Here is a 144,179-nt window from a genome sequence, read left to right on the forward strand (position 1 = left end):
TTGATATTTCGCTGAAAAATGTTGATGTCTATTAAACAAAGCTAGATGTGGTTCACATCGCTTGAATCAACTCGACGCCGGTTCTGCGTCGGCATTTCCAAACGCAGAAATGTTCAACAGGGGCACCTTCGTGACTAAAAATCTGAACAAAGTCCGGCTCGGTCCGTTAGCAAAATGTCCAGCACGAATGACCTAAGGACGTCCGCAGGAGAAGTGGATGTTAAAATTGGTCCAATAGTGATATCCACTGGATGTCCCCGGGACGACTGCTCTTGGACTTGGACGTCGGGATCTTATTCGCACGTGCGAGGGATTTTCAATGCCCATTGGGAATTAGCAGAGATGTATATATATAGTTTGCACCACACCATATTGGGCCTCTTGGTACCTGCCAGTATTAATACTGTTGCAGCATTCAGTTGCCTAGATTCTCTTACAATGTACATATGCTGCAACTAAGATATCACAGACTCAAAAGGAAGTGTCACAGTATATATGAGGCAGTAATCTATATTCTTTTATAAGCACTTTTTCTAATATGAACAAACACTTTCTTGACACGAAATTACATACACAATCATGATCACAGCTACCTCAAAAATAACTTCAGCTAACTTAGCTATCCCAGTAAACTGATGTGACAGCTTTTTAATCTTGAATCTGGGAACTTACATAAACTGCATGGTACATGTTTTGTAACATGATCTGAAATGATTTCAGTTGTGTTAGCTTTATTTCGCTTACAATTATTTCACTTACAAAATGAAAACTCACATCAAGCTGGTATAGTTTAACACAGTTTAGCAAAAAGTGTGTGAATTCACGATTGAGACTTTATGCGATGTCGCTTGCACCATACGCAGTGCAGAAACTGTTGAAAAATAATCGAATATAGATGATGTCCCATGGATGTCCCTCTGTCGTCTGAAGCATGACGTCCGCATAAAATCCAGTGCAGATGTCCTTAGGACGTTCGTGATTAAAAATAAAACGGACGTTCAAAATAACCGGAACTTAACATCCCTGGGTAATCCTGGGGATAACCAGCTCTGGACGTGGACGTCCGGATATGATTCAGATGTCCACCGGATTTTCATGGCCCATTGGGATATACCCAACATTCATCACTTCACGTCAGGTGCTAAATACAGTAATGCCTCGTTAATTCAGCCCCCGTTAATTCAGAAATTCGGATAATTCAGAGTCCTCACTTCCTCCCTTCAAAAATGTATATTATGGTAGCAAACCTTCGTTAATTTGACACAAGTTTGCACGCACACCGGTTAATTCGGAATGGAGGCAAGCCAAGGACGGCGCTTATCCATAATCGCCATCCATGATCACGTCGTCGTGTCGATAGCGACCGCGGTTTCAGTTCGCAGCGGTTGCGTCAAACGGTAGTTTCATTTTAAATCGGTGCGTGCGTCGGCCGCGTGCCTCCAGAACCGCAAGGTCGCCCGTCCATGATCGCGTCGATACCGGCCGGTTTCGTCCGCAGCGGTTGCACCAAACATTCGTTTCGTTCTGACTCAGTGCAAAGCTGTCGAGGATGAAGAGCACCGGACCACCGGGTATACATCGCGATGAGCGGATGATCTGTTGATGTGCGCGCGATATTGAAAAGCGTGTCTCAGATGAAGGTGCGCGCCGCGGCCGCGCTGCGAGAGCCAGGTGCCTCGAGGCTGCGGGAGGCAAAAATAGAAACAAGATTTACTCATTCATTCAGCAAATAAAAGCGTGCTGATGTAATAAGCATTTGTTTATTGTTTTCTGATACCCTTGATAATTAAACATTCTGGTAATTCGGACTTTTTTTTAGCTCCCTTGAGATCCGAATTAACAAGGTTTTACTATGTAAGCAAAATTTGGTTGACCAAGTGGTGCCAGTGGTTCATTCGAAAGTGGTAAAATTTCAAGAGGTTTTTAACTTGACAGAAAGCTAAAATGCTTCTCTCCATTAATCACACCAAAATACAAAGATCTTTTACCTAAAAACTAACATTATAATTGCGCTATTATTTTAAACTATTTTGTTGTTTCATGAGATTACTCAACTAGTGAATTTCAGTTAGGTCCAGTTGGGACCAGTTGGCATACCAAGCTCCAGTGATGTCCAACTGGACTTCTCATGAAGCCCATTTGGAACTTGGGCCACCGATGATGTCTATTTGGAACCAGATAGGTCCCATTGAAAACTCCAACTGGATCTCTTACTGGGATCTTATTATGTACACCCATACATAATATATGCATACATGCGCAAGTGAGTCGCAAGTATCTGATCATTTCTCACCTGGGCAAGAGTGAAGGAGCCGAGTGTCAAACTTTTCACCTTGAAGGGAAGCTTTTAATTTGGATGTGCTAAGTACCTGTATGTGATACCGATGTCTTCATGGGAAGGGCCTGTTGGCTTTCCATGGTGCATATTCTTCTTGGCCACTACAGGCACCAACCATGGTAGTGGGGTTAATGACAAGCTCTTTGGTCAGGTCAGGGAAACAATTTTCCTAATCTAATCTTTTTTCAACCGACCCGTTTGGTGCGTAAGCCATTTCCTCAGTTTCCAAGCCCGCTGATCTTGGCCATTTGTGTGTGTAGCACATAACCACAGCACGCCTTTTGTTGTTGAACTACTGGGGCGCCTCCTATTCATGCTGGTGTGATATGCAAGGGAACCGTTTTTTGAAGTGCAGAGGGATGAAGGGCCATTGCATCTTGCTTTTTCGGGCAAAGCTTCTGAAATCTTATTCTGTCACCGACTATAGTCAAAACACAGGTCTTAAGTTAGCGAAAAGGCGAGAGGAAGCCCTATTAATTAGCACATCAGACAGTTGACTGGAGACGATGCATAGCATAGCAGTTTAATGCATAGCAGGGCACTGTCTCTGGGGCGTTTCTAAAATTTAAGGCCACTTACCTTCAGCATCAAACGATCCGGCACAAAGCGTACAGACACTGGCTAAGATGTAACCTGTACTTGGCCATAGGGGCAGCCTTAACTTCACTACACAAGTTTATTGCAGAATGGCACCAAGCTTTATGATGAAGTGTAGCAAAAAGTCCAAAGCAACGCAGCGCAGCCTACTTGGCATACTAGACTGCATGCCCATGACAATATGGTATCGAGAACATGATCCATGGACAGACATTGGTTACGCAGATTGCAAATTAAATTCAGGGGTTTCAGGTGCCACAACCTCTACACAATCTGATCACGAGGCATGCTGTAGTTGGGGAATCCATATTTTGAGCCACTGGGGTGCACCTAAATTTAAGTACACAGGCTTTTTGCATTTTGCCCCCATTGAAATATGGCTGCTGCAGCCAGGATCGTATCCTTGACGTTGAGCTCAGCAACACAACACCATAGCCATAGGGCTATTGCAGCGCGTTATGCAGATTGCAGTAACTATTCTTACCAACCATGAGAGGGGGCTTGGTAAGCCAGGGAAGGCTCAGAAACAACCAGTGATACTGCAACCGTTGAAGTTCCAGCACCAACTCACCATGTCATGAATTTTTACAGCATCAACTAATGCCCGGTTAACTGTCAGTAAAAAAAGGGTTACCATTGCATTCTAAAGGACTCAAGACTCAAGCTAGCTAGTTTTGAAAACATTTCATATACCAAAACAGCCAAACTATAAGAAAATACCTCGAAATCTTACACCACACTGACATATCGGTGCTGAAATTTCGGTGCAAAATTCAAGGAAGGGAAGTTCAGCCTTCCATTACTCCAGTAATAATCAACTTTCTTGTGCCTAATGAATGAAGATGCAAGTTAAGGAATACTTTACCAGTGTAAACACATAGTTTCTCTTCGTGTCCCTTTAAGTGATTCCCAACCATTAGCCAAGGAAACATGTATGAACATAATTTAAATAGAGTATAGTTATATCAATGTATATTTACTTTTTGATACCCTCTGCCTAGGAGGGAACATACTATTCCGAGGTCAGCTCTAACCCTTTAAGACGCTGTGTACACAATTGTGTACGCCAAGAAAAGTGCGTCAACAGCAATAGCATTGATGAAAGTAATGGTACTTAAAATGTGCCGCATACGTCTTGAAACTGTTACGATTGGAATCGTATTGCAGGTTTGAAATAACGGGTTCAAAATGTTTTAGTAAAACGAGTGGGAAGGTAGATGGTTGTGTGAACTTGTTCGGTGTAATGAGTCGTATGTAGTGGGTGTACTCCTTTCAGTGTTTATCACAGTGTGTCGCATCAGGCCTAATTTTCAAATGCCTAGATGGGTGCTTTTCAAGCCTGCTAGACATGAAATAGTTGATGTTCTAATATGTAATGTTCCTGTAGTGAGTTTTCGCATGGAGCCTATGTTCTGGAAACTTGACAAAACTCGCTAAAGAATTAAAAATTCTTAATCTATTCTGCAGCTATGTGCTTTTTATGATTCTGAATAAGCAAGAAATGTGGTTAAGCACGTTTTCAGTCAACAGTATTCATCGGCGTCTGAAAGAGCTAAGTTTGCCCCCGTGTTTTGTTATTTCATTTCACAGCAGTAAGTTGAGCATATAGTGCTGATTCACAGCTCTCAATAACAGTCTTTACAGCCATGTGAACCTTCAAGTTTGCAATGGACAGATGTCATTTCCATCTTTTCCAGTCATCTACCCCTGCATCATGGTTCACCTGTAGATATTGATAAATGCTACAACGACCCACAGTTAAAGTGCACACACGTTGTATACAACTGTGGCTGTGTTAATCGTGTGAATCAGGATAGTGTGAAGCTCAGTTTAAATCCCAGCTTGCAGATCGCTTCCTCTTACTGAGGTTAGACAGTTAGTGGGACTAACCGTTCTCTTCATAATAACCAAAAACCACTACACCATTATGACTGTGAAACATATGCTAACTAAGTGCTGGGAAATTGATCAAACTTCAGCTTAATCAATTAATGCATTAAGCAGAATTAATTTCTTTGATCACAATTAATCGGTTGAGGTGACATGAGCAAAATCAGGTAAGCATCGGTCCTGATGTCCCTACTTTACTTGTTCAACAGCAAGGAAGGGAACCACATAATGAGTGTTTCGAATAACAGAGCACCTGTGTGCTCATCTCTCAGGACTTGGGGCAAAAGTCAATCATATGCTGTACTTCAAGTCAATGGGATAAGTGGTCAAGTGGATAGCCTAACTACATCTGGACACGATTTCATCTGAGTGAGCTTGATATGCTTCATGCACAAGGTGTGTTGAAAAAGAAACCAACTTTTGAAATAGCGCGTCAACCGGCTGAGGGAGCGAGCTGCGGCCACTGAGCCCACGTAGCAGCAGGTTTGCACAACAAACTGCCATTTGCTGCATTTCGCTCCGACTGTCAGTTGACGAGCTACAGCCGCTGAAGTGAGCACGAGCTGTCTGTCGGATTAGCACCAAAGTGACAATGAAAGAGCTTGAAGAACGTGTCTGTGTAAAATTTTGCTATGAACTTGGCACAACTTTCACAGAGACATTTCAATTGCTTAGCCAAGCATACGGGGAGGACTGTGTGAGTCGCACGCAGTGCTACGAATGGTTTTAGCGTTTTGAACATAGCAGAATGACGGGCGGTGACGATTCCATGCCTGGACGACCTTCCACATCAACGATGACGACCATATCGAGAGAGTTCGTGCTGTGTTCATGGGAATTGTCATTTAACTATTCGAGAAGTTGCTGACAAGTGGGTATCAGCATAGGCTCATGCCATCAAATTTTGAGTGACAGACTTGAGATGCGTCATGTCAGTGCAAATTCGTGCGTTTATTGACTGACAATCAGGAACAGACCCGTGTTGAAATCAGCCAGGTACTACTTGCCACTGCCGATGACAATGAAAACTTCCTTAAGAACATCATAACAGGTGACGACACCTGGGTTTATGGCTATGGTGTTGAAACGAAGGTGCAGTCGTCGCAGTGGGTGGGCAAAGGGTTTCCTCATCCCAAAAAAAAGCACGCATGAGTCAGTCAAAGATCAAGGTGACGTTGGCTGTGTTTTTTTTACTGCAAAGGCATTGTTCATCAGGAATTTGTACCACATAGTCAGCTGGTAAACAAGGAAGTCTTCCAGGGAATTCTAGTGTGGTTGAGGGATGTTGTGCGCAGTAAGAGGCCTGAACAGTGGAAAAACCAGAACTGGATGTTGCATCACGACAATGCACCGGCTCATGCGTCACTCCTTGGCCACAGCTATCTCACAAAACATCGCACTCTCGTCATGCCCCATCTATCGTATTCTCCGGACCTAGCCCTAAGAGACTTTTTCCTGTTTCCCTTAAAACCACGTGGACATAGTTTCCGAACCATAGAGAAGATTCAGGACAATGCAACAAGAGACCTGCGCACCATCTTAGAAAGTGTGTTCCAGGAGGGTTTCCAAAAATGGAAGAGGTTGGGAACAGTGTATTGCCAGTAGAGGGGCTTACTTTGAGGGAGACAGTGCTTAAGATGTTGTACAATAAGCAATAAAGTTGTTATAGCAAAAGTTCGGTTTCTTTTTGAACACACCTCATATGTATGCTAAAGCAAGGTTGGCGTCTTTCCAAATAGTACGGTTTGTTATTATAACTTGATTAAATTTTTTTTTTTGCTTACTACATAAATTTACAGATCCGATTAAGTTAAAAGGCTCCAATAGGTTAAAACTGCTCATGAATTTTAGTTTCAATGGAAAGTAATAAAATGGACTTGTACTTCTGCTACTGATGGTGACATGATCACCCCACTACATTCATTGATGGTATTCAACGTCTGAAAGCATTACTTGGGTTATGCAATCATACCTTTTACATTTCACTTGGCAGCAGAACACTATAACCACTGAACCACCGAGGCAAGTTTTTATGTTCATTCGCAATAGAATGTGTCAGTTTGTTAAACAAAACTGGTTGCCCTTTTCCTTTGATTCAGTTCCAGGATGCCTCACCTCTGGCTGGTTCACACACCTGCGGGGCTTGAACATAAGAGAATGTATTGAGGCTTTAGTTTGAACGGAATACTTGTACTGCATGCATGAAGTCAAATTGCAGAATATGTAGAATTACCTTCCATGCAAATCTGGTATTTGTATCCCAATCAGACTTTAGTTTTCAGCAACAACAAATGTAAGGCCAGAAATAAATGTGGCCATCTGTAGTGTCACCAATCGAGTTGCTAATGAGTATGCAAGGTAAACATCAGAGTCAAAAACAAACGGAGCGCACTGCCTTGCTTACAGAATACTACACAGCCATGGAAATTCCAAACATGCAAACCAGCCCTAGGTATGGAAAGCAATAACATACTTTTTTACATTTTCCTTTTATTTTTCTACTGAGAATCGCAAGGTACGAATTAAGCCTTTAAAACTGAACTAATAATCACTTACAGGGACAGACACTGTAGAACTATACATTCTAGTCAGCAGCCAAAAGAGCTCTTCGGTCTCTTCCTACATCCATGTAAAATTCGTCTCCAGATACGATATGGCGAGGAGGTATCATCGCGGCAGCAACATTTCTGTCTTCCACGTTAAGAAAGTTGAACGTTGAGCATGCGATGGCTGTAGAATGCATTTCGACGCCGATTTTCCTTTTTTTAAGGTGTTGTACCACCTTCATGTCTAACGTTTCACCGCTGTCACCAAGGCCTATAACCAAAACGTCAAGCTTCGGTTCAAGCAAGGTGAACAATGACAATGATTCTTCGGTAATGTCGTACAAAGACTTCACTCGCCACTGCAGGACACTTCTCGGGAAAAGAGCGACCGGGCCAAGAATAAACAGACCGTTGTTCAGGCGGAACCCAGCGGTTGAATATGAGTTCACGAGTAACATGTCAATCCTCTCTTTGTTGAGTACAGAAACTGTCGTCTTTCCGTCCCCTTCATATGATGCCCAGCGGACATACAGACGAGGCTTGAACGCCTTGCCGAGGAAAGTCCTGCTCGTAGCCAACATGTGAATCTTCTACGCAGTCACAAGTTAATGAGGTCACAATGCAGTACACAACTTGATTTAGGATCCCCTGCGCTTTACACTACGAATGAGCACCATTTCTTCATTCTACGATGAGCACATGGCACATTCCGGACCCTGCATGGCCTGCATCCTGCAAGTACTCACCTTTGCACTTTTGAGCAAGAAATTTCTATCTTTCCACTTCTGCAGACGGCGCTGCATTCAAATTTCTATATAATTTTTTTACTTGTGACATTGATCCTACTTCTTTTCTCTAAATGTTTAATTTGTGTAGCATCACCATAATTTTGATGTTGTATTTTTCTGGCAATACACTAGAAATGGACTTTACGAAGCATTAAAAAGTAAACAAATAAGCAACTTGTTTACAGCTCTCGTTTGTACCCACAATGCATTTGCGAAGCAGATAAAGAGAAGCGTAGCTTGGTCGCAGAGCGTTTTGTGCGCTCTCTTATTACTTTGTTATTAATTGCGAGGTAATACGAACTACTCAAGCAAATACCTTGTCATATATCAGAAAAGTGAAGGAAATGTCTGCTGTCGAAGAGGCTAGTGAGCTGAAAGGCGGCCATCCTCCTGCAGGTAACAAAGCTTCTAGCAGGTTACTTGTTCGCATACATATGGTCACGGTGATCGACACGTTGCAGCGCAGTGTGCTCGCACACAATTCGTGCACTTCCTGACTGCACAAATACTGATAGTGTTTAGTACATTCGCCTTCGTTGCGTTTGTCGCGCAACACCTGTTAAACAAGATCTCTCTCCGCGCATCTTTGTTGCATAGCAGTGCAGTTGTGTGTGCGCATGTGCGGCGGCGGTGTTGGTGTCTACAAGCCTGGCGTAAACGGCTAGTGGGAACGTCTGGCAATACTGTCGTTTAGGGAAACGCCCTTCGTGTCATCCAGAATCTCGCGCGTGACACGTACTGTCACCAATGTATTTTTGATCGTGGCCCACTCAAACTTGCGTCCGTTTCCGCATGCTTTCAGTGTAACCTGTTCTGTCGGAGTAGGCCTTCGGTAGCCCTTGCCTGCCCACGTGGTGAAGAACCAGTTTCGGCGCGACACGTTGCCTAGAATAGCTGCACATCGCGCTTCGATGGCCTTGAAAGCTGTCAGGCATGGTGATTTTCCGGCTGTCAACGCATTAGTGGCAGGACGACCGCACCTTGCCTTGCGGCTAATGCTCCCTAGTGACAGTCGACGCACAAACTTTGCGCATGATTTTGCAGACATACCACGCCGCTTTCTTTCTTTCCCCCCCCCCCCCCCTTTTTCTTTCGCCCATCTTCGCCTCCACATCAGTTTAAATTGGCTGAATTGTAATTGATTCGTGGCATAAAAAAAATCCGCAGTTGGCCATGGCAGCACTGACGCATATGCCCCACTCTCGCTTGTCATCGTTCATCCCGACTTTTCGCCCGCTTTCAGTAATACATGATAGCAGGAGTTGCAACCTAACTTTTGCACCCAAAGTTATGTGCCGACACGCTTTCATTTACCTCCCTAAATAGTTTTTGTGACTGAAACAGGCAAGATGAAATTTTTGCTGAAGGCAGGTGCGTAACACATTCATGTTACATGCCTGGCTTGTGTCAGAAACAAAGGCTTCAAAGCAGCGAGAAGCCCTGCATACTATTCAGCTGCATATTTTCAACTTGCAGATCTTGTGAAGCTGCAGCAGCAGTTGACATATTTGTTTCTCATTCTTTGCAGAGCTTCTCATTGCTACATTCTGTACCATATATTTTCCTGTAAACGTTTGATGCCAATTTCCTAACTTATGGTCTATACCATGCCAAATGCACCAGTCGTTAAGCTCTGCCATTTTCGTTTGTTTGTTTTAAGTGTGTGTGTGTGCGTGCGTGCGTGTGTGTGGAATAGTTCTATACTACTTCGACAAATGCATTACCACGACATTGTCTGAAACAAAAATTGCGATGTGAGCACATATTTCATTTTATACTTGCATGTCTGCCAACTCTCAAATTTTTCGTTAAGAATACGGCCGTTGCATTAAGTGTTGTGAAAAATATTTTGTTTGTGAATAATATTCTCTCATTGGTCACCCACCCTACAGTTGGAAGTCTGATGGTGAAAGTGCAGCCTTAGGGGTACTTGATTTGAGCAAGTTTATTCCGACATGTTCCTGAAGCAGGTGAAATTAAACTTTGATTATGCAGTCCCGGACTGTCCGTGACTTCCGGTCTAACTAGCCCTGACAGAATGGCACGCCACAGTCATGTGATCCAGTTGCTCGAGACTGTTCAATGTTTCACTCGAAAGCACCGTTACTGTACACTCTTCTGGCATGCCGTCGTCTGTTTGTAGCTACTTGTAAATAGTCCCACTACTCAGCGAATTCATTAGTGTGGCCTCGGAGGTTGGTCTCTGAGGCCACATCGGCGTCGCAATCGTAAAGCTTGCATAGGGGAATCGCAGCCCGAGTGCATAGAACATGTTCGCAAAGCGCACTTTACGTTGCGCTGTCGCTTTGTGCTACTTAACCGCTGTAATTAAGTTAGGTCATTGCCTGCAAAATTTAAGTGGAATTCCCACTTGAACATAAGCAAAATTGCGATCGTACCACATCACTGCTCATGCAGAAAGTACCCGCTGATATCCTGAAAGCTTGTGAGACCGTCTATGAAAGGCCCGATGTGCATCTTGGACAGAGCGCATGTATACTGTCTACTAATCGTGCTCGTCAAAAAGCAAATGCTCGTGCTTGCTAGCAGAATGGATCAACGTATGTGAACAGCAATCGGCAAAGTGCCGATTGTATACCACTTTAGGTACCAGCGAGAAACAGCCACATGCAACATACTGCTTTCTCGAACACCAGTCTCACTCACCTAAAAGGCAAAATGCACCTGTTTAATACACGACAGATTTTGTATATCACTTCAGCTACCATGCAAGAAACAGCCACATGCAACATATGCTTCCTCGAACACCAGTTTACTACAAATATGACAGATTTCGCAAAATGCATCAAGAAAAGCAAGCATGTGTGCCTGATCGCTGTGCTTGTCTCTTTAAAAATCTGAAGACTAAAGCTGCAGCAATTACACGGCTCATGGAAAGCTTGCATGATGGCACACAAAGCACTAATGTAATAGGCATGATAGCTGAATGCACAATATTTGCTGTCTGAAATGCGCAAAGTATGCAGAAGCACAAAGCATCTTTCACAATATGTTAGCAGATGCTGCGTGCATCTTTTTCAGACAGCCATCGTCTGCTAGCTGCCTGTGTTGGGCTGAGCAAAAATCTACTGACAGTTTCGAGAGTCCACAGAGTCAATCAGTTTGTGAAAAACGAATGCGATTCTGGCAGCTCTCAGACTGGTGGGCGGAGCTTCTGAAGCTGTCCGAAAAAAATCTAATGTGGGAGAGTAGTCTGGGGGACTGTCGGGGATGGATAATCGAAGAGGCCCACTGGCAACCACAAAATCGCTGAAGAAGTCACTGTGATCTATGAACAATGTGTTGCATGTCTGTCTCTGCTGTTCGAAGTTTGCTGCTGCTTGTGTGTTGCATCTAAAAGTAAATCATTAATAGTGTGTATGTATCCCACAAAAGAGCAAAGCAACATCTGGGCTAGAACATAGCGCAAGTAAACTGTGTACGCTCAGGCCAAGCTTTAAATAGAAATGCTAGCCATCCCTCCCCTTCCCTTTATACGTTGTACTCACAGGATTTTTAAAATTTAAATATTTGCAGGTTCGCAGGTATGTACTTGTGACAAACAACGCTTGGATTGAAATTTGTAAAAAAAAAAAATGAGGGCCTAATTGGTGCGAGCAAGAATTTTTTTTTTTTTTTCGGAGCCATGTATAAAAAAAATTCACTACCCATGCACCCCCGTAAAGATGCTAAACCAGCGAAGCTGAAATGTGGAGCCGCGGGATGAGCCACACATGATTTCTTCTTTCCTTCTTCGTTTGGTTTCTTCCTGTCTTTCTTTGTCCCTGGCTCATACCTGATGTGGGTATGCGCCGCACGTGATTTTTTTATCGTTAATTGTGACGTAACTGACAAGCATGTGATGTATTGATGTCATGACCTATCAGTCGTGCTAGTCATACATTCATACCCTTCCATGTCAATTTTGGTGTATACCAAGTGAACGAGACGAGATTTTTCGATAGGTTTATTTCTGCCAGAGGGTTTTTGTGGTCAGACCACGAGTGTTTCAGCTTAGGCATATACAGCTTTGCTGTAAAATGAGAATATGATATTCATTACCTTTTATGAGTGGTTCTTTCAAGTTTCCCAAGTTAGGAGCTCGGACGAGATGTTCAATGAGGCAGATTTGATGCGATTTTTTATAAAAATTGTGACTGCATTTACAGAGCCTTGCGCACTATTAGTAGGAAGTTCAAAACGTGTATTGGGCGGGCTAAACATTTTTCGGTGCAATACAAATGTGGAATTTACAAGAAAAGTGCGTGAATTTTATTTTTACTCATTATGAATTATGTATTTGAAGTGTTCCATATAAATATAAGAATAGAATTGGGCATTTCATAGCTGGGCTTTTGTTATCTTTGATGAGAAAATTTCATAAGGGGGGGGGGGGGGGGGAGTAAAGGTTTTTTTGAAGCAGGAAAGAAATTCTCGAACTTGGGTAACCGCTGCATTTGATGAGATCAAACAGTAGTATGTCTTCACTGCATTGCATGCTGCAGCATGGTGCTGCAGCTTTACGATACTGTCAATTTTTTTAACACTCCAGAAGTACTGGAGCGAGTCTAGCTAAACCTGCTTTGATAATTCAAGTTCTTGTTACTGATGCTGGCCTAACAGACTGTCATAGTGACCAGATTTCAAAATGATTGTCCTTAACCTTCTGACAGATGGTCTTTTTGAACCGTGGTACTAACTCAGTTATTTTTCCTTTTCGTGATGTGTTTTGGTGCCCACAGCATCAGAGTTCTTTCATGTGTTGACCTGCCCTGGCCAACAGCTTGTGGTAAATGTGATGTTTACTTTGTAAGGTCTTTGAATCCTGGCCTGCGATACTAAGCACTTGAGACAGCATCACCAACTGTTAGACACACTCCTACCATGCAAGTTGGCAAAGAAATTCTACTCAGCTGAAAAACCAGTCTTTCATGATAGCAGAGGTTTTGAGGTATTTGTTTTCGTTGCTTGTTTTTACTTTTACTGGTATGGTAGTATGCCTTAATTGGTGGGGGGATCTTCAGCACTTTCAGGAACTTGCCCTAAAACATGGATACCGATTCACTGTTGTGCTGCAAGCAATTTGAAATAATTGCGAACAATTTTACTGGCAAGTTATTGCTGTTGTCATCCACATAAAAGTGGGTAACTGTTGGATGGGCAGTAACTTGTTCATTAACAAGTGATAAAGATTGTGGAGAATCTTGGGCAATTATAAAATAAACCGATAAAAGCGACGATCCCTTGTAAAACCAGGTGCTTGCAAATATACTGCAGGAAAAAGCGTGCCAATAGTTCACTCTCTAAGCAACATCGAATAAGATACCAACGGTCAGCGCAGAATTGCTGTCACAGCATGGTAACGTGAGCACATGACACAAATCTAATTAAGCGACCAGCGTCCACTTGAAAGTGGGAATTAGGTCAGCCAAAAGATCTTAAAATTTGTGGGCTGACCGCAGTGTGCTATCCAGTGAAATGTTGTACTGTGGTTCAATCACTCCAGATGGAGTGGTCACCCAAGTAAACAAATGTCTTTCCTGCTATAATATATATATATATATATACATATATATATATATTTCTGATTAAGTTTTATCCCATGAAGTTATTAGAAGTCCAGTTCTGAAATGGCGCCATCTTATTTTATATGAAGAACTTCACTACACAATTCACAGCTAATGTAGAGCAACAATTAAATTTTCTGGAATTCAGGTCAACTTTTTTTTTTTATAGATTCCACTTTAAATTGCCTCGTACTAAACATTTCATCTCGACTCAACTTAAGACTGAAAGAACATTCATAAATGAATATATCATAGTGCTGTCCTTACACTTGACCCTGAAAAGGTTTTTTCTTGCACAGCTGGGCACTCAGTTTTTAAAAATTTTCAGTCTAAGACATGTTTTGCCCATAAGTATATGAGGTGCTCATGCCCCTGGAGGGGGGGGGGGGGGGGGGATGTAGAACAAAATCCTTGTGAATGCATTTCTCAAAGTGTAGAATTATTCCACAATGATCAAGCTGAACAGTTTGACCTGAAATCACCCATATTCTTTTTACGCTGGTGCTGTGAAAACTGGAATGTGTAAAGAGTTTATTTGTTGCCATAACAAACATGTTAACACCTGCATCTTTGTGGAATGATATCGCATCCTATGTAGTCCTTCCTTGAATGGGATCAGGAATAGCTGTGGTGTACCACTTTCAGTAGCTCTCCTGTGTGTTGATTTATAGATATCAAGACAGAAAGCAGCATTATAAAAAATATGATGTGTAAGAGAAGCATTGGGCGTTCACTTGGCTCTGGTTTGTAAAACAATTTGTTAGACAACACTTCTACTACTATTTTTCTTATGCTTGCAGTTAAGGCTGGTGGCATGCGGATTACACAGCACAAACCAGCAGGTGCTACTCATGAGAAAGCCCCTGAGCTTAAAAAGGATGAAGGGGATGATGCTGTTGAACAAGTCTGTGCAAGGTAAGCAAAGTATCATTGTCTACGTGTTATCAAGTAGCTGCTAATTTTGTATTTTCTTAGCTACAATATGTGTTTGCTTACCTAAGTAGTGCGAGCCATGCAGCTGCTTGTGTATTGTTACACAATTACTCACTGCAGATATGATCATTTGCAGTTCCACAAAATCTGATTGCCGACTGTGGTGCAATATTGTCTCGAAAGTGTATGCCATCAATAATGTGACAATGCTGACTGACTGCAAATTTTGTTACTACAGCCAACCTTCGAACTAATGCAATTGACTGCTTGCATTAAATGCTGCTGTTATTGCATAGCACTTTACTTCACAGCTCGTAGGCACCTTTTGTGTGTTGCCTTTTCTTGTGTAACTGCGATCATTTTTCTCTTCACAAATACAGAGCATGTGTAAATTGCCTTTCTGACCTTGCTATGCTGCAACGAGTTCAAAGTAGGCTTAGTAATTTCAAACGTGACAAAAAATGCGTAGACAAGCTGCTGGCACTTAATAGTGCTGAAGTTTTCTTCGGAGCTGGATTGTACTGTGCCACTTTTGTACTGATACCATGCGGCACTGCAAAACATGTTAGCACTGTTCATTAAGTTATGCTTTGAGTAATCTCACTGAACCAACCTTAAGACGAAGATGCATGTTAAAAAAGAAAGAAAAAAGAATATCTGGATGTACCATGCCACATGGATGTAATTGGTATACCTTGTGTGTGCTGTAGAAGTTGTGACAAAACTATAAACCCACAAATACTTCAGTGGAGAGGGCTGATGGTAACTACGAAAGCACTTTGTTCTTGAAGTGGAACATAAGACAGTGCCTCTTAAATTTTTTAGACGTTTGAAGATATAACAAAAGGAAATTAACATATTAGTGTTCCATGCCCTTCTGTTTAAAGCAGTTGTAAAAATCAGCGAAAGCAAAATGTGCAATATGTGTGGCTAAACATAGCTTCACATTACCTCCTCCAGTGGCAAGTCAATGGTCAATATGGGAGAAGGGGAAAATAACCGCTGATATTTCTCAAATGTTATTGTATCTTGGCAATCCTGCTTTGCCTAGGAAAGTATTGATGCATTCAAATGGCTCAAAAGTAAGCTCTTCGGGTATGTCTTAAGAAGCAGTGACAAATGGACGCGCATATGTCCCCTTTAGGATAAAATCCCCCCTTGCCACGCCTGGGGATAAGGTGGGGCATTTAACTTAAGGTTTTACCAGAGCATTATACTGGCTCTTTGTCATTAAAAAGTAAGCCTCCAAAAAGCAATGTTGTCGTTGAGGTGAAATTTAAAAAATTTTAATTTAGCGATTTTCTGGCACTTGCCTCAGCGCTTGACTCAAGGTTGTAGCAGTACCCAAGCACGTGGTTTTGTACTGAAAACTGCCAGCATCACGAAACCAGCAGAGTTCTTGAATGGGGGCGATTAAGATGCCTTGCACACCTTGTGTGTTGTTCATTTGTTGACAATACTGATGTGAGCTATGGCAGAACAAGTTTCAATTACAATCAACATTTTCATGTTGTTTGCAGCCCACACTCAACACAATACACATTTCTAGACAATCTTATTGACATGGCATAAGAGCTGTGCTTGTATAACCTGATGCACTTGGTAGAGTTGCATTTTTCTTTCATATTGGCTCCACGTGTGTCCATAAACACTTTTACGATTTTTTTTAAGGAACACTAATGAACACCGCCTGATCAGCTAAGTCTGGTGAAGTATTCCTTCAGAACTCTTTTCCTTGATTTGGCAGGAAAAGGTCGATTACTAGTAGAGAAAATGAAAGCCAAACTTCAATTTCCCACTGAAACCACGGTGCTGGCATGTCACTGTGATGTTGCAGATTTCCAAATCTTCTTCTACATTTGGGCCGTGGCAAGGGAAAACTCAAAACTTGCTAGAATTAGTCTAGTTCTTTTAGAATGCAATGTACCTCTTCAATAATAAACTAACTAGAGCTGCATAGGTACTGTCAAGATCCTTGATGTCACCGCAGGCTGATGCTAGAATTTCAGGGTGGTGTAACCACCCATGTTGTTTTGGCATTTTTATGGCTTTCCAAGCCTGCTTTCACATCAAAAGTTACCATTTTGCTATTGCAGAAGCGCAATTTAGTAAATATGATAGCTTATCTTCAATATTCCTCTTTAGGGTCCCTTTAAGAGCCTGTAAAATAACTCTCGTGTTCTTACGGCAGTAGCACACCGCATCCCTGCTGACTCTGTGCATTCTTGTAGTGTGCTCTTTAACTTTGCAGTTAATTAAGGTTATTCTAATGCATGTGTATAAGTTTTCTAATGAAAGGCTTATATTGTTAATTGGCGACTTGCACATTTTTTCTTATTTGTAGCCCTCCGAAGCAACACCTTGTCATCTCGGGAGTACTTGCCAGGGTATGTATGTCCTCTATCTCTGCAGCACACATTGGCAGGGCATAGTTCTATACATAGCCATGCTTTCCCCTCTTGCCCTTTAACTTTACTAGTGTTTAACTAGCCCTCCATTGGCTTCAACATTTTGGATGAGCAAGAAGAGCACACGTATTAAACGTGGTCTAAATGATTTTGGCTTATGTAGCAGCATCAGGGGTTTAAGTATGTGGTATTCTGTTTGATATACGGTTACTGTAATAACGACTCCTTAACAAATATAGTAGTAAAATTCCCACAACTTTTATATTTTCGAAATAGTGCTGAAGCAGCCAGCATGTACAGGCTGTTTCACACTTAGTGGAAAACTCGGAGTGCATTGCATTGCGATGCGGCGAGCGCTGGAGTCGGGTGCCTGCAGCAGCTTGCGCGGGTGCAGATGCTTGAGGGGCGGAGTCTTGAACCACGGTGGCGCGCGCTGGCCGCATTGTCGGGAAGCGTGCTACTGTCGGGGGCAGTGTGCAGATCTCATTGTTACTGCAGGAACTGAGCCGATATTCTTTACTAAGTGTTGTGTGACGCCAACCTCTGAGCCTTCATTGGCAAAAATGGGGTTCTACAAACTTTTGACAGCATGCTTCGTTTGTTCTTTCAAAGGGCCAGGGTACTGAGTGCGTGCACATATATTTCTTCACTGTGTGTGCTACCGCAATACGCAGCGACAAGAGACACCAAAATGTGCGCGCAATGTGCTCCGTCTTTATTTGACGCAAAAGGGAAGCAACGCACTGAACAATAATAACTATGCGGGTCAAACGTGATGAAACAAACGGATAGGAATAAAGGAATACTTTAGGTTAAGAAAATGAGCTGATCATTACTTGGTTTTTGGTAAAAAAAGAATCATACAAAGCATGGCTGAAAACGCTTTCTGTTAACCACTGGCAGCTTGGGTTTTTTCGTGCCCATGTTTGGATGTTGTTGCAAATCAGTTCTAAGGAAATGTGCAAGGTGGGAAAAGTTTCATGATAGGGAAAGGTGTCACCCGCCCGAGAGTGTCCCACAGCTTAGAAGGAAGCCCCCTCCTTCCTCACAGGTAAAGAAAAATTCACTGAAGCTTCTTTCAGGACACATTCTTCCGCCAATGTGTTTCGAGCATATGGCGACATTTGGTAAACAGAATTTGCATTGTTTGTGGAAATGCAACAATAACATTTACACATCGAGATTTCCTGTAGCGAAAAATAAAAGGGGGGGGGGGGGGAGTCGTCAGCGTCAGCCCCTTCAAAAGACCTTTGGCTTTTCAACTTTGACACATCCTTATTGTTCTTTCTTTCTGCATTCTAGGGGAGGCATTTTTAGAATGCCCAGCATGCTTAAAGGGCCCCTCGCCAGGCCACATAGCAAATTTTGGTTATATGCTGGACATTGTTACGTGCCCTCTAAGGAGTGTTCTACTGCAAAAATTTTTCAAGTTAGTTTATTAATAGCAGAGATAGCAATATTTTAAGTGCTGCAAACCCACAATTTTAGGAGGCGAGCGCCACCGCCAATATAGACACTCTTCACTTACCCTGTCCAGCCTCCACAAGCGAAATTTCCTTCCCTGCTTTCTCCCATACTGGACCCGGAGGATCGCGTGATGAATGCGTCACGGGCCCTGCCTTTTTTTTTTTTTTTTTTTTTTTTTTTCTTAGCATTTTTGCTGAGTGGCACACTTCTGGTGAGGGTCCCGCGTGCGAGTTGTTGCGTTTGTCTTGTTTCATGCTGCAGATGTTTTTGCACGCTCTGCATGAGAACACTCGATTAGGGGTATAAGTCAGTGTCACAATCTCGAGCACTGAGGCAGATGCAAGAGGATGAAAGAGCATGATCGCGGTGCTGGAACGTAGTAGAAAATGACATGCGTAGTTTCGTTCTCTGCACGCGCGACTGCTCTAAGTGGGAAACAAGCAGACGAGTACGCAAGATGTACGCAAGTACATCTGTCTTGCTATGGTACATATTAAAACAAACACGCAGACATTCGGTTTGTATATTTTATTATTTCTCTAAAAGTTGATTCGTCTATTGAAGCAACAGATAAAAAAAAACTGATGTTGCCTTGAATAATTCTCGAAGTCGCATGTCACTATGAGTGGCGTCACTGCATGGGCTTGTACGTAGGCACACTTGCACAATTGACGTCGACTCTCCGGCTGGGAGCGCGGCACCCGTAAGGAGAAGGGCAAACGACTCTTTCTGCGGTGCATAGGGATGTAATACTTAGCAGACACGATCGTTAGTGTGCATTTTATGTACTGTGCTTGTCAGCTCAAAATGGCCAGACCTGGTGATGGGCCCTTCAAGGGAGTTTGGTCAACATCGAGGACTTGCGGGAGGAGGAAATAACTTTATTGAGTCCTGAGGAACCCCTCCCCACCCACTCTTTGTTTAGTGGTCGGCAGGGGTCGCGGGCCGCACCCACGTTGGGACGAGAAGCCCGTGAGCCTCTGCCCTTTCGTGAGCCCTCTGGACAGCCCGGAGCTGGGTCTGGTGGTCGTCGCATCGCAGGGCGTCTTCCCAGTCTTCTTCTTTATACGGAACATGGTGCCACTTAATGTGGAGCATTGCCACAGCATGTGCGCTAGCGAGCAGTGTGATTCGCCACAATCCGGACATTGCGGCTCTATCTCTGGTGAATAAAGGCTCAGTCTGCCTCTCGAGGGGAACGACCCTGTCTGAAGCATTCTGAATATCGATGACTGTGGTCTATTGAGTTTAGCGTGGGGGAGCGGCAAGGCCCTCCGCGAGAGCTGATAGTGCGTTATTTTGTTGGGACTTGAGGCTTGGCGATTTTTCCATCAACGTTACTGTCGTCTCTGTCTGGCCTTTTCAGGGGGATGCTGACTTTCCTGCAGAGGCAGTACAGGCTTTCCACAACAAGCCACAGCCATCGCACGATTATAGGGCTGCTTCCTCCAAGCCAACTATTATCCAGCAGCCTAGGAAGTAGGCATTTCTGTGCTTTGACAATGTATTGTGGCATTTCCCAGTTTTGAAGTTACTGAGAATGTTGGCGCTTTTTCGTTTGGACCAATTTCAGTTTGCTCTTCGGTGCACAGTCACTGCTGGTGCCTCTTATTTTTTTAGCTATGAACGTTTTCCTTTTGCAGGGATATTGTTGGTTTGTTTTTCCTATTGACCATGCTGTGTCAAATTGATTCGGGGCAATTATATATAATCTTTGGCACTTACGCTTGCTTATATTTGTTTGGTGTGGCAGGGCTCTTTCTGTTCCCCTGGTATACATTTTTTTTATGAGTGAAACCTCCTGCAGGGTTTCTTGTACCACTGTTTTCATTTGAATAAACTTATGGTTTTGGCACTTCTTGGTGTTGTTCTGTTGTGCATGTAGCGTTATGCGTATTGCATGCTGCACTGCATAAACACTGACATGGCACCTGCCAACATGGTGGCAAATGTAAGGGAGTTCACAGGTTACCGTGTGCTGTTAATTTTTAGCAGCGTTTGCCAGACTCTAGTATCAGCCTATATAATTTGCACTGAGTCAGAGTTCGTAATATGTTATTGGTTGCAGAACTTGGATCGGCCATCTTGTGCAAATGGTTTTCTGGATACAGCATGCCAGTGCATCATCCAGAGTGAGATACAGGATCCCGGGTGCCCCCGCATAGTGTGTTGACTTGTGTCTTATTAAGACTATGCATAGACCCTTCTTGCGGTGCAGTGTGCTCTAGAGGAACGAGATGGCACTTTCGGCGGCTTGCCGCACGTTTCCTCGGTGAAAGCGCACGAATACGAAACCATTGCCGCTTCTACCCTGCTACTGTGCAGTCAGCTGTCGGAAATGCAACTGGGTGTTCGCTAATGCACTGTGCTGCAAGACGTGGAACGGTAGAGGGACGACGTATGCAGTAGTTTGTGCAAAAATAGTGACTGGTATGTAAAGGAATGGAATTAATCAGCGTGACCGATTCCACTGACTGCTGCTTCATAAGGACTGCCTGTGTTGCCGGCCCTTCGCGATTCTGAGCTTTCTTCTAGGATAAGAAAATTCACTCGCCCGTCAGCGTTGTATTGTATCGCTAACCTCCAAAGAAAGGACTTGAGCCCCGGAACATCGACAAGAGTGCCGCTCGTTACCTAGTGACGGGGAGTAGTGCCGCTTCCTGGCATAGATTTCTCGCACGTAATCTACAGGCATCTACCACAACTCGCGCGAAAATTGCCGCTCACTTGATCGCCAACGTATCAAGGAAAACTGAATGGGCGCACACTCGAATCAATGCGCCGCAGCATGCATGACGTCGACTACAGCGACAACGCACGAATGTTCGAAGCTGAACTATGGTGACGATCCACAGAGCAAGCGAGTGAGTACAGAACACCTACGTGCCAAGCCTTTGTGCGCAGCAAGAACAAATCTATCGCAACTGAGCACACCCGCGAGCGATTAGGCAGAAAAACGCAGATAGTGATTGCATCGAGGAACAGAGTGAGAAACATGACAAGCCGCTGCGTTGAAGTGTTTGCCAAATAAAGAAAAGAGCAATACACTGGTTCTGATTTATTTCATTCGCTGAAAGTTTGGACATCTTGGAATACATTTCTAGCGCCGCTTTTAGTACAAGCACATACAGGGTGTTTCAGCGAACAATTAAAAAGAATTATAGTTTGCACAATTCTAGTTCATGAGCTGGTATACTCAAAGAGGCGGACATTACCTGCTCAAAAAATTGAAATGCATAATCGACCAACTAAAAAAATCACGAAATTTTTAACTAATTACCTTGTAGCCCATATTACAATTTACAAATACTAGCCGTGGAGTTCGCAAGGCAGATCTACTTGGAACGAATGCTCAGCACACCAGTTTCGAGATCAATGATGCCCGAACTTTCCGGAGAAATGCATTGGCGTTCCAGTTGCTTACAACGTCATTTTATGCATTGAAGCACAAAAGGGCTTCAAAGTGCTTCAATATATATATACATGCATATTGCGTGTTTCTTCTGGACGATGCGCGTGGGCGCCCAGACGAAGACGACGAACTGCTTTTTGCTCTCGAGTTGTCGGCTGAACTGGCCAGCAATTACGTTGCCGTATTCCCTCCCTAAATTTCTGCTTACACAGGTCGGGTTTGGTTCCCTCCTCCCCTCCGCTCGTTTTGTAATGAGGAAGAGACGATACATCACTTTCTTCTATCTTGTCGCCGCTTCACTGCGGCAAGAAAACTATTGTTGGAAATACCTTTTCGAAGACTTGGCCTGGGCTTAACAGAACCTAATATTATTTCGTTCGGGGCGTCCACTTTGGGATTCAGCCACAGGGATGCCTGCTTCGCAAATCCAACATGACGTTCTCTCTGGCCCTAGCTAGCACCTCGCAACTGCGCGCTATACTAGCTCTGGACCTTTCAAAAGCCTTCGACAACGTGACACACGATTCAATGTTGCAGGAACTTGCTTGCACGGGCTGTGGCGCTCGCGTGTACAATTACGTTCGCTCGTTCCTACGCGGTCGCTCCTACTCCCTACGATTCGCCGATGCCCCGACATCATCCGTATATTCGCACCCTCAGCGCGGTATACCGCAAGGCTCAGTTCTTTCTCGATCCTCTGCTTTTCAACCTGGCCATGTGCATTGTTCACCGCGCCCTCGAACCGTTAACCTCCATCCGCTATACTATCTATGCAGATGACAACCATCTGGTCTTATCTAGGTTCGCCGGGATACATACAAGACTGCCTACAGGACGCCCTTGCTGCCGCTTCGGTTGCCGCCAAAACAATCGGGCTTTCTTGCTCACCCGCTAAATCTGCTCTCCTCCTTGTCCACCATCCGCGATGGCAACCCCCTCCCCTAGCACTACTACTGGATCGTCATCCCATTCCTCTAGTAAAATCCATAAATAATCTCGGCCTCCACATCCAAGCCGATGGTGGGGCCTCTTCCGCAATCCGGCACATTCTCCAGCAAGGGGAACAAATTCTACACCTAATGCGTCGCGTCACTAACCGTGTTAGGGGCCTTCGCGAATCTGTACTTCTTCGTCTTCGTGACGCACTGCTATCTCGCTATCGCTACCAGCTCGATCCCTTAACTCTTCGCTAACAAGACATTAATCTCCTTGACGCACTCGTACGCAAAACAACAAAAATCGCTTTGGGCCTCCCAATAAGTGCCAGCAACGACCGCCTAGCTCAGCTGCGTCCACAACACTACAGAAGAGATTATCTTGGCTCACCGTCGCAATCAGGAACTTCGCCTGAGCACCACCACTCAGGGACGCCACATCCTGGCCTATGTCGGCTTCTCTGTCTCCACGTCCCCCTCCACCACCTCTACGGCACTTTCGTCATCCTGCGCGGCACTTCTACGCATCGCGCCATTACCTCGCAACATGAATTCCTGTATACACGCACAACGCCGCGCGGCTATAGAATCCGCTATTTTCAGCATTTCATCCGCACTCATCCAAACCGTCATTTCTACTACACGGACGCTAGCGTCTCCTCACTCGGCTCTGCCATAGTGGTTCTTTCGGGTAGCTATGCTATTATCCATAGGGAAGTCCTCTCGATTACAGATCCCCGCACTTGCTGAACTACATGCGATAGTAGCTGCTTGCCGCTATCTTCCCCCCGACACCCCGCACCTTCCTATCATTTTCACAGACTCCATGGCCGCCTGTCGCTCCTTATTACGCGGGGAACTTCCTACCCCTCTGGCACACATTCTCCAAAGAGGTCTGAGTACACAAGTTGAAATCGTGTGGGTACCTGGCCACGCGGGACTGTCGGGGAACGAATGGGCTAACCGGCTCGCCTGTGACACTCTTCGCCAGGCTCCCGACTTCCCCGAGCCAAGCTCACATGATTCCCGACCTCCTCCCATTTCTTTCCTGCCCTATCGACTCGCCCGCCGCGCGTTTCCGCCTTTACAACTCTATCTCGCGCACACGGCGTCCTCATCCGACAAGCACAGACGGGCGCTCTTCTTTCTCCCACACGTATACATCTCCTTCGCGCATTCGCGGAAGAGCCACCTCCACGATGTCACAGGTGGCGGTCATCCCAATGGCTCTCACATGCTGTGGTCCTGCCCTCCTCCCCACCCTCCCCCCCCCCCCCAACATCCACCAACCTATCCACTACCCCTACGGCTGCTTGGTTGACTCTCACAGCATCATTGCTGGCTCAGCGGTACTTGGCAACCTTCATCGCTGCAGCGATGAAAGGCGTGCCCGGCGGGACCCTGGACTGAGGGACCCTCTCCACAACTGCTACTCTTACTTTTTATTTTAATAAAGTGTATCATCATCATCATCGCTGTCCAAACATTTCTTACAGAATCCAAACGAATTCCCTGCTAAATTTTATCTTTTTTGTGCTTTTAAAATTAGTTATTACTTATTCGATGACTTTCCTGATTTACTTTAACATATAATTCTACGCTATTCAATGCTAATTCCATAGATATTCGGAAATTTATCCTCCACATTATTTTGGAATAATCCACCTATTTCTTGGTCAATCTCCCACCGTGGGTTGCCTATCACGTATCAATTTACAACTTTGTAAATAGTCTCCAGTACTTAATCCTTCGTTCGCGTAACATTTTGGTGGAGCGTGCCCTTCCCCGTCTTCGCCTCGGAGCTCCGCAGCGGCCGTACCGTCCAGCTTTCCACCATGGCTACAGGTGACGACGACACCTCGTCTGCTGCTTCTACTGCGACTCCTACCACAACGTACGTCACGGTTGCCACTCCCCGCGATCCTGGCATATTCTCCGGCCAAGATAATGTCGACGTTGATGACTGCCTCGGCATGTATGAGCGTGTTAGCCGAAACAACCACTGGGACCCTACCATAATGCTAGCGAATGTCCTCTTCTACTTGGGCGGAACACCTCGTGTCTGGTTCCGGACACACGAGGAGGAGATCTCTAGCTGGGACGCTTTCAAGGAGAAGCTCCGCGACCTCTTTGGAAATCCGACCGGTCGGCAGATGGCTGCAAGGAAAGAGCTTGCTACCCGAGTACGGTCTTCCACTAACTCGATCGTATGTCTCGTACATACAAGACATGCTCGCTCTTTGCCGGAAAGTCGACGAGAACATGGTCGAAGTTGACATGGTAGGCTACGTTCTCAAAGGGATCGCGGACGACGCGTTCAACTTGTTGATATTCAACAATGTGTCCACCATTGACGTCATTGTCAAGGAATGCCACCGCTTTGAGCTCGCCAAAAGCCGGCGCGTCATTCCACATTGCTCTTTGCGACGTCGTCCTGCATCGCCCTTACCGCTTCACCCCCCTCCAATGAGACCGTCACACGTATTGTTCGCCGCGAACTTGAGGCTGCAAGTCCTGCCCCGTTCCATCCACGCCCACTTGACCCCACCATTGACCAACCAGCTCCAGCGATCTCCCTCATTGAGGAAGTTGTGCGGCAAGAATTTGGCAACCTCGGTTTTCCTGCTGCCTGCTCCGTCTCCCGACCTGACGCCCGACCGGCGCTGACAGCTGCGCCTCGCGGCGATCTGTATTCCCCTCCCAGATACCGCAACCCTACAGAGTGGAGAACTCTGGACGACAAGCCCATTTGCTGCCGTTGCCACCGCATTGGCCACGTCGCTCGCCACTGTCGCACCTCCTGGACATCGCCGTATTCGAGCTACTTTTCCCCCTCTCCTCGCCCATATGCCGACCCTCGCCGCTACTCGCCTCGCCGTATGCCTTCTACCTCTGACGTATCCGTCGATGACAGTCGTCCCGCTCGCTCGCCGTCACTTCAGCGCCGTCGGTCCCCGTCACCCCAGCCACGCCGCTATTCGTCGCCGACCAATTATGGACCCTCCTGGACGGAAAACTAGACCATGCAGCTCCTGGGGGTAGCACTGCATTATCTTCGTCGTGTCAAAATCCTCCATTGACGCTCCCAACGAACCAGAACTTACTTGATGTCTACGTCGACGGTGTCTCTTTGACGGCGTTAATAGATGCTGGAGCCCAGCTGTCCATAATGAGTAATAACCTCCGTCGTCGACTGAAGAAGCTTCTGACACCTGCTACTACACGAGCCGTACGCGTCGCCGATGGCAGCACTGTTGCCGTCATTGGAATGTGTACTTCCCGGATAAGTATCGCCGACCGCCACGTTCCAGTTCTTTTTACAGTGCTGACCAATTGTCCCCATGACCTAATCCTCGGACTAGACTTTCTTAAGGCGCATTCTAATTAATTTAATTATGGGGTTTTACGTGCCAAAACCACGATCTGATTATGAGGCACGCCGTAGTGGGGGACTCCGGAAATTTGGACTACCTGGGGTTCTTTAACGTGCACCTAAAACTAAGTACACGGGTGTTTTCGCATTTCGCCCCCATCGAAATGCAGCCACCGTGGCCGGGATTCGATCCCGCGATCTCGTGCTCAGCAGCCCAACACCATAGCCACTTACGGCGCATTCAGCTTTGATCGACTGTTGTACCAAGTACCCTTTTCCTCGAACTTCTACTCGCGCATATTCGTGCTGAACTGCCGAAAAACTTTAGTACGACCGCCTTCGTCCGCCTGCCGCCTAAAACCTCGACTTTCGTCGATTTGCTATCATCTTTCCCTGTGCCCGATGGTGATTACGTCGCTACACCTGTTCCCGATGTCCTTTTGATGCGCGATAGCACTGTGCCCCACTCCGTCGTAACCGTCGCCGATAACCGGACATGTCTCCCCGTCGTCAATTTTGGCCTAACAAAGCAAGTTCTCCCCCAAGACATATCGGTTGCAACGCTGCGTGCTATAGGAGATGACCACGTCACGGCGTTTTCAGTAGACGGCTGCTCCGATTCTTCGACCATGTCCGCCTTGACGCAACATTTAGTCCCATGATTGCTGCGGACCTATAACAAGCAGCAGCTCTGTGTCGCCTTTTGGTTTCCTACCAAGACATCTTCGACCTCAACAATCGACATTTGGGCCTGACTTCAATTGTTAAGCATCACATAGATACTGGTGATGTCAGTCCTTCCTATTCCATATCGGCCATATCGAGTTTCTGTTTCAGAGCGTAAAGTTATTCAAGATAAAGTGCACAAGATGCTTGCCAAAGGCATTGTTGAAGCCTCGTCGAGCCCTTGGGCGACGCCCGTTGTGCTTGTTAAAAAGAAAGATGGCACGTGGCGCTTTTGCGTAGATTATCTTCATCTAAACCGAATTACCAAAAAAGACGTCTACCCCTTTCCTCGCATTGAAGACGCCCTCGATTTTCTCCATGGTGCCAACTACTTTTCATCAATAGACCTTCGGTCTGGTTATTGGCAAATTTCTGTGGATGAAAGGGACCGAGAGAAGACCGCGTTTGTCACCCCTGATGGTCTATATCAATTTAAAGTTATGCCATTCGGTCTATGCAACGCCCCAGCCACATTCGAGCGTATGATGGACTCTTTGCTTCAAGGGTTCAAATGGTCAACATACATTTGCTACCTAGACGACGTTCTCGTATTTTCGCCTACATTTGAGACACACCTTGAGCGCTTATCAGCTGTTCTTCAAGTCTTCCGCGAGGCTGGCCTCCAACTAAATTCCTCGAAGTGTCACTTCGGTCGGCGGCAGATTACAGTGCTGGGACACCTCGTCGACACTTCCGGTATTCAACCAGACCCGGAGAAAATTCGTGCTGTCACGTATTTTCCTGTACCTCAGTCTGTCAAAGACGTCCAAAGTTTTGTAGGACTCTGCTCCTACTTCCGACAGAATCGTTAAAGACTTCGCAGCGATTGCCCGACCACTTACTGATCTTCTGAAGAAGGACGTGCCGTTTACGTGGGGTCCCGCTCAAACTACCGCTTTTTCCCACCTGACCAACATTCTCACCACGCCACCTATTCTGGCCCACTTTGACCCGTCCTCTCCTACAGAGGTCCGTACCGATGCCAGTAGTCACGGTATCGGAGCCGTCTTAGGGAAGTACACATTAGAGCACTGCACGGGCCCGGCCCGGGCCCGTTTTTACGTTGGGCGGCCCGCCCGAGCCCGATCAAAACATTTATGGCGAGACCCGGGCCCGGCCCGGGCCCGGAAATAATCTACGTTACCCGCCCGGCCCCGCCCGCCACCCCTTTACCTTAGGCCCGAGCCCGGCCTGAGCCCGACTCGAAACCGGCCCGAACCCGGCCCGAGACCGAAAAATAATGTTTTTCAGAGTTGAGACGCCCGAGAATAACTCGCTGCACGTTACATGCACACCACCAGAAAGCCCGAGCCCGGCCCGGACCCGCGTCAAAAAACCCGAGCCCGGCCCGGGCCCGGGTCAAAAAGCACACGCCGTGCCCGAGCCCGGCCCGAGCCCGTGAAAAAACTTTTCTACCCGGCCCGGCCCGGCCCACGGGCCGGGCCGGGCCCGGGCTTTCGGGTAAGCCCTAGCCCGTGCAGTGCTCTAGTACACATTCCATCCGGGAAGTACACATTCCAAAGACGGCAACAGTGCTGCCATCGGCGACGCGTACGGCTCGTGTAGTAGCAGGTGTGAGAACCTTCTTCAGTCGACGACGGAGGTTATTACTCATTATGGACACCTGGGCTCCAGTATCTATTAACGCCGTCAAAGGGACACCGTCGACGTAGACATCAAAGTTCTGGTTCGTTGGGAGAGTCAATGGAGGATTTTGACACGACGAAGATAATGCAGCTGCAGGAGCTGCATGGTCTAGTTTTCCGTCCGGGAGGGTCCATAATTGGTCGGCGACGAATAGCGGCGTGGCTGGGGCGACGGGGACCGACGGCGCTGAGGTGACGGCGAGCGAGCGGGACGACTGTCATCTACGGATACGTCAGAAGCAGAAGGCATACGGCGAGGCGAGTAGCGGCGAGGGTCGGCATATGGGCGAGGAGAGGGGGAAAAGTAGCTCGAATACGGCGATGTCCAGGAGGTGCGACAGTGGCGAGCAACGTGGCCAATGCGGTGGCAACGGAAGCAAATGGGCTTGTCGTCCGGAGTTCTCCACTCTGTAGGGTTGCGGTATCTGGGAGTGGAATACAGATCGCCGCGAGGCGCAGCTGTCAGCGCCGGTCGGGCGTCAGGTCGGGAGACGGAGCAGGCAGCAGGAAAACCGAGGTTGCCAAATTCTTGCCGCACAACTTCCTCAATGAGGGAGATCACTGGGGCTGGTTGGTCAATGGTGGGGTCAAGTGGGCGTGGATGGAACGGGGCAGGACTTGCAGCCTCGAGTTCGCGGCGAACAATACGTGTGACGGTCTCATTGGAGGGGGGTGAAGCGGTAAGGGCGATGCAGGACGACGTCGCAAAGAGCAATGTGGAATGACGCGCCGGCTTTTGGCGAGCTCAAAGCGGTGGCATTCCTTGACAATGACGTCAATGGTGGACACATTGTTGAATATCAACAAGTTGAACGCGTCGTCCGCGATCCCTTTGAGAACGTAGCCTACCATGTCAACTTCGACCATGTTCTCGTAGACTTTCCGGCAAAGAGCGAGCACGTCTTGTATGTACGAGACATACGATCGAGTTAGTGGAAGACTGTACTCGGGTAGCAAGCTCTTTCCTTGCAGCCAGCTGCCGACCGGTCGGATTTCCAAAGAGGTCGCGGAGCTTCTCTTTGAAAGCGTCCCAGCTAGAGATCTCCTCCTCGTGGGTCCGGAACCAGACACGTGGTGTTCCGCCCAAGTAGAAGAGGACATTCGCTAGCATCATGGTAGGGATCCCAGTGGTTGTTTCGATTAACACGCTCATACATGCCGAGGCAGTCATCAACGTCGACATCATCTTGGCCGGAGAATATGCCAGGATCGCGGGGAGTGGCAACCGTGACGTACGTTGTGGTAGGAGTCGCAGTAGAAGCAGCAGACGAGGTGTCGTCACCTGGAGCCAGGGGGGGGGGGGGGGTTCAACCCCCCCCCCCCCCCGAAATTTTTTCTGCAACCCCACCGCCCCACTTACCCACACTTTGTTCACGTCGCTTCGCGCTTACATAATTCAAGGAACCGGTGCTACTATATCACAATTTCATTCCTGGGCGCTTCCGTTTGGGTTGGTAATTTACAGCGAATCATTTCTGCATATGGAAAAAAAAAAAAAAACTGTCACGGTGTTTGTCAAGGCTTTGGCGCTCTCTGAGGTTTTGGGCGAGAATGTGGCGGCCGCACTCTGAAGCAACAAATGCGGCAGCCGCATTTTAGATGAAGGCGAAAATGCTCGAGGCCCGTTTACTTAAATTTAGGTGCACGTTAAAGACGCCAGGTGGTCGAAATTTCGGTATACATTTCCGCCGCTTCCCTTCAGGTGCCGGTTAGGCCACGCTCGCGCAGGATCTTAGGCTACGTTCACACTTGGTCTCGGAGCTATCGGAAGCGGCAAAATCTTGCAAAAATCCACCCGCTATAGGCGGCAAAACAGGCAGAAAAACAAGCGGCGAGCCAAATCGGTCTCGGACCGATTTTTTCGCTATGGCGAAGCGGAAACGCGGCGGAAAGTCGTTCTGCTCGACCGGAAGGTACACTAGCATGCAAACAACCGGTCGTAAAATTGAACATGGCACCAAAAGTGTAGGCTGCAATGCTGATCGACGCGATCAAGAACCACCCCTTGCTCTACGACAAGAGTGGTACTAAAACGTACTGTCAGCAATACTCGCGATAGTATGTTGCGCGACCGGAGGTGCGGCAACGAAGCCTTGAAGTGACCCAACTTCTCACGCTTTTGCGAAGCCAGGCGAACCCACCACCACCGTTTCCATGGTGTCCGCGTCTTCCGTTTATTCATTGTCCATTTCTAGAAAACAAGTAGGTAGAAGTATAAAAGCCATTTCTTCTTCCACTTCCATGGCAGACAATAGTTGGGCAGATTCCTCGTTGGCGCTCCATAATTCGTGCACGTGCACGGTATGTTGGAGAAGTCGCGGGGTGCTTTTCTCGTCGCGACGATAGATTGGGAGCGTAGGTCTCACGTAGGACGCGCAGGCTTTGGCGAGCCCCAACACAAGGGCCAGCCCAGGTTTTAGCTTTGGTGTTCCCGTTGCCGCTTTGGTGTCCTGGAGGCGCTGACAATAATACGAAATGATGAAATGTTATTACAACTTGTAAATAAAAGCTATTAAAGAAATATAATCACGCCTAGGCACCAACCTGTGACTCAGCGCTACCGCGCCCATGTGAGGAGAATCACGGAACGCCAACGAGGAATTTACCGAAGGTCGCAAATGACACGCGAAGTTGCACAAAATGATCACTTTTGATAACGGGTGGGTCAATGAATGAACATACCGCTCGAAATAATGCGACAATGAGCGCCACCACGCCGACAAACGTACGCAGACTAGATGGATGTGGACGAAAGCGGCAGCGGCGGTAGCAAAACAAATGTGAACAACTTGGACATGCGCGGAAAAGATTTTCCGGCCGCTTTGGCCTTTCCGCCCGCTTGCCGCTTCCCAAGTGTGAACGTAGCCAGTCTGCGCGCGAAACGTCTCTTGTATGCGATTGCGCCCCTACGGAAGGCTGGTTGTTACTGTTGTGTTGTTGAATCCCAAACCAGCAATTGCGCAAGGCTGGTAGTTGCTGTTGTGTTGTGGAATTCCAAACCAGCAATGTACACACGAAGGGGTTGATGCCAGCAGTGAAATTCCACCGACTCGCAACAGAATGAACGAAACAGACAGCCGACAAGCATGCATTACTGCTGTACAGCGTAAGTAAACTCTTGTTGCAGGCGCTGACAGTTCTCGTCGGAGTTCACGCGTCCTGAGAAATTGATTATGTGCACTATGCACTGAACAAGACCGGAGTTCATTCCTGCATCACTAGTAGAGCACTGCACGGGCCGATTTTTTCAGCCCGGGCCCGTTTTTACGTTGGGCGGCCCGCCCGAGCCCGACCAAACTTTTATGGCGAGACCCGGGCCCGGCCCGGGCCCGGAAATAATCTACGTTACCCGCTCGGCCCCGCCCGCCACCCCTTTACCTTAGGCCCGAGCCCGGCCTGAGCCCGACTCGAAACCGGCCCGAACCCGGCCCGAGACCGAAAAATAATGTTTTTCAGAGTTGAGACGCCCGAGAATAACTCGCTGCACGTTACATGCACACCACCAGAAAGCCCGAGCCCGGCCCGGACCCGCGTCAAAAAACCCGAGCCCGGCCCGGGTCAAAAAGCACACGCCGTGCATGGCCGGGCCCGGGCTTTCGGGTAAGCCCGAGCCCGTGCAGTGCTCTAATCACTAGTACACCAATCAGTCGAGATCCTGTGAGGTACAAGGCCGCTTCCTGTTTGCATCGGCGTAAGTGAAGCAGAAATGAGTTGCACGCACTACTTAAAATGCGTACACATGCCATATCTATGCTGTGCGGCGAAATATTCTGTACAATTCTCAATCTGTTGACGTAAATGCAAATGACGGCTGCACACTCGCACACAGCGGAAGACACAGCGGCCCATGCACTTGCCGCAGGAAATGCAACCCTCTCGTATGAGGGAGCAGGGCGACGAAAGCTTCGAAAAAAAAAAAAAAAAAAAAAAAAAAAAAAAACCTTCCCCGTTTTTGCGCGTACTGAAGTTTTCTAGCGCAAAAACGCAGCGAACAAGTTATTGCTATGGGAGTATGTATAGCCTGGTCACGCATGCATTTTCACGTGTATATAGCCGACCTTGACTTGTGAAACGCACTTCGCCCCGACGAGGACGACGCCATCTACGCTTAACGAAGATTAACAATTAATGATGGCTTCTCCGATCGGGCGGGTCGATTCAATGATGCGTTTTCGAAGACTGGTCCATTCAGTGGCGCGATGAGAGACCGTTGCTCCAAACGCCCACTGTACCTGTCGTGCTTACTGTATTTTACTGAGCTTGTTTTACTTTTTACTTAATTTCTTCACAAGCACACGCGATGGGGGTGGGTGTGAGGGGGGGGGGTCCCATGTCTGTGATATACATGTATAGAGTCTGCTTAAACTACCGATATTTATTATCGATCACGCCACGTAGAGGAAAGCAGACGCTTGCCCCGGCGTTCGCTTGTGTTCGGCGTTCGCTTCTACGTGTCAGCGCCGCATGTTTGCTGTTGTGAAAGCTTTGCGATGGCAAAAGTCAGGAGCCCTGAATTTTTCCCTTCCTACATGGACGAGCTTGTAGGGCCGACGCGGGCTCGCTACGAAGAAAAGGTCGGAATGTGCGACGGCGTGGACCCATACTAGCTGCACGTTGGCGTGGGTACCAGTTCAGACACGACGTACGTGGATATTATTATCTTGTCCCGTCCACGACCTACGTGACGCTGAACGAAATAAAGGCTTACAAATCGCTGAAGGCGCACAATTCACGAGCGGTTGGGTGAGGTAGGTTGCAGCGAAGCGCCTGTCGTCGGGTACGTCTTACCATCGTCCTCGGCGAGGTGAGTTAATGAAAGCATATGCTCCTTGGCGTGCGGCAGAGAAAATTGTCTCAGTATTTTTTGTGCTGCTCCATTCAGGGACAGCTTTCTTGCCACAAAGGTTCACCTATATGCACTTTTTCCCCAAGCTTCAAAACGTGTATTCGCTTCTTTCTGCGAGTTTTTGTTTACAGTTCGGTGCCTGTCCGTGCATGTGAATTTTGTTGCGTTAAATAGAAGTAGCCCATTATATTGAAAGCATGCAGACATTCAAATATTGCTTAGCATATCGCTAAGCGAAGCACACATACCAAGAAATGACGGTGCGAAGCAGTTTGCAGGCCGTTAAAAAAAAAAAAAATCGGGTTTTCCGTGCTAAAATCACGATCTAATTATGAAACACGCGGCAGTGAAGGGTTCCGGGATAATTTTGACCGCCTGGCGTTCTTTAACGTGCACTACAACACACGTACACGGGCGTTTTTCAGAGCTGTAAAAGCGACCATGCATGTGCGAGCAGGCAGTCACTAACCAGTACAGGGGATTTCGCTGCCGCCCTTTTACGATCATGCGTGATGTGCAGTGTTTCGGCGTGTTATATACTCGCCCGAAACAAAGTGACGACACGCACGTTGTTCAGGTCCTTCCGATTTATCCGGGAAAGCCACAGGCATGGACGTTTCTCCGACAGCATTCTTGTGCGTTCGCACTGCCATGTTATTACTTTTGGTGCGGACCTACGCCCGGTTCTGCGTAGCTCGGCTTCGCGGCAGTGGTACTTCTTGTGCAGCAACCGAAAATCGCGAGATTGGCATGATCACGACGCGAGAAAGAACTTCGGATCAACAAAGCGTCAGCGCGCGCAGCCTGCTCCAGCACGCTTCCGCAGGCGCGCAGGTGCCTAAAGATGGCGGACAGGCTCGCGGACCGGTGCGGAAGTGACGCACGTGCAAACTATGTATTATAGGTCACTCTAGCGGCGCGCGCCCAGCCAATGGCCCGGCCTGAAAGCTTCAACGTGGACTATCTAGGGGCGCCATCGTCGACTTGCTTTCGCAAGCAAAAAGTAAAGAAAAAAAGAGAGCTCTTTAGGAGAGGAGACGGCGGAGGAAAGAGTAGATGGCGGTACTTTTTTTATATATAGGGATTTTAGTTCTACCTCTTCTACGTTCTCTGCAGCGAGCACAGAGCGAGACGAAAAATTCTAGCAGACACTGGAGACGCACGCGCTGAAGGCTCTGAAGGTGGCTGAAGGTCACTCAATTCACTTTGGCATTCCAGTCATTCATTGGCACCAACCCCCACTGTCAAAGTTGGCGCTGAGCCGTGCTCCCTCAAGGGCTGCAGAAGATAGCATCAACCTTTCCTTTTCCAAATGAACCACGTAGTAGTTTCTCGGAAGCACCAAAGCGGCCGCAAGGAGGCAAGGAAGCCTACAGTGGCGCCTCTACGGGCGGCGTACGAAGCCGAGTCGGGCCGAGCAGCGCCTCCTCTGGCGCTGGGCCATAGAATAAAGAACGCTGGGCTGAGTCAAGTCAACGTCGAGACGAGTCATGTATTCGATGAGTCGCATGTGAGAGCTTTGAGTTGAGTTGTGGTCATGTCATGGTCGCGTATGGTCGTGTCCAAAGTGATAAGGTCTTCGTTTTCTTTCTAGTGACTTTGCCAAAAATTTTTTTTTTGCTGAGTGGTTCACGAAAGCCATCGTTAGCAGTGTGAGCTGTAAATCAGGTAGTCTGACTGCTGCTTCTAGGCTACGAAAACGATGGACGACCAGCTTGTGTCTCGGGTTCGTAAGAAGCTTAATGACGAGAGCATCAAACTGTGGCTACCTCCTTTTACTGTGAACGATGAGGAAGGTATCATTCCCGATGTAAGTGAACACTTATAGATGCTTTGTTGCAAGTAAATTTTTGCAACATTTAATGTTACAAGTTTGGTGTATTTTCCTACATCGCCTCGTTTACCTAACCACTACTGTTGACTTTTCAGAAATTGGTGGCGCGGTATGCGACTGAATTGCAGCTGGATCCAGGTGTTGTGCTTACTCTCCTCAGGCATTTGAGATGCCATGCCGTTGCAAAACTGGCAGCGAACAGAAAGTACCAAAGTACTGGTATTGCTACCTTGAGAGTAAGAGTTGTCAACCCTCGTCAGGTAGGTAAAGATGTGTGTCGTGATTTGTATCGGGTGGTTTCAAAAAACTTGCTTGAGTGGACGACTGTTGCCAAAATTTGGTTTAGGACAAGGTTAGGACAGCTTTGTCTCGAGTAAGGTTGTCATTTTGTCAAAGCAAATTTTGCTTTGTTCTTTGTGGCCAAGTTACTGTCAAATCAGTGCTGCAAGCGTCACCTATTTGTAGGTTTTCTTTTTCTTTGTTTCTCTTCATAACTTCGGCTTATTACTTGTTTTGGAGTATTACAGTCCCAGTGTTCTTGTTCACTGCTTGCTTGAGTCTGCACTCTTAAAAAAAAAATGGCGTTTGCAGGTCGTGCTTGCAGTTAGGCTCAATTGTCCTCCTAACACAGGCTTTGCTCGATAAAAATAAGCGTCTCATTTTTTTTTTTTTTGCCCTAAAATGCTTAAGAATGACCACTGGACATGCTGTTTAAAATAAACAGCCACTTTTTTTATCGGCTTTCATGTGAATCATACCGATGGGTGTATGTGCTGCTGCAGTAAGCTACTCTTAAATCTTTCTTACCATGGATTAGATTGAGGGTATGTCAGAATGAGTGGCTGTTATGAAATGCACTACATACATAGATAATTTTATTTAAAAAAAAAAGAATGTTCCGGCAGCATTGCTGTCCCTAGATTGCTCTTTCTGGCACTTCATGCCATCATGCAGTCTCGCTGTGTGACCAGATTCCATTTACATCCAAGGAATTCAAAAGTGATGGGCCCTTCAATGCCCAGGTTTGGGATTTGCAAACAAGCAAGCTCAGTGCCTAGATTACATGGTGATGATTGTGTCTGGAAGATATTAAGTTCTGAAAATACATTAAAATCCTTGAATCCGTATTCAGAGTACAGGTGGGGCTTACGCCTACCATGTCGTAAGCCCCACCTGCAGTGCACGTGCCGGGAGCAACATGCGAGATTCCCATAAAATACACTGTGCAACACTGCCACCAGAAATTAGAGGAAGTGAGGAGAAAACAAAAAATTATGACATGAATGTGACGAAGCTCTTGGGTCCATATGGGAGAAGGCAGTGGAGGATTGGTACTTGTGGACTCTGGTAGAGGCATTGGGAGAGAGCCTCTGGCATGTGAGGTGTACCTCGCCTACTTGCACCATTTCCACCATTTCTGCTATTCCTAAATGTTTTTGGAAAATTACGTCGGTGCTCTCCCTGAACACACTTTACAACTTCTACTGTTTAACAACATTTCTGATTTGGTCTGGTGAGTGATCCTTCCCATTTAGACCAATGTCTCTGTTGGTTATTCTGAATTCAGCTGAACTATGAAAAAATCAGAGGTTCATTAAGAGCACATTAACTGTTTTACTGTTTTTGACAAATGCACACGTTTGTGCATGTCTCTTGCTATTTCTAAGCCTTCTTTGGCAGGCCAAATCAAAATCTAGCTTGACTTTGCTCATGCAGAAAGTTGATTTGTATGCAGGTTAACGGTGCCCTGTGGCACATCTTTTCAAATGTTAAATCAATCTGTCGAGTAGCTGTATAACTTCGTGAACACTTGCCAAATGCAGTGGTGGAAGTGCTGCTCCAAACTGTCATTTTTGTTAGTAACAGTTCCGAAATGGCGTGATGCTCAGCTTGGGGGTGATGCTCAGCTTTACCGGTTTGATCTCATTTCTGCCACAAATACTGGTATTTTAAATACATGGCTCATTTTACTGCGCGTTCGATGGCCATCATTTTTCCTGCTCCTAAAAGTAAAATATCGCTTCCATCACTGCAAATCTAACTTCTCTACACACTGTGGGGAACCTACCATTTTTGCTCGTAGCATTGCTTGTTGAGTCATTGACAATCCCCACCAACTTTTGGTTTTGGCTCTGATATGTCCAACACACTATCTTATTGGTTGTCACGTTGGGTTCTTTTAGTGGCTGTGACCCATCAGTGTCCACTCGCAAACAGCTGGAGTGATCAGGAGGCAAGGTGGCAGAAAAGGACAACTAGGACCCTAACACATCAAGCAGTACCGAAAAAGCCATAGCAACTGTGGCTATTTCGTGGCAGGACATTTCATGTTTCCTTTCTGCCAGTGACTTGTCACTAGGTGCAGCATTGCCCTCGCAAACTGATGGTTGACCCGCTGCGGTGGCTCAGTGGCTAAGGCGTTCCGCTGCTGAGCACGAGGTACCGGGATCGAATCCCGGATGCGGCAACCACATTTAGATGGAGGCGAAATGCAAAAATGCCCATGGGGCTTGTGTTCTAGTGCACGTTAAAAAACCGCAGGTGTTCAAAATTAATCTGGAGCCCTCCACTACGCCTCATAATCGGAACTGGTTTTGGCATGTAAAACGCCAGAAAAGGAACTGATGCTTGCAGCTTTCAGCATGCCAGTACACATGCAAAAGGGCAGGAAGTTGCAAAGCAAAATTTGTCGCTTCGTAACTGTTGGCTAAAAAGCTTTGGAATAATCCCTGTACGAGGAGATTCATGAAGAGACACCCTTTCATGAATGCTTTTTGAAAATTTGTTGAAAACCATACTGGGTGTTGGCATATTTAACACAAGCAAGAATTTGTCCATTTATGATGACTAAGTTCTGATAAATGGATCCTCCTGCTTTGCTGCATGTGTTAACATTTTCATTGTACATTCATACAAAGGTTTAGTTGACCATAGCACTTGTAATGTTTGCTTTATTTTGAGTGTTTGTCTGAAGTTAAGTGGTTTACATTTATAATAAAAATGTAACAAGAGGAATGCTGTTGAGGCCAGGCTGTCCCAGCACTGGCTGCCTCTTTTTTTTTTTTTTCGTTGGTAATAACCATCAATGTTTACACAAACCACTACTGCAAAATACCCTAATCTTATGAAAAAAAGAAACGCTAAGCAATGTCCGCCAATATTTGCTGAAGATAAACACTCCATACTTAGATGCCTGGGCCTAGAACACTAGTGCCACTTTTATCACCTTGAGCAACACAGATAGTTAATGACCCTCTGCTGTGCAGCATGTTGCAGGTCTTACATAAGAAATTACTGCTGTATCCTCCATAAGAATTGGTTTTAATTGTTTGTTTCAGCAACCACGCAAGGATTTTGAACTGGTTGAAATCATGCTGCAAGAAAGTGGTCAGAAGTTGCGAGAAATGGTTGCTTCCATGTGTGGTATGGACCCATCCATGGTCAAATTAATCTCTGGTGGCAGGGTCATCCAGGATGGCAATCCCTTGCAAGACCAAGGTGTGAGGGTAAGTAACGTTATGCATTACTTATGATCTGGCTTGCTTTTGTCATTGCATTTAATAAGTGTATTTTTTTTTCTTGATAGCATAACGGGCAATTAATGGCACTGGTTCTTGTGGAAACTGCTGATGAGTCAAGAGAACGAGAAAGGCAGGAAGTCGAACTGAAGAATATCCGTGATGACGCTGGCCTTCTGTCCTCTGTTGATTCAGGCAAGTACTCCGAGTTCTATGTACATTTGTAATTCGACCTTGTGCCTAGGCAATTCTGATGGCTTGACACCACATAATTGATGATGCCATGAAATGAAAGTCATGGCTAAATATTCCAGTTGCCCTGTTGCTTTATGTTATGCCACTTGGTTTCTGTTTTCAGATGACCCTGGTAGCAGCAGATATTATATGCAGATCGCTGACCAAACTGGAAAGCCCATTGCTCTCCCCATGGCAGAAAAGAAGGCACTTGGTGTTGCTATGGTCCTCCATGAGAAAGGTCGTGCAGCTTTGAAGCGGAAGAAGTACAGTGAGGCTTTGTTGCTGCTGCTTGAAGCTGACAAAGAGTTCAGGTCAGCAGAAGTTTGATTTAAAAAAAAAAAAAAAAAACGCTTTGTACAACCTATTGCAGAGCATCTTCAAAAATAGGTCTTCGTCAATTTTAAGTGTAGCATTGTTTCACATGTGGGGAACTTATACCAATGAGTCTGTGGGCATGGGCATGGTCAGCTGCATTTTATTGAGGATGCGATCCAGAAACTAAAGATTTCTCAGTCAAGCCTAGTTGCCAATTAACAGTGATTCTTTTAATAAGTTAATTTAGCAGTCCCATGTAGTGCCCCATAAGGTTTATATTTGATATGATGCAGTTGTGTGTGACAGGTGATTCTTCATGCAACTCTTCCTTCGACATTAAAAAAAGGAGGGGAGGGGGGGGGGGCGGAGGCTTGCGATGTTACAAAAAAAAAAAAAAAAAGATGGCCTTATGGCAAACCTCAGCAGTGCAGCTTTCAGATGCAGCAGAATTTTTTTTTTTTTTTTTTTTTATAGCTTGCACTTTTGAACAACGATGGTGTAGTGCATGGTGGAAATCAAAGCAAAAAAAAAAAAAAAAGTGATTTGACATAACATTGACTTCATCTGTTAAGATTGTTATATATGGCTAGGGTATTCGAGAACTATACCAGTTCACAAAAAAAAAATATATATATATATATATATATATATATATATATATGCGCAGTTGTATTTTCTCATGGTCACACTGCTTGAACTAATACAATTGTCGCATGCGGGAAGCAAAAAAAAAAAAAATATGTAATTGTTTAATTAGCTGTACAATGGGGCCCCAAAGAAAAAGTATCATTGCCATTGGCATATAGGAGCAGCAAATAGTTTTGGGTTTGCATTGGGCAACCTACCTTGAGACTATAATGGACTGTCTCACTTTCCTTGAACATTTTTCATCAGCAGACATGGCAGCACCCATCAATGTAATGGCTCTCATCTTATACCATATCCGACTGGATCAACCTGTAATTTTTCTGAGCAATGAATGATACTGCTGTTTTCAGATCATTTGTTGAATCTGAGAGTTTGTAGGCCTAGTACGTAAACTTTTTACCATTGCTAGATGAAGGGGTGGAAATGAATCTGCATCCAAAGCTTAGCTGATATTTTTGCTTAGGTACTTTATTATTGACATACTGAGAATTTATATTCACAAAGAAACATGTAAGCACAGTGTGTAAGGCTTCTTTTAAAAAATTTGTACAAAGGGTCACTCCTAAGAACAAGAATTCTACCCATGGCCATGACTCGCTGCCTGGGTACATGGTCCCAATATCTAATTTCTCAATATAGATGATTTGGTATCTAAAAAATTTCAACAGGTTTGAAAGCTGCCATTTGGACTCTTTTAAACATAGCTGTAGCCTTCTAAATGCAGAGTGAAGAGCTAGCTGTTCAATAGGTAGCTTTCTGCAGATAGTCTTGCATTTAGAAAGACATCCTAAACCTTCTGGCTTGACACATTCAAATATTGAACAAAGTACTAGTGATGAATAATTAGCTTATTATGCAGATCACAAAATGCTGGTAGCTCCTTCTCATGGCTACTAACAGCACACTGTTCATTTTGTTAGACCTTGTGTTCTCCTTTTTGTTTTTACTTGGTGCATATTTTTCTGGGCATATATACGTGGTTGTGACAATGAGTAGTCATTGCATCACATATTAAATCCATAAAGTAATGATAATATAAAGAATAAATATATGTGGATGTAGGTGCATTGTTTGTTTCTGCATCTGAGCCACAGTATGAACACCTTTTGAATGTGGAAGTGCCTTCTTATAGGACCTGCAATTCAGAGCTGCTGACAAAAGTGGACAACTACGCACTGCTGTGCCTTGACATTGCCTGGTGCTACCTCTCATTGAGAAGTGTTGACCAACTGTTCGACGCCGAGGCACGACTCAAGGAGTGCGAAAATGGCTTCCGTCACTCTTATGGCGAGAATCTGGAACGGCTCACTGCGATCAAGGCACGTTACTAAGGAACAGAGCTGTACTAGTAACACTGTTGTGCATGCACTCTTTTGTTAGCACACCTGCTATACTGACAGGAAAGCTGATGTTGTATTAAGGAAGTGTCTCATGACAGTATTGGTGCATGTAAAAGCTCTACTTGAATGAGGCGTGAGAAATTGAGATTAATGTACGGAGGAACATGGTAAATTATCAACACTTGATAGTGGCACTGCCTTGTAACAGAAACTTTTCTTTTGCTTCTCTTTAGATTTATTCAATCTATTTATATGTTGATTAAAGAATTTATGTTGAGTCAGTTTTCATTAGTATTTCAACCTAGGCAAGACCACAAGATTGGTTTGAATGGGTGCAAAGTTCATATCCAGGGAAGTGTTTATAAAGCATGGGCACCTTTTGCGACTAACCTGAACATCATGAATTAAAATCTGATGACATGACTACTGTATGCTAAAAATGTTAAAATTAATGTCTACTGTGTGGTAAAAATTGAAGTGCATATGTAAGTTTAAGTGGTTTGGATATTTATTTTTTTATATTTTTTAGGTTGGGGTTGTACTTTAGCTGGGCAATACTACTGTCTTTACAGGGTGCCTGAAGGAAATTTTGTCATTCAATGTGGTGTTACTGTAATAGAGGATATGCCAAATTCACAAGCGCACTTCATAAGTTGGACTGACCTAACCAATATGGCAGATTTCATGCTAGTATACCTTAAATCAAATGCCGGCATGTCAACTGGTGCCACGATTATTGCCACCCTCTCTCGCACCATCCGAGCTCTGAAAATGTCTCTCTCAGCTTCACCAGTTCTGCTAGTGTGAGCTCAGCCATATTGGCTGGGAGAAGTAAGATGCATGGAAAAGCCTGCTTACAGAATTTTGCATATCTCATACCTGCCAACTCTCCCGAATCTGACCAATCCGTGCGATTGTGCGGACACGACCATAAATCTATCAAAATCTGCCCCAACCCCTCTGCAAAAAAAAAAAAATAAAAATTGCCAAAAAATATTTATCATTATGCGCTAGCGAGCTAGCCAAAGTCAGATTTAAATCCAAGCAATTCGTGTGTATGCAGTGTAGGCTTAACTTGGTTCTCTTCAGATCGAGACGTGTTAAGGAGTGCATGCGAGGCAAAGCTATAATCTGCGTTGCCGAACAGCTGCTCTCTTAGTCAGCTTTGCTGCAATACAGTTGTGTTGCGTGGTGAAGCATATTAAGAGTGGAAAGTGGCCATAATCACTGAACAGTATGTACTCCTTAAATATACACCTGCGCATGTGTCGTCTCCGGCCACAGTACGAGCGCCAAGGTGTCTAATTAAACTGTACTGGCAGCCATTATAGCATCTTGCTACTATAAGCATGCATGCTTGGCATGCATTTGTTACATGCCAAGTGAGTGAAAGGGACCAGAGTACTCGTGCATCTTGTGCAGTTCTAAAAGGCCACCTTCGGAGCAGATGGCCACATCTGGCTAAAGCAGTGGGTGTGCCACCGATTTTAAACTTTCAGTTCAGTTCAGCTGTAGTTGTGAATAAAAGGCAAATCGGGGTACCCTCCCACTTAGAAGACCACGAGGAAGTCATCATGAAGGCCATAATGAAGGTTCCACTTTACTGCCGCTATTGTGGTGTGTGCGCTTCAGAGGCGAGAAAATACAATGACGGGATATGTGATCTGGAAGATTTCAAAACTGAAATTTGCAGTGGCTGTATTTTTTCTCAAGTTCAGTCATCTGAAAGGTTTATTCAAAGTGATGTTAGATTGCTGTATTTCAGTTTTATTGCAATGGCAATTATATGGGCACTCCTGGCAAATTTCGTCGTCAGCGTTGATGTATTAGTTCGTATGAATTCTTCAGTATGCTAGATAGATGCTATAACCTGAAGACCCCTTGTACAATACATTGCACATTGCCTTCTACATTTTTTATAAATTCATTCACAAGTGGTTACGCAAAATATTAATTCTGGGTATAAACTATTGTGCGTGTGTGACTGTAGAAGTGGTTTACTCATATTCTTGCCATCTGCTTTTGAGGAATTGGACACTCAATTGATCTAGACCTCTGTGTCATCCTAGACGACCGAAAGCAAACTTAAGGTGTGTTTCGAAATTGCTGAGATTGCCATGTTGCTGGCGCATCTGGTATTTCCACGCAATGTACTACACATAGCTCTATTTTCATCTCTGTGTTTAAGCCATGAAATGCAATTTTTACCATAGCAAAGATGAGCAGATGTTCAGGTACATGGAGACGCAGTTCTGGGCACCTTACCGTGGTACTTAAATTAAAAAAATTGTTTTTCAAGTTCATAACATAACAGTAGACAATAAAAACCACCTCGAAGAGTGATTATATCGCATAGTATTATTCGGGTCTCAGGAGGATAATATTGAAGTGCCAAAGTTTCTCTGGCCAAGTTTTATGCTCTTGGCTGATTCGTCGGAAGTTCATTTGCAGTGTGCCTTTTATCCTAAATCGTGAAAAACTGCAAAACAATATTATTGCTCAAAATCTGAAAGTGACACAATTGCTCTTTACAGATCTAATATTGCATTAGGCACTGACTAGTGCCAATGGTTTCCCGTCAGTCTCATCTTGGGCAGCGTCGAGGTGCGACGCTATCACTGTTGTTAAGGGGATGGGGTTTGATGAATCTCAACAGTGTCTGCTTGGAGCTCAAACCAGGTTGACCATCGGAGAGGGAGAGGGTGACCATCAGGTGGTGGCTCGCTGGCTTTCTTATACCTTCCACAATCCAGGCATTCTCCGTGTTCGGTGCCCCCACTGCAGAGGTCCTTGTTGGTACACGTCAGGGCAAACCAGACGAAGTGGCGGGGTTGGGCGTTCGGAGAGGGGTTGGGTGTCCGGAGGGGGGTTGGGTGTCCGGAGGGAGGGAGTTATATTTGCACATTCCGCGTATACTCCCCTCGCGCACACACGACGGGCATGTCTATTCATGTTGATGAGCGTGACGGTTCGGCACGCCGTGTCCCATGTGTTTGTTTGGCATTCATTCAAGCCATGGCTGCACAAAATGAATTGTAACAGACTGGCCCGCCTCCGAAGGAGATCCCGATGGGCAGGGGATGACATCCGCTGGCCAGAGGGATAATGCAGGCCGGTGCTTGCAGTCATCGCTGGTTGTCGCACAGCTCTTTTGAGCACGAAACACTGTGGGTGTTCTCCAGCGTTGCTCAACGCCCTGGTCAATCTAGATGCCTCGGAAGGTTCTGCAGCAGTTTCCCGTTCACAGCATGCGTTTGCAGAACTACACAGAGCGCGAGACAAATCCTCGCTGAGCTCCACCAGTTTCTTCCCCCCCCCCCCCCTCGGAAGTGAGTTTTACTGAACTGATCTCTTCAGGAACGTTTACAATCGTGCATACAACTGCTTTCCCTTCCCTGTAAGGCTTGAGCAGATTAGAGTGATAAACCTGCTGTATCTTCTGCTCTCCAGGCAGGCTTATAACGTACTTCGTGTCAAACAGTTTCTGAACGACATTTGCGGGACCTTCCCACTGTACATTGTTTAGGTTGCTTCGGATGTTTCACAGGCTGGGGTCCTTGTTTTGCTTAGAGATACAGTTCATCCTTGAACTCTAACAGCCGCTGTAGGCTTTCTGACGGCGCTACAAACAAATCTGGCTACTGCTTTTCCAATAACTCGGCTGCTTCCACTACGGGGACCTCTGATTGCGCGGACCCAAACTCCTGCGGTTCCAACATAGAAACATTCTTGATCTCCACTTCCTGAGGTTCCGAACAACCATCCACCTCAGTGCCATTTCCTTGACAGCTTTTACAGCTTACTCACGTTTTCGTTAGTGCCATCACGCTAGCCTCCCCGAGCATTAGCCCTTTCTCGCGCAGAATCTGATCCGACCTATTTGAGAACAGGTAAGGGTACTTTGGAGGAAGCGTATGCGATATGGCAGCTTCCGCCTCAAGTGTGCTGAAAGGACCTTTAACATATGCCTTTGTGACTGGAAGACATGCACTCTGAGCTTCTACAGCTTGCTCCAGGTGCATTCACCCGTGAACATCTCGGGTTCCACATAAGAGCTGTGAAGCATGTCCATAGTAGTCGCGCATAACAGTGGTTCGAGGAGCTTCATGTTCTCGTCATTGCAACCAACCGATAAACACTACCTTTGCCTTGTCGCACTGCGCAGCAATGTGCCCTGGTTTGTGACAGTTGTAAAAAGAAAGGGTTTCCTTGCTTTTAATTTCTTTTGCTGCTCTGCTTTAACTCCAGGGGAACGCTTCCACTGACAGCCTATACTTCCTCAGTAAACTGGAATTTACCTTATCATAATGCTCTGCTTCCTCTCTGGTTAAGCGAGCGATTGTATCTGTTGCCTCGCCCGGTAACAGTGGGAGCAGACGCTGTGGCCACGATTCGCGGGAGAACCCTTGCTACTCACATGTCCGCTCGAAATTCACCAAGAACAAACCAATGTCCTCCAAGCTTATAAGGCCGCATTAGCTCTGTCATCTTCAACGATATGCGCTCTCCTACACTGTTTCCTTCACCCCGCTGCCCTGCTGCTCGAGCGCTTTCCATTTCAAGTTCGAGTCGCTTCGATTCATGTGCGTGTTCCCTTTCCTCACGCTCTTTCTGTTCTTTATGTTCCCGTTGTTCACGCTCTTCTGCCTGACTTTTTGCAGTCTCCTTCTCTTTAATCATCTCCAGGCATTCCGTAAGCTCCTCAGCCTCTAGAGCAAGAATAGCCTCAATCAACTCTGGTTTTCAGAGTGAGTCGGTGACATCCAGGTGCAACTCCTTCGCCAGTTCCAGCAACTCCGGTTTACGCAGAGACTTCAAATTCATGGCTGTTTTTAGTGCTGCTCTCTCTACTGTACACAACTATCTTGACGCAAACTAACTAGGTGACAACAATAGCTTGAATTATCCGTTCTGTTCTAACACTTCAACAAAACCTGGCAAAACTCGGCACAAAGAGTCCCACACTCGCCACCTTTCAGCCAAGAATCCTGCGTAGACCATCGCAAACGCTGCATTCAGTTGCAACTTGGTAGACAAAGCTCATAGATCCATGTGTATATTTTAGGAAACAATTACTGAGGCATCACATTTGTTTCTTTGTTAGCAGCGGTGCGGCGCACGTCAAGGGAGGCAAATTTCTACTTGGCAGTTACATACTATCGTTGAGTGCGTAGTTGTGCCGCGTTCCTGCCAGGTACATGTTAAGGGAGTTTTACTGTAACATGAATGAATACATTGTCTATGGGGCCAGTGGCAGTGCCATGAAGCAGTTCGAATAATTGAGCTTGTCCAAATAATTGGTCGGCAACTGTGTGGTGCACTGCAACTGAGAATTATGTGCTGAATGCCTGTGTGCACTTGTGCAGCGGAACTGGCAGTTGTATGCTGTCCAGTTTTGTCACTGAAAACTTGTTGACTAAGTCCTGTGTGCAAAAATTCATTGGAGGTGTGTTTAAGATTGTTTGATCAATTTGAGCGGTCTTGTAACGTTATTGAAATGCTAAATATTTGGGATTCATTGTACAGCTTCGTTTATTTTCTTCGATTTATTAATTTGCTCGTAATTTTTGCATGTTTAATGGCCAACTGAGAGGCCTTATACCAGGCTTTCATGTTTGTTTATGAAAGTTACATTGGGTGGCAATACTAGTAGTAACTTGGTTGCATGTATGTCTATGCACGTAGGAAAAGGATATTTTAATACACTATGGCTTCTGAATATCGTCACTAAATGTTTCCTTCTTTAATGTTGTTTGTTGTTAATTTGGTGTGATTACTTTGCCCATAGGGTGGCACCAACAAGGAAGCAGCTCTCTTCTGCCGTTTACATATGCTACAAGGCATCGTGGCCTTTCACAAGGAGCATTACCCTCAGGCACGGCAGTATCTAGAAAAGGCAGCTGCTCTTATTTCACGGCTCAAGCTTGATGACTCCAAACTGGCACAGGTATGTTCTTGCAGGACGACCTTGTGCATATGGTATACAAGCAGCAAAGTGAGTGTTGTTTGTCGTCGCCTATGTCAAACCTTAAATCAGGGGCATAGCTTTGCTGCTTATTTATTGAATGGCTCATTGCTAGTTTGCAGAGAATGGTGTGTGCAATAATACACTGTCTGATCCCCATGGGATAGGCTCATTACAATGTAATATGTGAACACCCAGTGTAATTGGTTGTGTGATGATACATCCAAGCAGACACCAAATACAGTGTAGACCGCTTATAACGTAAGTCGCCGGAGTCGCGAATATACGCACTACAGTCGAACCCGGGTATATCAAACTCGCCAAAAAACGTTTATTAGTTCGATATATGGCATAATTCGATATAGGCCCGCTATAGACCTACACCACGGCGCTACGTCACGAAAATGCGGTGGCGCTGTCGTCGAAATTTAGTTTCGCTTGGTAGGCACTCCGCCGTCGAGCCGCCACCCGTGTCGCGCCTACCACAGCAGCCGCTGGGTTTCGCGGGTGGTTGTGCGGTTCCATCTGTGAGATCTTTATTCTATGATTTTACAATGAAAGAAACGCAGTATGTGGATGAGCTGAGTTGCGTCGAAATACGCAAGAGTCTAAAGTTTTCATAGGTTTCCTGTTGATGAAAACAGCCGCAAGCAATGGGCCACCACGGTAAAAAGCGAAAGTTGGATTATACCAGATCATCCATTATGCGCAAAACATTTCGTAACCATTAAGCTTCTCTTTTATTTTGATTGGCATGCATTAGCTGATCTTGGGATCGTTACGATCTTAGGATCATATACGATCTTAGGATCCTTATTAGCATGCCATTATAATTGCTTGCCGCACTGTGGGAAAGCTAGATTAGGATTAGCCTTGAATGTAGGTCGAGCGAGCAGATGCCCCACAAAACACGTCGCATTCGAATTTGTTTTCATCTCAAAGAATTGAGCCACCAGCAGTGTAAATATCCTATCACGTTCACATATGCAGGCAGCAGGGTCACAGCTGCGTTTATTGCAGTGTGGAAGTCATAAGTGCGCCTAAATGTGTCAGTTAAATTTCGAGCGCGAAACAAAATGTACAGTGTTAGTACAGAGTTGGAGCGATCGGACGGCCGCGTACAACAGCTGTTCGCAATGCACACACTGTCGCGCCGCGTAGTGGCCAGTGAGAGAAATATTTCAAAGAGTATCCGCACGGTGTTACCGTGTGACTCGGTATGCGCGGACGCGTTTCTGTTTTGTTAACAGCTTCTGTTTATGCCATGACAAAAATATTAAAAGCAACGGGATGTGTTGCGTGCCTCAGTGCACCAACCGAGCTGCGAAGGATGAGATAAGGTTGGTTCTTTTCCACTGGACGCGTGTCTTAAAAAGGAGTGGGCGGTGAAGTCCGGATCGGCAAGCCTGAGGCGCCGCCAGTGAAGGTTTGCAGCGCACGTTTTGTCGCCGTAGTTTGCGCTGCAAACCTCTCCATGTCCCCCCCTCCTCTCCCACACACACACCAATGTTCGCTTTTGACTCAGTGGCAGGCAAAACGGCAGCACACAATAAATTTAGGCGGCACGCTGAAGCACATCTTTGACCTCGCCAGGCTCGTTGCATCGGAGCGTAACTACGTTCGCAGCTGCGCGCCGATCGCTAGGTCTCTGGCATATTTGCTCGCCCTGACCCTTTTGGATTAAAACCGAATTTGTAAACAAGATCGGCGTACTTTTTCTGGCTCAAACCGATAACGCTGCACTCTAGCCTAAGCGTTCGTTCTAGATTCGCTTCGCGCCGCATACATCTGTAAGGTCGTAAAATTCGCCGTAAAATAACAAGCACGCACCTATATTTCTGGTTATGCACGCTAGTCATCTATATTTACGCGGGGCGTTAATTATTACATGCAATGCTGATTTATATTTACGGGGCCTGCACTGCGGCTGCAACACACAACAAATAGCTTGGACGTGGGACGTCTGCACACACAGTCCTTGAATTGTAACAGCGTGAGCACTGCATGTCTTGACGCCGCAACAAATTAGACGGCCAGCGTTGAAAATCTCTTCGCCTTCGATTAGACACTGTATCCTTTTTTCTTACGATTCAAGGTGTCCCATAATCTCTCCTAGAGATAGCTGTTTTGTAAAAGGCAGCGGCATTTCCCCTGCCGATGAGAATAAACTTTAAAAAATAACATTCGGTATGTTACGAGCAGGATTAGAAAAAGCCCGGCGTGCCACGACGTGGACGCGCAGTCGAGAATTCTGATACTACAGTGCCTAGAAACCTGAACATCGCCCCCGAGGGCTCCGATGTCGCTGCGCATACATGAGCTGAGAGAAGGTCTATACTGATACTCTCTCTGTCCGCCATCATGGATCACCTAGGGTGCCACCTATAGTCCGTGTGCATTGCGAATATATAGCTCACATTGCGCGGGCCTACACAGGTGGCGTCGCCGTAGGGCCGGTACCTTGCCGGTCCCATAACCGAGGCGATCGCTTCTATCGCCGCTCACTGGCGACGTAGAAATCGGCTACAGCTTGTTTTTAACATAAAATAGTTCTTAATAGAAAAGCTATCTCGAATTTTGCGCATGTTTCGTAAAGCAGCGCCCAGTACTAAACCACTGGCGCGATCCGGAGCAACGACCCGACGGCATTTCGTCTCGCAGACGGAAACCGAAGCACCGGCCGTCTCAGCGAGGCGGCTCGGCTGGCTTGCAAGTACTATGTTTCGTTTGTTATTCGCACCAACGACAACGACAAAACTGATTCATTTAAGCCGACGTTAATCGTGTTGTCGAAAATAAGCGCACAATGATGAGCAGCAGGCCAGGCCGCAAGCGCTGTCGGCCGTCACTGCGGCGGTCAACGAGCTAGGCCTAGCATCTCGTTCGGCCGTATCCCGATGGGGGCGAGATGCAAGAACGTGCATTGGGTGCACATTAAAGAGTCTCGCGTAGTCAAACTTAATCCGGCGCCCCCATTACTGTGTGCTTCATAATGAAATCGTGGTTTTAGCTCCCCCACCCCATTAAAAAAAATGCGCCATCCGCGCGTGCAAGCGGTGGCAGCGAACGTGGGCGGAGCCTACGCGACGTCGCTATAGGGCCTAAAATATATCGACGGTGCCTACCGCTGTTTACAAACATGGTGTAGGTCTATAGGATTTGATGACGCAAAGGCACATACCAATAAGAAAAGTACTTTATTAATATGGTGGCTTACTTGCGTGCCCTACTTTGGAACAAAATAGTCCTGGATTTTCTTCTGTTTCAACGACTTCGCTACCTGCGACAGCACGCACGCCTCCACGTTGTCCAACGAGTCGGAGCAGCTGAGGCCGCAACCTTCTATATTCACGCAGTGTCTACCTTGATGTCTGCCTTGTTCTTCAGGATAGTACTCAAGGTGCTCCTTGGAATCTTGTACGCGGCGGCGACGTCGGACTTCTTCTCACCGCGCTCGACTTGATTTATGATTTCGAGTTTCGTGGCGAATGGCAGATTTTGCCTCTTTGCACAAGCCATGATGGCAGCGCGCCAAGAAAGTTCAGAGCGCCAACAGGCAACACCACCAGCACGGACCACGCTGAATGAGGACTCGAGGAAAAGAGGCAGCAGCAGGCACACAAGCATGAAGAAAGAAAAAATGGCGCTCACTTGTACCGCCTCCGCGCCTCGGAGAAAGCACGACGGCCTCTGATTGGCTGTAAGCGCTGCGAGCAGGCCAGGATCATTTTTTGCAGGGGGGTGTTCGCCCGTGCACAGCCAGGTCTAAACCACTTTTTCTAGGGTGGCGCCGGCAGGTTTCCCCGCCACCGCAAGGGAAAGCCAACTTGCTGGGGCACTTTTGAGGCACATGGAGTTTGACATATCGGTTGTCGTTGCTATTTTCGTTCGATGTAACAGTAACTTTTGCTATATATTCTCAATGTAAATTTACCTGTTTAGAAATTGTTCGATATATGGGATAATTTTATATAAACGGGTTCGATATAGTCGGGCTCGACTGTATAAGTGGTACCGCACTATAACCAAAGCAACAATTTTCAACTCCCGCACACATGCAAAACATATGCACCGAGCCGCCACGCGTATGCGACAGTCGAGGAATGCGGCTAGAACATTTGCATTCAATTTACAGTCGAATCTTGTTAATTCGAAACAAATCACGTGGCGGTGCCAGAGCAATGCCGGTCGGAGGCGCCGCCACGTGATTTGGTTCGAATTAACGAGATTCGACTCGTTAATTAAGATTCGACTCGAGATTCGAACGAGAGTAAAAGCTTAGGAGAGACCCCTCAATGTCGCGCGCAAACAAAAGAAAAGAAGCACGGTGGAAATTTCACCCTCTCTCAAATGGCAAAGTCGCCGATTCTGCGTTGCGCCGGAACATGCGTGTACGTGCCGACGTCTCAGCCACGCTACCGTAGCCACGCATAGAAAATGGCAGTGAACCCTTCTTTCTCCTTTATGCTTCCTCTACTTTCTATTCACGTGTTGACCTTGCACGCTGCGGCTACGGCGCAGAGAGAAGCAGTGGCACTGTCCCAGGCCGGCCAAAGAAACTGCCCACGCCGGCAAACGCCCGCTTCCCGATAACGGCAGAAAACGAAACTTCGGGGAGCTGGCGCCGAGCCGGCTGGAGTGGTGGAACCTGCACGGTGGCGGGCGCGCACGGTGACAGTCTAAAGTGAGGGAGCTACGAGGGAGGACGAAGGGAGCCACCGAAGTGGCGGAGTTGCCGAGGCGAAATCCGCTTCCCTGTCACCCTCCTCCCTCACATTCCACGGTCTCCGCGTGCGCCCTTCGCCGTACTGAGCCGGCGCCGCCCACTCCCTGAAGTTTCGTTTACTGCCGTTATCGGGAAGCCGGCGTTGGCAGTTTTGTGGCCCTCGATCGCTATGCCCGCCGTGATATTTCACGACTCGCACTTAAGATTCTGGTTTTAGCCTCACTGGCTGTTCGTTAGCACCACGTGCCCTTCTCCACTTCGTCTCTCTTTCTTCCTCGAGCACTCCTTGGGGCGCCCGTTTGAGGGGAGCGTTCGCCGTCTCTGCTGACTTCCGTACTCCCAGGCAGCCGCACTGTAAACGGTATTTCGTTTCCCGCAACTGCACTATAAGCGATACGTGTATACATGGAGTGCTATGGGAAAATTAACGGTAGTCTGAAAAGACCGCACTATATCCGGTCCTGCACTATAAGCGGTTACGTTATTAGTGGTCTATACTGTATCCGTGCCCAATTGCTATTTATGTCAAGTTCATACTGTAAAACAGTTATAACAAATTTCCATGTAATGAATTATGCTCTATATGTATCAAACAGAACTTCAGCAATATTGATCCATAATTAACTCTTGATAGTGAACTTGAAGCTGGAGATATTGAACTTGGAGTGTCTATGACCTACTTCATAAAGCTGCTTATAGCATAAAGCCAACATTTTTTTTTTCCCCCCGAGTATACTTTTATGCGATTGTGCATGCATTTTGTTTGTCATGTTTGAGAGTCAGGTTGCTGGTGTGTTTCTGTATGGTCACACAGTTCCACAGCATGGTTGTGCATTGCACCTATAATTATCATGGCCAACCATAGGTAATGGGGCAGTGTATAAAGCTTTGCTGTAATCAGATTTGGATGTACCTAATCGCTTGATACGTGAAACTATTCTTACTGCACCAAGTGGCTAATTATACACTGTTTTGACTATTTGTCATCTTAATAGGAATGTCTCTAGGGTTGGCAGGTGATGCTGCAGAACGTACTGGATGCCCAGCAGGGCTGGGCAAAAATACATCAAAATTGTATCATGATACAGATACGGTATACTAGGGGATAAAATACCTGTTGCCGTGGCTCGGCAGCTATGGTGTTGCGCTGCTGAGTACAAGGTCACGGGATCCAATTCTGCCTGCGGCTGCCGTGTTTCAATGGGGACGAAATGCAAAAACGCCTGTGTCCTGTGCATTGGGGGCATGTTAAAGATCCCCCTGGTGGTCAAAATTAATCTGGAGTCCCCCACTGCGGCGTGCCCCATAATCAAATCGTGGTTTTGCCACGTAAAACCAGAGAATTATAGAGGATGAAAATGCTTTTGATGCGATACTTGCCATTTGTATCTTAAGATACTTTGATACATTTGTTACTTTCTCATTACAACTACATTGTAGGAGTCGCTGCAAGTTAACAATAGTTGATCAGCAAGTTTATTTCCTGCCTTTCGAAAGTCGAATGCCCCTACAACGAATGCTGCTACAACGAAATTTCTGCCACAACGAAGATTTTCCGATTTCCCGTCAGCTGCCCATACAAAGTAATACAAAAAAGTCCCTTCATAACGAAGGCGTTTTATTCGGTATTTCCGCTTCAACGTACTTTTCGAGAACGAAACTGGGACTGAATTGAAACTGCCGTGCAGTCAAATTAGAAGGCCCTTCCAAAGCTGTGACGATCGTATGTCTGCTTGAATGAGGTTTTCGCGAACGAAATCAAATTCAATGTATCTGCAATTCACTGCAATCCATAGCCACGCGTGGTCATCACGCGCCTGCGCGACACTGCACCGCAATCGCTGCCTTTTTTTCTACGGTCTGTCCGGTCGAAATGGCTATGCCAACGAAGAAGCGTAAATTTCTCTCTCTCGAGGAGAAAAGGCGCACATACGATCGCCGAGGCAGAAAGCAGAAGGAAAAATCTCGCAGTTTCGCCCGCAAGGCGAAGCATCGGTTGCGATAGCAGATTAGTAGACAGCTATACGAATGAAAGATAGTAGTGTTATTGGCCATATAAACTTGTAAACATTCGCTAACTAAATTACCGGGCACGGTGTCACGCGCACAGGTAAACATGAACACATCTCGCTCGATGACCGCGGAAACTCCGTGTCAACACGCTGGAATGAGACGCGGCAATAGCAGCGAGCGAATTGACCTCCGTGTGGCGTCTCTCGCTTTACCGCGAACTAAACGTCCAAAGCACAGCGCACACGACTCTACCAGCACTAGTTGCACTTTGCCCCCATCGCAGCTCGCTTTGAAGTTGAGGCCCGCGCGGGCGATCACTTGGTGCACGTCACAAACTGCTTTCATGATAGCGGCCGCGCCACAGCCGCTGTTGTCAACGAGATGCTAATGTCTCATCTGGGGAAAATGACTATCTGCTAGACACACAGACTCCGGCGACTGCTTTGAAAGCAATGGATCCTTTTCACCTCATCAGAAAAGTTATCAGAACCCACTACAATTGCGATGGTGTTTTAACGGACTCTTAGACTCGTGTAACGCCTTTGCTTGCCGTGAAGCATAAAAAATCCAGGCTGAGCGACTTCTGGAAATAAAACTTCCGGTAAGCGCAAGCTTGCCGACGTTGTCATAAATATGCAGTGAAATTGTGTAAATTCAAACTGCTTCATTGCGACGATGCAAGTTCCGCAAATTGAGTGTTTCACGATTGGCGTGGTTTCGCGATCGGACGCGCGTTGGGTTAGGCGTTGGCCGCAATGTACGAAAAATGCTGTAACAGCGGCGTGAAATGCATTCTCTCATGAAGTTGACACTTTATCGACTGCCTTCGGTACGTCTCAGCCTTTTGACCCCCCCTCGCCATCGCAAAGATTTCCCGGACAAGGGTTTCGTTCGTGGCTTTGCCGTTTGGCGCACGTATATACATACCAATTTCGCGTCAACGAAGTTCCGCCACAACGAAATTTTTCGTGTGTCCCGTGAATTTCGTTGTAGCGGGGCTCGACTGTACTTTCACTAACATGGAAAAATCCTTTTGACGTTCTAACAAAGTACATCATCATTCCACAACAATCTATGGGGCTGGCAGGACTTGGATTGGATCAGTCCAGGTACGCTGTGCAACAAGTGATTTTTTTCTCGTGCCACCTTTATCATCGGCACGAGGCACTGCTCTGTGCCCGATCATAAAGTGTCTGCATCTTACTTTACCACGTGTTTCTACAATATAGTTTGTTTTATTAATAGTTTGCAGCAGCAGGGAAAAGTTGATTTGGTGGCACAGGTAGTGACCAACATACTTGTGCCCTCATTAGTAAGCTTTTGCAGCCTTGTTTAGCACACTGTGCACACATCCCATGCACATCAGGGGTTAGTGATACTACGATAACCTGCAGCAGTTACCATGGGGTCTGCTATGTCACGACATTGTCAGTACTGTTAGAAATCAAAGCCAGGACTAGCTGCAATGGAGGGGAATGTAATTATTTGTTGCTCTTGTTATGATGTATTTAGTTCCCAATTAGCTACATATGCACAGATAGTAGCAAATGCACCCGCCGCGGAAGCTCAGTTGCTGTGGCATTCTGCTGCTGAGTGCAAGGTCACACTTCAATTCTCGGCCGTGGCGGCTGCATTCCATTGAAGCAAAATGTAAAAATGCACATGTACAGTCGCCGACTGATTTTTCCGGACTTCGCGGGGACCGAAAAATAGTCCGAAAAACTCGTTCATCCGAAAAAAAAAAAGAAAATTTATTAGGCTTAGAGTTGCATATACAAATCTTTAATAATGCCCTGCCTCATACTACGCTTGGAGGTGATCAGATTTGCTTGGATATGCGCAAGACTGATGTCGTCTGCGCATACAGTCGACAAGAGCGTCACCGCGTTGGCGATCTCCGCTAGCTGAGATTGCCATTGAGATCGAAGAAACGAGCCCCGTTACTTGGCACGTGGCCTCCGCAATCAGCGCGGGCAGCGCGTCATTCGCTCCGGCCTTCCCAGTTGGCGCGTAGCCCAGCGGAAAAGTGTCTCTATAACGGCTCAGCAACGGCATGCTGCCGGAGCTGATCGCGGAGGCTACGCTTCACACCACTTGGCTCTCGCGAAGGCTCGGGAGGTGGCACCGATCACACAAATGCAAAGCCGCACATGTCTCTGAGGCGCACATGCCATGTGCAAAATAGCAACCGAACTCAAAAAAACATAACAATAAAAAATATTTCGCAAAGTGATTATGACGATAGTGTTGACCGAATAAAAGCTGACAGGAAGAAAGAACGGCTATGGCCTCCGAGACGGAAGGATGGCGTGCTCTCTCGTGCGTCTCCCGATCTTGGAGGCTATACAGCGAGCCACAGGAAGCCAAGCCTGGGCAAGCCAGCGGAAAATGCAACAAGGCGGCCTCCAAGAATGGGTAGCGTGGCTCAGAACGGGCGATTTAGTCCGGAAAATCGAACTTGGAAGCCTAAATTTGTCCAAAAAATCGCTCGCGAAAATGCATTAGCTCTATGGGAACCCTGACGATGCATTTATGAACTTCCGGAATATCCAACAAGTCCGAATTTTCGGAGCCCGAAAAATCCGATCTGCGACTGTACTTAAATTTATGGCACATTAAAGGATCCCAGGTGGTAAAAATTAATCTGCAACGTTCCTCTACAGCGTCTAATAGCCCCAATGTTGCCTTCGGGCGTTAAACCTAGGCTAGTGCGATATTTTCCAATATTCACTCGCATACTATTATGCTGTTCAGTATTAGCTTTGGCACGAATTTCAGCATTCAAAGTGTTTGAAACGAACGAATATATGTATCTTTTAGTGTATGAACCGTATCCCCAATTACAACTCCCCGGGGGAAAATATCCATGCTTATAATCCGTGAAAATAACTGCATACAACAGGCAAATCTTGGTTAAAATTTCATGCAGAAACTCCTCTAAGTATGCACAAGCAATGTGCCACTTGCTTATCTATGCAGCCCGGTGTCATTGTCATGAAACCTGATCCCACCAGTATAAATCCCTATCTGTCACTATCAACCTTATCGAATAACTCGGACCATTATAAACCCTTATCCGTCTTTAGCACTTTATCCATTCGCATTGAGCCATTATAAACTGTGATGAGACCCACATAATCCCTCATCACTCCTTATCAACTCATTGACTGCTTGTCTGTTGCGCAACGTAACGTGAAGTGCATGAGCCCACAGAGATTGTTGCATTTCGGTCGGTGAAGGAACGCCTCAATGGAAGACGCATCCTGTGACCACCGAAACGCATCGGGAATGTGGCATGTTTAGCATTAAATTTTTGCAAAATAGGAATTTTCCTGATGTCTACAATGCTCCAAGTCAACTCTGCATGTGGTCCTAGATATGGCTTTTGTTCCACCATCACCAAATCCTTCATCCAAACTGTTCTCCTTTAAGATTTGTTTTGTACTGCCGGTACAACACATTCCTATGGTTCGGATATATTCACTATATGTAATCGTGGGGGTTTAGCCCAGTGGATAAGACACTCGGCTTCTGAGCATGTGTTTGTAGGTTCGAAACTCGCCATCGCCAATGTTTTTCCTTTCGAATTTATCATGCTTTTTATACACTAATTTCTTTATAGCGATTTGTCTTATGTGACGGACGCATAGCTTTTCTCATTGGGCAGACATAGAAAGGCTTACGCATTTAAAACGGCCTCCATTCACGGATTCGTGAATTGTCGATGTCATATCTTTGGACAGCTGCTCTGTTCCCCACCTCTTCAGTGATGCTGAGGGTGGAGAACTGCTTTGAAACCACCCTTTGAGGCGAAATTCATGCTGCCATGAAGCCACAACTGAACTCAAAATTCACTTGTAACCTGCACGCCAATTTTGCTGTTAAATTGAAAAATTATTTAATCTGTGTGCTTGCAGAACAGGATGGGTTTCACATTGTGAACAGGATGGGAACAGAGTGTCTGTACAACGAATGATGCGCAAACGCAAAACGTTTCCGCGGCTTCAACTACCATAAAATTTAAGTAGGCTGATGCACAATAGTGACCAAGAGCCTGTTAAATTTTCTGTGAAGCTGGAGTCTTAAAAAATGTCTAACGTGCATTTTTGCATGAAGATATCTGAATAACGACGTAAACCGACTCCAGAAATGAACCTGCTTCCTTTTTAACCCTTTCAAACACCGTTTGCTTGTTCCTGTGAAAGAAAATATTTTAGAGCGCAGCTCTTAGGCACCGGCTCCTGCGGCAAGTTGCAGCGGCATAACTGAGCGAACGAGCACAGCGAAAGATAAAAGCAAACGCAGATTGCAGCGGGCGAGACACGGAGAGGTACGCAGAGAGGGTGCGGCGACAATCACTACGAGATGCCACTAGAGTAGCACGCGTCACCTGGTAAATTTGGCAGAGGCTTTAAATCGTGTCCACACGCTGGCTCTCGCTATCTCCAGAATAGTGAGGCAGTTGCGCCACACTTCACTCCATTTGCAACGTGCTGCACGAGACATATTGTCCGTGCCAGCCAATATACCGCGAAATCGCATATACAGGGGTGGGACTCCTGCGCCAATTGTGCCATGTTGATACAAACTCAAATTCCGGCGTCAAGCTGTGCCAAACACAAGAAAGTTGACCAAAATTGCGCCACACTGTGCCAAAACAGCTTCGGCATGTGTGCTCCGGCAGTGGCCACGAACAGCGAGCGGATTCGTTGTCCGAAAAAGAGTGCAGGCATTCATATTCTGCACACCGCGCGATGGCGCCTCCCGCATAGTTTCTCGTAATATTTGCACTTATAACACTATTCGGTGTTTCCGGCATGTGGCCGGGGGGTGCGTGTGGCCACTCCCTAGCTGAGGTGCAAAACAACAAAAAGTAGGCTGAGGGCGCTGCTAGCGAACTCGGTGTTAGGGAGGTGCGCCAAAGTTGGTTCTTTATTCTATGGGCGCGCGCTGCAGTGGGTTCAGCGGGTGGCCGTCTCCGTCTCCAGGGCCAGCATATTGTAAAGCTATTCCAATATGTTTTTATGCCGGTATGGGCGAGGCCTGAGCCATTTTGACCTATCATGAAGCGCTAATGGCAGATTTGGAATAAAAAGTCGCAGTTTCGCCCGAAAGGCAAAGTATCGATTGCGATAGGAAATTAGTAGACAGCTACAGTATAGACCACTTATAACGTAACCGCTTATAGTGCAGGACCGGATACAGTGCGGTCTTTTCAGACTCCCATTAATTTTCCCCTAGCACTCCATGTATACACGTATCGCTTATAGTGCAGTTGCGGGAAACGAAATACCGGTTACAGTGCGGCTGCCTGGGAGTACGGAAGGCAGCGGAGACGGGCGCCCCAAGGAGTGCTCGAGGAAGAGAGAGAGACGAAGTGGAGGAGAAGGGCACGTGATGCCAACGAAAAGCCAGTGAGGCTGAAACCAGAATCTTGAGTGCGAGTCGTGAAATTTCACGGCGCGCATAGCGAGCGAGAGCCACGAAACTGCCAACCCTGGCCAACGCTCGCTTCACGAAACAGTAAACGAAACTTCAGGGAGCGGGCGGCGCTGGCACGGCGAAGGGCGCACGCGGAGACCGTGGAATGTGAGGGAGGAGGGCGGCAGGGAAGCGGATTTCGCGTCGGCAACTCCGCCGCTTCGGTGGCTCCCCTCGCCCTCCCTCATAGCTCCCTCACTGTCGACTGTCACCGTGCGCGCCCGCCGCCGTGCAGGCGCCGCCGCTCGGCCCGGCGCCAGCTTGCCGAAGTTTCGTTTTCTGCCGTTATCGGGAAGCGTGGGCAGTTTCGTTGGCCGGCTTGGGACAGCGCCGCTGCTTCCCTCTGTGCCGTAGCCGCAGCGTGCAAGGTCAACACGTGACTAGAAAGTAGAGGAAGCATAAAGGAGAAAGAAAGGTTCACTGCCATTTTTTATGCGTGGCTACAGTAGCGTGACTGAGATGTCGGCACGTACACGCATGTTCCGGCACAACGCAGAATCGGCGAACTTGCCATTTGAGAGAGGGTGAAAGTTCCGCCGAATTTTTTTTTTTTTTTTTTTTTTTTTTTGCGTGCGACATTGAGGGGCCTCCTAAGCTTTTACTCTATGGCGGTGCTGGAGCAATGCCGGTGGGAGGCGCCGCCGCGTGATTTGATTCGAATTAACGAGATTCGGCTGTAAATTGAATGCTAACGTTCTAGCCGCATTCCTCGACTGTCGCATACGCGTGGCGGCTCGGTGCACACGTTTTGCATATGTGCGGGCCTTGAAAATTGTTGCTTTGGTTATAGTGCGGTATCGCTTATAGTGCGGATATTCGCGACTCCGGCGGCTTACGTTATAAGCGGTCTACACTGTATAAGGAATAAGGATAGTAGTTCGCTTACATTCGCTTACTAAATAAACAAGCATGGTGTCACGTGTGCAGAAGCAAACATGAACGCATCTCGCTCAATGACCGCGGAAACTCTCTGTCAAATCACTGGCGTGAGGAAACGCAGCAGCAGCCGTGAGTGAAGTGCTGCCAATCTCTTAATGCGAACTAAGTGGCTAAAACACCGTGCATGCGAAGCTATCGGTGTTCACTGTTTATCCCCCCCCCATCGTAGATCGCTTTAAAGATCGCCGTGCCATACACAGCAGCCACCGGAGTAGAACCCCCCCTCCGGTGCCTTGTGCGCAATGTAAGATGGCGCGCTTCCTCCCCGCTTTCCTCTCTTGTGCGCGTGAGATTGAGCCGCCATCGTCGTCTCACCTTTGCATGCTTTCACTCGCACATACAGCCCGCGGCGACAATAGATGTTATCGCGCCTGGACTTTATATGGAATATGATGGCGACGGCAAAAATGCTCCTGTAGTGTCCGAGTAAGGGCTATTGCAATAAAAACAGATTGGAATAGCTTTACGTTATACCAGCGCAGGGTTGATTGCGGCTCTCTGGGTCTGCGGTGATATATGGTGACCCAGAAATTATGCTACTGCGTCGATTGGACCGCATAATTTCGGTACATTTTCTACTATCATCATAAGCGTCGGCGCGGGTTATATAGTTTGATTGTAGTGACAGATAAAATTTGATTTCGAAGAAGTTTGGAGCAGGCCAAACTGTTTCGAAATGAAATTTAGTCTGCTCCAAGCTGCACCAAAATGCAATTTTGTATGCTCCAAATTGCTCCAAAACGCAATTTTACTTGCTCCAATTGCTTCGAAATGACTTTGGACAGCCCCACCCCTGCGTATACAGCTGCGCTCAAATTTCGCATTAAGGAGTATTGTAATCGTCGGTGAATTTTCTTGCTCTAAAGCTGCTCCGCGGCAAGGTAAGACCAAATAAAAAGATTGTTGAGAAAAAACAAACATGGTTTATTTATTTATTTATTTATTTATTTATTTATTTATTTATTTATTTATTTATTTATTTATTTTTTGTGAGACTGTACAGAATTTTGTACAATGCATCTCAGTGGTTTTAAAACTGGCATAGGGATGTTAGTTGTGAAATGAGAAGAAGCAACTTCACTTCTTGGTGTGTCATAGGGGCACCTTGCACTTCATGAAACATTCTCGAGCATCCCTTGCATTCTTCACAATTCCATCACAATTCCATCCTTACCAAATCTACTTTTTCTCTGAGCTTCAGACCACTGCACAACAGGATCATACTGGGCATCTGTGTTGGGCAGCTGAATGCGTTATTTCCTGGAGAAGTTCAGGCAGAATGTCTTAATTTCATGGGATGGTTTTTCATGCTTTCTTCTGCATGGCACAGATGTAATGAAGGCATCTGCAACCAGTAGTCAGAAGTGCATCAAGTCTAGGAGCTTTGTCCTTCGGTCGACATTTAGGGATGTCTGGACATCATGTAGGTTTGCTCTGCAATGTATTCAAAACAGATTCGAGCACATGCCTTTCTAAGTAGTTGTACGGCAGACATGATTCATCTTGCTGTCAGTGAGGCTGCACAACGCCGTCTTAGGCAGAGGAAAATCTCGGTTCCTTCTTTATCGGTAGTTCCCATGGACAGTGTCTAAAGGCCATGAGACTTTTTCATCTAGAATGTTGCACAGGGTACACACGACATTTCTGAAAGAGAAAAAAAAAATAAGAGGCACCAACGCATGTGGTTGGTTATCGTACGAAGACCGGCGGGGGTTCACTTCACGTACGGTATCATGCTTTGTACACATTTGTGACACTGCACTAATTCCGCTACTGCCAGAGTACTCTTAGGAGCAAGGCAATATACTTTGTTGTATGTACAGTCTGAAGAATTTAACACATTTTACGAACTTGTAAACTTAGCAGGGCATTCAAGAAAGTCGGGGAAAAAAATATTTATTTGCACTTAGATCGACTGACGTTGCCACAGGCGTGACTGTGCTGTTTGTTTTGTTGCATAACTAATGCTTCTTCAGTCATATAACGCTGGAAACGTGCAGATTGCCAGAGGGGAAGCACAAGATTTGGGTAAACTAAAGAAGAACAAGTTGAACGAATTAATGCATTTGTAGAAAGTGCACAATTGAGTACATAGCATTGCACAGGGTTGAAAAGAACTAGCTTTCTTGGATTTGTCAACATCTAGCTTTTATGTCAAGGTCTTATGCAAATCCCACAACTAATCTGAACTATTTGCTTCGCGTTCGCTGCTAACGAAAAAATGTTTATTTGCGTGAAACTCCATGAATCAATCTGTAGTGTAGCAACCACTTTTATAGCTATGGTGTCCTCGATACCATTTAAAGTCTGCTTACAAGAACTTGTCAGTATTATTTTAATCAAATTTTTTTGCAGCTTGGTATGGGGTGTACTTTTGTTACTTCTGATAATTTATCATTTGTATGGTATACTGAAATTATCGAAATATTAATGGCACAGTAGGTAACACTGAAAATTTTAATCACTGCAGCATGAAAATTTGTTGAAACTTTGGTACGCAGCCTGGAGTTCAATGCTACACTGCTTTGATTGCACAGGCAGTGCACCCCTTGACACTGTAAAAGTCAAATTATCGGGTTTAATGTCTTGAAACTGCATTGTGGGTTGATGAGGGATGCCATAGTGGGGGGCTCCAGATTAATCTTGACCATCTGGGAAACACGCACCTAATTCTATGTGCACAAGCGTTCTTGCATTCCACCCCCATCATAATGCAACTTCCGCGGCCAGGAATCTAACTCTTGCTCAGCAGCAGAATGCCATAGCTACTAGAGCAACCGAGCCTGTCACCCCTTCATTCCTTACTGGGTTTATGGAGTGTGAAGACGTCAAGTTTTTAGCAATTATTTATTATAACCACTCTGTGCCTTCGGCTTTTTTTGAACTGTGGGATAAGATGAGTCACTCTTCCAGGTCATGGCACTGGGCTTCTCGGAATCTGTCGCCCGCTTGGCCTTGCGTGCTACTGGAGGAGACGTGGACCTAGCTGTGCAGCACATCATTACACAACAAGACAAGAAGAAAGCTCAACATGAAAAAGAGCTAGAAGAAAGGAAGCTGAAGCTGCGAAAACGCAGCCTGGGCAAAACATGCAATGGAGAGTGGGTTAGTGTAGAGACTTACGACGCCTTGAAGGCCATGGGCTTCTCGTCGAGTAATGCACGCCACGCTCTGCAGCAGGCCAACAATGACATAAATGTTGCAATTCAGGTGAGTTGTGAATTTGAATTTATTTTGTTTGTTGTTTCTAAATGTCGCAAATTTGGTGATCAAGAGTGGTCAAACAGAGAACGTCTCTGGAGCCAACATTTCCACAAGGAGGCTTGCCTTCGCTGACGCAGGCAAGTTTCCTTGCTGAAATGTTGGCTCCAGTGACATCCCTCGTTCAGCCACTGTTTATCATTCTTATAACTTTCTACCTTCTGAAGGCGCAAACTTAAGATTGATACCCAACAGCATTACGCATTTTTATCTTGCCAAAATTTAAGTATGCTTGTATCACATGGGACCCTTACACAAAAGACAGGGAACAAACTAGAAATGATGCACAGGCTCTGTTTGCTTCATTTTCAGCCAGTATAAATCAACAGGACTCTGCATCAAAACGTATGCATGACAATAAAATTTCTAAGCTAAAAGTTCTAAGGAAAGTACGACTATACTTAAGTATGAGCTCCATTATACCTAATAAGTGTACTGGGAGGCTGTTAAAGCTGTTTCGGAAGTTTGTTGCGATTTGAGCCCTTGGGGGGCAGTAAAAGGCATGCATCAATTTTTTCGAACTGTCCGATTTTACCAAGTTTTACCGGCCCCTGGGGAGTCGGAGAAATCGGACATTGACTAACTTTGTTGATCCTATACGTGTTCGATTACTTATGTTTTGAACCACTATGTTAACACATGCACAATGTTGCAAGTACCCACCTGCTCGGTCTACTTGACCACACTATGTTCTAAATTAAAAAAAATACAGATAATGAACCCAAGGAAAGCACATTGGAAGTGATTTGTAGTTTAATTAAAAGTGTAGAAACAATAAGAGTATGTGACATGCATGATATCTAGAGAAGTTTTTTGCATGGTGTGTACAAGGTGCACACTGTGTACATTTGGCATGGAGTGATGACATGCATAGTAACATTAGGTGCCCAGAGCACACATGCTCAACTGAAGTAGTCAGTACAGCTTATTTTCATGTAAAGGTGTACAAAATGAATTTTTTTAACTAGCACTTATATCGTCTATCCTGCACTGTCTCCTCGACCAGAAAGCCTGCTCTTTTCTTACCACGAAAGAGCCTTTTGTACTATAAACACATTGGCATATGTCCGGTCATATTCAAATTGCTGGTGATTGTATACTCACCGCTTATTTAAGGGCTGGAAGGCCAGTTGCTTAAGGGGATCATCCAGCAGTACCATAAACATAGCAATATTTAATGTACTCTATTCTCCTGCTTCTAAAACAACTGCCACATATTTTCGCAAACGTCAGTGGGCTGCAAACCCTTGGAAACACATTTTTCTTGGATGTAAAATTTTAATTTGCAACATATTGCACAGCTTGCACAGTAGTTCATTGCTGTATGTACAGAGAAAACAGCTGTTACATAACCAGGCATAACATGCTCAAAGATTGTGAAAATTGCAGAGGAAAACCCAGCATGGCATGTGGAAAATCCAAGACACCTATGTTGTAATGAGTATGTTCCCATTGAGTTCTCTATGTGCTTAGGTCACACAGTTCCCCTTTTCCTGCTTGTTTCTCTCTGCATTCAACACCCGTCATTGCTATCTTTGCTTAGTTTTGTGAATAAGATTCTGAAATTGGGCCATTCAAGCCATATGTTGCACAACATGACCAGCTGCTATCCCACTTTGAAAATGCAGGCAAGTAAGGCCATAGTGCATGTTACTATGTCTGCTAGAAGTTCAGCCAAAGGGTCTTGCGGCAGAGCATCAAACCAACCATAGCCAACCAGCCAGTACTGTATTTATGCATGAGCTCAGAGCAGCTTGGTACACTTAAAGGGAGCAGTGTATGACAGCATGACTATTGTTCAAGGACAGGCTTGTGAAAGATGTGCAGCATTGTTACAAGGCATGATAATATCATCAACAAAACACTGCAAGAATTTCTGTATGCTTTAATGTCACTTTCTGCAGTTAAGGGGAAATACGGGGAAGGTGGGAGATGGAAATTCAAAACAATGAGCAAAACGAGAACAAGGTGAAAGCAGGAGTCAACGTTTTGACAAGTGGACTTGTCTTTTTCAAGGCGACGTAAACGGACCTCGTGCGAACACAGCTAAAAAGCTTTCCAAAGCCGTCGCCGAGCATTTAAACCAACCAGGTCATAACTTTGATGAACTGTACATCCTACAGTCAATTACAGTCAGACATCACCTACAGTCAAACGCAAATTTAGCGGTGCAGAGGGAAATTTCCCTCTGCACTTGTTGCAACATATCAGTGACTTGTTGCGACATATGCCTTTATAGTCTTCGTAGCAACAAGTGACTGAAGTTCGCAATAAGCGTCTGAAGTTGGCACAAGCATATCGGGAGAATACGTGCACAGAGCAGTTGGCGAAGCATCCGAAAGTGTGCATTGGGTAAAAGCTACTGGAAACCAAGCACACTGGAGCAAATCTGTCGAGCACAGGGCTAGGGGAAAGTGTCATATGCGATGCATAATTGTCAGTTCTGTTCAGTCAGCTTCGCTGCAATAGAGCCATGTTATGTGGTGAAGCATATCAAGAGGGGAAAAGAGCCACTCACCGAACGTCATACGTGTCCCCTAATTATGTATGTGCACACACGCTGTCTCTGGTCAGAGTATCAAAACTGGGACGTCTAATAACTGTATTGGCAGCCATTCAGAGCTGTTACTGACGTTGCTGTAGCAATTTGTGGCCTTCCTCACTCTGCTTTCCAGGCTATTGTGTTATGTTTTTCTTTTTCTGCAGTCTCTTGAAAAGTGTACCATCAGGGTTATACTGCAATACTATGAGAGATGCAGCAAGTCTTACAGCATGCAATACTTCAACAGCTATTGCTTTCACTGCTTGGCTCTTTAGCACAATTGAAATAATTTTTTCATGCTTTCCCCTGTCTTAGCATTGTATTTCTTTGCTTAAGCAGTCACATCCTTTTCTTCTGGTTGTAGCATATGTATTTCTGTGATCATAAAAGCAGCACTTGTATATCAGCACTATTTGCCGCCTATATTCTTTGTTTGCATCTTATTTTGTGCTTCAACATTGAGATATAACAAGGCTTTATGAATAAACCCACGCTTTGTGTACAGTGTTTCTGTGATCTCATTACTTCTGCTTTTTAACTACAGGTGCTCCAGCAGCCACAGCAGCAGCTTCCCACATCTGCATCGAGCACTTCGGTGGCAACTACATCTTCAGCAACACAGTCTGTGTTGGGAATGAATCAAAGTGTTTGGGCCCAGTTAGCTCAGCAGAGCATTTCACCTGACATGTGGGCCACATTGACGAGGCTTGGCATTGACTTTGAAGTTGTCTGTGAGGCACTGTGGAGAAATAATGGTGATGTGGATGCAACACTAAGTGAAATCTTGGGGGACAGCGAGAATGCTGGTAAGTATTTTAACAGCCTGGCATGTAGTTAATTGGCTGGATAGGTTAAAGTAATGTAACGTAGTAATTCTGCAATCTGCCTCTGACACATTGGCACAGCTTACGCTAACACAGTTGCTTTGGAGACTTGACCCTCGAAGTACCACATAGCTGTAATGGATCACGCAACCTACTTTTGTAAAACACTAATGCTGCAGATGTCGTGCCCACTGCAGTACAAGTTGAGAGCTTCTAGTAGTCTGAAGTTTCTCCACAATAGCAGTCATTTCTCCACCATCTACATACTTCTTTTGTCAGTATGGCCTACAATTTTCTGCTTTTTGTCATTAACAGCAAGCACAATCCTAAATCGTAAAGGCAGTGGAACTTGCAACTGCTGTTTACTTGCATTCACAGCAGTGCTCTTTAGTGTCAAGTATTCAAGTTTGTCTGCAAATGTGTTTTTTGCTGCTTTCTCACACTGGAAGTAGCAATAGTTTAGATGTGTGTTATGAAAACATCTGAACAATTGTTGCTACAGTGTGTGATAGGGCTGGCATATCATAGCCCAAGTTACGTACTTTTGAAGCTGGTTTTGTTCTTCTGAAACACAATTAATTGAGAGCACTGCCGATGCGCAAAAGTGCAGAGACATCATTTTCTTGCATTTCGCTGGCTTTCAGAGCGCACAAAAAAGAACCACATTAGAGATCACATCATGAAAACAACTTCACTGGGTGTTTTTGAACACACTTTACAACTTCTCATATATGACCTATGCCCTCTAACAAAAATCTTGCATAATTAAATGTAACCTATTTGCTAACTGATCACATTTCAAAATATAGTTCCAATCTTGAGCTGGCTACTACACAATTGGTCTCGTTTGTCTAAGGTGTAGCACTCTAGTTTTGAAGTTGTGTTCAATTTACACGAAACACGTGGTAGATAAAAGATGTTAAAGCAAAGGATTGGAGAGAGAGCAAAAGATGTGCATAAACACAAGGCAGCTTGAAGCAAGAGAGACAACAGCAACTAAGTCTAGTATTCGTGCTCTGAAAGCAAAGTTTGCATGTGCAGCCTGACAATCTCTTCTGCATCCATGATTTTACGCATTATTTTGTCTTGGCTTTCGCTCTCTGCCTCCTCCGAACAATGGCATCCAGATGCAGCTTTTGTACTGAGCAGCAAGATGGCCTGATGCAACTGTGTTCAGATTTGTAATTTATGCTCCCTCAGCCTTTTTGTTAAATAGTGGCCTGTCTGCCCCACATATATAGTCCACGCCTGTTACAACGGAACCGCATGAAACATACTTTTGGATATAACAGACCATCCTTCTTATTTAGTTTGGTCTGCCTATTATATTCATGCAACAAATTCTACTTTTAGTGGACCCAGCTATAACGGACTATTGACTACAACAAATTTTAGGCAAATTTTGTCTAGATGCGTGTGTGCTGCAGTGCACTGCGCGCAACTATTTCTGGGCACTTGCAAATGTGCAAAAATGCACTTGAGCAACGAACAAACTAGCGACATGCTTCCTGCAACAGCGTGCCGTGGAACACCCTGCCAGCTCGAGGCCTAGCGCATGCCAAGGTGCTGCTAGGCCTAATCAGCTTCACCTCGAAGCCTTAGCATATGTATGGTGCTTCTCAAAACAATGCATTTTGCAATTATCAACGGTTGTTTTCTAACGCTTTATTTCTCATCGCATGATTTCACACAGAAGATAGGCTGTTGTTCATAGCGTCCAGGCTGCGAAGCGCATAATACGGTCGAGCAGTCTTCCATGCTGTGCAGCAGTGGCCAGACACTGGCTTTGAGTTGCATTTGCCTCTTGCCACCGCTCTCGGTCATGCTACAGGTATTGTGAAAGATAAAATTACAACATCGGTTCATTCTACTGATCACTGTTTTGTGTTAAAAACAAACTGTAGCCGATGTTTTGTTACTGGCTGCAGTGAAATGCTCGAGCTAAGCGGCCGACACGGCTCCTTGCCATTGTGCCAGTCATTACCCTGTTCTAGTGCAAGGAAGCTGCCATTTGTTGGCAACCGCCGTCCGGAAAATGAACAGCAAGGTGCTGTACCGCATTGTTTTACTATTACGGTAAAACCTCATTACAAGAGACACTTAAGGGACCCGGGAAACATGTCTCTTGTAGCCAAGGTCTCTTGTAGCCCAAAATTTTAAAAACACTGGAGAGTCGGACTACATCACATTATCATCATCATCAAAGTGTGTTTTAACACATCTACAGAAAATTGCTCACTATGGCTTAAAAAAAAAGTCATTCATACAGTGTAGACCGCTTATATAAAGTCGCCGGAGTCGCGAATATCCGTACTATAAGGGGTACCACACTATAACCAAAGCAACAATTTTCAAGGCCCGCACATATGTAAGACATGTGCACCGAGCCGCTACGCGTATGCGACAGTCGAGGAATGCGGCTAGAACGTTTGCATTCAATTTACATTCGAATCTCGTTAATTCGAACCAAATCATGCGGCGGCACCTCCGACCGGCATTGCTCCGGCACCGCCACAGAGTAAAAGCTTAGGAGAGACCCCTCAATGTCGCGCGCGAACAAAACAAAAAAAAATGAAAAAAAAAATGCGGCGGAAATTTCACCCTCTCTCAAATGGCAAGGTCGCCGATTCTGCGTTGCGCCGGAACATGCGTGTATGTGCCGATGTCTCAGCCACGCTACCGTAGCCAGCTACCGTAGCCACGCGTGGAAAATGGCAGTGAACCCTTCTTTCTCCTTTATGCTTCCTCTACTTTCTAGTCACGTGTTGACCTTGCACGCTGCGGCTACGGCGCAGAGGGAAGCAGCGGCGCTGTCCCAGGCCGGCCAACGAAACTACCCACGCTGGCAAACGCCCGCTTCCCGATAACGGCAGAAAACGAAACTTCGGGGAGCTGGCGCCGGGCCGGCTGGAGCGGCGGCGCCGTGCAGGCGGCGGGCGCGCACGGTGACAGTCGAAATTGAGGGAGCTACGAGGGAGGGCAAGGGGAACCACCGAAGCGGCGGAGTTGCCGAGGCGAAATCCGCTTCCCTGCCGCCCTCCTCCCTCACATTCCACGGTCTTCGCGTACGCCCTTCGCCGTGTCGTGCCGGCGCCGCTCGCTCCCTGAAGTTTCGTTTACTGCCATTATCGTGAAGCGAGCGTTGGCCGGCGTCGGCAGTTTCGTGGCCCTCGCTCGCTATGCGCGCCGTGATATTTCACGACTCGCACTCAAGATTCCGGTTTCAGCCTCACTGGCTGTTCGTTCGCACCACGTGCCCTTCTCCTCGACTTCGTCTCTCTCTCTTCCTCGAGCACTCCTTTGGGGCGCCCGTTTGAGGGGAGCGTTCGCCGTCTCCGCTGACTTCCGTACTCCCAGGCAGCCGCCCTGTAGCCGGTATTTCGTTTCTCGCAACTGCACTATAAGCGATACGTGTATACATGGAGTGCTATGGGAAAATTAACGGAAAAGACTGCACTATATCCGGTCCTGCACTATAAGCGGTTACGTTATAAGTGGTCTATACTGTAGTTTGTTCCTAATGCTCCCTTTGTGCTTTCAATAAGCAACGCTTCATAAGTACCATGTAATGACAAACATACTAACTTTAATAATTGTCATAGCCACTGTTCATTATTTGAAAACGTATTCGATTTGCCTTTTGGCACTATTCGATTCATATTCGATTTGGTCCCAAAAATCGCTATTCGCACACCTCTAATAATTTCCCCTATGCTTTATTTGGCTTCATTATCTGCTGGCTTCATATGGTTCATTACTGGAAGCTTGCTATGATCTGATGAGAAGGCTTTTCACGACTGCAGGGATGCAACAGCTGCGCCAATTGCGCCGTTTTGATACAATTTCGTATTTTTGCGCTGAGCTGTGTCAAAACAGTGATATATGTTGAAATTGCGCCACGCTGCGCCAAAACACCCGACCAGCCGCGAAATTTCTCGGTTACGCTACTTTTAGCAGAAAACAGATGCCACATTGGCAACCTGCAGCTTGGACATCGCAATCCAATCCAGTCTGATTCAGTAGCGCAGACGAGATCCAAACACCCCAGACGACACGTTGGTACGGTGGCTAACGTTGGCGTGTTTTGTGGTGGGTGCCGAAGAAGATTTTTGCTGCTGGTTGCAGTGTTATCTTGCAGAGACACGGAGTGCACGTTGTTTGCAGTAACGAAAGCAGTTCGCCAATGCCGTGTTGACTCGACAAGATCCTCGCCGTATCCGTGCACACGGTCACGAGCGGAACGGGTACGAATACTCCACGGGGGGAAACTGGCTTGTATGGTACAGCAGGCGACCTGGCACTGATGGCGTGAGCTTTGTAGGCGACGCAATGCACAAAACTAGCAAGGGTTCAGTTCCACGCGGCAACAGGCACCGCGTTGCAATGAAGCTGTGGCGATTTTCGCTGTACACTGCCGAAACGCCAAAAGATTGTCAAACAGACGCTGCATGATTCGACTACCGCCGGAGCGTCGCGGTTGTCTAAAAAAAAAAACGAAAGGGAACCACTTGCAAAAAAATGCATGTGTACTTTTCACATGTTTGGCAGGAAAAGTTGCGTGCAGTGCACTGCTGGGGCGCGATCGAGGTCGTTGTTCGGAGCGTGCGTTCAATTTCACCGGGCGAGGCCTAGGTCAACCGCGCACGGCGAAACTGAAGGCGCGCTCCGAACAACGATCTCCGATCATGCCCCTGCCCACCACACCTACGCTGCTAATGCGAATTACCATATCATCATCAGCCTGTATTTGTCCACTGCAGGACGAAGGCCTCTCCCTGCGATCTCCAATTACCCCTGTCGTATTATCGTATATTACCGTATAGAATTCATTACCGTATATACTCGCATAATGAACGCACTTTTTTCCCCAGAAATCCAATGCAAAGTTACGGGGCGCGTTTATTATGCGGGGTCAATTTTATGGCGTTTTATGAGTAAGCGTTCTTTGTGAAACTGCTAAACTGCTCCAAATTTAGGATTTAGTGCTCCAAAAATTGCTCCAAATCCTATTTTGGCTGTTCCCCCACTGCGACTGACAACAGGAGGTGTTTGTGGTAGCCTGCTTCAGGAAGTCGCAAAATTTGAGGTTTTCAAGACTAGCTGTTTCAACTAATGAAGCGTGACTGCATGGCAGCCCTTTTAACCATCTTCGAATAGGCTTCCATTTATAAAAGGCAGCGGCGGCTAGTGGCTCCTGGGGTTTGTAAATCCAGCACACATGTAAAACCTAATAAAAAGAAAACCCCCGATCGGACACAAATCTATAGTACTGGTGATTTTTTTTTTTTTTTTTATTTTGCCACCGCAAAGCGGCATGCAAGACTCATCGCTGTGCGATTTCCAGGCCCGCAGTCAAAGCTGAACGTGTCTCATTCAGGCTCGCAATGCTACATGGGAGTGGGAATGGACTTAGCTTTGAAAATGGCTTTCAGCTTGCAGAACATCCAACATATTCTGCCTGGTAGACTTATTGCCAACATATGACGGTCGGTCGTTTAAATAGTGTATTGTAACAGACATGCGGCCGGGCACATTCACGTGCGATTAGCACTACAAGTGCGCTCATGGCACTTATCGATACAGGCTGGTTTGCTTCTGTGCCTCATCTACCTTATCCTAATTAAAAATTTGCAATAAGTGCTTTGCATGCACTGCTGTCTTGCGACTGGGCAACGCTGGCTTTTCTCCATTCGACATTGCCTTGAAGAAACTAATCGGTAAAGTTCCACTTTTCACCATCATTTTAAACTTTCTGAGGCGTGCCGAGTTTTCAGCTAAACTTCAGAGGCATATTTTATATTTTGAAATGTGCATATAGTAAGCTATCTGGTTTCTTGAGTTCAGTATATCTGGGATTGACTGTGTCAGAATTTGTGCAGGTGGGGTATACTTCACCCCTTCTCACATTCTGTGTAACTAGAGTGTATTGTTGCATTTTCATATTCACCTACATTTGGAATGGTGGCTTAATGTTTGGCTCTAGAATGTACGTCTGGAACTACACCACGCTTCGAAACTGGCTACATATTGATTGCATGCAATAGTTTCATGTAATTACGCATAACAAGGTCTTCTGATCACGTCTTTTCTGCACGCGTTTCAATTTATGTTGATTGTACTTTGTTAGTGCACACGCATCATTGTAATTCTTTACATGCAGGTGGCATGCTTAGTCAGCTATGTGTTTGAACTTTCGCTAATTTTTTGCATCCTGCAACCTTTTCTAAAGTGGTAGATGTAGGTGCAAAAAAAAGTCATCTGGGTTCATGAGCTCTTCGGTATTATAACTGCTAGAAAATTACGCCATAGAGAATATTTGCATTTGCTACAGCCAGAACCAGCTAAATCCATTAAAGGTACACCAAAGAGAAATGTTGCATATGGCTAGACTCTGGTTGCATGATTATGATAGCAGATGGGTCACTTTTACCGTGATCAGGAGGTTAAGTATGCTGGAAACAACTTGAAAGTGAAAGAGGGCAATGACACCATCTTGTAAGTTGTGAAACTCCACAGGATATTGCTTTTCTTGGAAATAACTGGCCGAGGTTGGTGAGGTGTTTCTTATTAGATCAGTGTGGTGTGGCATCACTGCTGTAATGCAGCTATTGCCCCTACCAGGCGCCAGCTGCATGCATTCTAGCTATACTGTTCTGCATGTGCACAGATGGTGCTGGGCATGAATGTTGGCACCAGCAGTAAATTGGTAACAGTGTACCCAATTGGTCTCTTGCGAAGTAGTTACATTTCATTAGAAAACAAAATTTAGTGTGGCAACTTTTTAAACTTATTACAAAATGGGACCCTAATTTGCAGACTAACGGCTTAGCCGTCGCATGTCCTGGGTAAATTCAGCCTTCCAATTGCAATGCACTCTGTTACATACTGTTCTCGTTTTCAACTGAAAAGATTCTTAGTTCCCAAAGGGTACTAGTAAATTTAACCTCGTTCATTGTTTATCTTTAGTGCCCCTTCGTTTTTACTAGAGCTTTAGATTATGAGACTTGAGAAGCTTGCGTTTCATTTGCGTATGCCAGCTGCTTGCGGCCCTTAAATTAACTTGGATTTCTTCTTTTGTCATTTATGTAGAAGTTGTGTAGCATGCTCTAGCATACTGCCAAGCAAGTTACTAGTAAACTATGTTGTTCCACAGTGATTTCACTTGGGTTGTAGTTTTACTTCTGTTGTACAAAAGCATGTCCAGCAAATGTATACGAATTCGGCTATCTTGTATCCTAGGGGGTATAGTGTATGTTTGCTTGTATGCATGTGTAGGTTACTAGTTAGTTGTTATGTTGTTTCTAGCAACTCATTACAACTTGCATTTTTAAGTGTGTGTGTGTGTGTGTGTGTGTGTGTGTGTGTGTGTGTGTGTGTGTGTGTGTGTGTGTGTGTGTGTGTGTGTGTGTGTGTGTGTGGCATTCTTATCCTTTTTTTTTTTTTTCTTCTTTTTACAAGGCGATGGAAAGGAGCGGGAAGCCATGGAACGGCTCGCACATGATATCTCTGTCAACGAAGAGGATTTCCTTGATGTATCCCTTGACGAAGAGCTTTCCTATCTCAAGGAATATGAGGCAAAGCTTGCAAGCTTGGGGCATTGATGCTTCTTTATGCTGCAGCCAGAACTGTGTTGTGTCAATGCATGGAGGAGTTGTGCATCCAGATTGATCTCCATGTGAATATATGTTCCTGCTGCTGCAGTCAAAATTGTGTTGTGTGAATGCATGGAGGGAGTAAACATCCAGATTGAGCCCTATACGTACCTGTTGTGTGATGCAATACATTAAAGCCCATTTTTATAGCTACTGCCATAGCTCCGATTGTAAGAACTGAAAACTGTCTCACCTGTCCATGCAGTGCAACATGTATACCAGGACAGCAGTTTGAAGTGTATTTTCTTACATTCATGTGTGCTGTGTTTAGTGCAGATATCACATTGATATCCAGAACTGCACTCCATTAGGCTTGAATATTGTGTAACCTCTTCATTAGTGCATGACTGATGAAGCAGGTTGCCTTTTGATGCATTTGTAGAGGTGATGTGCTGTTCACTGCCAATTTTAATAGTGCCATAGGTTTTCAGTCCAAAGTTTTGCACTGCCTGCCCATTTTGCACATCACAGGCTGTTGCATCATGTTGATTCTTAATGCGAGTGTGGTGCACTGTCGCAATGGGCTAACCAGGTTGGCCAACACTGTCCGCTAACATGTTCACTGTTCTGCCACCGCTATCAAATCGTTGCTTTGATGTGACAGAACCATCAACATTTAGCAGACAATGTTGACCTAGTAATGGTACTTCTGTTTGGACCACATTCTTGAAGTTAAGTAATGTGAAAAGACGAAGACAATCTTTGCCAGCTCTAATTTATTTGTGGTGTCACTTAAAATTAAATTTCATTTCTACATAGTCATGCTTAAGGTGTTATCGTTGACTATGCTTGCATTGATCTTTCGCATTTAGTGCCCTTTGTTATTTATTTTAACTTCACTCAGTTTATCTGGGTTCACTTTTTCTGTGATACTCTGTTCATTTCATGAGACCATACCCAGCATTTTATCTTGTTATATTTTGTTTATATTTATGCTTGTTATTGTTTAGGCATTGTGTCGGGTTTGATGATGGGTCGTGGCGGTCGCGTCACAGGGTTCCTTTTGTACAAAAAAATCTTGTGGGCTTACTTTTTGTAATAAATGGGCCTATATCTTGTCGATCAAATGTAATGGGATAGCACTTTGTAAAAGATCTTGACGGGTAAGGTTTTATTCGATGTTGTTGCTCTGTGTGCGTGTGTGCCTTTGTCTTTTCACACAGTTTACCATTAATAGTGTTGGTCACCTGCTTGCCCAATGTGATACACCTTAGAAAAAGAAAAAAACATGTTCTCATTGTACCACTTCACTTGACAAAATTTTATATTTGATATAAAGAATTCATTTCACTCATGTCATATTTTTAAAAATTATTGTTAAATCTGTTTGTTTATTGTATGTTTTTGCATATAAAGTCTCCCTCACAACTGTTTGCATTCTTCTCCTTGTCATTTGTCATATGTCCTTGTCATTGCCGAAAGCACATGTACCCCAGCAATAGAAGTTGTCAAAAAGTTGCCAAACATGTATGGCAAAGCCAAAATGCAGTCGCTGTTAACTACTGCCACAATACACATTCAGTACAAGAGTAATCTTTCGACTGACACTTTCCTTCTATACTTATAGACAACTTTCTGTGGCTATGTGGATAATGCCACTGAACCAAAGTGCACATTTGAAAGCTCTGCTCGATATAGTAATTGAGTTGCTGAGTACCTTGCAAATAAGTAACCGAGCTGAGTACTAATTATATACTATTTCAGAAAGTAGTAGAATACTAATTACTGAAGAAAGTTACACAATTTTTTTCAAGTTGCAAGTCTAATGCACGGCATTACAAAATGGCATATTTGCCCTAAAAAAATATTTATAAAAATCGCACTAGTGTAGCTTACTCCTGTTTTTCATGGGCAAAAACTGAAAAACGGGCATGAGATGGGAGCTAGCTTATCTCTATGCAGACAATCAAAGTTTAAAGGGGCTTTTGAAGAATTTTGCAGCAAGTGTCTTTCCTATTAGAGACACAGTTCTGTAACCTTTGGAGGGTGCAGTTGGTTTCATTTAAACTTGTTTATGGACTTCCCAAGTTATACTGCGCAGTTGGACCATTTCTGTGTCTTGCTGCTGCTTTGTCACCGATTTCAAGTGTTATCTTTGAGCTAGAAAGTTGTGAGACGGTCAGCAGCCTTTTGCCTTCTGTGTTCAACCGATGGTTCTGTGCTTTTTTATTATACAGTTGAAGGCAGTACTTGTCAGTTTTAGCTATTTTGTAGCATTTTATTTGATAGTACTTCAATAGCATGGCTCAATGCGGTGTTGCTGGAAACAGCATGGCAAGAGATGCAGTACTGAGTTTCATGGTGTTCAGGAGCTCCTAGTTTTCAGCAGAATGGCTCGAAGAAGGCGGCGGGTCATGGCTATGGTTGCCACCTTTGCTGAGAAAATAAAAGACGATCAAGGAGGGGGCGTTTGTAAAATGTACTGTATGCAAAAATACAAACGAAACAAACAAACAAATTGTTGATGAACAGTGTACAAATGTTGCATGAATAAAATTTATTGCAAGGCCTGACATAAAATTTGCTACACTTTTAAAAGCTTCATGCTGCTGTTGCAAATAACTTTCTCGTGAGGCATATTAACACCACAAAGCACAGCGGATTTATACGTTGAACTTGATGCCTAAAAACTCGTGATTTAAGCGTGGGAAACCCAACACTGGAGCCCATACTAGTGTTTTTGATATGCTGGAGGGAGTTTTCAGTTGTGAATAGAAATCAATTATTGATTGATGTACTAATTAATGTTAGTTAATTATTACTTCACTGTTTTCTTCGTACCATATGCTCTTCAAGGCCAGAAATAAATTTTAACAAGCTTTAATTTTCTTTGATGTGAAATGGTGGTCGGGTTTTGTGGGGTTGCATGAATAAAATTTATTGCAAGGCCTGACATAAAATTTGCTACACTTTTAAAATAAGCTTCATGCTGCTGTTGCCTTAAGAACAATACATGATTAGACTTAGAAGTATGGTAGACTGAGTGAGTTCGTGCGTGTTCATGTTGAATTTCTCGGTGCAAAAATTGCACAGGGATGGAAGGGAGACCAAGCGACCGAGTGCTGACTATCTACTGAATATTTATTATGAAGGAAGGGTTTAAGAAAACAGTAATACTGGATGCGCACTTTTATTGCGTACAAGTTCTTTCAGAAGGGTATATTAGTTGCATTCCAAAAGCACGATAAACACGCATCTTGTAATGACAGGTAAGCAGCGCAAGACCGGGACTAAGAAAAGAAGTGGACATAACAGGCGCTTAAGACTTCATACCAAAGTTTATTCAGAAGCATATAATAAGTACAGCGCTCGCGGATTGAAACGCGACATTGCGAACGCGTGGCCGCCCATGAAAGCAAGGTGTTGCATTGAGGTATACCGCGAGGGTGAGAGCGTTTCGAGCGTAGGCTTACTGCTTCCTGTTGCCAATGAGCAGGACTTTGAAAACCGTGTTGGTGGGGGTAAAGCAAGTTGTTATTCTCCAAGTGATTCATAAGCGCTTTATTTATGATATGCTCCATTAACTTACAATATGTGCTTGTTAAAGATATGGGTCTGTAGGTATCTATCAGCTGTTTGTCACCACATTTATGGATTGGTATAACTTTCGCACACAATCGGTCAGCAGGCAACACCGCTGTTTCCAATGATAAGGTGAATTATCTTCTGTAGGAAAGGGGGATAACTGAGCAGCATAGTGTCTAAGAAATGTGTTTGAAATTTCGTCTGGAACATGTGACTTTTTAACGTCAAGTTGTAGAAGCAGATTAAGAACACCAGATTCTGGCATCGTTACGTCTGGCATTTGGGATGTGTTGTTTGTTAGTGGTAGATATGAAGGCTGCGTATGCGTAAAAACTGACTGGAAGCAAGTTATGCGCAGGTTCAACGATGCAACCTGAAATTTCCATTGTAGCCGCAGGGCTGTCTGGTTTGAATAAGTATTTCCAGAATTTATGCAGTTGTTTTGTCATAAACTCTCTTAATGTGTTTGAGAAAAAAAAAAAGTTCTCTGGCAGTCTTTGTGTTCCCGTTAGACTGATTAAGGAACTAGGACCAAAAAGTAAGGAAGTTGTGATGAAAATAGTAGAAAAAAATCTTACAAGATAGGCGAATACCAGACAGTTAGCGACAAAGTATAGTGAATTTAATTTATAAAGGTAAGGGTAAAAAAGATTGAGAATTCACTCATATAGACTGTTGACATCGGTAATATACAGGTTAGCAATGCAGGCGATTAAATTAAAGCTGCAAGCATGGGCAGAGAATAATGGTATATTGGGAGAACTTCAGAACGGCTTCAGAATCGGTAGGCGTCTGGATAACGTATTTGTACTTACTCAGTGTAATGCAATATCCAGAGAAGAAAGGAGACCGCTATATGTGGCTTTTTTAGACATTACCGGAGCGTATGATATAACGTAAACCGCAACATATTGTGGGATATTCTGGAATGCATAGACAAGGACTGTATACAGCTTTTGAGAGAGATTTACCTAGAAAATGCAGTTTGCGTGATCAGGAGCGATCAGCAAGTTTATCAACAAGCGACTGAGATGGGGGTGCCCTCTATCCCTGCTCCTGTTTATGATGTACAGACGTGAGCAGCCTTGTCTAGAACGCGGGAACGGCGGCTTCCGGTGCTCTCCGGAGCCAACCAGCGACGTATAACGGTAGTTGCTGGGCCCAAACGTGCCCAGCACCTTCCGTCTAGAACGCGGGAACGGCGTCTTCCGGTGCTCTCCGGAGCCAACCAGCGACGTATAACGGTAGTTGCTGGGCCCAAACGTGCCCAGCACCTTCCGTCTAGAACGCGGGAACGGCGGCTTCCGGTGCTCTCCGGAGCCAACCAGCGACGTATAACGGTAGTTGCTGGGCCCAAACGTGCCCAGCACCTTCCGTCTAGAACGCGGGAACGGCGGCTTCCGGTGCTCTCCGGAGCCAACCAGCGACGTATAACGGTAGTTGCTGGGCCCAAACGTGCCCAGCACCTTCCGTCTAGAACGCGGGAACGGCGGCTTCCGGTGCTCTCCGGAGCCAACCAGCGACGTATAACGGTAGTTGCTGGGCCCAAACGTGCCCAGCACCTTCCGTCTAGAACGCGGGAACGGCGTCTTCCGGTGCTCTCCGGAGCCAACCAGCGACGTATAACGGTAGTTGCTGGGCCCAAACGTGCCCAGCACCTTCCGTTAGACGTCGGACCCAGCAGCTAACGTTAGACGTCGCTGGCTGGCTCCGGAGAGCACCGGAAGCCGCCGTTTCCGCGTTCTAGACAAGGATGCTCACGTCTGTACATGGTAAGGATGAAAAAGCGCTAGAGGGAAGCAATATCGGGTTCAATCTCTCATACAAACAGGCGGGTACAATATTGTAGAGCAGCAGTTTCCAGGTTTATTTTATGCGGATGACATTGTGTTGCTAGCTAACAAGCAAAGTGGTATGCAACGTCTGGCTAATATCTGTGGACAGGAAGGCGAGAATTTAGGTCTGAAATTTACCGTTAAAAATCATGTGTTATGGTATTAAATGAAAACAGTGAAGAGCCAGTGTAAATACCAGGTTGTAAATACCGGGTCAGCAATTACCTCAGGTAAAAGAATATAAATACCTTGGTATATGGATAAACGAAGGTAATAGATATATGGAAACGCAGGACAAAACAATAACAGCAAAAAGGAAGAAAAATGCGGCCATAATGAATCACAGAGCGCTATGGGGATACAATAGTTACGAGGTGCTCCGGATTATGTGGGAAGGTGTAATGGTTCCAGGACTTACATTTGGAAATGCGATTGTTTGCTTGGGGTACAATCTGGACTCGGTGGTAACCAGAGGTCAGTGGGATGCCTCGCATTGGGCGCTCACGTACGGGAAGACTACAAAAGGAGCTGTGCAGGGTATATGGGCTGGCGAAGTTTTGAAGTGAGGGAAGCTCAGAGTAAAATTGATTATGAACAACGACTGAAGAATATGGAAGGAAGTAAATGGTCTGGGAGAGTGTTCAGATATTTGTACAGGATATACATTGATTCACAGTAGAGGAAAAGAACTAGGAAGCTTACCAGCAAGTACGAGAGCGGTATAATAAGTAACATGGCAACAAAGAATGTCAAGCGCAAGGTCAGAGAGAATGAGACAATCTCATCGGTGGCGGCAATGGAAAAGAAACCTTCTATGAGTAACTAAGAGGAAAAAACGAAGTCAGCAAAGAAACAATTTACGATAACTCTAAGGGAAGATCTTTACTTTTCGAAGCGAGATCAGGATGCCTTAGAACGCGCACTTATAAAGCGAGGTACAATAAGGAAGAAGCAGCATGTGCTTGCTGCGGTAATGCTAGGGAAACGATGGAGCATGTTCTATTAGAATGTGAAGATATCTGCCCAGCGGTCGATTTAGGGACCTCTGGCCTCGAAGCCCTTGGGTTCAGCGAGTGCAGGGAGAAAGTAAACATGTCCGCAATAGAGATTAGTTTGAAGTTTGAGTTTATTCATACACAAAACATAAATACATAAATCTAGTATACAGGCTCGAGTTAAAAGTATTAATACTGAAAACGGGACCATCGGTTAGAAACTACAACAGAATTGTACAATTGTTGGCAGCACGACAGTGGATGGTTTACACCACCTGGGGTTCTTTAACGTGCACCTAAATTTAAGTACACGGGTGTTTTCGCATTTCGCCCTCATCGAAATGCGACCGCCGTGGCCGATAGAAAAAAAGAAACAGTCACTCCACCATTTTGATTATTGTAGCGATAGCTACATTATGCCAGGTTTTCGCCTGTTCGCCGTCGCCGCAATTTGAGCCGTGGCCGCACTGTGACGTCACACCACGGCCCTAGATTCTCCAGCAACTCGGCGTCGCCGCGCGGCCACCGCCAACACCACCTAGATAGCACAGGCGCACTCCGATCTATGACGTCATGCTACCTGGCCCGAAATTTCCATTGCCACGGCTGGCTTGACGAAAGCGGTGACGTCAAAATCACTGTTACTTACGCGGGAGCATCCCCATTAGATTATATGGCAATCGGGGCAGGTAGCATGACGTCATGATCGGAGTGCGTAGGCCTCGTGCTATCTAGTAGAGTGTACTAGAATATGGTATTGTCTAGTACACTCTATATCTAGGGGGTGTAGCCACCGCTCCTGCCGTTGGGCGCTCACCGCGCCCTCTGTGTGACGTCACACCACGGCCCTCGATTCTCCGGCGACTCGGCTCGTCGCGGTCGCCGCGCGGCCACCGCTCCTACAGGTGCGCGTCCGCCGTTGCCTGGGAACCGCCGCAGCTGGCGCGCTCGCCGCGCCCTCTTTGTGACGTCACACCACAGGCCTCGATTGTCCGGCAACTCGCCTCGTCGCGGTCGCCGCGCGGCCACCGCTCCTGCCATTGGTTTTACCCGTTGGTTGACCACAACATCTCTCCTTTTTTAGTCTAGTGGAAACCACTAAGTTTAATAACAACATGTCTAACTACAAGCGAAGCCTAAGCGCAGCCGGGGGTCTGTAGCTATCGCTACTCGACTAGGTTTAACCAGAGCTAAACCACAGCCAATTTCTTAAACCCGGTTTCAAAACAAACACTAATTCATGCAAGCCGAGCGTACTGGATCTCCTAGTCTCCTGAAATCAGATTGTGCCTTGCTGGAACTGCCAATATCGTGAAGGTAAGCACCATATGTCACCAGTCATCACGCAACAGCTCAAAGCAAAGGAGATCCGAGATCGAAAGGTGTACGATTCTGCGTCAGTGGTCGAAGTGGGAACGAAAGAACGACCAGCGGATCTTATCCGCTAGGCTACGAGCTTTTAGAGCGCAGCTCTTAGGCGCCCATTCCTGCGTCGGCATCGTCCCACGGCGTACGAGCACAGTGAAGGATTAAAGAGCGAACGCGGATCAAAGGTTGGCGATAGCGAAGAGAGCGCCAGGAGGAAAGCGGAGGAGGAGGGTATGGCGAAAGCGTGAAAAGAAAAAGCCGCAGTTTCGCACGAAAGGCGAAGCATCGATTGCGATAGCAAATTAGTAGACAGCTAAACGAAATAAGGAGAGTAGTTTTACCGGCCGTGTAAAATTGTAAATATTCGCTTACTAACTAAATAAACAAGTACGGTGTCACGCGTGCACAGGTAAACATGAACACATCTCGCTCGATGACTGCGGAAACTGGTGAAAACGCTGGAGTGAGAAAGCGCGCCAGCGGCAGCGAGCAAATTGACCTTCGCGTTGGCTCTCTCTTCAACGCGAACTAAACGTCGAAGGCACAGCGCATACAAAGCTACAGGCGCTCGGCGCATGCACTTTGTACCCATCGCAGATCACGTTGAATATGAGGCCTCCCGCGGGCGCACACTTTGGCCACATCGCAGATCGCTTTCAGGATAGGCGCCGGCGCGGCAGCTCCGTAAGCAGCAGCCACAAGAGCAGAACGCACCCCCCTGCCGTCTCCATCGCCTCCTCCCCGTGCCTCGCGCGCGAACGAAGACCGCGCGCGCTTCCGGTCGCCTTTCTTTCGCGTGCGCAAGATTAAACTGCGTTTGCCGGCTCACCCTCGCACGATTTCACTCGCACACACAGCGTACGGCGCGCGGCGACGGTTTTATCGCCGTTGGACTTTATACGGAACCTCACGGCGATGATGACGGCGACGACGACAAAAACTGTCGCAGTTTCACCCGAAAGGTGAAGCATCAATTGCGATAGCAAATTAGTAGAGAGCTATACAGAGTAAGGATAGTAGTTTGACTGTATAAACTTGGACATGCAGCTGCACCAGCAACGCGCAGAACTGTTGTCGACGCCGTCGGCGTTTTGCCCACGTTCGCACCGAACGCGCGCGGCGTTGGTGACTGTTGCCAGTGCCTCTGGGGGCGGCTGAGAGGTTTTCGACGAGATCAGAACGGCACACTCGTCGAGCAGCGTCGGAAGTCTTTGCCACCTTCTCGCCTCGCAACGTTTTTTTATGTAAATGGTCATTTGGTGCCGCAACTAAACGTCGCCTCCCCTCCCTCCCTCCCGTCCCCCCACGGCCTTTCGCGCGGCGGAAGAGGTCGCGTTTGCTCTCTCTCTCTCTCTCTCTCTCTCTCTCTCTCTATATATATATATATATATATATATATATATATATATATATATATATATATATATGGTGATTGTAAAGGATGAAAGAGACGCTTAATTCTGCAGCCCTTCAGGGGGCACGGCGCAGAACGCGCGTTTGCTCTCCGCCGTGAGTTCGTTCCCCGTGAAAGTGTGCGTCCCTCGCGCGCTTTCACTCGCACATACAGCATACGGCGCGCGGCGACGATTTCATCGCCGTTGACGTCATACGGAACCTCACTGCGACGCCGACGGCAGAAATCCGCTTTGGAGTGTCCATATAATTGCTATCGAAATAAAAGCGTAGTGCCACGCAAGACGGGCTCTGCGGCGACGATGGCTACGAGATAGTGCCAGAGTAGCGGGTGTCGTCTGTATGGAAACAAAGCGCTGCATGAGCGGAGGTCTGTCTGCTGCGGCTAGTGTGAATCGCGCCCACGCCCCACCCACGCGCTGCCTCTCGCAATCTTCCGATTAACGAGGCAGTTGCGCCACAATTCGCTCCGTCTGCAACGTGCCGCATGAGACAGATTGTCCGCACCGGCCAATATATCGTGAAATGAAAACACGTATAGAGCTTCGCTCAAATTTCGCATTAGGGAGCATCGTAATCGTCGGTGGATTTTTTTCTTTATTGTTGATCAAGCTTGCACACAACGTCCAAAGAGCGTGAAGTATAATAATTACGTGAAGTCTATCCCCCAGAGTAATAACAGCAACCCAGGCATATCGACCACGAAAGTATAACTAATGTCATCTAAGCCTGCAGACAAAAATTTGGCAGGACCTATCTATCTATCCACAACTATCAATGTGAATGCGAGTGCATTTGAATGAAGGCTGTTTCGCAAATATGTACTTACATGCATACAGTAGACACCCGTTAAGACAAACTCGAAAGGACCGCGAAAATCCGTTCGTTTTGTCATTACTGAGCCACAGGACTCGAAATCTGCTATTACAGGTGTCCCCCAGTGACCGCGACACAAACTGAAACAGCTTTAGAATTTAAGGCGGACGTAAAAAGCTACATTTATTGGATGTTCGCACGTTGTTCCTCATATACGTAAATTCGGCTTAACTGGGTTCGTCTTGATGAGTCTACTGTACATGCAGATTTATTCTACCTCAAAGGTACACTAAGGAGAAACGCTAATTCAGTTATAATATGTTGTTTCAAAACTCTACTTTCATTAATTTCGCAGTAAGAGATGGAATACTTGAAGAGAACATGAAGGCCAAACTTCCATTCCTTGAATTTTGAGCCGGTATTTCAGCGCCGATACGTCAGTGTGACGTCATGGATTTCAATGCATTTCCTCTCATTGTAGCCTCTGTGGTGCAGTGAAGATTGTCGAAACTTGCGAAGTGCAGTCGTTGGCTTCTTCAGAACACTACGCAGTTCATCTTTACCGATAAAAAGTTGACTAGGCCCGAGAACACGCTGTCAAAATCCATGACGTCACTGCAGTCTGGTGCGGGAACTTCAAGGCAGCGTCGCCACCTGTCTTGTTATTGCGCGTTATGTGGCTTACCAAACATATTTACACAGTAAGAGTGACTTTTCTAGCATATTAAAAGGTTAATTTACTGATACAGTTCAACTTGCTTTTTTTTTCTCTCTCTCTCTCTCTCTAATGTCCCTGTAAGTCGTTTCGTCGATTCGCTGCCCATGATAGATAGGGGACGGTAAATGGTAAAGTACGAAACGTATGCACCCAATTTCAATTTTTGGGGCCCTAGCATTGCACACCAGATAGCCAGATTCAACAACGTTGACAGGGGTAGGTGAAGGAATCGCGTGGCATTTAAAAGGATGACCCATGCTAAGTCAACATCGCAAGATATACAGCGTGTCCCAACTATCATGTACCAAGATTTAAAAATATGCAAATGCCACGTAGCTGGACAGAAACAAGGTGATGTTGTTTGCCGTCGCTTGGAGATACTCAGATTATTTCCGCCTAATTACATAATTAGTCTTAGTTGATCAACTTCTCAAATGTTATAATTAGATGAAAAGTGTGAATGAGAAAATTGTAGAGCAACATGAAAAACTCGTGATACAGCTTTCTGTATTTGCCGCGCGACTGGCCGCTCGAGACACTTAGCGTGTATTCGCGGACTTCTTTCCCGCTCTGAAAAACACTTTTAAAGAGTTTTTTTTTTTTTGAACTTTTATGTAGCACGTATTGAGCAACAGAAAGCTGTATCGGGAGTTTTTCATGTTGCTCTACAATTTTCTCATTCACACTTTTCATCTAATTATAACATTTGAGAAGTTGATCAATTAAGACTAATTATGTAATTAGGCGGAATGCAAGAAAATAATCTGAGTATCTCCAAGCGACGGCAAACAACATCACCTTGTTTCTGTCCAGCTACGTGGCATTTGCATATTTTGCATATTTGCAGCTCGCAGGGCAAGCACATCGTCGCCGCGAGGGAAGCCAAGGCATAAAGGAGCGAAGTCTTGAGGATAAACGGAAGAAGAAGCATCGGTTAAAAACAATACAAGCCGGGTGTTTCGTTTTCGAATCTTCGTGGGTGTCGCAGCACCGCACAAGAACGCGCCAGCGTCACAAATGCGGTCTATCGCTGAACTTAGCCTGGGCGCGGCATCTGGCCTGCATTCATCTTTGCATGGGAAGCTAAAAAAGATATTGGCACTTGTCCCACACTGCCGCGTTTGCCTGCGTTTATCTCGTAGTACCAGCAGTCTGCTATCTAATCATCTAACCAGCCTAGTCGCCTGGGCGAAAGCGCATATCAAGGTCGGAAGCAGCACGCGCCGTTGCTTTCTCTACGCGGAACAGACTTCCACTGAGAAAAAGGCTTTCCTGCAGTGTGCTGTATAACTTCCTGGAAGTGGTGTGCGTGGCGGATGCGTGCAGCATATTTCATGGGGTTTGTGCGCCATTAGTTAGCGCTAAATGAATGTGTGTCTCCGCTGCTGACATTTGTGACGTCATCAGTTATAGCTGTCAGCCGCCGTTTTAGCAGTTGTACAAGTTTTTCTTGCTTGCTCTATTTTGTTTACTATCTTTTTCTTTTTCTTTTTCTTTTGTGTGTGTGTGCGCGAGCAGTGGTAGTACGTTGTTACGTAGAAAGTTTTCAAGAGGTACTGGTCCTTTTTCCTTTTTCTTTCTTCTTTTTTCTTTTTTTTTAAACTGCACTATTCTCAGAAGAGCTTGGAAACAAGACAAGCCTAGAGCCAGAAGAGACGTATAAAAGTGATTCATAAATAAGATAATCGCGTTGAAAAAATGTCTAGCATTTGAAACTCACGTAACAAATGGAAAAGGTAGAGTCGAACAGGTATGAGAAACTAAACGAGCTATCCAAATGCAAACATAGGTAAACTTACTATATCGTCCGGTAAATGACAAATATATAGAGGACCACAGGGAATTAAGAACACGGAAAACTGGATAAACGCAATGTATATCATTCTCCACTAAAATTACAGCCAAGCGCTCGGGTATATGTTTTTCCTGTCGATCAAGTCAGCATTTTGTGCCTCTAAACGGCGTTTGACGACATTGATTTCTCCATCGAGCAAAATAAAGTTGTTTCTCTCTCTCTCCATCGAGCAATAAATAATACGTGGCCATAGTGAGGAAACGTCAATATTTTCCCGCTCGGCGTGGATGCGTAGCACTCGTGCTGACACATTAGACTGCTGCTTTGGTACTAACTAGATGTGCAAAACCCAATGTATATGATGGAATCCCTTCAGATATACGAACGATCATCTTAAACACACGACAAAGGCGCTGACCGCAAAAGTTAAAAGAGCGTTCCGCACGGGAAGTCATAGTCTTTCGGAATGCGTTTCCTGCACAGTTGCATAGCACAGTCGCTCTCGAAAGTAGAGATCTATAAGGCGTTGATGAAAATCTCTCTTTCAAGAAAGAGAGAGAGATAAAGAAAGAAAACGTGATTTTGCTTCAGCAGCAAACTGAATCATGGGTAGCAGCGTGCTTGGCGTGTTCTTGATTTAGTCACATGGGATTTTGCAACGAAGTAAAGGGCACTAGGTGGTAATACTTCCACGCAATCGTCTATCGAGCACTCGGCAACCGTGGCCTGTGCTTTGTGGAACGTACTAGTCTTCTGGCGACGTTCGTTCGGAAAGCAGTCTTAATTCGGTCGTAAGCTTGCGAGCGACTCTCTACAGGCGAGAGCGAATATGCCGGCCGCCGCAGAGCAGCGTTACACCGCAAAAAAAGGAAGCCCTGCGATCGGGGTCATCGGGGTGCGAACCGCGGTCCCGGCACGCCGTTGCGCACTCAGGTCGAGAGCGACGGACGCGTCGTCGACCCCCGGTGGCCTTGGCGTCGTCTGGCGCGGCATTTGGCGCGCGCGCGTTTCTGCGGAGGGCATGGGGGAAGGTCGCGCCGGCCTTGGCATTGAAATAGCCTGCCGTCGCAAGGACGCTTTCGGGTCACGTCAGCCGCGGCCCTGGACGCAGCGCGCTGTCCCCAGGCGGCGCTCAGCGCGGAAGCAGACGCCCGCTTCCTTGTTGTTCGAACCACTGGGTTCCGGGCCGCAGCGCGAGTTGTCGGCGCGCGCTCGCGGCTCATCAGGTGCCCCGACGCGTGCTTCCCGGCAGGCTCGATAACCTGGTCTCACCCTGTTGTCCTCGTGGCATGTGCCTCATTGATCACAGTTCTCCGCGGTCGCACGCCATGTTTGGTTTATTCCGGTAGAGCTCACTGTATCGAGGAAAACGAACTCTAAAGCGGCCACTCCGAAGACGCAAGCATTATATTTGCTCGATTATATATATATATATATATATATATATATATATATATATATATATATATATATTTCTCGGCTTCATTTCAGGTCAACGTTTTCGTAGCATTATTGTGAAGTATACTGCTAGTAGGGCCGCCCTGTAGCTGTTCACTTCTCCTTGTAAAGCGTCCGAAGTAAAGGAAGTTAGATCAGCACCTTGTTACGTCTCAGAGACCCACAGCGTAGCAGTCACCCTTATCTAGGCAGCATCATTCCACGCAGCGACGCGTTGTGCGCAGTTGGCGGCAACTGCGTAGCGTCAGGCGTTTGGCTTCAGCGCTCACTTGCTGCTGTGGAGCAAGGCTGGCTTCCCCTCCCTGTCTATCAAGTTCCCGAAAAGCGTTGCTGGCTTTTGTGTTTCGAAATTATTGATCTGTTCAGTTAAATGACGCAAAATGCGCAATCTTATATACTGCGTAGATCCGTGTTTCAGCGTGCAGCGGCTATAGCGAGGATCGGAGTCCCACGACGCAATTTCTGTTCTTTCTCACTAACCACTGACATTTAGCCGTCGCGGAGACCTCGGTTTACAGCCGTAAATGAACGTCACCGTGTGGCTTCGAGGAGAACGACAGGACCAGACCAATGAAAAGAAAATCGTGTACCGGAAATACGATCCGCCGAAGCACCTTGCGTGGCACCGACTGTCGGGCAAGGTGTACATTCGTGCGTCGCACAGAGATCAACAGGAAGACGCCAACACAAACAAGTGCGCGGCCGGTACGATATCTAACCCTTTTGTCGCCCCTTTTCCAAAGCGCCAACTTTTGGGTTTCTGTCGCTTCCTCGGTTGTGTGTCGCAGGTGCCTCCGGTTCGACATCTTGACAGGCGCTTCACTCTCGCACCCGTTGCGGTCCTCCTTATCCCTGCTCGCGTTTTCGTTGTTTTATTAAGCGGCCCCCTTTACCTCACTCGGAAGGTTGCCAGAGCCGCTGCTCTCGTTGCCCGGCGCAGCAGGACAGCTCTCCGCTCTGTCGAAAGCCAGTTGCCGCAGGCTGCGTCGGTGACGTCAGATGTCACGTGTGGCGTGACGTCAAATTTGGTCAGTTGCGCGCTGATGCGTCACGCAGGTCCCGGTTCGCCGGTCTCGGAGGGGTTCAGCTTGAGGCGCGCCGTGTACGCCACATGCGCTATTATATACGTAACTGTTTCATTCTATTTGCTTCGTGCAGAAAAAAAAAAGAAATAGTTGGCAATTTCATTCGAATGAGCGTTGTACGCACAACCGTTGGCGCTGTGGCATTACTTCACAACGAATTGTGTAAGGAAAGCAGTGCGGAAGCCTTCCGTCGAAGGCCTGATGATTAATTCTGTGCGTTCACTGCGGCTGTAGTAACATCTGCGGAAAAGTGGCTTCAACGTGACAAAAAAAGAAAAGGAAGAAAGAACGAAAGGAAATGTTATAATGCAGCCGTGGTTTGTCTTCTTTTTCATTCGCCACTATATAAATGAGAAATACAGATGCTAGCGACGGCATGGCACTCAGCAGCGAGGAAATGTATGACAACAAGATTGAAGAAAAATATCCGCAGATAAGAAATAGCGTGAGTTGAAACGAAACTGTTATAATATTAGTCTAGACCTTGATTTCTCTCGGATCCAGTATTTTAGTTTAATCGTATGATGGCCATAGTAAACTCTGCCGTTGTCATGTGTGTAAAATGGCGCACGGGCAAGTGAAAATGTGACTACATGTGTTTATCAGATTGAAAGAGGTTAGGCAGGTAAATCCCCGAGCACTGATTCTCAATGGGGTTGATGGGGAAGCAAGGTGATTTCTTAAAACGCGCCGAAAATTTCCTCCAGTGCGGCTCGTAATTTTTTGGTTCCTGGCAGCGCACAGTTCAAATTAAAATATAGCTGTCGTTCTAATGCTTCCTGACCGCTCTATCCAAAGTGTTGACTTCATTAAATAGACAACAAAATAAACGCCGGCGCACAGATGCCACATCTTTCTTTCCATTTAGCGTACGTAAGAAGAATATCAGTAAGGAAGGGAAATTCTTTTGCTTGGGGAACTGAAATCATCGTGGTCCCGACTTTATCATTTGAATTTTGCTCATGCAACAGTCCTGCAACAATGTCAGCTACTCAAGCGGTGATTGCTGAGTTTTGGATACCTTCTCAAGCTATATGGTTGTTCCGTTTCGAGTAATTAGATGTTGACCCTATAGCACTTCCATTTACGTGTCAGAATCTGATACAACACGAACGCCGTGCTCGTCATTGGGTATAAGGAAGGCATTCATTTCGGCAGCATCAGTGTGTTGGTGGAAACCAGTTCGACAAACCGCCGTTACTACGTGTTGGTCTACCTCGAGCAGCTGTTATAAACGCTTCGAATCAATAATAACGCTTGATACTGAGCGTCAAGTCTCATTTCCGTGGTTTTAGCAGCCGCAAACGCACGCATTCGGGAAATGCGCCATCTGCGTATGAGCGCGCGCTTGTTATTTTCGGGGGCAATCTGGCGCAGCAGCGCTTATTCGTCGTCCGCTGGTGTTGCTCGCTTGGCTGCAAGGCTGCTCTCGACGCCGGCGGCCCCGTGACCAGCAACAAGTGGTGGAGGGCAACGGCGTCCAATGAAAAGGGAAAGGTCGCAGTCCGATGGGACCCAGCCGCTCAGCGCGCGACGTCACGCCATCGATCAGAGCTCGCGCAGGACCGGCGACGAGCGCGAAACTGTGTCACGGTCACGTCCGCGGAAGCAGCGGCTACTCTGCGGAATTCAATGCCGCCGAGTTAGTTCTCTCGAGGGAAGCGGGGGGCTCCCACGGTGACGAGGACTGTTCCGCGAGCCGGTTAATTGTGAGCGCGAATGGCGCATGTGCGCGCGCTTCCCTTGGGCGCTTCGATCGCCGGGAAGCGGGCGAAGGTGTCGCGCGCCGCCGCCACGGGCTTGGCTGGCGGCCGGCGTGCGTCACGCGAGCGCCTTGTTTATTTCCTATGAGGAAGGAGAGGGCGGCGCCCTTCTACGCCTTTGCTGCTGCCCTTGGCGCTGCCTCGGAAGTAGTCGTACTTGGAGATACCGTTCTCAACGAGATGGTATTGAAGCCCGCGGCAACTCCTGTATCTGCAGCGGAAACTTTCTCTCAGAAATTTGCGAAAAGAGGCTGTACCGTTCTGCGGCGGCATTTGCGCAGTTACGGGTCGCCTCGACGGCCTCGCATCACGCGTGCGCATGCGGTGCAGACAGAATTGGATACGAATAATAATAATAATAATAATAATAATAATAATAATAATAATAATAATAATAATAATAATAATAATAATAAAGAGAAGGATTTTCGCGTCTTGTTTTTTCATGCTGTAATGCGCCCAGACAAACGCCTCGGGCGCAGCGAGCGACACGCAACGAGTGAGTCCGGAACACTTATTTCGGACATGTGGCGGCCCACGCAGCGCGGGTGGATCGCATGTTACGTCAACCGCAGCACTATTTTCTCACCCGCTGTATGCCGGCCACATGTGGGTCCTTCGTTGCTTTGCGCTCGCGGGGGCTCGTCTCGTGCTTTACGGGTGTCGCGGCTGCAGCGGAAATGCCAGAAAGGTGACCTCTGCCGATGCGTGGTGAACTAATATAGTAGGCACGACGGAGTCTCGAGCGTTGCGTCTTGCCGAGTTCAATCCGCGCTCTCCATGCGCTCCTCGCTATGCATGAGGCGGCGCCATGTCTTTCGCAAAAGTGACCTTCTAGATGCGCGCTTTGGCTGCGAGTCGTCGAGTCGTCTTTTTTGTCATCGCGGCAGAGTTCTTTTTTACCCAACGGGCGCCTACATAGTGCCCTTGGTTCCTGCTTTCTCGGTCTGCACACCCGCCCGCTCCGTCGTCCGCGCCTATTTGTTCACCAGTTACCGTTATGCAGCGTCGAGGCGCAGCATAATGCGGCCCGCTAAGTTGGGCGGTCGACAAAACTTCCCCCTTCCTCTCGACGACCCTTGCGACATAACTTGGAAGCCTCGAAGGCCACGAGGTGTATCGTCTTGCTCGGCGCTTTCGTTCGTGTGGCTTTCCCTTCGCCCACTGCGCCCTCTCCATTGGCTCTCCTCTCCTTAACTAGCTGTCTCCTGCGGCTGAATCGCCGAGACCTTCAAGGTCGCCGTAGTAACTCGGCGCTGCCAAAACCTTGAGCGACACGCTGAGGAGAGAGCGAATCGACAAAGAAAAAAAGGAATGCGCGCGTGATCTATGGCGACGTCGCGGGCCCTTCTATTGGAACCGGAGCAGCTCGGTGTTCGGCTGTTGCTAAGTGCGAGGCTTGTTTCGCGACCTACAGTCATGCGGCTTGGCCTTCCTATTCGATGGTCCGAAGCCGTAGCACGTGCCAATTTAAAGTCTAACCACACCCCTCAACGGTCGTCGCTGTCAGCTTTGAAAGTCCGCCGGGCGACACTGTGGCACTCTGTTGAAGGAATTCAGCGCAAAATTTAGTGGATTGGCGTAAGGAATTCCCGATTAGCGACACTTCCCCAGTACTGCTACTTTACCACATATCTTTAGTTATATATAAAGGCTGTGCACATTTAGTCTCTGAGGCTAACCTCTATAGGCGCCGTTATGAGATGCGTTCTACGTGGGATATGCATGGCCGTTATGAGCAGTCCTCAAAGCGACGTTTGCCTAAACCAAGAGAGAGTAAGAGAAAGCAAGGAGTGGAAAGAGACAGGGAAATGGATCAGACGAGCATCCGATTTGCTACCCTACACTGGGGATAAGGAAAGGGGACAATGGAAAAAGGAAAAGAGGGAGAGAGAGCAAGCACTGCGTGCACATAGAGGGCGTATAGCAGATCTAAAATCGGTCGCTGAGGCCGGTGTTCATCAAAAACTGCAATCGCGCATGAACTCTGCGCTAGCGACGTATGTAGGCAGGGTATGAATTTTAATTTCAGAAAATGTTTCAGAGTCCAGTCGGCTTAGTGGCGGTCTGTAAAGATATGAGCTGGACGTCGTATTGAGAAGAGCTCCACTTATGGTGTATGGAAGGGCATCGATCATCTTTGTCTCTATAACAGTCAAAGCCAGGTCAAACGTGTGATCGCAACATAAGCCTCAAGATTAATCAACTTTCTCTCTAGTCGGGTCTCTAAACTAAAAACGAATTATGTCGGCATATATTTGCGGTTCGAATAAAGCGTGGGGCTCTGTGGCACCTCGAGGCTCGTCATTTTTTCTTGTTTTCAGAATTGTGTGCATTTCGATGTATACTTCGTGCAGACGCATCACATTTAATGCACTTTCGTCGACGTCAATTAGACTGAGTAGCCATTTTCTGCATCTACTGGTTTTAATCACCCATTCATGGCCTCCGGTTATGTTGCCGCGTGTCAGGCCGCGGAGCAGTTCATGAAACAAAGAAAGTATCTGGAAATAAAAGAAAGATTCGACCGCTTCCACCAATACTGACAGTTATCTGGCGTTCGTTCTGAGCATTTCGAGGCTACTGATGCTCGACTCCGTTGAGTTTTGTTCATTCATATCTATCTACACGGTTCCGCTGAAAATAATTGTGTCGTGTCAGCAGCGTTAGAGACGTTTAATACGTTGCCACGCGGCCACCTGTCGCCAAAACAGGGCTTCCTGTGCGCTAGCGTGAGTGGCAGTGTATATAACAGCTGTAATACTGTGAAATACCAGAGTGAGAGAGAGAGAGAGAGAGAGAGAGAGAGAGAAAACTGCTTATCGCTTTCGCGTGCGCGGCGCACTATGTCGACTGCTCGGAGAGCATACGTCACTGTTTCTCGCACGCGTTCTGAAGGAAGGTGATAAAAGGGAAGAGAACTCGTAAGAGGGGGGGCCGCCGACACCTTCAGCCTACTCTTTCTCTCGTTGCGGAGGGGGGATGAGAAAAGAAAGCCGGTGGAAGCGGAACTCTTCCTGGTCCGTTTCGGTTTCGCCTCGTGGAACATGGCGTCGGCCCCGCGGGATCGCTTCTTTCCTTCCCCCTTCGCTGGCGGCGGCGAGCGCCAATGTTGTCAGTCGCGCCGCATTATGTGTGTTGCGCGCACCGCGCTACCCTCTCCTGAACTTGACCTAGATTCGCGCTTCCTCTTTTGTCCCTTCCCCGCCGGCGGCGGCTCACTCTCCGCGCGCAGGCTTCTCATCACGTTCTGCTGGAAGAGAGGGGGAGGATGTGCCAAGCTCGTTTTATTCGTTTCTTGCGCACCCCGCCAGCGCCGCTTCCCCCCCACACACGTGCGCTGCCGTTTGCCACTGCTTTCCGCCAGATCGCGCCCAGTGCTCTGCTGCTGCTGCTTGTGTGCGCGGGCCTGGGGTAGCATTGTTGCGCCCGTGGCTTTGCAGCCAAGCCCTAGAGGCTGACGAGAGAGCGGAGCCCGCCCGTAACTACGCAGGCGGGCAAAGAAGCGCGAAGAACACACTCTGGCGGGGAACTCCCGTTTTTCAATGCGTTGTGCGTCGGGCGACCTTGAACATTCCTTTAACCACCCTTCTGCCAGACGCCACCCACCATGCTCTCGCACTTCTTACTCTTTTCCTCCTCCTGTCATCATATATATATATATATATATATATATATATATATATATATATATATATATATATATATATATATAGTACTTCTGATCTTTATACACGCAGACTGACAGACAGAGTCGACTGCCGTGACTTCGACACTTGCGGGACCGCCAGATTGGGTCGAGTTAACAAACGGCGGCAAAATGGACGAATTCAAATAATTTTCATTGCTCGAGGCAGTCTGCAATGTCTATCTGCTGCTTCGTTTTGGAGGGCGACTCAAACGGCATGCAGCAACGAGTGCCGACATCTTCAAACGCTGCCTTAGCGTTGAACTGAAAGGGAAACTGGAATTCTGAAACTAAAAGTAAAGGAAAACAGTTTCGCACCTAAGGAAGCCGTATATACGCCGTCTAATGAATTTCTTGTTTTTCGAGCCTTAGTAGCCGCTGCATGCGCGCATGAGGGGACACGTCCGGCGGGCGTCCAATTAACCGAAGCGGTATATGATATACGTGTTCCAACTAAACGAGCTTTTCTTGTATAAGCATTTAAAATTATTGCCAGATAACTTTCGTAATAGTCAGTTCGTAAAATGTATAACCGACATATTTTCGGCTATATTGTCGGTGCCGGCACGTGCTATGTCCCCTAGGCCGCAGCGACGTATGTTCGAGGCATGTCACGTGTCCCCTTCGTGCTGAAATATAATATGTTTAGCTCGGAATCGAATCTGCGGCCTAATATGTCTTCCTCAGCGGGTGCACATTCTTGAAGGCAGGCTGGTTATTACTTGAAGTGCTCTGCAAGCATACATGAGATGTAGGCTGCGCTTAGGACAAGGCAGGACGATGCCGTTTGCTCTCGCATTGTGGGAAAATTTTTCGTGTCACTAATTACTTGGAATCAGTCGCAGTATTTTCTTTCCTTTTATTCTTCTTCTTTTTTTTTGCGTGCATGATAGAGAGTTCGTCGATGAGGTGTGTATATATAAATATATATCGGGCTTGCGCAGCTCGCGGCGTGCGCGACTTGCGCAAGCCCGATGCGTGCGATAAGCGGGCTCAATATTGCGTAACTGGCGCGTGTGACTCTATCTGCCCATATGAGTCGGCCAGGAGAGATAGTGTTTCCGGCTGCTCCATACTCTCTCTTACTCGAGCACCACCTAAGTAGACCAAGGTCACACATACTTTCTGACGGAGTTTAGGGCCGTCGCCGACGTGTAACCTGCTGCGGCCGCGTAAAGGCGAAGGGGGCGGCTACAGCGGTCGTTGCAGTCTGCGCTCGCATACGCACGCAGTAATCTCATACGGTGTATTTGGGTGCGTAGTATCGTATCTGTACCGTGCAGACTATTCGGGTAGTTCGTACAATATGGTTCATTCTTGAAGGGAACGCCCAGTTAATATTCCGCCTCGTAATCGTCACCTACCAGTCGCGTCATATCAGGACACTTCTTACTGATAAGTTTGAAGAAACGTTGACGCGCAACATTTGGCTTTACGACCAGTCGGCTGTTTATTTTGAGAGTGGACCAGCGACGCGTATGTATACTTGAGCGACCTGCAATGCAAAATTTATAATTGGAGCTCACGCTTTCGTATAGGTTGACTGTATAAAGTCGAATGTAAGCAACGAATCGTTTATATATGGGAAGTGCAGCCATACCCATACTTTCCGAAAATTACTCACAATAAGAAAAAAGTCGCAAAACGAAATTCTTCAGCAGGCAAGCAACGGATAAGTTGTAGTGCTGCCCTAGATGCCAGAAGCCGCGTCCCAACGTACGTGGAAAAAAAAAAAAAAATCATCTCCTCCTCATGTTTGTTATGGTAAAAACTGCATTTCATTGCTTAAATGCAGAGACGAAAATAGAACTACGTGTAGTACATTGCCATGTTGCTGCCGCGTCCAGCATTTTCACGCTATCTCAGTGATTTCTAAACATACCTCAATTAAGGTTGCTTCCGGCCGTCTGGGACGACACAGAGGTCTAGATCAATTTAGTGTCAAATTTCTCGAAAGCGGATGACAAGAGTATGAGTAAACCACTTCTTTACAGTTACACATGCACCGTACTTCATAACCAGAATGAATATTTTAAGGAATAGTTTGTGTAATCGCTTGCGAGTGAATTTCGAAACAAGCAATGTGCAAATATTGAATAAGTGGTCGTAGGAGGATATATATATATATATATATATATATATATATATATATATATATATATATATACAGGGTGTTTCAGCAAACACTTTCAAAAATTTTGTAAAGTTGCCTGTGGCATATAGCACAATTCTAGTTCATGAGCTTTAGTCTATTCGAAGAGGCGGACATTACTTGCACAAAAAATGCAGAATCGACTAATTACCAAATATTCACTCATTAAGTTTTTTAACTAAGTACCTTATGGCCCATATTGCAATTTACAAATTCTAGCCGTGGAGTTCGCAAGGCGGATCCACTTGTAACGATTTCTCAGGATGACACCAGTTTCGAGATATTAATGCACGAACTTTGCGGAGAAATGCATTGGCGTTCCAGTTATTTTCTTAACAAAACGTCGTTTTCTTCATTGAAGCACAAAAGTAACTGGAACGCCAAGGCATTTCTCCGCAAAAAAAGGCCTACTACTACTGTGGCTGATATATGATGTAATAATTCAGCGGAAATCCGCTAGGTGGAGATAAGTAATTAAAGAGAAACTGAGACTTCCACCCAAATGTAGCAATTCGCTACTATGGAAACCCAACCGGGTTCCTCGAAAGAAAACCTCGCAGTTGAAGAAAAATTCGTCCTGGTCCGGGACTCGAACCCGGGACCACCGCCTTTCCGGGGCAGCCGCTCTACCATCTGAGCTAACCAGGCGGCTAGCAGATGGCAGGGCGAAGTCGAATTTGTCGACAACTCGAAGCAACGGCAAGTATATGATGTAATAATTCAGCGGAAATCCGCTAGGTGGAGATAAGTAATTAAAGAGAAACTGAGACTTCCACCCAAATGTAGCAATTCGCTACTATGGAAACCCAACCGGGTTCCTCGAAAGAAAACCTCGCAGTTGAAGAAAAATTCGTCCTGGTCCGGGACTCGAACCCGGGACCACCGCCTTTCCGGGGCAGCCGCTCTACCATCTGAGCTAACCAGGCGGCTAGCAGATGGCAGGGCGAAGTCGAATTTGTCGACAACTCGAAGCAAAGGCAAGTATATGATGTAATAATTCAGCGGAAATCCGCTAGGTGGAGATAAGTAATTAAAGAGAAACTGAGACTTCCACCCAAATGTAGCAATTCGCTACTATGGAAACCCAACCGGGTTCCTCGAAAGAAAACCTCGCAGTTGAAGAAAAATTCGTCCTGGTCCGGGACTCGAACCCGGGACCACCGCCTTTCCGGGGCAGCCGCTCTACCATCTGAGCTAACCAGGCGGCTAGCAGATGGCAGGGCGAAGTCGAATTTGTCGACAACTCGAAGCAAAGGCAAGTATATGATGTAATAATTCAGCGGAAATCCGCTAGGTGGAGATAAGTAATTAAAGAGAAACTGAGACTTCCACCCAAATGTAGCAATTCGCTACTATGGAAACCCAACCGGGTTCCTCGAAAGAAAACCTCGCAGTTGAAGAAAAATTCGTCCTGGTCCGGGACTCGAACCCGGGACCACCGCCTTTCCGGGGCAGCCGCTCTACCATCTGAGCTAACCAGGCGGCTAGCAGATGGCAGGGCGAAGTCGAATTTGTCGACAACTCGAAGCAAAGGCAAGTATATGATGTAATAATTCAGCGGAAATCCGCTAAACACCCGTGTACTTAGATTTAGGTGCACGTTAAAGAACCCCAGGTGGTCTAAATTTCCGGAGTCCCCCACTACGGCGTGCCTCATAATCAGAACTGGTTTTGGCACGTAAAAACCCCATAATTTAATTTTTTTTCCGCTAGGTGGAGATAAGTAATTAAAGAGAAACTGAGACTTCCACCCAAATGTAGCAATTCGCTACTATGGAAACCCAACCGGGTTCCTCGAAAGAAAACCTCGCAGTTGAAGAAAAATTCGTCCTGGTCCGGGACTCGAACCCGGGACCACCGCCTTTCCGGGGCAGCCGCTCTACCATCTGAGCTAACCAGGCGGCTAGCAGATGGCAGGGCGAAGTCGAATTTGTCGACAACTCGAAGCAAAGGCAAGTATATGATGTAATAATTCAGCGGAAATCCGCTAGGTGGAGATAAGTAATTAAAGAGAAACTGAGACTTCCACCCAAATGTAGCAATTCGCTACTATGGAAACCCAACCGGGTTCCTCGAAAGAAAACCTCGCAGTTGAAGAAAAATTCGTCCTGGTCCGGGACTCGAACCCGGGACGGCGGTGGTCCCGGGTTCGAGTCCCGGACCAGGACGAATTTTTCTTCAACTGCGAGGTTTTTCTTTCGAGGAACCCGGTTGGGTTTCCATAGTAGCGAATTGCTACATTGGGTGGAAGTCTCAGTTTCTCTTTAATTACTTATCTCCACCTAGCGGATTTCCGCTGAATTATTACATCATATACTTGCCTTTGCTTCGAGTTGTCGACAAATTCGACTTCGCCCTGCCATCTGCTAGCCGCCTGGTTAGCTCAGATGGTAGAGCGGCTGCCCCGGAAAGGCGGTGGTCCCGGGTTCGAGTCCCGGACCAGGACGAATTTTTCTTCAACTGCGAGGTTTTCTTTCGAGGAACCCGGTTGGGTTTCCATAGTAGCGAATTGCTACATTTGGGTGGAAGTCTCAGTTTCTCTTTAATTACTTATCTCCACCTAGCGGATTTCCGCTGAATTATTACATCATATACTTGCCTTTGCTTCGAGTTGTCGACAAATTCGACTTCGACTTCGCCCTGCCATCTGCTAGCCGCCTGGTTAGCTCAGATGGTAGAGCGGCTGCCCCGGAAAGGCGGTGGTCCCGGGTTCGAGTCCCGGACCAGGACGAATTTTTCTTCAACTGCGAGGTTTTCTTTCGAGGAACCCGGTTGGGTTTCCATAGTAGCGAATTGCTACATTTGGGTGGAAGTCTCAGTTTCTCTTTAACTACTGTGGCTGTACGAACCGCAGTGTGAGCATACAATATTGCCAGCTTGACGTATAGCTCCAGGCGTTCGCTCCGGGGCCACAAAAAGCATAACATAGTATTTTGAGTGTGTCAGTGTTTCGATGGTTTTATGTCTCTCGAATGGTTCACACCCAATGTGAAAAGTGATGCTGCATATAAAAATGTGGGGTGACATCATTTCCTTTTTATTAAATTAAATTAAAAATGGGGTTTAGCGTCCAGAAACTGCGCAGTGGGTTATGAGAGAAGCCGTAGCTGGAGGGCTCCACATCAATTTCAACCACCTGGGATTTATTCAACGTGCGCCTAATGCACGGTACCCGAGCGTCTTGGCATATTCCGCATGCGTCGGAATCAATGCGGCCGCGGCGGCCGGGATCGAAATCGCAACCTGGTGTTCAGCAGTGCAACGTCATAGCCCCAGAGCTATATGTCGCGGCGGGTCGTTTTGTGTTCTAAAGACAGTTCAAGTTTCAAGTGGTGTTCAACATCAACCCTGTTCGCTGTTTTCAGTTTTGTACGTGTCGAAGTAGACAATGTGGCTATTTACAGGAACAGTATACATCTCAAATGCATTAATTGACATGCATTTCGCTTGCTTTTTCAATAACTATATATACGCTCGCTAGTGGGCATTTTTAGAACGGTCCCCGCAGACAGCCTCGAGCTTCATCGAGGAACATTGGTGTTCAGAGGACCACAGCTCGAAGAGCACAGTTCTGTGGTGTTCATAGCGAGGCGACGTCATTTCTAAAATCCAGGCCGCCCGCGGTATACGTGCGCATATGGAATGCAAAAAGAACGGTGGTGCAAAAAGAACGGTGGTGCAAAAAGAACGGTGGTGCCAATTACAACACCGATTGTTGCATCAGTCCTTCCGGGAAATAGTCTGTTAAAAGTGCACTCGATTTGTCGGTAAACTTAGAGCCGAGAATGCATTTCTCTCTCTCTCTCTTTGAGTTTCACACTGCCCTGCTGCAATGCCGCCGAGAGAGCAGTGTGGCGCCACCGGCTTCGATTTTTTTGGCTTCTCCATCACATGTACCGATGGTCGCATTCAGGGCACCGGATGGGGGGACGGACGTTGGAGGTTGTCTAGTCGATAAACGATCGCCAGACTTGTGCGACCTTGCATAATTGCAACCCATATTCCAACGGAGCAGAGTGGCGAGGAGGCTTTTCGATCAACTTTCCCGCAGCCCTCGAGCAACTCCCGTACTGCCTCGAGGCGCGGACCGAGTCGCATCTGTCGTGCTTCGGCTGGCGGCCTTGAAAGCGCAACCACTTAAAGTGAACGCTCTCAAAATAATACTTGAACTTCGATAGTTTCAACAGTCATTTCTCAGCATAAATGACGCCCCGTGTACGCGCGAAAAAGTTTCAAGCAGTAATGTCGAGCCGTTTGCTTACAGCGACCGTTCTAAAACTTAAATCAGTCATAGAAGGAGCGTTCCAGTGGTTCCGGCCGGTGGTGTTTTAGGAATTTACTACAGCGCCATCAATGCGCCTATATACAACCTTAAAATTTCTACAGCTTATTGCTCTGAAAGGACGATTTATTGCTACACATTTTCGTCTTTATATACTTGGTAGCTCACAAACGGCAAACGCTTTTGTCGTCCGACAAGCATCTAGAAGAACCGCAACTAGCACTAATTTGATAATCTCCTATGGCACCCTCAAAGTACCTACAACGTTGAAATTCTTCCAGAGTGTTGCTCCGAAAACACGAGTTATTTGTAGTCAGTTTCATCTTGATACGCCTGATATTTATGAACTGACACACTGTATATATAGCACCAAAGCGCAATGAACGAAACTTTGGTATTTTACTGCAGCGTGCCTAAGTACCTCATACGCACGTCTAATTTCGTTCACAGATCACCCATGACGTGCCCACTATCTCCTCCAAATTTAATTAAGCTAGCTCCAATGGTTCTGTCAGACGAATTTCTGTCGAGATTTGCAGCGGTCGTTTTTGACGCGGACATTCTCCACCGCATATGGTGGCACTAACAGCTTTGCTGTTCTACTTGGTTGAACAAAACTGGCTAGCCCGAGCATTGAACAAATTTTTTGGATGATATTAGCGTCGTTGCCTTTGCAACTGCTGCAGGTGTCACTACCTTTTTGTTGCTCTTGGCACAAAATTTGTTGAAAAAGTAAGAGAGACACTGTGTGTTAGCCGGATAGCAACAATATCTGGCCGATGTCTTTACCACGTCTATATATACACTGTTAACACTGTTTTCGATTTGGCAAGGAAACGTGAGAGTGGACATGGAAGGCAGGTGCAAAGGTTGGTCGAAAACGTCCTGCCAGAGTAAGCGGACGTACGTTTTTTTTTTTCCAAATGTCGGTAAGCATTATTCGGCCTTTGACAATGTCAAAAACAGGATATATAAAACTTTGAAATGAGCTGTATCTTTACTTCATACTGATACTGATTTCAGTACATGTTCCGGCTAACATCGTCAACATAGGAAAAGGAAATTGTGCTGACCCGTATAATGTCGGTATTGTGTCTAGTCAAACAATAACACGCAGTGCAATCATACCAATGGAATTGTCGGAATGAGTATAGGGCTCTCTTTATAGTTACAGTGACCCAGATAACCTGTTATCGGGCATTCTTTTCAGAAGTATCATAAATGCAAAGGCAAAGCCCGCAGTAACTGTGCGATACAGAGTACGGCTACATTATTTAAACAAGCTCGTAACGTTCCATGTCAAAAAGAAAATGTATCACTGAACAGGTATGAAAAAAAAAAAAAACATTTGGTATAAAATCCAACTTGCTAATAGCTTGACAACATGTGACCTTTTGTAAAGCTGGGATGGAAAACTCCGTTGCCCTCACAGACACGCTGTTTGTCGTCCGGATTGAATTGTTTCCCGCCGAAATGGATTGTCTGACATATGTATTGATAGCTATACCACGGAAAGATAAATAACTCCGTAGATCCTCCCCCCCTCCCCTCCCTCTATATAGTTCTCGCTCCCATCTCAGCCTCAATGTGTTGGATGCCGAGCGGGATGTCCTCGGGTCAGAGACCACACGCTCGGAATTTATTGCTGCATATCTCCGTTTCTCAGAAGTTTGATCACTAATGCTTTTAATAGAGCGTTCTATCATACCGCGATTCACGATTATGGTAAGCAGTTATTCATGGCCCTTTCATGGAACCCATCGGCAGAATAAAGAAGTAAAATAAATGATAACAAAACAAAACGAATCCGAGTGAAATTTTTATTTGAGAATCAAATAACGTTGGTTTGCAAAACTTTAGGGGACACGCCAGCGGTGGTGTCCGCGTCGAGCACCACTAGTCTGTCCATTCAATAACGATGTATCGCCGCGCGTCGTCGTTGTTTAGGAACGCGAATATCCACCGGGCACCGACCGTGCTTCGCATGTGTGTGTACGCTGTGCAGGGGCCGATGGAACCGTGAAAGAGCGCGTTTACGTCTGTGGCGGATGTCCTGCCGTGCCGCCGGGTCGTTCGCCCCTCGAACGGCGCTCCATGAATGGCTCATAAAATCACGGAAAGAAAGCGACGCGAGTGGTATCGTTACTGGACGATGGTGTTTGAGCGCAAGGGCAAAAAAAAAAAAAAAAAAAAAAAGGGGACAAGAGAGAGGACCAGAACGGCGTCCTTGTTGGCCTTTGATGTCCCTGCTGCTCCAATCACCGTTGTCATCGTTGTTTTTTTGACGATGCCCTCGGTTTGCGCCGGCCTCAGCACTCAATAGGGAGGACAGGGGTCGTGAGGCACATCGAAATGAATGAGCGACAAAGAAGAGGACCCGGCCGTTGCTTGCCGGAGATCAGCACTTCCGTGAAAGAGCAACAAGACCGAGGGGCGGCTGCGGTATACATCTCGGCGCAACCTTAGCCACGGTCATTCAATTTGTGCACAGTGTGAATGAAGCAAAAGAGTGCCCAGCGACTGCTGGATACTGAGCCAAATCGAGATGCCAGATAATTTTGCAGACACATGTATCGCTGTACGATAATGTGAGACGGGAGGGGGCAGTATAAAGGCTGAAGAAGATGTGACACTCAGCCTATATACTCAGCGTTGAGGGGCGTCTTTGATGTAGCTATTTCCGACCACATTGAGCTTTCCGCGGGGTCATCTTCTTTTAGTCCCTCGCTGTACACTTGGGTAAACGCGGTGCGTATTTCACGAAGCAGTTCGTGTAGGCAGCAGCGGGCGCCGAGCAACCGGGGCAGCGAATTATTCGATAGCGAAGGCGCCGGCCAGTGACAGGCCGCGGTTAAATACGAATGAAGTTGGGAATCCTGTCCCTAGTTAGATACCTCGACATCTTTGTCAGGGCCAATTTATATGCGGTAAATGTTTCTCTCTTGGCAGTGCAACGTAGTGAATGAATGAGGGAATGAATGCGGTCTTCCATTGCGTTAAGGAATGCACACAACGACATCGGGATTCGCTTTGTGGCATGCATTATTGCTTAGCAGCACAAGGGGGATGAAGGCGAGTTTGTGCTTCTATGGCGCGTAGAAGAATAAACCAGATTTGTAGAAGTGTAATCAAAGTTCTGCCCACCGGCTCATAAGACTAGAAAAAAAAAAAAAGAATCTTCGTGAAAAGTGAGGCTAAAGAAAAAAGAAAGAAAAAAAAAAGGGAGAGGAAAAAAAAGCGAAAAATGCAAACAGACCTTAATTACTTGTTTAGCGCAAAAAACAACGGACACGTGAAAGACGACAGGACAAGGCGCTTGGACAAGCGCCTTGTCCTGTCGTCTTTCACGTGTCCGTTGTTTTTTGCGCTAAACAAGTAATTATGGATTCGCACCAACTAGCCCGCCAACGCATTGTGCTGAAGCAAACAGACAACGAACCGAAATATATATCACACATGATTCGTCAAAAATTTCGACCTTGAAATAATTCACACAGGCACTTTTTGTACCATTTGTACGTGGTGCTTGCCTGTCAGGCAAATGAATCCCTGACTATGCGCCTGCCTACGAACTCCTCCGCTCATGCGACACAAAACTCGCCGTATAGTAAAAAACAGTTTCATATAGCAATACATAACGATACTGAAAAATGAATGTAACTTTCGCAGAATTTGGCATAAATTAAGAACGCGAATACGCATTGACAAACCATATTGGTCACAAACTAAATTGTGGGGCTTATCGTCGCGAAACTGCGCGCTGGGTTAGGAGGCACGCCGTAGCGGATGGCACCGGATTAATTTTGACTAGCTGAGGTTCTTCAACGTGCGCCAAAGTACACCATCGTTTTTGCATTTCTCCTCGATCGAAATGCGACCGCCATGGCCGCGAATCGAAGCCGCGACCTCGTGCTCCGCAGCAGAACGGGTCACAGAAACGAAAGGTATACATTTGTGAAAACATGTTAATCTCTAAGCTAGTATAAAATAAAAGGGAAGTCATCTCTACTATATTTTGCTTTCAGTATATTTATCCAGAGAACGCCATATTCATACAGATAATTTCGTTTCTTTTTCCTCCACGAGGAGAAGAGCATCCAGGTGGACATGGGCAGCGCGCGCGCACACTGCAAGGGTCCGTCGTGTCACCGATGCTCTTCAACCTCTTCATGATCGGACTATGGGAAAAAGTGGAGTGAATAGAAGGTATTAATAACACAGTTTATGCAGACGACATTACGATTTGGACCAGGAAAGACGCAAGTGAGGGCGAGATGGAGAACAAACTTCAAGGGGCGGTGGAGGCAGTCGAGAATCATTTGGATGGCACCGGACTAGAATGTTCGCCGGGGATGATCGGAACTGCTACTCTACCGCCCCAGGAGGCTGGGGTGTGTCCAGAGACGTAGCGGAACTGCTTCAAATGGGAATCGTAATAACCACGAGAAACGGCACGGAGATACCCATGGTCCAGAAGATCAGAGTCCTAGGTCTCTGGATCGAAGACAGGGGAACAAACGCGGAAACCGTAGCGCGCCTGGACAAGAAAGTCACGGCGACCGTTAGTCTAATACAGAGGGTTTCCACCAGCAGAAGAGGCATTAAAGAAAGAAACGTCGGACGAGGGCTCGTCCAGGCTTTCGCAATCAACCACATCGCGCACGTGGCGGATTCGTCCACTGGAACAAGGCTGAGAAACACAAGATCGACGCGCTCATTAGAAAAGCGTACAGAACGGCACTGCGTCTCCAGCATTACACAAGAAACGAAAGGATACTACAAATCGGGGTACATAACACACTGGGCGAGATCGCGGAAGCACAGAGAGTAGCGCAACTCGAAAGACTCTCCGGAACCAAGGCGGGCAGAGAAATCATGGAAAAGATCGGCATAAACTACCACGAAATGAAGGGCCCCAAGACGCAGATTCACCCGGACGTCCGAGCCGCAATAAACACGGAAACCGTCCCGAAGAACATGCGCCCCGTGCACAATAGAAAGTTTTAGATTAGGGGGACGCAAGCGTTGGGGCCCGCTAGCGCTTGCGTCCTCCTAATCTAAAACTCTCTAATGTCGAGAGAAGAAAATGCCGCACGAAAACGATCCTCAAAAACGAGAGGGGGTGCTCTTCGTAGACGCCGCCCGGTACCCCAGCCATGCACCATTAACAGACATGGCGGAAGTAACCACAGAAGATCCGAGCACCCCTCCTAACCTCAACGACGAGAAGGCCCACCGCGCCGCGCGAGAACTAACCCACCGCGGCTTGGACAGTGACGGCCCGACACCCCGCACCCCCCGCGGAGGGGGTGAGGACTGCGGCGGGACTGCGGCGGAGGCGATGGGGAAGACGGAGGAGGCGATGACGACGAAGTATACGATACAGGCCGACAGAGACAGACTAGTCACGTACCACGACATACTGACACACTGTAAGAAACAAAGAGAAGCATACCCACAACCGCACAAACTAGACAGATCTCAAGAAACATATGGGAGATGGTTGCAAACCAGAACCTTCAGAAACCGAGTACACTTAAACAGAGTAAATTCCACACAATACCCAGAAGTGAGCAGCAAGCTCTGCAAGCACGAACGCGCAGACGTGGCACACGTCTTATGGAAATGCACAGAGATCAGACCAATATAGAGAGAGGACAACATAGAACCGGACCTTCTCGAGGAGCGATGGCTAAGCGCTCTGACTAGGGCCGCGATTTTGTAGCAATGCATTATGACTTATTGTACTCTAGTCTTATCATCCACCGCTCACGGCCGGCTGATCCCGTTGATAACGCAAGCGGACCGTCGCTCCGACTACTGACAAAGCGCGATAAGCACGAAAAGGCATTATTACCGGAAAGGCATCGCTACAAAATACCGCACTAGCGCAGATCTACAAGACCAACTATGGGCAATCCAGCGGGCCCGGGCAGCGGTGAAAAGGTTATGCCTCACCGCACATAATGCCTGGTTGGCCTGATCCCGGGCCGGCAACCTCGCAGGCGCTTTTATCAATAAAGTTTTTCCGTCCGTCCGTCCTTTGGTCATGGGCCTATAAGTTTGAATTCAGCGGGACGAAGCTATATGGGCAAAAACCTCGATAATGCTTGGTGCTAAGTCTTATTGCAGGTAACTCCAATGCGGGACTTCTAGCCCCGAAAATGAGCAAGTTCGGAAGGTTCGTTGTCAACTAAGGTCCTCAATCATTTCTTGCGAGCCATCTCCATCGTTGCTGAACAGTACCATCTCATCTGCAAACCTAGGTTGCTAAGATATTCGCCGTTGATCCTTACCCCTAATCCTTAACAGTCTAGAAACTTGAATACTTCTAAGCATGCAGTGTATAACATTGGAGAGATTGTGTCTCTTGCCTGACCCTTTTCTCGATCGATAATTTTCCGTCTTTCTTTCTTTTCTTCTTTCTTTCTTTGGATGTGAAGAAATAAGGCAGATGTGGAATCTTTATAGATATTTGCTAAGATATCCACGTATGTTTCTTGTACTCCTTGACAACGCGATGCCTCCATAACTTCTGGTATTTCTATTGAATTTAACGCATTTTCGCAATTTGTGAAAGCCATTAGAGAGAACGGTTATACTCCGCAGATTTCTCAATTACTTGATTTGCTGACATGAACGTGATCCATTGTTGAATATCCCTTCCTAAATCCAGCCTCATCAAGTGTCGGGTAGCAAACCGAGTGCAACCTGGTTAACCTCCCAGCCTTTCCTTTTCTTTCTCTCTCCTACATTCCTGGTTTTCAGCGCACCTGCCACACCGCTGCAACCGCACAGAACGTATTATTTTCCGACGTGTTTTTCGGCACGGCAGTTGTCGCGTCTATTTCACGTCGCGCAGAGCTCACAATATAATCAGGCCTCAAGTTGCGGCTGCCGCTTTAAGTTACAATCGCATGGGACACAATTCCTCCCTGATTGCAACGTGGGCACAGCGCTTTGTGAAATAGGCGGCGGCTCCGCGCTGAAAATAACGTCGATAATGCGTTCCATGTGTTGTTGTCGCCTAATACCTCGCTACGCAGCGTGTGGTGTGAGCGCGAGATTTAATTACTAGTTCATTGTGCTTTGGGTTGATGGCGCGTAAGTTTTAAAGGAAACAACCTAAAGTTTTTATGGCAAGAACGATCTTTGCTCGGCTGCAAGGATGAATGTTAGTACAACTATCCAAGTAAAATTATTTACTTGCCGCAGTCTCTGTGTGGGGCGAGTGAATGGCATATCGCAATGTCTTGAAATCGCTGATGGGCGTACCTCGTGCGGTTTTCTCATTGTTTGATCGTCTTCTTCTTGTTTTTTTTTTGTTTTTAAACGCTTATCACTGTGTATAAAAAGTCCAGCTCTTAAAAACCACACATTAGTTGTGAGTCAGAACTCTATTGTTTCTTTTTCTACTTCTTCCTTGATAACTTATGCACTGCAAACACGAAACTATTTGAGCACCACATGTGCAACGGCGATGATGATCTCAGCGTCTAGAGCAGGGGTGGAGGTGTGACAGATTGGGGGTGCTGTGGATGGCTCTGCTGGGCGTGAGCGCGTTACCGGTAGGGTTGCCAACTCTTGAGTGGACGAGGGGGGGGGGGGGGGGGGGGGGGGGGAGAGACGACTGACCCTGTCAGTGCCAGGAGCCGCCATTTCGTACATGCTACAAAGTTGAATTTTCCTTTTAGTCCGACCGTGTCGCGATTTATGACAACAAAGGTGCAGTATAGCGGCCTGCTACCAATGCGGATGGAGGTTCTGAGAATGATTAGGGTCTACTAAAAAACTAAAACCAGTCACAACAGTGAAAAACGAAACCGCCTTTATGTTTATGACAGTGCTACAGAAGACAAAGAGAAGAATGTGCCAACGAGATGTCAGGCATTAGATACAAAGTAAATACAGTCTATTTATTGTTATCCAGCAATAAAAAAAATGAAAAAGCACATTTGGCAGCCCTGACTGCGTCAAGTCGGGACTTAGGACATTACTCAAAAATCGAGACTGTCCCGCTAGATTCGGAAGGGTTGGCAGCCCTAGTTAAAGACCCAGTTGTTGCCCGTATGCATTTTTTTGCAGGCTACAAGGCAATGGAAAACAAAATATTTTTGTCCGTTATTTATGGCGTAGGTGACTTCCTTAGTAGCGCCCTGCAAAACAAGCAGCATCAACAAGCAGAAGCAGCATTGTTTCTGACCCTGCATCGTTCAACAATGTGAATGCTCAAAACGAGAATCAGAATTATGAACGTTGGTCTTCGGGTCGTGAGGTAGTGAATGTAAAAGGTGGCCGAAGGCAGAACTATTCGCGCGTGCCGGCAGCACACCAAGAAGCAAACGCACTGGGTTCGGTGTGTGAGCCTTAGACTTCATCTTTCCCTTGTTTCCCACTTAGTGAGGATGGTGCCCGGTGGCAACGTTAGTGATTCAGCGTCAACTAATGACGAGATATTGATGCGATTCGCATTCTCTGGGAACATTATCCACTTTGCGGTATGTGAATCTAACCTCTCTAACCCAGTGACCCAAGTTGACTACTATGGAATGTAGCCTACTAGGAATGTAGCCTTAAATATATTTAAGCGATAGCAACCCATCCTGAATAGACACATCCTCGTCGAGCGCGGCGTTTGATGGAGAGCCATTGCAATGAAGCGGCAGCCAGAATACTAGGGATCCTACGGAGCTTTAAATAGGGTGCAATGATTACAACAAGATATACTGTTGTGATATCATTTGTCGTTGTTGTCGGCAGCGAGATTGCTCCTTCGGGTATCTTCGGTGGCAGGGCGGTGTGTGGCTGCATTGTTTTAATGCTAATCGCATTAACGTCGACTTTCATTGTGAGATGGGTTCTGCCGTAATGTTTGTTCCAGTGACAGCTAAGTAAGTGTATATATGTACAGAATATCGTGCAAATGGCGATATCTGAAATCAGTATTAATCTACCCATGCAGAGCAGTGATTTTTTTTCCCCGTCGGAGTGGTTTGATTCTGGAACTTGAATTATTTTGTAACATTTCTAGGGCACAGAGTCATATAGAAAACCTGCCCTATACGCAAACAACAGTGACGGCAATACAAGCAACAGTGATGATAAGCCGCGTATTGCACAATGTGGGCATTTTTTATTCATTTGGTAGTTCGTTCTATCGCCGTACCCTTCTATTATTTCCCTCTCTACAGCATGGAAAACTTGACATTTTAGTGTTCGAGTACCGCCTCTCGGGCAGCGAACTCTTGAAGTTCCGTTATTTTTTAATGTATCCTGGAGGCGTAAATGGGGTTTTCGCTGCACTTGTTACTGCCGAAATATGCTCGTTACTTGCCATGTATTCAGAATATTGTAATTCCTTCTTTTCTTTAAAAAAAAGTTCAATAATAGCCGAGCCTCTGTGTGCCTATACACTAAAAAACTTCGACCGAACTCGACTTATTCAGTGCTGTCCTGAGATACAGTGAACTTTTTCATGCGCCGCCTTCATTGTTCGGCCCTCTTCCTGATGAGACAGCTATGAACAAATGAGAAATCATTTTTTCTTGAAAGGAACGTGTCTTTGGTACGTTATTCACGGTACGTTATTCGCTATAAGAGGCTATATTATTCGTTATTCGATATAAGAGGCCACGGTACGTTATTCGCTATAAGTCAAGTTTGCAAATAGAATACCAACTAGCCCGTTATTCGGCGGGGGTAAGAAGGCAGGGAAGGTGGCGATGAAAGCTGAGAAGACTAAAGGTGTGTATTTACAGCCAAAAATATTATGCAGGGCGCGATAACCAAATAAATAAATAATGTAAGTTGTTCAGTGTTGTTGCTTCAGTTGTAGCTAAAATCGCAGAAAATATACGTTGTTAAAATCGGAACGGTTGCAGTAGGTGCATCGCACAAAGCCTCTCTTTTCTGTAATATACGGTATGATTACATTGCGGAATTATGACGCGAGCTTATGCGTATGCATGCACACGAACGAACAAAATGGAGTGGACACATCGTCTGGGCCCGTGCCGCAATTTCAATTATCAGTGAAATTAAAAACTTGCCAGCCATAACTGAAGGGGTTCGGCCTGCTCTTAAACCAGCAGGCCACGTAACCTTTTTCTAACTTCGGACAATGGCTCCCGCGTTTTCACGGTTTTGAGCAGTGGCCGAAACACAAAATCCCCGTGCTCGGGCGATTCGGCCATTGTATGCTGCCTTCGGTCATTAATGGCTGGCAGTATTTACATGCGATAGCCTGTCTTTGATACCGTATTCTAAAGCCATCGGCACGTGTTTTCTGTACCGTTCATCCACCCGTCCGTTCATTTCAAGAGAGGGACGTGTCTGCATTGTTGGGAAGACGACTACCCGATGTTTGACGCTTGTGGAGTGATTATCGCAGAAAAATGAAGTAACGGAGAGAGACTCTGCGTTAAAAGGGCCGGGCGAAAAATTGGGTGAGTAACTGTCGGTGATGCTATATATAGTTCTAGACCACAGCTTCCTGTCGTACCTGCAGCGCGCACGTGGATATACAGGGTGTTTCAGCGAACACTTTCAAAATTTATTTAAGGTTGCCTGTGGCAAATAGCACAATTCTAGTTCATGAGCTGGTCTACTCGAAGAGGCGGACATTACTTGCACAAGAAATTGAAATGCATAATCGAATGATTAACAAAAATTCACTAACTAAGTTTTTAACTAATTACCTGATGGCCCATATTGCAATTTACAAATTGTAGCCGTGTAGTTCACAAGGCGGATCCACTTGAAATTAATTTTCAGGTTGACACCGTTTTGAGATACTAATTCCCGAACTTTGCGGAAAAATGCATTGACGTTCCAGTTAAGTTTGTGCTTCAATGCAGAAAGCGACGTTTTGTTAAGAAGCTAACTGGTACGCCAATGCATTTTTTCGCAAAGTTCGGGAATTAATATCTTGAAACTGGTGTCCTCCCGAGAATTCGTTCCAAGTGGATCCGCCTTGCTAACTACACGGCTACAATTTGTAAATTGCAATATGGGTCATCAGGTAATTAGTTAAAAACTTAATTAGTTAATTTCTGTTAATCATTCGATTATGCATTTCAATTTCTTGTGCAATTAATGTCCGCCTGTTCGAGTAGACCAGCTCATGAACTAGAATTGGGCTATCTGCCACAGGCAACCTTTACGAATTTTTGAAAGTGTTCGCTGAAACACCCTGTATAGGACGATGCGCTGTATCGACTGCCATCCTCCCCTGCAGCTCATGCAAAGAGGTCTTGAAAATTTATAAAATTTATTTATTATCTTTTTTTGAGGGGTCGGAGGTGCAGAAGCTGTGCCCTGTATGACACATGCTTCATCTCTGCACGAGTCAGCTTTTTTTTTTTTTTTTTTTTTTTTTTTTTTGCCGATGTGAACCATCTTAACATTCCAGAACTGACCGAGCAGCATCATTTCTAAGGCAGCACACAGGAATATGCCGGGTGTTTCAGCGAACACTCTCAAAAAATTTTAAGCGTTGCCTGTGGCAGATAGCACAATTCTAGTTTGTGAGCTGGTCTACTCAAGAGGCGCACATTACTTGCCCAGAAAATTAAAATTCATAATTTACTAATTAACAAAAATTCAGTAATTAAGTTTTTAACTCATTGCCTTATGACTTATATTGAAATTTACAAATTCTAGCCGTGGATTTCGCAAGGCGGATCCACTTGGAAAGAATTCTCAGGATGACATCAGTTTCGAGATATGAATTCCCGAACATTGCGAAGAAATGCATTGACGTTCCAGTTCATCTGGGTGGTTGATGATGATGTCACTGTCGCGTGGTCGCGCGCGGAGGTTATTGTTTCGAGTGTAACTGGGTTTCGGTTTTCTAATAAAGCGCTCGATCATGGAATGGGAACTGTGCGCGTACATTCTCTTGCAGAGTGGTGGCTTCCTGGGCTAATTGGTTCATTGCTCTTTTCACTCTGTCTCTATCGTCGTCCCTTCCTTGTCATTTTTCGCGCTGTTACACAAGCTACATTCTCTTGTTGTCTGATTTTAATTGATTGATTATTTGATTCATTCATTGATAGACCCTGACTAAAGAACACTGTTATAAGCGGCTATAAGAGGCTCCAAAGCTGTCCTTTAAAGGGGTTGGGACATGAAATTTGTGGCTTGCGCGTTCTTTGTTTCAAACGTTTTTGATTGCCCAGGAAGCGTCATAATTAATAAATAATGTACAAATAATTTATTATCGCGTTATTTATGTGAACGATTTTTGGTTTCGGTTTCTGGGCGCCGAGTTGGACAGTGACGTTACTGTATAGGAAGCTTGGTCACGAGGGCCCACAAAGCTGTGAAGCGCGCACTGTTGCATTGTCTGCTCTCTCGCACACACGTGCTTGGCTAGTTCGGCAATACGTTGAGAAAAACTAGGGGAGCGAGTGTGGGTTCGCAGCCGATGCGGTTCACTGCATCCTAGGCTTGCCCGGTGCTGTGGGTCACTACTCATTGTACGCCCCTCTAATGTGATATGACGTCACTAAAGCTTTTGTTACTCCCAGGGTTAGTTCTAGTTGTAAAACACAAATACCCCAGAAAGTGGATGGGAAAATGGCTCCGCGGTAGCTCAATGGTAAGAGCATCGCACGCGTAATGCGAAGACGTGGGATCGTTCCCCACCTGCGGACAGTTGTTTTTTTATCCTTTTTCATTTTCCATTAATTTATCATTTCTCTAATTCAATTAGTAAGCACAAGTAGTTCCCCTATGCTGTCCTTGGTGTCATTGTTTGTTAAGTTATTATGATATGATTAATAAAAATCGGGCCCCTCAGTTCCCTTTCTTCTCGTTCATTATATATATATATATATATATATATATATATATATATATATATATATATATACACGAGAAGGCTCGAATCTTGTTTACCACGACCATAAAAAGCCAACAGACAATGGAGCCAAGGAAAGCACGGGTTGACAACCTCAGGCTCTACAACAATATATTTTATGGTTTCACACCCACTTGCCTACAGAAGTGGACAGAATGCATGCGTTTTTGGTATAACACAGCACTCATAATGCACAACTAAACGACTGAAAGTTAACTGGTAACCTAAAGAAACCAAGGTGAACCTCCACTAATTCACGAGGAGGTACACGCTCACGTGGCTCATGAAACAGTATGCTGTGCCAACGATCTTAGTCGAACAGAGGGGCATGTGACCGTCACGTGCAGTGCCTCGTGCATGCAGCATGCATGCAGCAGTACGACCACCGTACCTGTTTTCCTGTTTCTATGTCATGTCACATCAACCGATTAATGGCGCATAAATTATTAACCGAAAAACTGGAGAGAGAGAATTGCTCCGCACAAGGCACTGCTGGTAATGAATTCACGTCCAGTGCTTGTCGAATAGGTGCCGAAGTGCTACAGTTGACCTGCCGAGGGGGGGCCGGGCCCTCCGGGCCCCCATGACTTTAAGCACTGCTTGGCACCCTTTCTTTAATTCTAATGATGCAACGGTTTTCCGCCCTACGCATTGCATGGCCTGCCCAGCTCCATTTTGTTTTTCTTAAATGTCAGCTAGAATATTGGCTATCCCCGTTTGCTCTTTGATCCACACCGCTATCTTCCTGTCTCTTAACGTTACGCCTAACATTTTTCGTCCCTTCGCTCTTTGCGCTGTCCTGGACTTGTTCTCGAACGTCTTTGTTAACCTCCAAGTTTCTGCCCGATACGTTAGCCCCTTTGGAATGCAATGATTGCACACTTTTCTTTGCAACGACAGTGGTGAGTTCCCATTCAGGATTTAGTAATGCCTGCCGTATGCACTCCAACCCATTTTTATTGTTGTGTAAATTTCCTTCTCTTGACCAGGGTCCCCTGTGAGTAATTTATCTAGATAAACGCACTCCTGTGCAGACTCTAGAGGCTGACTGGCGACCATGAATTCTCGTTCCCTTGCAGGCTATTGAACATTACTTTTGTCTTCTGCACATTAATCTTCAACCCTCCTCTTACGCTTTCTCGGTTAAGGTTCTCAATCATTGTTGCCATTCATTTCCAATGTTGCTGGACAGGACAATGTCATCTGCAAACCGAATGTTACTGAGATATTCGCCGTTGATTCTCATTTCTAAGACTTCCCAGTCTAATAGCTTGAATACTTCTAAGCATGCGGTGAATAGCATTGGAGAGGTTGTGTCTCTTTGCCTGTCCCCTTTCTTCATAGGTAATTTTCTAATTTTCTTGTGGAGAAGCAAGGTACAAACAAAGAATGGAAGTGCTGTCGAGGACGGCAGAAAATTAGGCGGGGTGGTGAAATTGGTAAATTTGCAGGCGCAAGTTGGAATCAGCTAGCGCAAGACAGAGGTAATTGGAGATCGGTGGGAGAGGCCTTCGTCCTGCAGTGGACATAAAATATTATGATGATGATGATGATTATGATGATGATGATGATGAATGATGATGATGAATGATGATGATACCACTACATAACCGCTGCGCACATATAAAATAAAAGGTTATGTCAGCCTACAGAACGGCTAATAGAAGCCTTCGGGTTGGGTGGGGGCTCAGGAACGGCAGACGCTGCCCCGGGCCCACAGAAGATTTGGGCTTGTATGTTTTTTTTTCTCTCTCTCTTTATTTGCCAGCGTCCGGCGCATAAAGTGAGAGCAAGCTGGGCCCAATTCTGGAAAGCTGAGACCACTGAATGGGAACTCGGCTGCATGGCGAACGTACAGGGTGTCCCAGCTAAAAGTAACCAATGTTTTAAAAACGACGGAGTGTGCTCGGGGTCTGAAACCAACTCAGTGGTGTTGAGGATAGCACGGCCTAGTCTGCGGTATTTTTTTTTTCGTTTTGCAAAGTCAATTAATGAGTATAACTCATTACCTAGCATTTTAAATATTGGCTTCGCCAAGGAAGTGCCAATACTGAAGTTGTAGATAACATTTAAAAATGGCCGACAGAAGTGCTTGCAACTAAGTACCATTGATGGAGCTTCTTGTACTTGCCTTTAAAGATAGCCCGCGAAATATAAAAACAAGCGCGCGATAGCGCCGCTATTTCAGCGCTCGTAAAACCCCAGCAATGAAGAAAATAAATTATAACTTTCCGAAAGCATTCAGGTAAGGTATCAGTGATACTAGCCTGTACGAGACTATAGGTCCGGGGCATCTTTCCTTCGCTTAACAATAGGATACCGCCAAAGCTACTATTCAGTGCTGTTGAATGTCGCCTCTGCTCCAGACACCACCAAGAAAACTTAGGAACTTGTGTGTTCGTTCGACGGGTATATTCGAAGGCATAAGCGGTTCTCACGCCATGACATTACTAGGATAGCAGGTCATGGACCTAATGTAATGTATAAACTTCGAAAAGTAGGGATATTTCCGGCGTCCGTTATTTTCTTGCGGTTATACGCACCAATCAGTTTCAAAGGCGTGTCGTTAACAACTGCGCTAGCACGTAGAACAACTTCGCCTTTCGCAACGCAAGGTAGGCTGCTTGGCTTCTCGGCAAGGCAGATTTTACACGCGTTTTTCATCGTGTGTCAAAACACTGACTTTGGAAAGACGGGCGGACGCTCACAGCGCATCAGCGATGCCCAATGACATCTGCGGTGGTCATCGAGGAGTTGATCTACGAGGCAGAGCCAAGTCGGCAGTCCTTATAAACTCGACTGTCTTCCAATAAAGAGAGTAATGCCACCTAGGTCCACGAGACAAATGCATGGCAACTCGACCGCTGTTATTTTATTCTTTTTTTTTTCTACAGCAAAGTGAAACGGATTAGCCGCGCCCTTACAATCACACCGTGTACCAGGTACCAAATCTCCCGCGACGTTAGAAAACGAACGCAGAGGTGACGACACAGGTTAAGTTTTTTCACAGTCAAGCTGGTGTTTTTGCAGAGACTGTGCGGCGCACGTTACGACATTGGGGGCAAGAGAGGTCGACGTTGAATAACTTGCAATAGCGACAGCGGCCGCACCCGACGAAAGCTTCCGCAGATCCTCCTGGCTGTGCTAGCACAATGCTGCCCGGCTGGCATAGGAAAAGCGCTTCAACCGCTCTTATCGCACGGGGATAAAGGTTCAATCGACTAGTGCATCCGAGAGCTGCGGCCTCTCGGACGTTTCACGTCTTGCATCGATGTCTTGCCGCGCTTCGTTCCGCGAAAGAAGCCCTCGAGCTCCAGCCGTTCGCGGAACACCGAGACAAAGACGAACCGCGGAGAAACGGCCGCGGGGCGATTTTCGCGAGGCTCGCGATCGCGCGCTGTGACCTTTCCGGGTCCAGAGCTGGAGCTCCAAGATCGAGAGAGCAAGAGGAGCGCGACAGGGAAGGAGGGTGGGCGCGAGAGAGGCGCACGCGCTAATCTCTGGCGTGCCTTGGCGCACGAAGCCAGCTCGGGGCGCGGTGTTTACCGCGTGCGCTCCAGCGATCGCAACGCTGAGCCGCAGCCAGGACTAGCGTGGCCGCACGTGCCCCGAGAGCCGGCATCCGTGGTGTGTGCCTCGCTGGCCGATCCCTGAGCTGCCGCCGCCCCTGCGTCCGCCAGTTTGTTTGCGCGGGAGAAAACGTGCCGCGCGATCGGAGAACTCCCGCGGGAGAGGCGTCAGGACGGGAGTCCGCGAGAGCGTTCGGCGTACGGCTCGGTTTCCCTGCGCCTCATCGATTGCCATCACAAATAGCAATTCAGAGAAGGGCTCGCTCCTCCGAGTAAAGGCGAGAAGAATCTTGCTTCGTCGTGAAAAAACGAAAAAAAAAAAAAAAAAGGAGTGCTTCTGGTACCTCGATTTCCCGGAAATGCGAATTCGCGGTTGCCAACGGCTGAGTATGCCAGTGTCGAAGGCGAGAAGCTTGAGGGCAGAACGTTCCTGTAATTCGAATGCCGGCAGACCGGAAACGCTAACTGCGCGATTCATCGCTGGTTAGGCATACACGGTAGGCCTTGACTACATTAAGAGGTGTAATGTTCGGTTCTCTTTTCGTGACAGTTCCCTATTTCGGGCACATTTTTTCCCCCTGCAAATATCTAAAACATTCTTGCGTCGTACGCCGCCGCATGTTCTTCTCGCTGAATGATCTTCTATGCTATAGTTTCCATTAAATTTGGCTTATAAATTTGTGGTGCCTGTGTCTGTCTATCCGTTCAAATTGGATATCTATCTTCCGGTTAACCTCCATGCCTTTCGCATCTCGCTTATCTCTCTCTCCCTCTCTCTCTGTGTGTATTTGTTGTGTGCCCGTCCAACTACGCCGGTAACGTGTTTCACTGGGCTTAGCATGCCACATTGCCCATGTGTATAGTCAAGAGCTCTTGGTACATGGCAAATTGCGATCTGCGTATTTATTACGTTTTGTTTATCGCCTTTACCGTTAATTTGTTAGCCCTACAGTGTCGCTCCTGGCTCGCGTCTTGATGTCTGTTTTGTGAAATGAAACAGCGTGGCGGCACTGGCCTGGTTCCTCTGGCAAAAATGACAAACCGCTGATCAATGCGCGCCCCGCGGCCGTGGGCAGAATAGACGAGTGCGCTCTGCCGGCACAGCGCTTCCTCGCCGCTCTCTCAGTGTTGCCTCGTTTACTGTCAGCTGACGACGATACCAGTCCGATGGTTTTCGTATATTACACGAATTTCTAGCATCTTGTTTATCAGGGCCCGTATTCTCAAAAAAAAAAAAAAACTGTTCCTGATGCTGGACACATACGAACGAAGATCTTTGTGAATTCGGCCCCGGAGTAAGGGTGTACGAGACCGTGCTGCGGGCGCTCAAAAATGGGAAGGTGACACTGACCCGGAGCGACACATGGCGCAAGGACGCATGCGTTCGCATAGGTCGCGCTCCTAATTGGCTACCGCGGCCGGTAGCTTTCACTCTGCCGTTTTTATATATACAGTATTTATTTATATGCAATACCTACAGCGCCCTCAGGGCATTATTATAAGGGGGAGCATCAGAAATAAATAACAAGACATATACAATAAGTTAGGCAAATGATGCAGCATATAAAGCATCTAAATACCTATGCACTATTTCACTAAAAAGCAAAAACAAAAACTAATATACAGTATTTATTTATATACAATAATCCTTTCTTTCTTTCTTTCTTTCTTTCTTTCTTTCTTTCTTTCTTTCTTTCTTTCTTTCTTTATATTTCTTTCAAAATTAAATAAGAACACATTTTTTATTTTAATAAGGGACACCACACTTTGACGATATGATATTATATTACATGATATTAGATGATAGCAAATGCCATTGCAGGACAGTGCGCGGCTTGAATGGAAGCTTCAGACGAATAATGGAGGCGAAAAGCACTTAATTTGGAGCGCGCGGCCGTACCACGCATCCGAAGCTCGAATTCCGCAAGACTTAAGATTACCGAGCCTTCTTTATAACTCACAAACGCCGCGGCTTGTTCCGCACTGTGCCGAACGCGTCGTGCTGCTGCAATGCGTGACATTTCTTGCGAAAGCATGCGATGCGGTTAGAGAGATACTGGGGCGAAATCATTTCACGAGTTGTGGCGCAACCACCAGATCGACCTTGGAATTGTTGCCATGGTTTGCTTCTCTGCACCGGTGACGCAATGGGGAAAAAAATAAGAAAATATTAAAGGAGCGACGGTGAGGGAAAGAAGGGGAATAACGTCAGCGTCGCGTTTGTCAGCCAGCCAGTCGGCCGTGAGCAGGCGCGGTTTAATCAGAAGAAGGAGTCGTCAGTTGACCGGGCGCGCGTGGTGGCCTCCTGATTCAGTGTGTGTCGCCCGCGCATTGCCACCGGAAGAGCCAAAAGCGGGGGCCTCCCGCTGGTGGCCGGCGCGTGTTTTTTTTTTTCGTCTCTCCAAGATGGCGGCTGGCCGGCCGGCCGGCGTGCGCCAGCTCGTGGTGTCGACGACCGCGTGCTCCCGCAGGTGAGCCCGCGCGCCGCCCCTAATCGGCGCATGACACAACGTGCGCCGCTTCCGGAAAACGTGGCCCGTCGCCGGCGGCGTCGCCGGTGGCGGCGCGGGGCACGCGCGCGCGTGCAGCCTCCGACGTCGGAGCTGACATTGACCCAGATCGCGCTGCCGGTCGACCTTGCTCGGGAATGGTCAGATCGATGCGGCCACCTCGCTTTCTTTTTCTGCGCCCCTCCACTCGAGCTTGGCTTCCCTTTTTGCCCACTCCCTCCTTGGGGCGGTGTTGTTTCTTAGCGAAAAATCGTTCGTTCGTCTCATCGTGATTTTTATTTTTTTTTCTGGGGCTGTGGCCGTGATTATTTTCACCAGTGCCGCGGAGTTGCGTGTGCAAAGAGGTGGAAAAATCCTGGAGCGTCGCGCTCTTGCAAGCGGATCGAGTAATTCTTGAAAAAAGCGAGCCGAACCGCAGTGCGAAAGCGGAGGCCGGTCAGTTTTCAGCGAAGCAGATACGCTCGGAAAAGGAGAAAAAAGAAAAAAAAATATATGAAGGGAATCGAAAGCGGGAAATCGAGGAGAGAAGCGGCGAGCGTGCCGTAAGGTCACTGTTGCTAAAAAGAGTCAAGGACAGCGCCTCGAGTCACCAAGCGGTGTCGCGGCTCGCCGCCAGCCTGACTTTACAATGAAGCAATAATAGCAGAATTGCAATGAGTTGTGCAATTTGATTTCATTACAGAACGGAGGCGAAGAGATAGCTGCAAGGATAGAGAGATAACCGGACTGCCGGGTCTTCGAAGAGCGCGATGAACACGTATGAGCACGTGACGTCACGCTGCAATGATTGCCATGTATACTCGAATCCACTATACGGTAACGATGGGCTTCACGTCCCTTCTCGAGAAGCTTATGAGCGAGACTAAAAAATGGACCTTATTATTCCGTCGCCCTAAGTTCCTCTATAGTGCGATCGCGCCTTAGAAGACGATCATCCATTTCCAGAGTTTAATTTTTGAACGTGAGCGCTCGTGGAACATCTTTGAAAATGTTTCATGAGCGTTCATTTCCAGGCATTCACTTGACGTGTTACCATGAATAAAAAAGAATTAAATTATGGGGTTTTACGTGCCAAAACCACGATCTGATTATGAGGCACGCCGTAGCGGGGGCGACTCCGGAAATTTGGACCACCTGGGGTTATTTAACGTGCACCTAAATCTAAGTACACAGGTGTTTTCGCATTTCACCCCCATCGAAATGCGGCCGCCGTGGCCGGGATTCAATCCCGCGACCTCGTGCTCAGCAGCCCAACACCATAGCCACCGAGCAACCACGGCGGGTGTACCATGAATCGTCAGAAACGTTTGAAATCTCACTTCGTTTCGCACTTCGCGCGCGCGCGCGCACGCACACACACATACACACACACATACATATACACATACATATCCATACATACACACATACATACACATACGCACATACATACATACATACATACATACATACATACATACATACATACATACATACATACATACATACATACATACATACATATACACATACATACACACATACATATACACATACACACGCGCGAGCGCAGTTTTTACGGTAGAACATGTTCGTAAGAGCATGTGTCAGCCAATCATTACTTTGGACATATTACCGAAGGCGGCAGCTAGGCCAATGGCAAACAGCTCTTACGAACGAAAAGCTTTGCGAATTCGACCCCAGGCTCATGATCACAGCGCACCGATCGCTGCCTGTACACTTCTGACCACTTCTGGACACCACATACAAGGGATAACTGATCGACATTCGAGGCGTAAAGGAATGGCCAGTGCTAACAGCGCCGCTCGTTGGCCGGAACCTTTCTTGGGCACGTAGTACGTTCTGGCATGACGTAACTGTCCGTTTGCTTCGGAATTTTAAAGGGGCCGTGCAGTGCCTCCGTTCACCAGCCCTTTCTCGCTTTATGTCCTGCAGCGTAAACATTCGCGCGCATGCTGGTCACAAAGTTTGCGCGATTTCGTCACTGATGATGAAAGCCACCACTGATGGCGTTTCTTGGGATATATATAAGGCGAAGAGCACGTTCCCTAGTGCAGCGGCGAAAGTGTAGATAAGAAAGACGCCATACGATTGCGCATAACTCGCCGAACATCGCGTGCTGCATGCGCACCGTCTAATACGCGGCGGCAATGGTGAGAGGTGAGGGAAAAAAAAAAAAAAAAAGACACACGGCAGCTGTCTCCGGAACGCAGTGTTGCATGGATAACTTAAAACAAGAACTAAGGGCAACTCGCACGAAACATTTCGCTCTATGGTAATTTTACCTGCGGCTAAATTGTTTCGCGCAAGTAACACTATATATAGCAGTCACGCAGTAAATTGGCGAGGGACAAAGACGCGACACTTGCGCAAAACGTTTTCACCTTTGTCACTCGATAACTTACCGCGGGGGGGCAACTTACTGCTTACTTGCACGAAGTCGTGCTTTTAAGCTTACTTCCCATATTTGCCACCAATAAAATGCCTCGTACAAGCGGCTCCGAGACATGTTACACTGTCATTTCAAGACGCCGTGTTCACGACGATGCCGCCGGCACCACTTTCGCGATCATTTAATTGTTAGAGCTGTGGCGCTGCCTCATCCGACAGGCCATAGAGGCTGGCAAGGCTCCGGCGGAGGCCGCGGTTGAGTCATGCGCCGGACTGGCCCATTCCTGCGACGGCGCCACGGGTGCGCCCAAGTGGCGTGGTAAAATCATCATGCGCTGCGGGAAAGCACGGCGGCAGCGCGGTTCGCACGAACTGTGTCGACGCGCAGCTGATGACGGGGCGGCGGCGGCGGCGCCTTGGCGTTGGCGCCCGCTGTTTACACCGTTTCTGTCACCACCTGCTCCGATGGAAAGAGCTCTCGACGAGCGGTGCTACCGGCCAGTATATACCGGTCTATACCGCGCACATTGAACTCTGAGCTGATTCGATGGAGGTGTTTTCGTGCCAAATTACGGCCATTTATACGTGGCAGGCAAGAAATGCCGATTCTGGAGCTCTCGCTGCCTGAGTTTCGCGTTAATGTGGCTGGTTGGAGCCATTTCAGCGATCGCTGTCACCTTATGACGTTGCCAGACGCTTTACGGTTTGCATTAATAGCTATGCGTAGAGGTGGAAGGAATGTGCTGCAGGGACCTTTTAGGTATTAGAAAACAGGCGTGCTACACGCATCGAACACATGTTAAGGAAGAAAAGGCTACAACTTAATTAGTCTCCTTACATCTGCATCACTGTCAGCCACAATGTGTACTATTAGTATTCAAGGTCATGGCGCGGATTCGTTCAGGTGTCCGCCATTGAGGCAGACTGTTACGATGTCTGCGACTGTAGACTATATATATACACTCTTGGGAATCACTTTATCCCTATTCTTCCCCTTCTACAAATGACGAAAGGGAAAGGAGGCATGAGGGATTTATTTTAGCCCTGCTGTGTGCAGAGGATGTACGTAAATGGAGAGAGAGAGAGAGAGAGAGAGAGAGAGAGAGAGAACCAGAGGGAAGAAGAACATAAATATAAGGGAAAGCAAAGCGAATAACTATAGTCAAGTTAGATATAGATTGCGCGAAAGAAACGCTCTGTAAGGACTTGAAAAAAGAAATAGAAATGAAGGGATAAAGCGGGGTGGCCGAAGCGTTAGCGCACATATCAGGAGACCCGCAGCACAATCGATATTTGTCAAACATTCCCTCTGTATAAAGTAACAAAAAACAAATCGCTTTTAAATTCTGGTGGTCCGGCCCAGACTTTTGGAATCTATTCTGACAGCGGGCGGTTGTCCAACATGAGGAGGGCGGTGCTGAGCGTTTGTCTCTGCGTACAACTTAAACTGACAGCAGTGCCAGATAACATGAGCGATCGTCTGCTAGCCACAGTGCTGCTAGCCACGTTAATTCGAAGTACGCATGCGTCGGTTAACACAGAGTGAGCCACACGCGTCACAAGTGAGTGAAAGAACTTTATTGAAACCAGCGGATTGAGGCCTGGACCTAGGCCGCGCCAGAAAAGTGAAATAGTTTCCTTTCGCCGACCTTATGGATGTAAGGCTGCGCACGGGGATCCAGAGATTGGACCTATAGTAATTTGCAAAGTAATTTGAGTTGTATTGGGCCAATGTAGGCCCATGAGCAAGCTTGTTAAAGCTGTTCGTGGACGTACCTAGAAATTTCTTTATTCACTCTATGAAAAAAATTTTTTTTTGTTCTGTATAGAGGAAATAGGATACGCCCAAGCAAATAATATCAAATGAAGATCACCGTCAGCATGCGCCAAAATGAACACAACCTTGCAAGTGGCAAAAGAAGAAAAATACTAAACAAGTAATTAATAAAAAAAGAAACAACACAATGAGCGAGTCATACATATACTTATGCCCCTCCCAGTTGCTTAAAACACAGAGGTTGATAGCTACCAACCGGGTTCGCTACCCATGTGGGAAGAGAGGCAAGAGAGGTAAGGACGCGCAATCACTTGAACATTTTCGACAGAATTAGAAATGCAATCGCACAGTCGAAAAGTCTAAAAAAAATTCATCGGCGTTCCATTAGCTTTCTCCATATGGGTCTTCAGTAGGGTCAGCGACGTGTAAAGGATGCAGGGGATGGCGTGAGCCTCCCCGAAAACGCATATCGTCTGTTTCTTTTTTTTAATTATTTCTGTATAGGAAAATGCTGTGTTGTCGCGCGCACTGGAATTGCGCTCAGCCGTGGTTTGGTACAGTCATCCGGATGAGCGCACAGGAAGCCTCATGATGGAGTATCCTTTGTTAACCGTTAAGCGGTCATGTAGCTCACTTTAATGTACCGGCCACAGCAGGGAAAAGCTTTAGTATGGAACACAGCATCGCGCATGACGCACTGAGCCCTTCACTGAAGCAGCGCACTTACATCAGTCCCCTTGCTGAACTAATTCACTGAATGAAAAAAAAAGTAAAAATCAGAGCCTCCCGACACAGGTCACCGAGCTTAAGTTTCACGCTGAAAAAAAAAAAAAATTCCCAGAGAGAGGGAGAGAGAGAGAGAGAGAGAGACAAACGAAGGAAAGGCAGGGAGGTTAATCGAAAGAAGTCCGGTTTTTTACCCAACACGGCGGAAAATGGATTTAAAGAGATAGGAAGAGAGAAACATTACTATCGAAACGGAAATCGGCGCACAACATTCTGACGCTGGCCATGTCACTAATACAGCCAACCTGTATACCTCGCAGGCCCGTAGACAGCAGGAAGTGAACTAAGACTGGCTGCCGTTAGCGTACACGTACGTTGTGACCATTGTCCAAGCATTTTTTTGCTCTGACAGTGGTCGGGGCTGTAAATGAACAGCATAACTTTGAACATTTACATAAAGAATGCATTTCCAACCTTTTCACGAAGAATCTAAATGTGAGCGTCCGATACGTGCTTTTTTGTAACAAAGCCAGTCCTTCGTTTGTCGGCGGCCATGAATTCTGAACTTCTGGCAAAACTGACTATTTAAAAAGAAAAGCAGATATCAGAACACCAAATGGTTAAAGCCATACTTTTTTCTGGTTTTGCTTCCAAAGTACGAGTGATATTTCGTGAATTATATTTTCGTGGGCCACAGGTATTCGTCATCTGAATTTGCAAGGGACCAAGAAATGTCATGCTTAAAGTGTTTCGGGCTTTCCACAAAAGATTTACGTTCCATCTGGACGTTTGGAACTGCACTTTGCGCTGAAAACTTCTTTGACTACTTACTGTATAATCAGCTGTGTGTTTGCCCCTTAGCTAGGCAGAATCGTCGCATAATCTGGTTCGGACATCTTCCCGGAGGCGGTCTCTGACGAAACGTGAATGAAGAAATGCGGCGTTTGTTACTATACAGGGTGCCCCAGCTATCACGCAGCACGATTAAAAAAAAAAAAAAAAAGAGGAACGGCGTTACGCGAAGCAAACCTAGTGCGTATTGTTTGCAGTACAGTGGAGTATCCGCCAGTAATTTTTTAGTTACTGATATTTAGTTAGGTAATTGTAATTAATTATGTAACTCGAGAAGTACTGTCCTAATTATCAAAGTGTCAATGAGAAGATTGTAGGGCAACATGAAAAACTCCCTATACAGCTTTCCGTTGCTCAATACCTGCTACATAAAAGTGTTTTTCCGAGCGTGAAAGACCTGCGAATACACGGAAAATGCTTCGAGCGGCCAGTCGCGCGGCAATTCTGCGTGTATTCGTGGGCTTCTTTCACGCTCGGAAAAACACATTTATGTAGCACGCATTGAGCAACGGAAAGCTGTATCGGGAGTTATTCATGTTGCTCTACAATCTTCTCATTGACACTTTGATAATTAGGACAGTACTTCTCGAGTTACATAATTAATTACAATTACCTAATTAAATATCAGCAACGAAAAAATTACCGGCGGCTACTACGCTGTACTGCAAACAATACGCACTAGGTTTGCTTCGCGTAACGCCTTTCCTCTTTTTCAAAATCGTGCTGCGTGATAGCTGGGACACCCTATATATATATATATATATATATATATATATATATATATATATATATATATATATATATATATATACCATGTTGACTACACTATGGCTGAAAGGCGAAGCGTTATATGCGGGAAACTTAATGAAAGTAGAGGGATACCGTGGGAACCATCGGCCCATTCCGAGGATGCCATCCAGCGCCCCTCTATAGGCGGAGGATGAAACTCGATTAGCGGGCGATGGCGTATAGGCCTAGAGGGCGCCCCGTGCGTCCAACTGTAATATAAGTGACTGGTAGACGTTATGCAGCAGGAAATAAGACAGACACGTAAAAAAAAATTGTTGAATTGGAAAGAGAAAACCACGTAAGTGGTGGAACAAGGAAATAAAGCAAGCTATAGAAGTGCGGAAGCAGGCGTCTAGGGATCATCGAGAATTAGCGAATTAGGGTTTGATTTATACTACATGCGTAATGGACAAATGGTGCAACAGAAGGTCCCTGGACTGATGTATGCGGACGACATAGTGCTACTAGCGGACAATACAAGAGATTTACAGACACTTGCGAATATCCGTGGTAACACACCGACAAATCTAGCCCTTAAGTTTAGCACAGAGAAATCAGGAATTATGATGTTGAATAAAGAGACGAGTGACTACATGGTGTCAATTCAACAGCAAGTCATACCCATAGTCAAGCAATATAAGTACCTCGGCGTACACATAAACGAAGGAAAGAATTACTCAAGCAACCACCAAGATAATCTGAAAATAAAGGGGAAGCGGAAGGCAGCAATAATGAAACACAGAACACTGTGGGGCTAGAATAAGTATGATATTGTGCGTGAAATCTAAAAAGGAGTAATGGTGCCAGCGCTAACGTTCGCAAATGCCATTCTATGCTTAAAGTGGGATATCTTGTCGGGGTTGGAAGTTAACCAAATATCAGTAGGCCGGTTGAATTTAGGAGCCCACGGTAAAACCCCAAATGAGGCAGTGCAGGGTGACATGGTTTGGGCCTCTTTTGAAGTCAGAGAAGCACAGAGCAAAATTAGTTTTGAAGAAAGACTCAGGAACATGGATGAAAATAAATGGGCCGCTAAAGTGCACAAGTATCTGTACCTGAAAAGCGTGGACACAGAATGAAGGAAGAAGTCAAGGAAGTTGGCAACCAAGTACAGGATAATCGAAACTGTAAATAGACAACCAGGAGTCAATAAAAAGAAAGTGAGAGAAATAGAGACTGTGTATTGGATGCAAACAATGGAAACAAGAAGGACCATGGAGATTTACAAGAATGAGAAGAAAGAAATTAGAAGGGAAAATCTGTACGATAACGCAAAGGGCAGTCAGTGCCTTGCTATTTGGGGCTCGAGCCGGTTGCCTAAGGACCAAAACATCCCGAAGCAAATATTCGGAACTAGGTGAGTCATGTGTATGCTGCAGCAAAGATTCGGAGACCACTCAACACATCCTAATGGGATGCGAAGGTATTCACCCAGTGAGAACCGTAGGTAACGTACAGCTACAGCGGAAAAAGATTAGCACAAGTGACTGATCACCCGATGAGATAAGTTGCAGCACGCGACGCTGTTGTGCCCTAGCACGCAGAAAACGAGAGTGCCAGGCTCTTCGAAACATGAATCATGTGGCACTTTAGATACCAGTGGGCACGGGAACAAGAGCGCTGCGTACCGCAATTTGGCTGCTCCGGTCATCGGCCACTTGTACACGTTCCAGACGCGCTTGGGTTTAAAGTGGACGGAAGCATGAGCCGGTCAGCAGTCGAGATATGCAAGAGACGTTTAGAATATTGGTGGAAAAAAAAAAAAAAGCAGGGAAGAGATGGATACAACGTACCTGATCCCTTACAGTCATCGGTAGCGGTACAAGGTAGATTTTGAGAGAAAAAAAAAAAGATTACCGAGATGTATACAAAAATGCTAGATAAAGAACATGTATAGCATGCCTGATTAAATCAAGCAGGCTAGGTGACTATTTGTCATTGCCCCGTTTCAAAGGGAATGCCATTAAATCATCATCATCATCATGTGCCTAGACCCAGTACACGACTCCTCGATGTCGGCTGCCGAACCCTAGTGCTTGGAATGCTGATCACCGAATGCGCTGTACATTCCCATAGTATGTGACAAACTTTTGATCGGACGTATACGTTTTGCATGCTGGGCTGGGTCTATCGGAGGTGGAGGCGCACCCCGTCGGTGGAGGCACGGCGATCGGCTGCGGTACCCTCGCCAGCAGCATAACAGGACACCCGAGTTACTGTTGCGCCGGTTTTCGCCTCGTGTACTAAAGCTTGTCACCTATAGCTCTTGGTAGCTCTGCATGGTGGCAGTGGATCCAGCTCATTCGGTTTCTGTTACGCCAAGCGTTCCTTAATATCACGGTTTTTTTTTTTTTTTTTTTTTTTTTTTTTTTTTTTTGTAGCGACTTCGAGGTGGGTTCCAGGAAAGATATCTAAGGGTTGCGAGAGACTGGCACTGTCCTCGAAACGGCGGGCGGCATAGATATAACTTGCATTCCGCGCCATATTGACGCCTTGTCCCCTGGGATCCCGCAGTGTACGGAGAACCAGCGTGCCAGTGTCTGTTAGCATCTACCCGTAGGCTTGTCTGATTCGGGGGTTTAAAGGGATTAGCCTAAAAAAAAAAAGCCCCGCTAAGGTACACAAAAAAAAAAGCTAATACTATTTCCCAGAAAGGCGAATATTAGCCGTCTAGGATACGACGGGTGTCACGTAGCCATTGCTCACTCGCATGCGATTGCAAACGTCTATTTATTTATTTATTTATTTATTTATTTATTTATTTATTTATTTATTTATTTATTTATTTATTTATTTATTTATTTATTTATTTATTTATTTATTTATTTATTATGGTGTGGGTGCTGTGTACGCCGAATGTCAGTATGACGAAGACGATTTCGCAGAACTGCGTGCATGATATAAGTCAGTGCTGGTAAGCAGATATGCCGTAAACGACAAAAAAATGTGCATCGAAGCTGCATCCACACGGATTTCGAGAGACAACAAGAGGAGGAAGTTGACCGGCTAGACGTTTAAATGCCGCAAAGTGTCGCTACGGCAAAGTGAGGGGGGACATATATAATCTCTCAGCCATCGTTAGCAGTGAATTGAGGCAGGCTATTGTGGTAAAAACGACATAAAAAAACGACATACTGCGCAAAGCAGTTACCGGCGCGACACTGATGACAACAACTGCCGTGTGACGACGGCGTGACGATGGCCAATTTTTGACTGACAATGAGACAGCAAACAACACGTTCCCTTCGTGCGAAAATGGTTGCGAACTTCTGCTGCGCTGAAAGCCTCGCTTTACTAACGACTGCGCTTCAGTTGACCTTGAATCGGCCCATTTTAGCAATAAATTATGCTAACTATACCATGATCTTGAAAACTTTCTAGTCTCATTCAGTCCTTCGACTTTCTATATATGCGACACCTCATCTCGGTATCTCTCTATAGTATGTCCATGAGAACCATTAAAAGTGCGCACTGACTGCAACTTGACGAGGCTCCGACTCTGTTCCTCAGTATACATTAGTGATTTACGTACTAAATACAGCCGAAGGCGTTTGAACGGCTGTGGCATCGAGTGGCCAATTAAGTGGCCTTAATTGTACATTGCGAATACACATAGCGGCATTCGTAGTCGTGCTCACAAGCGCGATATATATATATAACCATGCATTTTTAATTTCGATGTCTTAACGAGGCGTTGACGCGCCTGTGTCAGAGACAACCAGCAGAAAATAGCGCTAACCGCGATTATGCTCGTTATCCCTTCGATTATTTGAGCCACTGCGCATTTATGTACCGTGCTATTTTCAATGCTTGTATGTATAAGAAAGACAAATGAACAATAGTTGACCGGCTAGACGTTTAAAGTTTGCCATTCAATTCCGAATTAAAAATTCGGGTAGACTGTATCAGGGACGCAGCCGCAGTGGGGCTCGTGAAACGTCTTATGCGGGCTGCAGAGGGTGCACATGTATGGGGGACACTAGGGCACAGAAATGACGTAACCCAAACACAAAAACTGCATTTATTCACGCATTAGAAAGCTTAATATAGCTTATGAGCATTTAATACAATAACATGTTTTCGTAACATGCCGTTTAAGCAAGCGACACCCTCAGATCGATTTTAAAGACGTTTCTCGTCGAAAGTAAATGGTTGTTCCTATTTGCTAAAAAAAAAAAAAAAAAATCGAAATCTCTGCTTGAATCCACTGGTAAATTTGACTCTACCGACTGCGTGTCTCCTACATAATTTTTGTATCGAGAAAAACTTCAATCAATCAATCAATCAATCAATCAATCAATCAATCAATCAATCAATCAATGTGGTAAGGAATAGCGGTTACACAACGTGGCGCCGAATGAAGAAATCTTGTATGTTATTGTGTGGCTATATAGGCACACCAAGTAAACATTGTAGTTATCAAGTTGTCATGAGTGTCGTAAAGTCCCCCCCCCCCCCCCCCCCCCCCCTCAATTGCCCCCTCCGTTTCCTTCTCCAGCTATGAGCGTGGGTTTCTACGCTGTCTGTATAGGAATTTCCTCACGACACGAAATCGCTTGTTTGTCCGACGTTTGATGACATCTCTCGCCAAATGTCCCAGATTGTCCCTTTTTCACTTTGCTTCACGCTGTGATTAAGTTACTCTCTCCGGAGCTGCCAGTTCATTGCCTTCATGCTATACTGTATCGTCGCTCGAGTTGCTAAACGACTTCTGAAGAGGTCGCCCTCATAGTTGATTACCGTCGGATACAGTTTATGCCCGGCCAATGTTCAGATCCAAGCTAACTAGGCGTACTTTGTTGAGAAACGCCTGGCTGGCGCAACTACGTAGCATACCCGTCAGTAGAACGGCGCAGAGACATTGAAGACGAGAGAAAGAAGGTTAAAAAAAAAAAAAAAAAGAAACCGGTGGGTAATGCTTCGGTGTACTTTCTCCGCATTGCTCAAGCTCGAAGCAGTATTGCAGCTGTTCGCGGAGAGGCTGATCAACTCGAGGCTCCCCCCTCCCTGGACTCGGTTACGCAAATGCCCATCCGTGCCTGTGGCGCAAAAGGACGCCGCCTATCGTCGTTGTTTTCGCCCTAGTGCCGTCCGTTAACCGACCTTGACGGCGGCGGCGGCGGAGATCCTCTCCACGCGTGTCCCTTTTCTTTTCTGTTTTTTTATCTCTGGCGGCTCGTGCCGTGCGCGAGCCGTAAACTGAGAGCTCCGGCCGTCGCACCGACAATGTCAACGGAAAGCCTGACCTATACCCTGAGCTGTTCAAAAGTGGATGATGTCGGTTTTGTGCATTTTGAGCGGACACTGTGTGGTGTCGGTCTCCCCGCCGAACTGAACAGCAGCTCTGCTGTTCGCGAAAGGGCGTTTCTAGTACAATAGCGGCGAAGCTCAAAGAGAATGCGGAACTGGTATTCAAGCTATGACCACTGCAGAGTAGAGAACTTAAAGAGAAGAAGAGAATTTCAGAATTGTCGGGGTGCGTTTAGCTCTCTTGGGGTAAATTCTAAAGAGTAAGAGATAGTAGTAGTATGCCTCTGCAGTATGCCATTTTGAACAACTGTAGGCTGTAACATTGTTCTTACCTCTTTGCGTCTGTGCCAACTGTTAAGAGCGTTCGATTATTAGGCGTATGAAGATCTCGCTGCTTTTGTTGGACTTGTAAACTCGGGCTCTCTGGCTTGCATTGGAGGCACGACGATTCAAAGCCACTTCAGTTAACTTGAAAGTTCAAAGTCACTTCAGTTAGTAAGTGGCAGGCCTATATAAGTACGCCACAGATAACTGTCATAGCCAGTATACCCGGTCTACACCGCACCTGCGCAAATTATAGGCCGACCTGCCGTGGTGGCTTAGTGGCTTTGGCCCTGCGCTGCTAAGCTCGAAAGCGCGGGATCAAATCCCAGCCGCGGCAGCCGGATTTCGACGGGGGCGTACTGCAAACACGCCCGTGTATACCATGCAGTGGGAGCACGTTAAAGAACCCCAGGTGGTCAAAATTAAAACCGCAGTCTCCCACTACGGCGTGCCTCATACTCAGATCGTGGTTTTGGTACATATAAAGCCACCATTTTTTTAATTAGGCCGTCTGCATTTTACGTTATCATTACTGAGAAATGTATTAAATGACAGCAGTTGTTTTAGCCTAAGTTTTCCAACCCATGTTTGAGACAGTCTACTGTTTTATATTCCCGTATCTCTTTCCGGGAACTGCAAAATTGAACAATCCTGCATGGCGTTGTCTGGCATTCCAGAAGTTCCCACACACTGCCTGTAAGACAACGTATTACATGGCGCTGGTGGGGCACGTGGATGGCCATATTACGCACTAGCGCATCGCGAGAGTGCACGCAGGACAGAAGCTTCTCTTCCGGTTAACCTCCCTGCCTTTTCCAACTCTTTTCTCCTTCGCACGTGTACGCGCCTGCCATCGACATTTGTTGCTTGTAAAGCTCAGATTGTAGTGACTTACGGTGAGCCACCGCATCTGAAGCTGGCGCATAGTAAGGCGCCAGGGTATAGGTTGCCTCGTTGCGCGCGCCCCCGCAGAGCGCGCGCATCGAGGTCTCCTACGCCAGGGTCATACTGCGACGTGCAACCATCACGTGCGCGAGCCGCGGCGTGAAATAGGGCCTGCGGCCAGTCCATCTGCGCAGCTCCTCGGTCATGTTGAAATCGACTTCACTGCTGGAAACGAAACGGGACAGTTCTGTAGAAGAGCGGCCGCCATTCTTCTTTTCTTTCTTTCCATGCTTCTGCCAGGGAGCAGCGCTCTAGCACCGCAGGTCTCTGCACACCAAGCGGGAGGAGGCAAGAACGGGGAGTTTCGTCTTTCCGTTTATGTTTTCTTCTTCTTGGAATCACTATTTTAGCATTTCTTCCGAGGCGCCAGTCAAGCCAGTGACGTCATGAGACTCGGACCGGGAGGGAGAAGAGGTGTGTGGGGCAACCTTGACTCGGCGCTTCGGCCGGCCTCGAAACTGTTTTCATCTCGCGGTTCATGCGAGTGCATCTGCCGCCCGCGCCCGGCAACCCCCACCCGCGTGACCTCCTCCCCCCTTTGCCGCTTGAAGGCGGCGCAAGGCCGGCTCTCCCGCAGCGCCCGGCGTGTGCCCCGTGAAAGAGAAGAAAACAAATGCGTAGGGCTTTGACAGCTCTTCTCTGAAGCTCCTGTATAGCTCATTCGCGCTCGGGGAAGTGACGAGTTGAAGAGAGGGTCGCCCTCACTGCGCGAAATGCTGCTGTAGCTTTTATTGTAATTTATGTACGAATGTTAGCGAACCCACGTGCAACTCTTTGACTGAGCAGGTAAGGTAGGCGTCTTGTGATAGTTCGGATTGAATGCGCGTACTTCAGCAACTAGAATATCTCCACTATAGTCCGCTCGATTGCCCTGAAGGAAATACTTCGGACGAGCGGTATAGCACTTTTCTTTTGTCACAAAACGCAAATGGTACTCATGAGAGGAAAAATTAGCGTCTTCTTACACGTATAGATACGCACGAAAGTGTATTCTTCTTCTTTTTTCTTTTTTATAGAATCATCTGTATCATCTCCATATGCACAAAAGCGCAGTAATCACCATAGTTCACCATCTGTGTTTCCTTTTCTTTCTTGGTTCATCACTGGTTTCTTGCTTCGTCTTCGCGTGTTGACAAGTTTAGTGCGCTCTGAGACTATCAGAAGCTCTGCAGTGAGCATGCCAGCGCCTACAAGTTGGTATCTCAATCGTCAGAACGTCGGTCCCAAAAAGGCCCATTTCTGCATTTGAGCGGTGGTATAGAATTTTTGCTTTGCTTTATAACGTGCTGTCTGGTTAAGACGGAGGGCGCGATTTTTGGCTCGACCGAGGTTTCGATGCTCCTTATTATTTGGATCTCCACCGAAAACTATAGTAGGCGATACCGGCAAGACTAAGCGAGGGTTTTTCTTTCGTCACGTAGCAGCGCAACAAATGGACACGGACAAGAAGAGACAACACAAGCACTGTGTCGAGAGGTTAATTGTCTGTAGCCTGGTTAACATCGCCTACATCTTTCTGAAATGAGTTGTAGATGTTTAAAAAATCAAAGCCCATTTCTTAAAGAAAGGTGGTTGAACGCGAAGCTTTCGCCCATGCAAACTGAATCAAAGTCCAAGGACAACGACCTCGCAACGAACCCAAGAAATGCTGAGCGACCCGATGCAATGCATATGTGATTTGATTGCTTCTTTAGGATTGCATTTTTTGAACGTTGAAGTTGAACGAAGACACATTTTGTTAAGTTGCATAGCCTTTATTTTAGATCATGTAGCCGTTGATTACACGCACACACTCACACTTTCACGGACTGCATTCCGTTGCCGATACACGGGCTCGGCCGTATGCGGGCACTATCACGCTCGCGCTTACGTTCGCGTACGGCAGCCTCTTCTTCTGCCGTGCGCTGAACCGGCGGCCTACCCATGGTGACGGCCGGGAATGACAATGACAATGACTTTATTTCCAACAAACTTTATGGGGGGGGGGGGGGGGGGGTCCTCCAGGCGAAAAGCTGCGACATTGCGAAAAGCTGCGTGCATTGCGTGACGCGCGTAGTGCAATGTAGATATATGTATACAGTTCGTCTGGGTAGCGTGGTGTTGAAGTTTCCATTGTTCTTAATGGTACAACTGCGAATGTAAACTGTAGTGTTCTATGATTGCATGTGCAGATGCGCAGATTGTGTGCACAGATAGTTCCATTGTGTAAATTGGCTTTTGCAGTGTGTTTTCATATGAATCAGTGAGACATATAAAGGTTCGCTTTAATATAAACTAAAGCAGCATTCCATCGAGCCACGAGTACGAAATAGACTATGCACACGGTTATTACATTGCTCAACATTTTCGACATTTCGCTAGACGTACGCCGCCGCCATACAATGGGCGTCTGTCTTTAATCTCGGTAAATACCACATGGCGTGACTGCGTGCTACTTGAAGGCGATCTCTCTGTATATCGTTCCTGCAGCCCACAAAATACAGCATTGGAATACAAGTATGCAGAACATTTTCTGCAATAACTGATTGACTCTTTTAACAACCGAACGCATCCAAAGTCAGACGTGGACATGATAGCGTAGCAAGAAGGCGTCGGTGATTAGGATGGATTTAATGAATGTAACTGTTAAGGAGGGAAGAGCGCATGTTAGGGCGGATCTGCACAATGAGTAGACAAATATAGTCAGGTTTAAGCAGTATAGGGCAAGCTGAGGTTACCTGTTGAAAAACTGTCGCAAATAGTTCTAGTCCTTGAGTCGAAGCACTGACGCGATAACGGTTGACATGATCCTTGATGCGATCTTGACTAACAGAAAGAGACTACAAAGAAAAGACCGGGAACTTGGGCAGAGCAGAACTCCGGTTTGTTCTGTTCTGACTAAGAGTGACAAAGTGCTAAAAACATTAGGAAACAACAAAAAGAGTGGAGAAAGAGCGGTGCGCGCACAAGCAGAGAGCATCCCGAGAGCGATCGCAACCTGCCTCGCTTCTTAAAAAAGCTTTTAAAGTGGTCTGCGTTGTCGTCGGTCGGGGCCAGTGCCCCAAAATTATCTTTTTCGATAGTGAGCGGTTCTTCAGTCTCTCTGCGCGTCGGAGAACGCTTTTTGTGCACTAAAGCGACGGCAGTCACAAGGAATGTGCGTGGTCGTTTCGTTGCTTACACAGTCAGCTCTCCAAGGGGTCGTGCCGGAGTTATGCTATAGCTGAGCACGACTACGAAGAAAGAGTCTCCGTCGCTAAATGATTTGCGTTACCAGAAACTGAACTTGCAAACCTCTAGCAAATGCCGCTCACACTGGAGTGTAGGAGTAACTAGGCGAATGATCGTGAAGAAACATTCATTGAACATTCGCGGAAAAATGACGCGAGGCAGGTGTTGGTTTCATTGGCACCATTCTATCGTGACAAGTGATTTGACTTTTGCGGCCACTCCGAATTCTTTTGGTTCGTTGCGTTTGCCCAACGCAAGCTTGGCGTTTTAGCGCGTTTCACCGCCTGTACAGAATGTACAGTATTGCTGCCACTGAAAAAAAAAAAAAGAAAAGCTCAATAGTTCGTCGTGGGGCTTGTGTTTACTTTTTCATGACTTTTTGGCATTAGCAACCGAACCTTTTCGGCGATTGCGTGGAATCGTAAGATGACAAAAAGTGATCCAGTGGCTGCATCCATGAGAGGGCGACGACGAGCTGCACCTGGACTAGGAATCGCCCACGATTAAGCCACTTTTGCGCTGTCATTTCTGGAACGTTTATATAAAACGACGACACATGTTCTCGTTCGAGCCAGTAGTTCTCACGAGAAATTCTCCTCTTGACTAGCGTTAGCTTACTCGCGAGGAGCTAGAGATGTATGCAAGTGTTAATTAACGAGATTTTCCCATGCTGCGATTTTCTTCGTCCAGTGCAGGGACGAAAATCGGAACGGAATGAGAAGAAAATTCTTGAAGACATTAATTATCGTTCAAATGCAAATCCTGCTGCAGTCATATCCGAGCACGCGAAGCCTCGTGGGCACTTCATGAATACTTTCTTTTCACTCATACGATGCTGGCAAAGACGTCTACTTGCAGCACGTTGAAAATATGCAAACAACGAAAGTTGATAGTCGAGCTTGTTTTTCTTTCTTTCTCTTTATGTGTGAATATGCAAAGAGACGCTGCATTATGCTCCCTACTGTCACATTGACAAAACCGCCAAAACTCGACATTGTAATATTTGTTTCTTTTGAAGCCTATCGTACTACTTATACTTAGCTCATGTAACGTAAAGTCCACGAGTTTTTATGAACACAAATACTACGTAGAGTATTTTCTATATTACATTCGTGTGGCAAGCAGTAGGTGGCGCCACGTGCAGTCACCAATGTTTCCGTTACTCTCGAATCGCAAGCAAAGTTGCAATGAACAGCGTATCGATTGAGTTGACGTACATGTCCGTGTCCTTTAAGTGTTCTTTTGGAATTTTAGCTGGAACGTCTGGGAACGTAATCCAAACTCTTAAAAATAGCTTAGAATGGCTGTTTGAATTGAGCATGTTGTGAGGATGATGTGTAGTGTTTATCGGCATAAGGACCAGATATGGCCAAAGAGCGCCATGAGCATCTGAGTGTGATGCATCCAAGACCCTGTGAGCTTCCATTCGTTTATAGAGCATTTTATACGCTCATGTTGCTTCAGTAGTTGCATAATTATAGCATAATTTTTCTGTGTTTGTGCTCTACTGAGTGTACTTCGTGCGTTGCTTTTTTTTTTCGATAGAGAAAATAAAACAGAAAATCTTTACTTAAGAAATATGACAATAGTTACCATAGTTTTATGAAATACATCGTAGGATTCAATTTCTAAACTAATTTTTTTTCAGTTCACAGGAATAGGTTACGTCATGGTAACCGATGTGGGGACAGGATCCGTTTTCTCAATACCACTTACCTTCCGACGTCAAGCCCCTTGTGTTTTGGCTTAACCTAAAGCACCCGTGCTATGTGGCGAAGACATAATTTTCTTCCGCGTTCTTGCGGTGCTTTCTTTATGTGCGTATAGCAGCAGAAAGTAAGATCGCTATAAAATGGCTTCTTGTACCGCATTTTAAAACACGGGTCCCCTATCCAACAGTCTAGAGTAGTCTGTTTTAGGTCTTCCAACCCCGACTTGACGTTTTCTGTAAGAACGTGAAGAAAGAAGCCTGAGCCAACTCAATTGAAGAGAATAAAAAGTTTAATAATAAAATGGTCGCTTTATGAGCAGTCGGGCCATACAACGTTGCGACAAAATTTGGGTACACGTTCGTGATTTTGTTACGAATACGGATGCATTAGAGGGCTTAAGACTCGTACTAGGGTCTCGTGCCGTACTAGGGTAGCCAACCGAACGCTTTCCTGATTAACTTCCCAAACTTCATATCTTCATATTCACTCTTTCTGTTTCTATATCTGCCTAAATTGCTACGCTGTGCTATATTGATTTCAGTGTTTAGAAGAAACTGTTTTTAAACAATATTAGTAGATACTTCCCGAACATATCGTGAACCTAAACGTTTCTGGAATACAAAGGAGGAAATGTGGCAGCTCGTGGAGTGGAAACATCCCGAAGTAATACTTGTAGAACCACCATTGGTGGCTCCAATGGTAACGACGATGTGTGCTTGTGTTGTACGCACTGAGGCACATAACGTTTGCGAGTTCGTGCAGTGGTCAGATTACCGTTCTTTTTTTTTCTTTTTCTAAGAGGACTCGAAGCAGCTTTCGTCGAAGCCGCAGTTTCTTTGTCTACGATGCTTTCGCTACCCTCTCGTCGTTGCAAGCGCTCTGAACGGCACATTGGCGAGCATGGTGCAATACGTCCATCGTCCGCAATGCAGGGCCAATGATACGCAACCACGACACGCCTTATTTATCGTCGTTTCGGACGACGCGTTTCGGAACAGGCTCTAAATGTTCTGGAACAAGGAGAGCGTGCGTAAAATGGAGGCTTCCTTCTTTCGTGACGCAACAGAATCGACGAAAGATTTCGAAGGGTTGAAGCACTTGAAGCGACGTACAGAAGCGACAGAACGCCCCTTCAATGTATCACTTTGAAGCAGCGTTGAGTATTACAGGGACGTTGTAAGTGTTGCGCGGACGGAGGGAAGCTGGTGGTGTAATGGCTGCCGATCTGTCACTGCGTTGTCTGGCCAGAATCACTGCAGGGTTGGTCCCGTATGCTGGGGACAAGCGGGAGGCGATTTCCCCCATACGCTGATTTCAAGCATTTTGCGAACCAACTGCTACACCAGAAGTGAATGCACACCGTTTGACGACAGAAATAAATGCACGAGGGCCAAGTCCAGATATGTAGACCTGTTGATAGGGACGTCACCAGAGTTCAATGATGAAACACCCCCACAAATTTCAGCAATAACTATGAGAAGATCCCCCATTGGTAAATATAGAGAGAAGCAGATGAGAGGCAGGCTGAAAATACCCGCTGAAGTGAACCTTACGGTACTCTTCTTGGTCCTTAAGTGTCGATATTTGGTAACGCCATACTTTATAAATAATCCTTTGTACCAAAGCAACAACGAGATAGAAAAAAAAAAAGAACAGCTATGTTTCACTAAGCCCAAGAGGTTAAAAGGAGACCCTGAAATCTGACAAAAGAAAAGTTGTCTGCAAAGTCAGCTGCAGCAACAGTAGAATGAAGCAAAGTTTGCGATATCCCCGGTGCTAACTTTTAACAGCGTGAGGAACATGCAAGAAGTGTCACTTAGGTGACACATCTGAATAAATGGTGTACACGGACTGTTCGCTTGGAATTCCGAGATCGCATTGTCGAAGGCAAAGGTGTGGCTGATTATTTACAACCATATGTTCGTGGTAGCAAATAGTATGACGATCTGTTTCCTGTGCATGCAGGCTAATTACTTCCTTATAAAAAAATGATTGTAAAAGGCTTCTGCCAGACTAAGGAAGCTTTTGTCCTGAAGAATATTGGCCATTCTGTTAGAGACACGTTTCTCTTGAGGTAACGGTTTATGAATGTGCCATTATGTTCTTTTTTTTTGTGGTTCAGCATCGTGTTCATGCTCTTCGATCGGCATCTTATCAAATACAAGAACGTGGGCGCGAAGAACCCTTCCAAGAAAGTGAACCATGTCTGTGTCGCTTTTGCCTCTGTAATCTCTTCGTCTATTACAGCTGCTGCGAAATTTTCCTGTGACAGTAAAGCTACTGTGGACGACGCGTCGGCGCCAGCGTCACTGCTGTCCAAGACATCATTCAAGCTTCCCGGTAGAGGCTTATGAATGTGGACAAAATTTCCTGCCTTGGACAGAAAAAGTAAACAAATGAAGTAAGTGTTCGTTGACAGAAATAAATCTGTTATGGTTTTTACATACCAAAAGTACAAAAATGATATCCTGGGCGCTTATAATGTATCATTGCACCCTATTTTCCCAGTGCTTTATACAGGGTGTTTCATTTTAGCTGCACCAAATTCTTAAAAATTGCCTGTCGCAGATAGCACAATTATAATCGTTGATCTAAACTACTCGATGAGGTGGCCATTACTTCCACGAAAAATCAACACGCCTAATCGAAGAATTAGGATAATTACGCTAATTAACTTTTAATTAATTATTTTATGGCACATCTTTCAATCTACGAATTATAGCCACTGAGTTCGCAAGGCATATCGACTTGGAACGAATTCTCAGGACTGAACCAGTTTCGAGATGTTAATTTTCAAAGTGTCCGACGAAATGCATGGGCGTTCCAGTTAACTTTTTGAGGAAAACGCTGTTTTATGCATTGAAGGACAAAGTTACCTGGAACGCCCATGCATTTCGTCGGACACTTTGAAAATTAATATCTCGAAACTGGTTCAGTCCTGAGAATTCGTTCCAAGTGGATATGCCTTGCGAACAAAGCGGCTATATTTCGTAGATTGAAAGATGTGCCGTAAAATAATTAATTAGAAAGTTAATTAGCGTAATTATCTTATTTCTTCAATTAGGCGTGTTGATTTCTCGTGGAAGTAATGGCCGCCTCATCGAGTAGTTTAGATCAACGATTATAATTGTGCGATCTGCCACAGGCAATTTTTCAAAATTTGGTGCAGCTAAAATGAAACACCCTGTATATATAGGACGGCCGGATTTGAACCCTTCTAACTTCAGACGCCTTTCAAATTTTACAACATAACTGACACCAACTTCTGACATCTTATGAACCTGCCGAAAAAGCACTCGGCAGTATTCGTAGCATCGTCATACCGTTTTCGCTTAGATTTTCTTCCGCTCCATGACGTATTCGGCAAACAGCACGCATGCGCTGCCAACAGGCTGTCCGCACGTGGAAATGATTGGAGCAGCGAATATGCAGGCTTCCACGCAATGAGGCAAGAATGTGATAATTTTACTGCAGGAGGCGCAAGTTTTCAGGTATAAAAATGAAGGAGTTATTGGTCGTCAAAGGAGTGTCCTACATATAGGACACTGGGCATATATGGCTTAAATGGGTCGCATTGTACACTGAAAATGCTTGTGGGTCACCTAGGCGGGACCATTTGCCCGTCCTACAAACTCGGAGGGCCTTTAAATAAAGTTATTTGACTGACTGACTGACTGACTGCGTTCTGGGCGTTCTCGTCGTCCAAAATAGAGCAGAAAGTTTGTATCTTTATAATACACTCTATGCGCGACACAAATCGTTGTGGAGAAACGAAAAAGATAAATTATTTCCGCAGAATTATGACTGCTCAACTAGGAGTGTAGGATCTTTAATGTAGATAATGTGGAAACTCTTGCCGTTTTACATCATGACGTCTTCCCGGCCATTAGTGACGGGGGAGACGCCGTGTAACGTAGTCAGTAGTATCATATACCCTGAAGTCATACCTCGTAGTGTGATTTAAGTGTAATATCATGCGATTAAACTTATTTTTTCGCCGATTCAAAGGGGGCATCTTTCACATCAGCTATTTTTACACTGTGTGGCCTTCCGTCACGCTGTTATAAGAATCGTTTGAACAATACCATCCACTTTCATTACTAGCAGTAGCATAGCACGGGCTGTGAAGAGGTTATATTCGTACGATGTTTGCAACAGATGGAAAATATTAATAAATTGCGTTTTTTGTTGCCTGCATTTTCACTAAGTGCCACAATACCCAACGTGTCCTCTGCTCTCTTTACGCACACTCCGGAGTCAGTTAAGAGATGAATGTTGATAACCAAATTCTTCTTGGACGAATTTACACCTGAAATGTGCATCTTGGAAGAAAGTTGCACATCCGACCTCAAGTCTCCCCCTTTCAAACTAACTCTTCGTTTCAATCACTGTCTAATGAATTCTGCTCTAAAAAATATAACATTCAAAATGTCTTTGATCAGAAAATTAGAAAATGAATTTCAGAATGGCATTCACTACCTCGCCGAAGGTCCGAGTTCTAACATGAACAGAGGGACGTGCAAGTTTCACTGATGCCTCGGCCTCTTCTGACGCATTAAATTTCTTGCCAATAAATAAATAAATAAATAAATAAATAAATAAATAAATAAATAAATAAATAAATAAATAAATAAATAAATAAATAAATAAATAAATAAATAAATAAATAATTTATCGTGCCTAGGAACAGCCATGAGGGCTAAGTGCTGGCGCACGCATACATAAAAAAAAATAATACGGCAGGGGAATATCAGTAAAACAAAACAATGAATAAAAATAACAATCTTGAAAAGAAGAGTACATACAACAAGGCGCAAAATGAATACATCAGAAAAAGGAGGAGAAGGGCAGTTGAACAATATGGAAACTATGACACAACAACGCAAAGCTTGGAAAAGAACAATGACAGTGACTTGTGAAAAATATCAAGATCATGAAAGTGGGCGTTATAAAGACTCTGTATTCTGTGGACGGTTAAGTGTTGGTGGTGACAGGCAGCAACATGGAAAGGTGTACGCTCTCTGGTGGTCTTGCGCGGAATACAAAACATGATACAACTGAGGAGTTCGGGGCCCATGAGGATACCGTGAAGGAGTTTGAAAAGAAACAGAAGGTCAGCGCGATTACGTCGGCAGTGAATTAAGGGCAATTACAATAATTCAACAATGTCAGACCAAGGTCCGGCGTCCGTGTTAGCAAAGCGGTGATGATATATCCTTAGAAACTTTTTTCTGGACCCGATCTATAATGTCACTGTTGGATCTAGAAATGCCGTTTCAGACGACCGACACGTATTCGAGTTGAGGAAGGCAGATTGTTGTGTACAACTTGCGGAACGGTGTAGGAGAATGGAATTCTCTCCATAGTCTGCAAACGGAGCCAAGAGAGCGCATACGCCGCATTGCAACGAGTTTAGTGTGAGCTGAAAAGTGTAAGATTGTATCAAAAAGTACGCAGAGATCATTGATATCACGGACCTTATACAATGGTACAGAATCTACAGAATGAAAAAGAAAAAAAGAAAAGAGAAATACTTCCTTTTTTGCGAGTGAAAGTTATGACTTTGGTCTTAACAGCATTCAAGGTTAGGTTATTATCTGTG

General features: G+C 46.2%; 3 protein-coding genes across 3 annotated transcripts; 2 read left to right on the top strand and 1 right to left on the bottom strand.

The window, feature by feature from the left end:
- Positions 1-4,509: 4,509 nt before the first annotated feature.
- Positions 4,510-8,116, bottom strand: LOC119462252 (NADH dehydrogenase [ubiquinone] 1 alpha subcomplex assembly factor 3-like). The gene has a single exon (XM_049667561.1). It carries the CDS (start codon positions 7,950-7,952, stop codon positions 7,410-7,412), a length of 543 nt encoding a protein of 180 aa, XP_049523518.1. The 5' UTR covers positions 7,953-8,116; the 3' UTR covers positions 4,510-7,409.
- Positions 8,117-8,358: 242 nt separating this feature from the next.
- LOC119462263 (death-associated protein 1-like) lies at positions 8,359-20,389 on the top strand. Its single transcript, XM_037723608.2, has 4 exons — positions 8,359-8,555; positions 14,527-14,641; positions 17,004-17,046; positions 19,901-20,389. The coding sequence occupies exons 1-4, from the start codon at positions 8,504-8,506 to the stop codon at positions 20,015-20,017; spliced, it is 327 nt and encodes a 108-aa protein (XP_037579536.1). The 5' UTR covers positions 8,359-8,503; the 3' UTR covers positions 20,018-20,389.
- A 14,545-nt stretch (positions 20,390-34,934) lies between these two features.
- Positions 34,935-76,140, top strand: LOC119462271 (NEDD8 ultimate buster 1-like). Its single transcript, XM_037723617.2, has 10 exons — positions 34,935-35,282; positions 35,402-35,566; positions 38,645-38,812; positions 38,893-39,019; positions 39,183-39,372; positions 41,157-41,343; positions 47,153-47,311; positions 63,402-63,698; positions 66,836-67,097; positions 74,574-76,140. The coding sequence occupies exons 1-10, from the start codon at positions 35,175-35,177 to the stop codon at positions 74,714-74,716; spliced, it is 1,806 nt and encodes a 601-aa protein (XP_037579545.1). The 5' UTR covers positions 34,935-35,174; the 3' UTR covers positions 74,717-76,140.
- Positions 76,141-144,179: the final 68,039 nt, after the last annotated feature.

The sequence above is a fragment of the Dermacentor silvarum genome, chromosome 1, assembly GCF_013339745.2.
Source record: "Dermacentor silvarum isolate Dsil-2018 chromosome 1, BIME_Dsil_1.4, whole genome shotgun sequence".
Lineage (NCBI taxonomy): Eukaryota > Metazoa > Arthropoda > Arachnida > Ixodida > Ixodidae > Dermacentor > Dermacentor silvarum.

Bases quoted from the DNA above. Each gene is read 5' to 3' on its own strand.
- LOC119462252 (XM_049667561.1), bottom strand. From the start codon at position 7,952: ATGTTGGCTACGAGCAGGACTTTCCTCGGCAAGGCGTTCAAGCCTCGT.
- LOC119462263 (XM_037723608.2), top strand. From the start codon at position 8,504: ATGTCTGCTGTCGAAGAGGCTAGTGAGCTGAAAGGCGGCCATCCTCCT. The intron at 8,556-14,526 runs GTAACAAAGCTT...TTATGCTTGCAG, and splicing joins AGGCGGCCATCCTCCTGCAG to TTAAGGCTGGTGGCATGCGG. The intron at 17,047-19,900 runs GTATGTATGTCC...TGGCCTTTTCAG, and splicing joins TCTCGGGAGTACTTGCCAGG to GGGGATGCTGACTTTCCTGC.
- LOC119462271 (XM_037723617.2), top strand. From the start codon at position 35,175: ATGGACGACCAGCTTGTGTCTCGGGTTCGTAAGAAGCTTAATGACGAG. The intron at 47,312-63,401 runs GTATGTTCTTGC...TCACTCTTCCAG, and splicing joins ATGACTCCAAACTGGCACAG to GTCATGGCACTGGGCTTCTC. The intron at 63,699-66,835 runs GTGAGTTGTGAA...TTTTAACTACAG, and splicing joins ACATAAATGTTGCAATTCAG to GTGCTCCAGCAGCCACAGCA.